General features: G+C 38.2%; 1 protein-coding gene across 1 annotated transcript; it reads left to right on the forward strand.

Moving 5' to 3' along the window:
* The first annotated feature begins 11057 nt into the window (after nucleotides 1-11057).
* Nucleotides 11058-65242, forward strand: LOC149245244 (geraniol 8-hydroxylase-like). The gene is made up of 3 exons (XM_089455563.1): nucleotides 11058-11963; nucleotides 12440-12897; nucleotides 64957-65242. Exons 1-3 carry the CDS (start codon nucleotides 11064-11066, stop codon nucleotides 65129-65131), a joined length of 1533 nt encoding a protein of 510 aa, XP_089311689.1. The 5' UTR covers nucleotides 11058-11063; the 3' UTR covers nucleotides 65132-65242.
* The last annotated feature ends 78937 nt before the right edge of the window (nucleotides 65243-144179 follow it).

Genomic DNA, 144179 nt, shown 5'->3' on the forward strand with positions numbered 1-144179 from the left:
GAATTTGCTTAAAAGTAAAAATGATGGCTGTGTGTGTGTTTCTTTGAATAAGCAATTTTCAGTCTGGTAGAGTCTTAGCCCAAAGGACCCTAGGGGTACTTTCCCTTCAACCAAAAGTGACTATTTGATTCAGTTTTGTTTGGTACAAAGGAGATTGGTTGATGCAGATATACTTGATCTTTGATTGATGTTATTCATGGATCCAGTCTGAAAATTTATGAAACGTGGTCCCTAGCAGTAAGAGAAGGTTGTAGCCTTCTATAGGTCAACACATACGTACTAGTACCTCAGCTAGTACAAGAGCTAAGGGGGTTGTAGCTCCCTTCCAGGAGAAGCTGGAGAACGAGAGAAGGTGGTAGCCTTCTGCAGGTAGCAGCCTGCGTACTGGTATAAGACTGCACTAGTATAGAAACATTGTAAAAAAAAGTTTCTAATTAAAAGAAGATAGGGACGAATTGCAGCAGGTGGTTTTCACCCACATTGGGTTTCCACCTTATATCTTGTGTTCTTATGTGTGACTACCTGTTCTGTTTTACTGTTCCTGGTTACTGTTTATATGGTTTGATGCACAGATTAATGATCAACATCTGAAGAATAATTTAAATTACAAGTCTGCTGGTTATACGCTAGTTTCCTTAACTGCAGTTGCATACATACGTGGTTTTTACTAACTAAAGTAGCGTATACAAATATGATTGTGAAATGAAAAATAATTGACCTGATAATACTGATTCACCCCCCCTCTCAGTATTATTTCCAACAATTGGAATTAGAGCAGGTCCTTTAGAAGAAGCTTGATCGCTTGAAGGAAGATCTATAATCATGATCAACTATGAAAAAGAGGCATCGATCAGGCCACCGATCTTTGATGGGAGCAACTTGGTCTATTGGAAGGTAAGAATCACAGCCTATCTTCAATCTCTTGGTACAGAAGTTTGGGATATCATGGAAGCAAGATACACATTTCCATCAGCAACTCCTACAGATACGACTGGTAAGAAGCAGTATGAAACAAATGCAAAGGCTATTAATACTCTATTAGGGAGTTTATCTCAATCAGAATTTGTCAAGGTTATGCAGCTCAAAACCACAAAAGAAATATGGGACAAGATTGTTCTTAGCTATGAAGGAAATGATCAGGTAAAACGTGCAAAACTACAAACTCTCAGAATTCAATATGAAAATCTCAGAATGTACAATGATGAAAGTGTGGCTAATTATTTCTTACGTATAGATGAGATTGTTAATCGTATGAAAAACTTGGGTGTAGAGATAAAAGAAGTTACTTTGGTTGAAAAGGTTCTAAGATCCTTGTCTTCTAAGTTTGAATCAAAATTCTCTGCCATAGAAGAAAAACAGGATCTACAGAGTATTACCATGTCACAGCTACACAGAGTCCTAACTGCTTTTGAAATGAGAAAAGGGGGACCATCGGACAGGAGAGAAGCCGCATTCAAAGCTTCAGGAAAACGAGATTATAATGAGACAGGACATATGTCAGAAGGAGAGGAAGAATCAAACTTTGCCAAGAACCTTCAACGAGGTTCTCGAAGATTCAGAGGTAAGCTACCTTTCAAATGATTTGCTTGTGGAAGAGTCGATCACTATGCAGTGAAGTGTCCTCATAAAGATAAGCTTGATAAAGGTAATTAACCAGTTAGATGGAACAGAAAACAAACTGTAAGTAAGAAGAGCTATTATACACATGAAAACAGTGATGGATTTTCAATTAGTGATGAAGATGAACAATGTAATGATTATAGACTTTTGATGGCTTTTGAAGATGATGATTTCTTGGATGCTATAGATGAAAATGATCTCTATGAAGAAATTTCTAAACTTATAATCTGTTTAGAAGAAAAGAGTATAATCATAGATACTGACATTCCAACTTGCTGAAAGGGAAAAACATAATGAAGATTTAGAATGTGAAATTGTGGGACTTAGAAAAGATATTGAGAAAACAAAAGCTCTTAATCCTAGATTTTCTAAAGGATCTAAAACTTTAGATGAGATTATCAAAGTGCACCGTTCTCCACTAATCAAGACAGGTCTTGGATATACTGAAGAAGCATCTCAAGCACAGAATCCATCCACCTCCAAAAGTTATCTTGATGCAGCAAGGAGAAGTGAACAGGTTGACAATCAACAACAAAGGCATAATTAGGGTCAATGTACCTCAAGGATGAATAGAGATCACCAAGTACATCAAGGACAATATACTTCAAGGATGAACATAAGCTACAACCAACCGTAGGTAAATCATTCTCAATTTGCCTCAAGAATGAATGTCTATGGAAACTACAATCACCTGGACGGAAGGTTTGATAATCGCAGGAATTTTTTCAATGGCCAATGTTTCTCTTGTCATAATTTTGGACACAAAGCAACTCAATGTGTTTCCTACAAGACCATCATGAACAGAGAAGCACGAAATCAAAGGAGTGTGACTGGAATCATGAAAAGAACCTACAATAACATTTCTGCTCTTGAAAATGAAATAGAATGTTCTATCTGTAACAACTTCGGTCATGAAGATTCTGAATGCAGGAGTAGGTTTCGGCAAACAACTTAGAGAGAGCAATCTTCATTGAGTCCCAAAACATGGAAAAGGAAAGAACCGCAACCAGAAAGATGTGGTTTAGCCTTATATTCGGAAGGACAGGAAAATCAGTGGTACATTGACAGTGGATGCTCGAAACATATGAAAGGTGATAAAGAAAAACGTCAGTCATATAGTGTCTTCGGAAAGGAAAGGAAGGTCTCATTTGGAAATGACACCCCTGCATTCATAAAAGGTAATGGTTCGGTTATTTTGAAAGAAAAAGTCAAAGCTGGAAATGTTATGTATGTTGATGGCTTAAAACATAATCTATTGAGTGTCATTCAAATGTGTGATCAAGGAAATGAGGTAATATTTCGATCAAATGGATGTATTGTTCGTGAGCTTGATACATGAGAAACAATGATCAAAGGCATAAGAAATCCAAATAATTTATACATACTCAAGGGAGGACAACAACAATGTTATCTAAGCAAGAGTGATGAACACTGGCTATGGCACAAAAGATTGAGGCATCTAAGCTTCTCTCAGATAAGGAAAGCATGCAAATATCAGGCAGTTTGTGATCTCCCTGACATCAGAATTCCAGAAAATACAATATGAAAATCATGTCAGTTTGGTAAGAAAACCAGAACTAATTTCCCTGAGAAAGAAGGATCAACAAGTAAGCCACTTGAACTTGTCCATACAGATGTATGTGGTCCATCCAGGAAAGGGTCACCTCAAGGAGAAGAATACTTCATATTGTTCATTGACGACTTTTCTAGGATGTGTTGGATAGGACTTCTGAAGCATAAAGACGAAGCTTTCAAAAAGTTCAAAGCATTCAAAGCCTTGGTTGAAAATGAATTAGATCACAAAATCAAATGCCTCAGGTTTGATCGAGGAGGGGAATTTACCTCAGATGAATTTTTTGATTTTTGTGAAGAACATGGAATAAGAAGGGAATTCTCTACTCCAAGGACTCCTCAACAAAATGGAGTAGGAGAAAGGATGAACAGAACGGTTCAACAAATGGCTCGTGCTATGCTTGATGAGTCTGGAACTCCTGCAACCTTCTGGGGTGAAGTTGCATTAGCTGATGTTACTATTCTCAACAAGACAAACGTTCGGGTGAACAACACTCAAACTCCTCATGAACTCTGGTATGGTAAGACTCCTATGGTAAAATACTTCAAAATTTTTGGAAGCAAATGTTACATCAAAAGGACTGATGAAAAGCTTGGCAAGTTTGAACCTAGAGTAGATGAAGGCATTCTCCTTGGTTACTCTCCCCATAGCAAAGGATATAAGTGTTACAACAAAATACTTAGAAAAATTGTTGGAAGTATTAGTGGTTGATGAAGAAGGAAACATTCCAGGGCAGGTAAAATCTGAAGATTTCGAAGATGATGAGGACTATCATTCAACATCAAATCAGACTAATGATGAAGAAGAAACCTATGAGGAACCAGAAGAACAGATAATGGTAGAAGAAAAGACTCCATCCACGTACGTCCAGAAGAATCATCTAGAGACTCAAATTTTGGGACAGAAAGAGGCAGGTGTACAAACAAGAAGAACTATTTCAGAAGCTTCAAGCTATCTGGCATTACTCTCCTCCACTGAACCACAAAATGTAAGTGAAGCATGCAAAGATGAATGCTGGGTCAAGGCCATGAATGAAGAACTTGAGCAGATTGAAAATAATAATACTTGGGAGTTGGTTCCTAGACCAAATGACAAGAATATCATAGGGACAAAATGGATATTCAAAAACAAGCTGAATGAAAATGGAGATGTTATTAGAAACAAGGCCAGACTTGTTTGTAAAGGGTATGCTCAACAAGAAGGTATAGACTTTGAAGAAAATTTTGCACCAGTTGCGAGACTTGAAGCAATAAGAATGTTTCTTACTCTTTCTAGCTTTCAGAAGTTCAAAGTATACCAAATGGACGTGAAATATGCCTTTCTGAATGGAGACTTGGAAGAAGAAGTGTATATTGAGCAATCAGATGGGTTTATCCTTGGAAATGATCCAAAACTTATATGCAGACTCAAAAAGGCTCTCTATGGCCTTAAACAGGCTCCAAAGGCTTGGTATTACCGTTTGGATAAGTATCTCCATCAACAAGGTTTAACAAAAGGATCAATAGATAGCAATCTACACATAAAAATTGACAATGATAAGTTGCTAATACTTGTTGTGTATGTTGATGATATCATCTTTGGTAGCAATGAAGAAGACATGAGTCAAAACTTTGCCTTGATGATGCAAAAAGAATTTGAAATGTCCCTGCTTGATGAGCTCACATATTTTAATGGTTTACAAATCCAACAAAACGAAGATGGTATTTTTCTATCACAAACCAAGTACCTCAAGCAGATATTGAAGAAATATGGGATGGAGGATTCAAAACCAGTATGTACCCCTATGGTAGCAGGATGCAACCTCAGCGAAAATGATGAATCAACAGCAGTACATCAACCAACCTATAGATCCATGATTGGTAGTCTGCTCTATCTAACAGGTACCAGACCAGACATCATGCATGCAGTGGGAATAGTTGGAAGATTTCAAGCAAATCCAAAGGAAACTCATCTTCAGGCAGTTAAGAGAATTTTCAAGTATCTTCAAGGAACTCAAAACTATGGCTTATGGTATCCTAGAGATACGTATCTCACACTTCATGCATATACAGATGCAGATTGGGTAGGAAGCGTGGATGACAGAAAAAGCACTAGTGGTGGTGCATTCTTTATGGGTTCCAGATTAGTATCTTGGTTTAGCAAGAAACAAAGTTCAATTGCATTATCTACAGCTGAAGTAGAATATGTGGTTGTTGCATCTTGCTGCATACAACTTCTTTGGATGATACAAACATTGCAAGACATTCAAATCACTTGTACTCCACCTATCTCCATCTTTTGTGATAATACAAGTGCAATCAGTATTTCAAAGAATCCAGTCATGCATTCGAAGACCAAGCACATACCTATCAAATATCATTTTCTCCAGGAACAAGTGCTTGAAAAAAAGGTCAAATTGGAGTATGTCCCCTCCAAAGAACAAGTTGCTGATATACTCACCAAACCACTGCCCAGGGAGACATTTGAATACCTCAAACAGAAGCTGGGAGTAGTTGATGCATCATCTTACTGTTGAAATTATCTGTTTCAGAGAACAGTGGTTGTACACGAGTTTCATGAAGCGTATCCGCGTACATATGCAGGTTTCTGTGGATACAGTCGCGTATATGTTGGTTTGAAGAAAAATAGTGGGGACAGACTCAGGATAAAAAGAGTCTGATATGGGTCTGACAGAGACCATCTGGCACAGGTTCAGGGGGAGCATATACTTCTAATAATGCATTGTTGGAATTATCTTAGAAGATCTTGGTTCAATTTCACAGTTGTTTCTATTTCAGGTGGAACAGGTGCAAAGGGAGATCATGGTTGCCAGTCTGAATGATGATTGACAAATGCTTCTAGTTGCTGATGACTATCATAATCTTGTCTTAGATATTTCGTCTCTATGTAATTTATTTCTTTTTTTATCAAGGTCATGTAACAGCCTATGTTGGTTTCCCCACTATGCCTGGGATGGATGATGTAATATTCTTGTTTTATCATGTGTAAACTATTGGTGTATCCCCACATGTTTGGGAGATGGATGTATGTATAGAGTCTTTGGTGATAGGAAGGTCATTTATGATGTATAAAGTCATGTTTCTTCTTGTAGAACATCTTTTTGCAGACCTTGCCTACAGTCAGGGGGAGCATGGATAACACAGCAGAGCAGAGATTTCAGCATGTACTCAGGGGGAGCATAACCCTTTGCCCTTGATGACAAAGGGGGAGAATGACTTTCAGTGACTTGGGGTTGCCATCAAGTCCAAAGGGGGAGATTGTTGGCATTATGACACAGGTTTGGTGCTATGACACAGGTGTTGTCCTTGATGGCAACTCACTCCAATGACATATCACAGTTCAGGCTCTAGAATGAAGGAAAAAGAGATATACGTAGGTTCCTCTTAACCAAGGAGCATATACACGTGGGATAGACGATCAAAAGGCGCATATACGTATGCACGACTTTCAACAATGTAAACTTTGAAACGGGAACTATAAACTCAAAACGGGAACTCTGGCCAAAAAATCCCAAAAAAACATCAAAAACAGTGCTAAAAACGAAAAGTTTGTATACTGGAACGATGATTTTATTTTTTAAGGGTCAATTTTGAACATGTTTTAAAAATGGCAGTGACTACGAAATTTATATGAAATTTTCGTGCAAAATATAGCTTCAAAACGAAAGAGTGATGATACTGGAACGATGATTTTTTTTTTTATGGTCAATTTTCAAACTTTTTAAAAAATGCTAGTAAAACCAAATTTTTATGTGTCAAACAAAGTTGTTTATGAGGAAAAAAACACATTAATGTTTTTCGTAGAATATCATTTTTCTTTCCTTAGTATAAATTCAACGTGTTTTCAACCATTACATGCCATGGTTATTACACCTAAACATAGATGGACAAATTTACCATATCACATCAAGCACATTTTGCTGATTATCCTTACTTTAATTTTGACCATGACAAATTCATAGGAGGCTAGGATTTCGCTAAAAAGAGGAACTGGAGTCAGATTACAATGAATCTCCTCTAGTGACCCTCGCTAAACTGATCACCCTCTCCATAAAATATGTTCACAAAAAGTTCACAAGGAATCCCAGAAGCAAGTTTCATTTGTTCTAAAGCAACTCAGTTACAACTCAAGAACCTTATTACTCCCTCATAAATGTGTTCCTGAAAAATGAAGGTAGGATAACTTCATTTGCTATCAATAAATCCAAAACCTAGATGCTAGAGGATTTTCTCTCAAGAATGAAATAATTGGAAAAAACAAGCAAGTTCCCAGAAGATAACTCTAGTGTCAATCACAATCCTAATAATGCATCATCAGGGAAATCATACCCCACATGTAGGGAGAATACAATGAGCTACCTACGACCACTCGATTTACTTTGATTAGAGTATCTAAGGCCATAATAATAATCTATTTTAATTTCTTTTCCAAAGCTTTAAAGGAAGGTCACTGTCATTGTCATCTTATGAACCACAATAATAACTTTGATGGCGTTTTAAATATAGTTACACGGTATTTTGTGTTTGTCTTATTTTGTTGCAGGTGACTCATGAGGAGCACCGGATACTAATACCACAATGGGAAACACAACCAAAATTAGCAAACTAAGTTTGGACCTCCATTAACATCAATTACCACTGAGAAAGGATTACATTTATCAAATTCACTTCGAATATCTTAACAATAGCATAAAAACATCTCCCTTGGCAACAATTCTAAAAAGTCAATTAGGTCAAGAATTTACACCCAATATAAGGAGACACCCCTATTAATATGGTTATTCAGCGCGTTTCTTCCCCCACTATTATCAATTAGATGTTACCCATCCTCATATCTAAATAAAAGAAAAGGGAGAAATAAAATAAATGAAAAGCACCCCAATGGGGGAAGTAACGAGGGATATAAAAACCTTTTATGGGACTATGAACATCTAGTTGCTAGTAAATGCTTATTATTTCATTGTGGTGATTACATTGTAGACATAGAAACTCATTAATATTGGAAGAATACTTTTATAAATCCTTGAGTCATATTTAAGGAGTCAATAATAACCCTAATGACTTCACAACAAACCCTATTACCAACTATCTTATATCTAACATTGACTTCACAACACATCCTATTACCAACTATCTTATATCTGACATTTAGTCATTAATTTGATCTTATATCTATCATTTAGTCATTAATTTGATTATTTTCTTATTATTCAGTTATATAATTGTATCATATTATGTTTGATCCTAAATCAAATATTTATCAGAGTGAGGAAAAGATACTCCAAACTATACTCACTAGAAACTACAGTAAATAAATGGTAAACCTACATGAATAAAACAAAAGTACAATGCAATTTAATTGATCAAAATAAAATAAAACTACAATGCAATTTAACTCATCAAAATAAAACAAAACTACCTTGCAATTAGATTGAGACTACACTTACTGAGAAATCAGTAGGTGTATGTGTAATCTTTAAAATATCCAAATCGATTTCCCATGTTGTATAATCTATGGGTTTATCCATGAAATTCTCACCATATTCCAAAATCGACAAAGAATGGATTTACGAGACTAATAAATCATATTGTGTTCCATTGATTTATTGTATCTAGCTTCCTTTTAAGATGCTTATGGGCTCTTCAAAAAAAATTTCTCTTCAATAAATAAATATTTGACATTTTCACCATTTATGACAATCAAATTTCCGCCCTCCTCTATTCTTATTTCATTACCTTCTTTTTGAATCTTGAACATTGGTTTTGTCCCATCCTCTTTTTTCTCCTTAGATATTAGCACTTCTAGGTTTTCTTAGGCTTCCACCCCCTTATTTTATCATAGCCATATTTCCTTATTTTCACAATACACCTCTTAAAATATTGTGCCATGGAATATCAATCATCTAAAAGGAACTTTCCAATAGTCCAAATGTTGATTGAATATTTGTTTGCCCCATTACATGGATATGTCCTTTGGATGGAGTTCCAAACCAACTAATAGTTGAATAAATATCCTATCCACCATGGTTCAATACTCTTATTCAAGGTTGATGTATTCCAATGAAGTCCATTTACAATAATTTCCAATATATCTCTCATCTAAAGCTCCATCGAGAGACCAAGAAACAACATCCAAACTAGTCATATGAAGAAGGGTCTAGTTTGAGGATTGAAAATTGACCTCCAACATTTTAGAAATATCATAATAGACCCCCAAACCAACAAGTTATTAGAATAATTTCAATATCCTTCTTACTTTTGAATTTGAATGAGAATCATTCTTACATTATAATGTGGAATTTTTGGACATATTCGAGGACATCAAATGAATTATCTTCTGACCACCTTCATAAAGATTTTCATTTAACCTATTTTATGATAAGGAGCCTCATGACAACTTTCTCTATAATAATTTTAATTACCTTCATTCCTACATCTCCTCTAATGGCCAATTTTAATTTATTTCTTGTCCTTTAACAATTCCTCATTTTCTTAACACCTACTTATTTCTCAATATCTCTCATTATCATTTCTCTTTTTGGAAATCTCGACTGTTCGTCTCTTCAAGTAGGTAGCCACACAAAGAAATTTCCCTTGCAATGGAAGGTAGTAGATTCAACGTAGTTGTAACACTGGGGAGGCCTCTTCTAGTAGGTCACGGGAAGAAAGGAATGTACCTTCATGCACCAGTTCCTCAAATGGCACCAGAACTCCCACCACTTTTAGATTTAATGAGATGACCTGGAGAGGGTCGAGTAGGTAGACCTATAGATCTACTCACTAACCATTTCCAGACTCATTTCATTACCATGTAAGAAAATTCCATTCTAGAGCTTTAGTGACTTCGTTCTGCACTTCTTTTTCAGATTTGATGAGAAAAACAGAATATGTCGCATAGTACTGCGAATGTTGCAGATGACAATTACTAATAGTGGACGTGGCAGTCCAGATCGACGAACTATTAACAACAAGGATATTTGCAGAAAATCATGGACAATGCCAAAGAAATGTCGGAAATGAATGTCAAAAACTTTGCATAAGAGGGATAAAGAAACATGTTTTCTATGGGAAGACTCGGCGAAGGCGATTCTGAGAATTGTCGGGTGATGGGGCGATTCTGAGAATCACCCCACCACCGCCCCGCCACCACCACTGATTTAAATACTTCTTAATCGAATTTCTTACCACAGAAAAATTCCCCAAAATTGTTCCTCTTGGACAAATCTTAAATGTCCATTAAATTCACAGAATTTGTAACCATTAATTTTCTTGCAGATTTATTGGATATATAATTGACTATATAATTAATATAAAATGAAAAAATATTAATTAAATACATTGAATCCGTAACCGTTTAATTTTGGTAGATATACATTGCATTCACAGAATGTAGAAGCTAAAGATCATAAATATTTGTTAATTTTGGTAGATATACATTACATTCACAGAATGTAGAAGCTAAAGATCATAAATATTATCTAATTATTTTTGGATAAAGATGATGTATTTGATTCATGTTCTTTAATTTAAAAATACTTTGAATAACAGAATATTGTAACCTGACAAAAAACCAAGAGGACAAAATGTTTAGTAGAACAGTAATAGGTCGCTTGGAACTCGAGTGGGAGAAAGCGACCTTTGTATAAACAAATTTGGTGTCTGGTAGGCAATGCGTGTTTTCCACTTTCCAAACAACCATTCAAAACTATTACCTGCTTAGTTGGCTTAGATAATTGTTTTATGTCCAAATGAAGATTGAAAACAAGATCGTTGGACACCCTTGGGTGGTTTAAATTTTGTATCTTATTTTGGTTTTCATGGGCCAATGCAGTGAATGATTTTCTGAAGCTGTTTGATTCCTGGTGTATTCAATGGAGATTGCATCAGTGTATGATTTTATAGTAGTGGGAGTGGGAGTTGTGCTGTTATCTATTTTCCTCCTCTACAACAAAAAGAAGAATAACAAATTGTCACCTGGTCCTCCTAGATGGCCCATCATTGGAAACATCCTTCAGTTGGGTGACAAACCTCATGAATCTCTCTTTGGCCTTGCACAGAAATATGGGCCTCTTATGTCTCTGAGACTGGGATGCAAATTAACAGTTGTTGTTTCATCACCATCCATGGCAAAAGAGGCGCTGAAAAACAATGACCAGACCTTTTCCAGCAGGTCTATCAACATGGCTGCCAGGACATTTGCATACCAGGGGACTAGTCTGGTATGGAGTCCTTATGGTCCTCACTGGCGGTTGCTCAGAAGGATCTGTAACGCTGAACTATTCTCACCCAAAAGGCTTGATGCCCTTCAGCATTTGAGAAGTGATGAAGTAAATAGGACCATTAGGTCTATCTTTGAGGACTCCATTGAGGGACAGAGTGTGAATATTGGAGAGAGAGCCTTTCTAAATTCACTTGGCCTTGTGGGCAGGATGGTTTGCAGCAGAAATGTATTTCACCCAGGTTCTAGAGAGGTTGCAGAGTTTAAGGATATGGTATGGGAATTCCTAAAGTTGGCAGGAACTCCAAATTTATCAGATGTCTTCCCTTTCCTGGAGAGGTTTGATCTGCAAGGACTGAAGCAAGGAATTAAGAGCTTGGCCAGGAGGTTTGACAGTCTCTTTGACAGGATTATTGAGGAGCGTCTAGGAGAAGATGATGATAATGATGGGGCAACTGTTCACCATGAAGGGAAGGATTTTCTAGAAATCATTCTGGATTTAAGGAAGGGTGGCACACAATTCACTTTGGAAAACATCAAGGGAGTGCTAATGGTAAGATGTTTGAGTAGTGATAGCTTCCATTATAAAATACTTACATGCACATGGAAGCCATTATGTATTTTTAAAATTTACAATTGAGTTAAGTTTGATGTATATGGTCAACCTCACTGCATAATTACATAAGTAGAATTCTCAATCGTGCACTGTATAGCCACATAAGTAGAGTTCTCAATCATTTTTAAATTTTTATTTTTTTATATATTAGATTTGTTAATGGGAAAAAGAATTTCAAATTATAAATTCATATTTTTTAAATTTTGCAATACTAAAAATAATATTAAGAATTTAATTTTAAGAACACAAGAATTAAATAATATTAAATTCGTATGTGAAATCTCTTGATGGTGTAACTCCAAACCAATTTTATTATTATGATTGAGCCAATTCTATGATCTATAACTTGTAACCCACTTTCTATCTATAAAACCTTACACAATGTAAACTAAATATAGTGATTATGCTGGCAGGACATGTTCATTGCAGGGACGGATACAACTTCGGTAACAGTTGAATGGGCAATGGCTGAGCTTCTAAGAAAACCAGTAGTAATAAGAAAGGCCCAAGTAGAGCTGGATGAAATCGTTGGTCAAGACAAAAGAATGGAAGAATCATACATAGTAAAGCTGCCATATTTACAAGCAATAGTGAAGGAGGTCCTCAGATTGCACCCAGCAGCTCCACTGATAATTCCACGAAGAGCAGATAGCTCTTGTGAGATTGGTGGATATGTTGTCCGAGAGAACACACAAGTGTTTGTGAATATATGGGGCATTGGAAGAGATCCTAGGGTTTGGAAGGAACCTTTGGAATTCAAGCCAGAAAGGTTTTTAGGGTGTAATACTGACTATAGAGGCCAAGACTTTGAGTTGATACCATTTGGTGCAGGAAGAAGGATTTGCATTGGGCTTCCTCTGGCACACAGAATGCTTCATTTGGTTTTGGGATCTCTCCTTCATTCTTTCAATTGGTCCATCTTTGGAGATAGAGAGTGTATGTTTAGGGGAGAGAGAGAGAGGCAAAGAAGGAGAGATGGAAGAAAGGGGGGAGAGGAGGATAGAAGAGAGAGGGAGGGAGATAGTGATAGAGTTGGAGGGCGGAGAGAGAGGGGGGATGGTGAGCACCAGTATTGCAGCAATAATGTTGCAACTCCTGGGCTGCCTACTTTACTCTTATCAACTCGGTAGTTCGTAACAAACTTGGAAGGGACAGTGCTGTATGCACAAATACTAGTTCTTACTGCAGGCTGTCACTTGGTCATTTGGCGCAAGATCAATAGGAGATCAAGCCATCTTCTATAGATTCTAGAAGAAGCTCTATATGTGATGAAAGGAAAGCTTACTCTATAGAGGCTACTCTAATTGCAAAAAGGAAAAAGAATAAAATGTGAAGTAAACCTAGCAAACCCTACTTAACCAACTAATCCTACTTTTGCAGAAAGCACTATGAAAACCATGAAATAAATTCCATTACCTACTCAAGGAAGTAAACAACATCTACTCAAGTTGTTTCTAGAAGTAAATGAGCAAAAAACATCTTTTTGTATTTTTATGTGAAATTGACATGCATGTATTTTATTGTGTGTGAAGGTGGAAGCGAATAGGTGGTGTTGAAGGGCGACTTTGGGGTTTGAAGAGATGTAAGATGGTATATATGGGTCCTAGGAGGTCTCGGGTGGCCTTCTGGAGGCTTTTCCCACACTCGACCTTCAAAAGAAAGCCTACAGGAAAATCTACAGGAGGACACAAGGGATCTACAGGAGGATGCCGAGAGCAGTTTTGAAGGTTTTTAGGGTGTGAGAGCGGGTGGAAAAGGTAGCTGAAGGTTGGGATGATGTGTTAGGGTGCCTAGGGTCCACCAAGGATCACTAGGAGAGGGAAAGATGATTGGGAGAGAGGAAGAAATCCTATGGAAAAATGCAGAAAACTAAGGCAGATTTGAGGTGAACTTTGGGCGACCTGTAGGGCATGGATCAGGGAGAGAATGTGATGGCTGATAGGCTGACCTACTGTAACAATAGATCTGTTGCAAAAGAACTGACAGTCAACCAATTAGATCAAGCAAGCAAGGAAATGAGTACATAAAAAAAAAACAAAATTTTGCATCAAGCTAGTCTAAATTATGAGCTACGGAAGTAAATGTTGAAAAAATGCTACAAGGAGAGAGAGCATGGAAGAAGACTTATTGCAAAGATAGAAATGAGCATGGTGAAAAATATCTAAAGCAAAACATTAACCTTCTAACAAACTGCAAACACTAGAAATCCTATCGAGAAGGAAAATCTGTGTTTTTGGGGCAACAAGAGGGTCTTTGCCTCAGTTCATGGTCGCAAAGGGAGGAAAAGAGACCAAGGCACTGTTGCTAGCCTTTTGAATCTTCTTTCTATCACTGCTTAACCTGTTACAAAAAACACAATTGAAACAACCTTCTAAATCACCAAAAGAAACCTATTCTTAACCAATAAAGAAATTCATCTAAAAACAACTAATCCATAAACTGAAACAAAGCACATAAATACAAACAAGAGGATCTTGGCTGCTTGGATTGGGCCCTAACCCAAGAGTTTAAGCCCTCTGAGGTAACTCAATGCTAGCTCAAAAAGGATCTCATCTTTATTATCAAAATAGTAATAGGATTACATGAAACTGTCACCAAAAGTAAACTCGAAGTTGAGCAGAGTTTTACAATAGAAAAAGTACAACAAAAATCCAAAAAAAAATTGACCCTAGTGAGGCCCTAGGCCTCTCTACTTACACAATTGAAGCTCCCAATAGCTTCCATAAAATCAGGGAGGCTTGGCTCCCAAAACTCGAGATAAACATAAGTTATCCTCCACTTGCTCGGCTGCCTCCTAGTGCATTGATTTGGTTGTTTGTACTCCGATTTGCATGAAGGGGAATTCGAAGTGGGGAGCAATAAATGAGGGGGATTCCCTCCTATAAATCCTCTCCTTTGTCCACTTTGAATTGTTGCTGCCAATTTTCCATTGAATCTTTGACTTTGTCTTCAAAATTCAACAAAAATATGCATTAAACACATATTAGACCTCATGGCATCATAACTAACTCAACTCACTCCATAAGCATAAATATAATAAAAAACATGCAATAAGCTAAGAGAATGGTTGATTTAACTATGTTAGGAAGCAAAATGAGCCCATATAATTACCCATTTATGGGGCTCATCATCACCCGCCTACTGAATGTGTTGCTCATCCTCTAAGCAACTTAGTCCTTCTCCTCATCTTTGATGGCCCTGGTGGCCTCTCTAGCATCCCAAGATTTTGATGTTGTTTCCTCTTCCTTGTCATAGAAACCTGCTTTTCTGTTTATCTCTTCCCATTGCCTCTTCTCTTCTTCTTCGATTCTCCCTTCTAGCATGCCTAACAGCAATGGTGGACTTAGTTTGAGGCCAATCCAATTGACCTGCAGCCTTTGCATTGAGTGCTTGTACATTGGCACTCTCCTTAGTGCTTCCTTAATCTTCATTGGAGAATGATATTCCTTGATCTTTAGACTGTGTGGTAAGGTGTTCCATCTCCTCATACATGCATGCACACAGTCATCCCCAAGTAACCTTTCCATGTCCTCAAAATGTGCAATGGTCTGTGCTTGATCATTTATATATCTGGGGGAAATTTGAGGATTATTTGCAAGCAGCTGGTGTGTGCTGATGAGAGCCATGGGATCTGATGGCGTAGCTCTGATCATTAGTGGCTCATTCTGCTCTCTGATCATAAACCTTTTTACTTCAGTTGCCCTTAACTCCTCATGGTTCATCCATGAAGCCATGGCCATTATTTGTAGGTCCCATAGCCTAGCATTGGGGTCCCACACATTCATGTCTGTGAGGGCCATGTTATGCAGGTAAAATTCTGCCATTTTTTCCTTATCTTCTGTTGTGCTCTGGTTACACAAGTCCATAAATTGTCTATAATATTGAAAAGGCATTATGCCTCTTTGTGCCAAAGTCTTGATCTGAAATTTTAGCCCTTGGTCCTTGAGGTATAATCCATAGAATTTTCTGGTGTTCTACATTGCAGTGCCTCCATGGATAAGCTAGCCATGCATGCCAGCTGGGTCTCTTTCTCCTTCAGCTGCCTTCTTAGCAATTCATTTTCAGTTTGGAGTTGGCTTCTTGCAATTGCCTCCCTATGTCTGATAGCATTTAACTCCCTTCCAATTTCTCTAAGCTTGTTCTCCATGTGGCCAACATCCTCAACTCCCTTGGATTTGGCTATTTGCATCCACCTATGTGTTCTTGTTCTTTCCTTCTCTAGTTCAAAGAATAGTGGAATTGCAAATGTTTGTGTAATTATCCTTCCTCCTTCAAGAAGATGGTAATAGGAGGCAAGGCTAGGCTGGGGATCAGGTTATTGTGGCTCTGTAGCTTCCTCCTTCCCCTTTGGCTGCTCTTCCATTGTTTTCTCAAGCTGTTGGGTCTCTTGTAGCCTTGATAGTGTCTCCTGTAGAACTGTCTGTGCCTCCTGTAGGACTATTTTTGGGTCCTGTATTTGCACTTTTTCCTTCCAGGTGGAAGATCTAGGAGTCCCTCTTTCATATCTGATAGGTGTTTTAGAGGGAGATTTTTCCCCTTTGATAGTGGGTGAATCTTTAATTGTAATTGGCACTGTTGAAGATGGTTGGGGTTTCCCTAATTTGATCCTTGTGCTTTTCCTGGCCTTGAAATACATGGAGGCTTGCCTTTTTCTCTTTTCTTTTGGATTAATTGGTGTGCTCAGGGCTGTGAGGGCAGTTGCTGCCTCCCTTTCCAGGGTCTCAGGGGACCCTTCTCTTTTTTTTGCCTCTGCTGCCTCTTTTTCTCCTCCTTTTGCCTCCTTTTCTATCTCTATTTGCTTTGTTTCTTCCTTTTCTGTCTCTTCATCCTTCTCCTCTTCTATATTAGTTTCTTCCTCCTCCTTTTCTTGTCCTGCTGAGTCATCGGTTGCTTCACCTTCTCCCCCTTTTTTCTCTTCTTCCTCACTGCTAGAAGGACTGATGTCATAGGTGAGGGCCTTTATGTCATCTTCTACTGTCATGTTTATGAAGACTTCCCATGCTATAGGGAGTGTGAATGTATGGAGGGCTTCTTCTACTAAAGTTTTGATTAACCCATGGTGAGCCAACTGATCTGGACTCCCTGCCTTAAACTTAATGCTAGAGTCTATGAGGGACTACAAGAGGAAATAGGGGATGCTGAGTCTCTGGGGTGTTGGAGTGTCCATGCCATATCTTAGCTCATGAAGATTCTAAAATGGTAGCCATAGACTATGTTATACCTCCCCTCACATGAGATATATTTGATGATTTGGTAACTAACTTCATCCCAAGGGTAGGGTATGCTTGTCCTTCTAATGCCATTTTTATCTTCTACAAGATGTTCGTTTTTTTCGAAGAAGTTTTTCTTGGCAACCTGTCCAATTGGTTTTTCATCTTTGCTCCAAGGTAATCCAAGAGGAAGGGTAGTAACCCTACTGATAAATTATGGGGTTATTTCCATGGAAAGACATCTAAAAGTGACAGTGGCATGGGTTTTTGAGTGAGGAACTAAAGAAAGAGAAATTTCCTGAGAAATTTCCTCATCAAACCCTCGGAATTTCTCAAAAAAGGTCATCCAATTTTCCCTTGTGAAAATTGCTACTACTTGGGGATATTCATGGAGCCTGGTTGAATTAGTGGGCTTCTTCCTCATGAATCCTCCTGTCATTGTGCTTATATCCCTTTTGAGCACCAAATATAGAGATGGAGACAATAATTTTTGAAGAAACAGAAAAATAGAAGAACACTGTGTTTTTTTTTTTTAAAACAGGCAGATTTTTTTTTATGTAATTCCTCTTCTTCTATGGACTCAATTCCTCCTTAAAATGGTATCATTCCTTGCACATATTGATAATCAAGGTGGGTATGTATGGAACCTACCTCCTCAAGCCAGAAATCGATCAAAAAACTTGTGGGTGACATCTTCGGATGAGTGCAGTCAACTAGATGAAGGTGGCCAAGTTATCTGGCCACCTTTTTCTCGTTCAACCTCAACCATCTCATTTTCTCATGCATATATTTCAATTACGCAAATTCAAACATAGGAGCACGTTAGTCACTTACCTGTGAGTTGAATGTATGTGTTGTGAGGTATTTTGGCTCCTTTTACTACTGCATGCTTGTTATAGACATATTTGGGCACTGCAACCCCAAACTCATATGTCCATAAACTAAGGGCTCCTTAAGTCCCTAAAAGTTTTGTTTCATACCCTAAAGGATCATGGTCAACTGATTACATCATTTCCTAGAAGTTCCACCTGAAAAAATACTCAGAATTGGCCAAAACTGGACCATACAGACTGCTCCATGGGCAAGGTGCGATGCATACTGACTGCCTAACTGGCTAGGTGAGATGCATACTCAAATGCCTTCTGTGGGGTGCGATGAGCAAGAATAGACAAATGGCAGAGACAGTTTTCAAGGTGGATGATCATGGAATCTTCCAGAAACTTCTCCTGTGACACTTGCCTCTCTGAATTCACCCAGGGATGAGTAAGAGATCATGAAATCTCCAAGTGGAACCAAGAACTATCAGTGGAATGACACTAATCAAAAAACCAAAGTTGACTCACACCCTTGCATGACATCTATAAATGGATCCCTCATCTGGGAGATCTGGAGGCTGGAATTTTGTATTTTGTAAGGAAGTGTTGTTGGTTTGCTGAGAAGAGACATTGCATTGTTGGGTGATTTGTTTGTTCATGAGGTGAAGAGGGCTTATACAACTGGGAGGATGATGCTGGATCAGATAGCTGGGTTGTAATCCTCTCTTACATTACTATTAATAAAGTTCTTTGAGTTTTCCTCCATATGATTTTGTATTTGTGAATCTTATTGTTTATGAATGCAATTGTGTGATCAATGTGTTTCTGATTCCACATTGTTTATGATGTTTTAGATAGAGATGCTTTGATAGTTTACTGTTACTTTGACTCTATAGGTACTCTTTGAAGCGGGACAAGTAGGAGAGGAGTGGAAAATTCTATCAAGGAAAGGAGAAATCAAGCTAGGATCAAAGTGAAAGATCCAGGTTGGTCCTCTCTTCTTCTCTTCCATCTATCACACTTAAAGGAACTCTTAAAAATATTTCATTGTTTGTTTCTAAGATAGCTACCCGTCTTAGTGGGACTGGCAGTTCGAATCGACACTAGTTTTCCCTGAAACAAAATGGCGACTCTACTGGGGAATGAATAGTTTGTTTTGTTTGTTTATTGTTTGCTTTATAAACTACAGAAGGAGCCTGAAGTTAGCCAGCTAGCCTTCGAAACGCTTTTTCTATGCAATTACAAAGTAGATAAACACTGCTTCAGTCAATCTCCGAGTTGATTTATGAACTGAACGTCTGACTTACAAAGCATCCTAAGTGACCTTGTGGTAGCTCAAAACCTCATCAGATCCTACCCTTATGCTTTGTGTTTACTATCCATCATTACTCAGCCTAAATCACTGAACGTAGCTGCAAATTTTGAGCAAAAACCAAGCTCAGTTTCGCTCCCTGGCCCATCGTACTATTTGTAACTGTGCAACTTGGATGCATCGCACCTCCCGTGTGTTGCAGGTGAGATGCATCCCTATTTCCGTGTGTTGCAGGTGCGATGATTGAGTGAACTGTGTTTTCTTCTCTGAAATTTGGTTTTTTTCTCTTTGTTTTCAGCTTTATTCAGTAGTTTTGCTGTGCATGATCAGTACCTTCTTGCTGTAACCATCTTCCTTCACATTATTTCAGCCTCCATCAGTTAGGAATTGTAAATGTTTGTGTGTATGTGTCAATCATTTACAATCTTCCTTTGTTGAAAGTAGCCTAATCGAACTGTCGTTTTTGATGCAAGTGTCGTAATTGTCATTCTGAATCAAAAGAAGAGTGTTGTAAAGTCTTCCTCTTCTAGATAGTTTATTGTACTTTTGTCATTGTAATTGATTTTGAAATTATTAGTATTTCAAGTGTCGAAAATAGTTTTAAATTCGAAATCGAAAAGTGTCGTCTTAGTCTTCCTTTCGTTTTGAAAAGAAAAATTGTTAGTACTGTTGCTTTGAAAGAAAATAGTTTAGATTTGTACTTAGCTTTCTTTTTTGTCATTCACACATTAAGAAAGCTGAAAAAAATACATGCATGTGCATCTGCATTTTTACTGCTTGCTAAATTTGATTTAGGAAAGTGCATTTAGTGTGTGCTCTATGCTCTCTGCTGAAAGAAAAATCGTTATCTTCTTTCCTTTGTAGCTAGGATTTTTCATTGTTAAAAGAACATAAACAACTGTTTATCATTTTAGATTGCATATTTAGGAATTTCACATCTACATCACGTGGTGAACCTTGAAAGACAAACTTCTAAGCAAGATCAACTCTAAAATAAACCTCAATGAACATAAAAACGCTTTGGAATCTAACACAACACATCTAGAAGTCTAGGCTAGAGACGTGTTCCGGTGTTGTAAAACCTGGTAAATATTGTTTTCATCGAAGGTTGGGTGATTCCTCCTCTTTGATACGACAAGTGCCAGTACGGACTTGTGCTCCCCGTATCGTCGAGTATATATTGGGAGATCACAATAGGCTAATATCCTTTATCCTTAGGAATCTGTGTCTGCCGCCCTATCAATCGTAATGCACTAAACACAACATTCGGGAAGATTGACTGCCATACATAAGTCCTTGGTAATTTCTCTATCATTTATCACCAAGGTGTATTTTGTAGCTTTACGATCGATTTGGTAAACCCTTTTTCTAGACTTCCAGAGCAATCACTTTCGTTCCTTTTCGACTCCTTAAAAGAAAAGGTCCATCTGAGCACTTGTCACTTCAGGCTCATTAAAAATTGAAGGTGACTAGAGTCACCTTTAGCTTTTCCTCGACTCTTAAAAATTGAAAAAGCAAGTTGCGTCAAAACATCTTAAAATTTATTTTAAACGGAATAACATCCTTGTTCCTACGTTGATCCGAGGTTGAGATAATGGAGTCTATCAATCAAGGAATCCCCCTTGGAGGGAATCCTAGTCCTTTCTCCTCTTGGGGAGATATTGGTTCTCCATATATGGCTACATTGTCCCTTCCAGGAATCACAATTGGCCTGCCAATAGGGATTTTCTCAACCTCTATCGTTCAAAACACCGCAATTCCTCAACAATCTAGTTAGCAACCAGATGATACTGAAGTTATCCCTTCGCCTTCTACTTCATTTGTTTCTCCTTCCCCTTCTTCCTCTTTGCTTGGTGAAACTAGTGACACTAAAAACCAAGTAACTGAGAAGAAAAAGAAAGGGAAGGAGAAGAAGAAGAAGCCAGCTAAACAAGGGAACACCAATGCATCATCTGGCGAAAATCCGGGCACTAAAGTTTCCAAACCAAAATCTCCATGCACAATTTGCAAGGAGAACCATTACCATCGAGATTTCCCTTGAATTCCATAGATCTTGACAGAATGGTATCCCCAGTTGCACCATTCGGTGTCATCAACCCCTGACAGTCAGGTTGACAGTGCACCAACAACTAGTGAAAACGAAGTCAATCGACAGAAAGGAAAAGCTAGAGTTCCATGTAGGTTATGTGAGGGTGATCATACTCTTCACCATTGCCCTTTTCTGGATGAAGCCAAAAGCATTTTGGATAACCGTCCTGCTTCACCGCATCAACTTCCACCCAGATACAAGAAACTCTTACCAAATCCTTTTGCTAGTTGAAAACCCGATTGACATAACTCAAGTGTTGATCGAATCGCATATCATTGAAAGTGAACCTTCTGAGTCCATACCAGATCAAATTCAACTAGTCAAGATGGCAGCCGACCCAGTCTTGCTTTTATAAGATCCACCTTCAGATGATATAGTTTCCAAAGAGGATGAGAACGACACTGTTCAAATTCTTTTTGTCAATATAGAGTCTAATGAACTTGGAGGAAATCTGCCCATTCCTTCACAACAGGAAGAGAACCCCCCAGTTCATGAAACTTATCTGGACATTTATCCGGTACCTCGTCCGAGCAGTCTAGTCGTTTTCTTTGATTGGAATCAACTAGTGAAACCTCGCCTTCCATCTAATGTACCATTTCGAATCATAGTACAAGTTTACAAAATGATCGTGTCTTGCACAATTATAGATGGAGGGGCTTCAGTGAGTATCCTTTCCTCAACTGCTTGGAAAGCGCTTGGTTCACCATCGCTTTTGCCTGAAAAAAAATAAAAATAAATAAATAAATAAAATAAATAAATAAATAAATAAAATAAAATAACATTGTTGAAAAAAATAAATAAATAAAATAAAATAAAATAAAATTGTCGGGCTTCAACAAAGGAACCAGTCGACCATTAGGGATCCTTCCAAGGTTACCGATAACTTTGAGAAAGAAAACCATTTATTTGAACGTGATGGTAGTCCAAGGTCCACTAGATTACAATCTACTCCTTGGACGTGATTATATATATAGCATGGAATCCATTGTTTCCACATTCTTTCGAGTGATGTGTTCTCCACATGAAGGCAGACTGGTGCAACTTGTTGACCAGCTTTCATTTCCTGGTTCAAACACAACTATAAATCAACCATCATCCCTAAATGGTCTCTTCGCATCAACAATGTCTTTTCCATCTTCATCCCATCCACCTGATTACCACGAGTAGTTCATTGAGTGTGATGAAGATTAAGGGGCATGCACCCTAGTCTGCTTTGGTAGGCGAACCCAGAGGAAAAGAGAGATTTTCTTGAAAGGTCATAATACTTGGACTGAGTAACATTCCCATATAGGTTATGTGATCAGTCTGATGCGATTATTTCCTTTGTACGATTGTGAAGCTTACAACATTCATCTTTGTACGTTATGTGATTGGGGCTTACAACAATCACCTTTGTCCATTTCGATGGGCAAAGCAAAGGAAGAGTTTTGTCAGTCGACAGAAACAATCCTGCCTAACCGCAAGAACTTCCATTTGGTAACCTAGAAACTCTCCTTTTACTGAAAGACTTGGGGGCATGCAAACCTTTGCATGCAAGTAAAAAGCAACCTTTTATTTTCGTAGTTTGTAGGTTCTTAACCCTTTAACCTCATAGCTCAATCATTTCTAGCTTACATAAAAAGGTCATGAGCACATGTTATAGTAGTGATCAAGCTCATTAAAAAATAAATCTACCAAGAGACATTATCAAAAGACTGGTAAGAGCAATGTTCTCGCAAGGTTCAAGCTTGTTAAAAAATCAACCTACACTGAGCACATGTTGGCACAAGGTTCAAGCTCATTAAAAAATAAACCCGCCTTTGGTAAATAACCTTTTGTGATCACTTTGCTATCTGCCCTTTTGAACTTTGGTTGTGTTCCTTCCATCACCTCCATTTCATTCGGCCGACCATATGCTTCCACTTGATTGTTTACCCTTTTGAGGAACATCTGCAACGAGTGATTCTGATTGCCACCCTCTTCACACTGCCATGTTTTGAGAAGTTCCAAACTTACCTGGAACCAGCTGCTACCCAGAAATATCACTCATTCCTAAAAAACGAGCCTCTTTTAAACTCTTTTTAGACTCGTTAAATATAAAAAGATTGTAGAGCTATTGGCCTTCCCAGCTTGTTAAAGTAAGGGGAATTCTATCCCTCTCATATATTTTAATATTTTTGGACTTGAGGGATTATTAAACAAAAAGATTGAGCGCTTGTCTTTGTCAGCTCGTTAAAACTATCGAAAAGTCATCCCTTTCGTATTATTTTACACTTTTTTGGACTTAAGGGATTATGCCACGAAAAAGGACTGTTGGAGTCTCCTTTTCATCCATTTTCAGACTCTCTAAACAAGAAAAGGACCAAGTTATCTTTTTCGTTAAACTCGTTAAAACAATAGCGACAAACTTGTCCACCCAAACAAGAATGAGTCTCACTGATGCTAGGCTCGCTAAACACAAAGTGACAGGTTTTCCTGAAGGGAAATTATAGACCAAGCATATGTTATCCTCCTCAATCTTGTCAAAAATAAAGAGGTACTGGTCAGCAATGACTGGGGAAAAATGGGAAGAAAACTTGAAGAACTATATTGGTAGCAAGTCGCTCTTGAACATGACACTTTCACTCCATCACCGTGATTGAGTTGGGTTGGGTTTCCGTTCACTGTCACCATTGGTCTGCGGCGCCATCCATGGGGTTAACGCTATCAGTCCATATCAGTGTCGCCAATTTGTTCAAGAGAAGTCATTCAGAGAATTCACCATCCAACAAACGCCTCATCCACTGCATTACATCCACGCTTCATTTTTCATGACCTCCATTCTTGAACCTCATATCATCAGATCGTTTTCACCTCCACAAAAATCATTTGCTTCGTTTCGTGTTGTAGATGTGGGATACATCAAGGCCCTCCTATGACAGGTCACTTCTTGTCGACATCAGCTCATTATCTAAGAAGTTGACTTAGAAACAACCCTTTCAGTACTTTGAAGCTTGCATGCCTCAATGACAAGTTTCGCACTTCCGACGACAGGTTTACATCAATGACCTTCGATCGAAAGACTTTGCGTGGTGTTCGATGTTGGCTCATATATTCACACCACATGAATTGTACTGTAGTACCTTGAGGGTCATCATCATTATCGGTGACTCCTCTCGCGTCTGTTAACAGATTACATCATTGGCTGGTAATTAGGCGATGTCTTTCCATGTTCGACTTTAGAACATCTTTTCACATGGATTGACTTGTACATCGGGCGAAGATTGGACGAGTTTTGAAGACCCCGGATCTAGTTTCATCCATCCGGGCTGCGATATATTTAGGAAAATAAAGACATCAATTGTACACAAAAGTTGCACAAATAGTCATCTAAGCCAGGGAAGATGACGCTTCATGCGAAGAATCACAAATCTGCAACAACAGACGATTGTCCGTCCTATGTACATGAAAATGAATTTATAAAGATGAGCATGGGAATGCCCACCTCAGCTAGATCTTGAAAATAATATGATGATGATTTATTGTATTGTATCTTATACAGGTCACCTTCAAGTTCGAATACCTCGGATCCTCATGAATAAAGCATTTCACCCAACATCAGAAGATTTATGACCTCATGCTTTAGGGGGTAGCTGTTATAGACATATTTGGGCACTGCAACCCCAAACTCATATGTTCATAAAATATGGGCTCCTTAAGTCCCTAAAAGTGTTGTTTCATACCCTAAATGATCATGGTCAACTGATTACATCATTTCCAAGAAGTTCCACCTGAAAAACTACTCAGAATTGGCCAAAACTGGACCATACAGACTGCTCCATGGACAAGGTGCGATGCATACTGATTACCTAACTGGCCAGGTGTGATGCATACTCAAATGGCCTTCTGTGGGGTGCGATGAGCGAGAATAGACAAATGGCAGAGACAGTTTGCAAGGTGGATGATCATGGAATCTTCTAGAAACTTTTCCTGTGACACTTGCCTATCTGAAGTCACCCAGGGATGAGTAAGAGATCATGAAATCTCCAAGTGGAACCAAGAACTATCAGTGGAATGACACTAATCAGAAACCCAGAGCTGACTCACACCCTTGCAAGACATCTATAAATGGATCCCTCATCTGAGAGATCTGGAGGCTGGAATTTTGTATTTTGTAAGGAAGTGTTGTTGGTTTGCTGAGAAGAGACATTGCATTGTTGGGTGATTTGCTTGTTCATGAGGTGAAGAGGGCTTCTACAACTGGGAGGATGATGCTGGATCAGACAGCTGGGTTGTAATCCTCTCTTACATTACTATTAATAAATTTATTTGAGTTTTCCTCCATATGATTTTGTATTTGTGAATATTATTGTTTATGAATGCAATTGTATGGTCAATGTGTTTCTGATTCCGCATTGTTTATGATGTTTTAGATAGAGATGCTTTGATAGTTTGCTGTTACTTTGACTCTACAGGTACTCTTTGAAGTGGGACAAGTAGGAGAGGAGTGGCAAATTCTATCAAGGAAAGGAGAAATCAAGCTAGGATCAAAGCGAAAGATCTAGGTTGGTCCTCTCTTCTTCTCTTCCATCTATCACACTTAAAGGAACTCTTGAAAAGCTTTCATTGTTTGTTTCTAAGATAGCTACCCATCTGAGTGGGACTAACAGTTCGAATCGACACTAGATTTCCCTGAAACAATGCTTGTATTTCGTTTGCTACATGCTATCTGTTGCCTGATGTGTGGTTGTTTTCCTTGTGTAGGTTTCCTCTTGCTGGATCTAAGCTTTAGATGTCTCCTTCAATCCTCGTGGCTGCACTTCTTTTACTGTTGTAGCTTGATTTTAATGGGATCAGCTGTTACAGGAATTCCTACATGAGCTCCTGTAGCTGCTGCTCCCTCTAAAATTTCAACTTATTTCTGTGCTGGGAGCTGTGAGGATGATGCCAGAGATTTAGATGGAGATGGAGAGATACTAGGTAAGTTGCAGGTGAGATTTGAGGTGCTGCTTCCTCTCTTTTTTTGTTTTTTTTTTTTCTTTTACTAAAAATTGGTTTTCTGTGTTTTTCTCTGATAGGAAGGGAAGAAAATGATGATGATGATGTGATGCAGGTGTGGAATGGATGGAAAGGAGGGTTGATAGCTATAAGAGGGTTTACATGTCCTTTATGAAGCTTCCCAGCCCCTTAAAATTCTTTTTGGAACCATTTCTGGCTCTTTGTAATTCCTATAGGAGCCTCCTGTAGAAAACACAGAGCCTCCTGTAGAACACACAGTTTGCGGAAAAAACATAGTGGGGTGGAAGAAAGGTCATAAATGATGGAGAAGAGTGTGGAGGAGATGAAATAGGTGCTGGTGTGAATGCCAGGGCTCTGTGGCATCTCCTCTTGCTCTCTGTGGTCCTCCTGCAACCTGCGATGCACATTAAAATTCAGTTTTCTTTTTCTTTTTTTCTCTCTCTCTTTTTTTTTTTTGAAAACAACTAGGGCGCCTCAAGGAGGTTTTCACCCTAATTGCTTGCCCTGGTCACCTCCAAGGGAGGTTTTCACTCAAGGATCTTATTCTTCTTCTTTTTTTTCTTTTTTTTTATTTATTTTTATATTTTTTTTGACATCACTGGGCCACCTCAGAAGAGGTTTTCAACCCAATGATGGGACTTAAAGCACCTCATGGAGGTTTTCACTTGAGTCCTTATTTTTCTTTTTTCTTTTCCTTCAGTAAGTGGGTGAAGTGGAGGCTAAGAAATGCTCCCCTACCATCACTGTCTTATTCAAATCTTCAATGAACTCTCGCTTAGAGAGGGGCTTCTTGTAAATTTTCAATCGATGTCCATTGACAAGCATGGGGATGGCTTCCTCATCAATGGTTCTGATCAGAACTGAACCATTGTCATTGCATTTTTCCACAGTGTAGGGTCCCAACCATCTTGTCCTCAGCTTGCTTTTGAAGTCTTTATACCTTGAATCATAGAGCAGTGCCCAATCTCCTTCTTGGAATTTCTTCTCGATATTTTTGTCATGACATATCTTCCTTTCAAGCTGAACTACCTCTGTGTGGAGAAGGGCCTGTAATATTTGCTCATCCAATCCAATGAGCTGGAGTAATCTTTCATTCTGTGCATGGTTGAGGTCTAGGTCCAGCTGAGCTGCCATCCTTAGTGTATTGAATTCAAATTCTATTGACAGCAAAGCCTTCTTCCCATAGACTAGTTCATAGAGTGTGAACCCTGTGGTGGTCTTACATGTTGTGTTGTAGGCCCAGGTGGCCTTAACTAATCTGTCCGCCCAATCTTTTTTGTTGCTGCTCACTACCTTGGTCAGAATTCCTTCCAAAGCTCTGTTAGTGACTTCCACCTGCCCATTGGCTTGTAGATGGTAAGGGGTGGAAGTCCTGTGCTTGATTTTATGATGTGTGAGCAGATCTTCGATCAAATTGGAAGTGAACTGACTGCCTTGATCTGTGACCAATTCTCTTGGATACCCGAACTTGTAGAATATGTTTTCCCTCAAAAACTCAACTACTTTTTCCTCTCTTGCTGCTTTGATTGCTTTTATTTCTGCCCACTTTGACAGGTAATCGGTGCACATAATGATGTATTGCTTTTGTTTTGAAGGAGGGTTGATAAGACCCACAAAGTCCATGCCCCACTTCTCAAATGGCTCAAAGGTCACTTGAGGTTGCATGGGCATCTCATCCTTTGGAGTAGGTTTCCCCATCCTTTGACACTGATCACATTGGCTAGTGTATCTCCTCACATCTTGATGAAGAGTGGGCCAATAGTAGCCTACTTGCAATATTTTGAAGGCAGTTCTCTTTGCTGCAAAATGACCTCCACAAGGCCCATCATGACAGGTCAGGAGAATGTCAAAGACTTCCTCCTCCCTGACACATCTTCTCAAGATCTGATCTGGGCCAAGTTTGAAGAGATTACCCCCAATCCAGGTGAAAGGGGTGCTTTTCCTTACTATATTGTTCTTCTCTTTTGAGGATAAGTGTGGTGGAAACTGTGCTGAAACCAAGTAGTTTGCTATATCAGAAAACCATGGAGAGAGTACTGAAATAGCAAACAGATGTTTATCTAGCATTTGGTCATCCACCATTCCTTCTTCACCTGTAGGCAAATTTACTCTAGACAAAAAGTCAGCAACAACATTTTCTTTACCAGGCTTATTAATAATGGTCAGATCAAACTACTATAATAGAAGCAACCATCTAATAATGCGAGCATTTACATCTGGATTTTTCATTAAATATCTAATTGCAGCATGATCAATGTGCATGAAGGTTTGATAGCCTGTGATATAATGTCTGAATTTGTTTAAAGAATGCACGACAGCTAGGAGTTCCTTCTCGGTCACTATGTAATTTAACTCTACTTTTGACAAATTTTTTCGTATAAAGTATATGGCATAAGGTAACTTTTCATCAATTTGTCCTAAGGCTACTCCTATTGCTTTGTTCGAGGCATCTGTGTGAATGTGAAAGGGTAGGGCCCAGTTTGGGCCTATGAGAATTAGGGCAGTTACTAACTTGCTCTTTAGGGTATCTAGGGCTTCTTGAAAGTTTTTGGACCATATGAACTCAACATCTTTGCCTAAAAGGCCAAACAAAGGAGAGGCTAGCTTACTAAAATCTCTAATGAATCTTCGGTAATATCAAGCTAAGCCTAGGAAACTTTTGACATCTCTCACCTTTTGACGAGGTGGGACCCTTTGGATGATGGCAATCTTGTTGGGGTCCACTTGCAGTCCTTGTTGAGATATTGCATGACCTAACACGGCCCCTTCAGTCATCAAAAATTCGCATTTTTCCAAGCTGAGGGATAGGTTCATCTCAATACACTTGTCTAGAACTTTTCCTAGGTTAGATAAAGCTTCCTAAAAGTCAGAACCATAAGGAGTAAAATCATCCAAAAGGAAGGACCTGGTATGTAAAGGTACCCCAAGGACAAGTGAAAATGGTCTTATCTTGGTCTTCCAGGCTGATTTGAATCTGATTGTACCCGCTAAACCCATCTAGGAAGGAGAAAAGCTTCTTCCCCGCCAGACCATCTAACACTTGATCTATGAAAGGCAAAGGAAAATGGTCCTTTTTAGTGGCTTTGTTCAATTCCCGATAGTTGACACAAATTCTCCACTTTCCTTTTTTCTTTTGCACTAGCACCAAAGGAGAGACCCATTCACTGTCAGAGATGGGGTAGATGAATCCTGCATCAAGCAATTTTTGCAATGCTTCCTTAACAATGTCTTTAAGTGTTGGATTCATCCTCCTTTGAGGCTGCTTGACTGGTTTGCAATCTTCCTTAATGTATATGTGATGAGTACATACTGAAGGGTGCACTTCCTTCATCTCCTTATAACTCCAGGTGAAGGCATCTAAATGCTTTCTCAATAAGCTGCACAGCTCTTTCTCATGGGAAGTGGATAGGGATGGATTGATTTTCAAGGTTCTTTCAGGGCCGAACTCTATATTCTTAACATGAAGAGAGGTCGGGTTGGCCACCCAAAGATCAGTTGAGGGGTTGTTTTGGTTTTCTCTCACTATGTCCTCTAATGGTAAGACACTGGGGGGTGGATTCTGAATTAAATTTTCAATCATATCATCCTCATCTTGCAGTTTTCCTCCATGGCAGTTTCTAATGCACAAAGTGGTGCATAATAGACCTCATCCTCATCCTCCTCCTCCAACCAGAGAGGTAGATAATGTTCAAGCAAGGGTTGGGCGGGTGGGTATAGGATTAATTGCTTAGACATATGCCCATTCTTTATGGTCATGTTCCCATCGCGATAGCTGATGTAGGCATCGACAGTAGCCAACCAGGACCTTCCCAGGATGAGAGGATACCCAGTGAGCTTTGCCTTTGGCTAGAGAACTAAGAAATCAGCAGGGTACTCCCAAGAATCAATGGGGACCATCACATCTTCCACAATCCCTTCAGGGGTCATGGTGGAGCGGTTTGCTAGCTGTATTACTGTCATGGTCTTCCTCAAGGAGCCTTGGAGGTTAAGTTTGAGCATTGTGTCCTTTGTCATCACATTAATGGAAGCTCCCAAATCAATCAAGGTATGTGGTATCATGGTGCCATTGATGTGGACATAAACTACTGGGCTTCCAGGGTCCAGATATTTCGAACAGATTACCTGCCCCAACATCAGGTTGGACAATTGTCCTATGACATTGATGGTTGGGGCATCTCTCTTGCGCCTTCCTGGATGCTTAAAGCACTTCTCTTTGATCAACCTATTATATATAGGCACATCTTTTATGGCTTGGAGAAGTCGTATCTTTACACATAACTGTTTCAATTCTCCCAGAAGTTCAGTTTCTTCTGGGGCAAGCTGTGTTGTCCCGGATAGTCTCTCAAGAAAGGGTGGAATTGCTTTAGGTTCACTTTCCTCTTTATCTTCCTCAACCTCCGTAGGTGGAGGTTGGCTATCTGGGAGAACCTTCCCAGATCGCAGGTTAATCTCCTGAATCAGGGGATATAGAGTGAGGTGGGAGAGAAAGGGACAAAGAGAAAGGAAGAGAGAGAGGACATGATAGAGAGGAGAGAGGGAGGTAGAGAGAGAGGTAGGTAAGAAGAAATACATAAAGAGAGAAAAGTGGAGAGAGAGAGAGAGAGGGAGTGATAAGGTAGAGAGAGAGGGAGAGAGGAGAGGAGGGAAGATAAATAGAAGGGGGAGATAGGGATAGGGAGAGTAAGAGGGAGGGAGAGATAGATAGATATGGAGAAAGAGTATATATGATTTGGGAGTGATATAAAGAGACAAAGGAGAGGCAAATGGAGATAGAGATATAGATGGGAGGTGAAGAGAGGGAAGAAGAGAGAGATAGAGAGAGGGAGGGAGGGAGAGATAGATAAATATGGACAAAGAGTGTGTGTGTGTTTTGGGGGGAGGTGAGATGAAGATACAAAGGAGGAGAGATAAAGGAAGATATAGATATAGACGGAGGGGGAAGAGAGGGAAGAATATTTCTTGCACAAGATGCATTAATTTCAGTGTAGATGATGACTTATAATCCTATTTCATTGCTTACACTAGGTGAATTGATTTCAGTGTAGATGTTGATTTTTAATTATATTTTATTATTTTCACTAGATGCATTGATTTTAGCGTGGATGATTATTTCTAATCCTATTTGATTGCTTGCTCTAGATGCATTTATTTTAGTGTAGATGATGATTTCTAATCCTATTTGATTGCTTTGACTAGATGCATTGATTTCAATGTAGATGTTGATTTCTACTTATATTTGATTTCTTGCACTAGATGCATTGATTTCAATGTATATTTTTGTTTCTAATCTTATTTGATTGCTTGCATTATAAGATTTAATTTCAGTATAGATGTTTTTTTCTAACCCTATTTGATTGCTCACATTAAATGGATTGGGTGTTGTTAATCTTGAGACTGTAAATTATTAAAAATATTTTTCAAGATTAGATGGAAGGGAGAGACAAGGAAGAATAATTCCTGCAATACATGCATTGATTTCAATGTAGATGATGTTTTCTTAGAATTCTATTCAATTGCTTGCACTAGATGCATTGATTTCAGTGTGGATGTTGAATTCTAATCCTATTTGATTGCTTGCTCTAGATTCATTGATTTCAATGTAGATGTTCATTTCTAATCATTTTTTATTGCTTGCACTAGATGCATTTATTTCAGTGTAGATTTGGATTTCTAATCCTATTTGATTGCTTTCACTGTATGCATTGATTTTAGTGTAGATGTTGATTTCTAATCTCATTTGATTGCTTGCATTTGATGCATTGATTTCAGTGTAGATGTTTTTTGTAATCTTATTTGATTGCTTATGTTAGATGCATTAGATGTTGTTAATATTGACATTGTAGATTATTAAGAAAAATTATTTTCAATATATATAGTAATACCTAAAAGGAAACTATTAAGAATTAATTATTTTTCAAAAGTTGTGATACCTAGAATTAAAATGAAATATATGTGCAGAATCAATCCTCCTGCAAACTACAAATTAATCGTTGATAAGATCGTCTCCATTCTACATCACCAACTAATTACTAATAGATAATTGCATATAATAATGTATTCATAACATTTATAAGAGGAAAAAATATATTTATAAACATTAAAAAAAACAAAATATTCTTGAAGGAAATAAATTATTTCAAACATTATCAACTTTTTTAATTTTATTTCAACTGTAATCTTGACGCAATAAATTATTAAAACTACTCTTTAAGATATATTTAGTAATACCTGGAGTGACACTATTGAGAATTAATTAGTTGTCAGAAGTTGTGATACCTAAAATTAAATGAAATAGATGTGCAGTATCAATCCCACTGCAATCTATTGACAAGATTGTCCCCCTTCTTCATCACCAACTAATTACTAATAGACAATTACATACACATAAAAATATAGCACAACAACTGTAACATTCAAAAATATTATCATCCAAATCCAAACACATAAACACATAAACCACTCAAAGCATTCAAACAAAGTTTTACAAACCGTTCAATGCAAGAAACACAAGCTAAATTAAAGAAGAGAATGATATGGTCATGCCAAGCAAAGAGAACGTAATGTCAATTTTGAAGTTAATCTCAAACATATACGTAATAACGATAATCTAAAAATGTGAGGCTGCTGCCCTCAACTGAAATCAACTTAGATCCATCTAACACTGAATCTATCTTGCGCCGAGAGGGATCAAACCCCTCAAGGTGCAAACCTTTCTTCAAGTTCTACACTCCAAAAAGAAGGTTTGCACCTTGAGGGGTTTTATCCCTCTCGATGCATGATAGATCTAGTGTTAGACGGATCTAAGTTGGTTTATAGAATTTGCATCCTTTGTATATATCTATGCAAAAAAATACAAACGGATACAACAAGGAAAAATACAATTAGAAAAATAATGTCTAAAGGCCAAACATATAGAAAGGTCAACCCAAGGAAGTCACAATTTCCATTTTTAAGGTTGTGCATGCCATTTCAAAGTCATACATTACATTTGTATTATAGTAATGTAGCATAATTATAACATTAAAATATTACTTACTAACCTAGTGCATTACTAATTATTTACTACCAAAGTTGGTAAGTGGGAGGGTAATTATCATTTTCATAGTAATGTAGTTCATTATAAAGTATCCTTAGAGATAATCTAAGTTTTTTGGATGGAAAAGGTATATAACTTTATTAATGTAGAATTACAATGTTGCAATGCTTGCAACATTTCTAAAAAAATATTGTTATAGCCTTAGTTTGATATGGAAAATATTATTGAAGTTTATCAACTTATTGAATAACTATATCTTTTAAAAGTTTCATAACTTCTTTTAACTGATTGAAAATAGCTTTCATTCAACAACTCAATTTTTTTTTTTACAAAGTCGTATTCCTAATGATTGTTCAAAATGGAATTATCCGATATTTATACATGGAAAAGGTATAAAATAAAAATAGAAAACATCTTTAGAGCCATATATCATGAGTATATTTGGAGACAGTTCCCTTCAACTATTAGGAAGCCAACCAAGTTCCACATTAAAATTTTGTCCCATCTCACAAAAGCCCATCTATAATCATGTTTCTATCCCCATAGATATGAGAAATGGAATTGTGTGAGAAGGCTAATATAATAAACTAAATATCATTATAAAGAGGTTGTAATGTGAAGCTTATAAGATCATTTTCCTTTTGCATACATTGAATAACTAGCAAATAATTTCCAAAGATTTAAATCTTTGAGACTCCAACCTCATGACCTAGTATTAGGAACAAATTTAGTTCCATTAGTTAAGAAAAAATATTGGTTTCTTGGAAAATTCTTGCTTTAAATGGAATGTTGTGTGTAGGGGTTATAAATAGTATTACACTTGCTCCACCCTTAGATGGAGTTTCTTGTGATGCTGCATCTAAGAAAACCCAATGAATGGACTTTTTAATTTCGATTTCTTTGGATCTATGAAAATGAAGTTTATCTTGAGATTTTAAATTCTGAGAAATCCAAAATCCCCATGTAGTTTTAAGGGTAAATCTATAACATGCTTTAAGGCCTTGTTTTCATACCAAATCTAAAAATCCACTTCAATTCTTACGCCTACCCAAAAATTTTGGTTCCATGTTAAACTTTTCACTTGTTTAGTAAACTTATAACATAAAAGCACAGATAATGAAGAGATGAGCATTTGTCTCTTCTTCCTAGTGGCATAAACTACACCATCCATGCCCAATAAAAGTATTTTTTTGCAAAATATCTCAGGTAGAAGCCATTTTGTTCAAGATAAATTACATGAAGGATTTTTATTTTGAGGGATCTTAAGTTTCCATACGCATTCTTACAACTAAGCATATATACCTTTTATATCCTCCTTAGCTGGAGCATTATATCGTAATTTTGGTACATAATATCTTAATTGGATTATATACTAATCTAATTGGCCTTCCTCCTCTCTAGTTCTAACATTGCTATTTTTTAAAGAAAATGTGTGTATATCTACCATTCCCTTTCATTTTCTTTCCTAATTACTAAGTCCCTCCAAGACAACCAAGGTTGGTTCTATGTTCTTGTCTTGTTGTGGTTCACAACCTATCATAACATATAATATTTTTTTTTTATTTCATAACTTATATGCCAGCTGGTGTGATAACCTATGCCTACCATTTCTACCAAGCCAAGGGTGTAAACTAATTTTCACTCTACCATCTTTGCCCACTTATCGTGTCAACTAATTTCCCACCAAATACCAAGAGAAAGTATTGTTTTCACAAATTTAAGGTATTATGTAATTAATTATTCGAATTTCCAATCCGTTCCTCTACACTCTCAGGAGAAATAATATATATATATATATATGACCTTTACACATGTCGTAGATCCTTAAGTCAATATCTAGAGTTTTTTTATTCTATGTATTTTGAGAAGAAAAAAATGATTCTTCAAGCCCTAATCAACCTTTGCCTTTCGAAATGTTAGCTTCTTTCTTTATGTAAGGGAAATACCCCATTTTTTTGTATTTCCCCATCAAAGGAACCTATAACATAACCTTCTAATAATTTAATGCATTCTTTTTGATATTCATGCAATGGACATCATGTATAATTTAGTTGCTTCTAGTACCAATTTGATAAAAAATTGATAATTTTATTACCTCAGCTATAATGGCATGAGAGTCTTCTTTTTTTTCTTTGTGGTTCACAAACCTCGGAGATCGGTGACTGCTATGTCCATAGAATATTTGTACCAGGTTCCTGTCAACTCAACCACATAGCCTAACCCCGAGATTGTTGAGAAAATTGAGCCTGTGACCGCTCAATAGTAAAGGTGCTTTAACGACGGGGACTGAACCAATTGAGCTAACCCTTGGGCTACATGAGAATTTTCTTTGAAGGAAGTTGAGAAATAACTTATACCTATCTAAGAATGTAACTAGTGTTAGTCTTCATAATTGTATTTGTGTCATGATGTAATGTATTTTCCAAAAGAAAGAAAAATAAATTGACTTATTAAATAAATTGACTTATTAAAGCATGGGTTTTATTCTTGGGTCAATTGTTTTTAGGTCAAAGTCTCCATTGAAGACTTCTATGGTATATGTAAAGAGTCCTTATCCATGTCATAATGTAGAAGACCCTTCTTGGGCTTTATTTGTGAAGAAAGAAATTTATTTTATTTATAATTACTTGTGAGTGTGATAGCTTCTTTTACTTCTTTATTATTTTATCTTTCATCAAGAAATTATACATATATGAAGATCACAAAACAAGAGACACAAGATATAGAACATGCCAGGGAAAAAACCCCCTCAAGGGGAAAACCCAGTCAATATAATTCTTCCGTTCAATAATATTCTTTGAGACTCTTTACCTTAAATAAAGACCAAACTTTACCTCCACACCATGTCAGCCTCCAAGATCTTCGACCCCTTCCAGCAACTTCAACTAGGCAGCAACTTCCGACAAAATGCAACTTACGACAACAATGAAATTTTAGGAGACTTCGATCTCCCAACCTAGACCAGGAAACAGAGAGAGAGAGGCACCAAAAGTTTGATTTTCTTCTTCTCTAGAGACTCCCCAAAACTCGCACTTATTTTTTCCTCCCGTCAACAGACTTCACACTTCTCTAGCTCTTCTTGAGATATCGAACTTGCTTGAGAGTGAGTGTTGGTGGCTAGATTCACATACTTTTACTCACCCTTTTACCCTATTCTTTTTATCCATTTCACGCCAATAGTGGTTAATCGATATCTTAAAATGCACAGGTATACCTCTTGTCATCTCTTTATGGACTATTGGTCAATGAAGCATAGTTGTAGGGGATTATTACCTAAGTGGCTTTCTAATTCAGTTATTTCTACAGATTTTAAGGGAGAATGATGAGGACCGTGATTTACTGGATGATACTGTCAAAGTTGGCGGTGTTATCCTTGGATATTGGCTGCAACGGTGAATCAATCTTTCAAATGAAACACTGTTATCTTTTACATTATGTTTCATTCTGAAAACCACCATGTAATTAAAGGCAGACAATGCCCTAATTCTAGGAGTTGTATTATTGACAAATTATAATAAATTAGATTTGTAGGTTGTGAAAGCCATAGCTGTTAAGATTCGTTAAGGTTACAGGAGAAATACTCTAAATTTGAGTTTGTAACAACATACTTGTAATATTTCTTTAATTAATGATAGTTTTATCTTCTGAGCATATCGTGATTCATTGATCTCGCCACAACCCTGATCACGAAGTTGGGCCCACTCTTCTGACTAGGTGCTACTGGATTAGATGTGTGTTAGGTTTATTTCTGTGAGTTTATTATTTATGTGAATGTTTATTAGTGTGTTGTTGTGAGTCCTAATTGTTGTTACTCTTATTGTTGTTACAATTATTACTTGTTATTACTCTTATTTGTTGTTACAATATTTATTTCTGTTACACATTGATGAATTTATAATAAATGTTCATTGTTGGGTAGGGAAACTGTGGCTTGCACATACAGTGCACGATAGTCTTGAAACAACGGGTAGAATCCTGGGTTTATAATTAAATGTGGATTGGGTGAATTGCATAATTCATACTTGGACACCAAAATTTTGGCATCGTTTCTAGGGAGGCTATCAAATGCGTGAAAGTACAACTAGTATTGACCATAGGACTGATTTTTCATCCTGGGGAAGGAAGCTTACACCTTGCTCCAGGTCCCTGAGTATTAAATCATTTGGTTGTTTGGCTTCTTGGTTTTCTTGTCTTTTTGAAGGATTATTCTCTCGTCTTGGGGAAGGAAGTTTTTATCTCCTTACACTAGGTCTGGAGCATTAGATTTCTTTGCTCTTCTTTCATACGTATTCCTATCTCATCCTGGGAAGGGAAGTTTTATTTTTTTCCCTGTTTAAGGTCCTCAGCTTGATTTTTGTGATTTGTTTATATTCTTTATATTGTTTTCTTTAGCGGACACTCTCTCGTCCTAGGGAGGGAAGTTCTTATCCTGCTTCAGGTCTTGAGCTTTTAATTTGTTTGAATGTTTCCCTTTTATTTCCTGATTGTATGAACAGAGACACCAATAAAAGGGGTAGAGGGAGACCCCTGAAAAGAAAAGGGGTTGATTTGGGCAGAAAAACTTACATCCAAGAGATCATCTCAAGGGCTGAGTTTGGAGCATCGTCACGAGTTTCTTCTAGGGTAAGATATCATATGAGGTCTAGAGGACAATTAGTTTCACAACCAGAACCTCCTCCAATAGTAGAAGTGCAATTTGGGGAAGAAGAAGTAGAAAGCAGAGGATATGAGGAACTACATATTGCAATTCTAGAGGAAGAAGATTTGCGGGAATTCTCGGCACCATTTGATCAAGGAAGTGTTGTTAAACAACTTCCATCACTTGTTATAGGACAACCAGAGCTAGAACCTATTGAAATTCCAATTGGGTATTGGCATATATTCATGGCTCCTGTAACTTCTTCGATTTTCCCAATTGGAGATATCAGAGGTGATGCCCCTATGAAGCTTATTCCTTTGAAAACTCTACCTAATTTCCATGGTCTTACTTTCGAAGATCTAGACACATTCCTTTTTGAATTCGACGTTGTTTGTCGGGGGTATGATTGCATTTCTGATGCTCAGAAATTGAAGATATTCCCCGATAATTTGTAGGGCACAACTTTGAGATGGTTTATGGGTTTAGGAGGAAAATATATTGCTACATGGGATGATATGAAGACGATTTTCCTCGAGAAATATCATGACTGCTGCAAATCCCAAGTTGTAAAGGAAGAAATTTTTAAGATTATGCAGAAAGAGGATGAGAAGATGGAAGATTTTGTGGAACATTTTCAATATAGTTTGCAGAGATCAGGCCATAGAGACCTCGATAAGAATATCTTGAAGATAAATTCTCTCAAAGCACTGAGGGAAGAATCTCTGAAGCTATTGAACATAGTAGGGAAAGGATATATATCAAAGGAAGAATTTGATACCATATGTGAATTATGCATCAAGTGTTCACGAGGGGTTGCGAGACAGAGGCAGGGAATCCGAACTCTCAAAACATCTAGCGATGGAGTTACAAAGGCTGAAATTGGGAATCTGCTGGACAACCTGAGAACTGATATCTTGAGCACATTATCATCGCAGCTAGACATGTTGCAGGAAATGTAGAAGCATATGGAAGCAAAGAAGGCTATGTCTATTTTCTTCCCTCAATGCAGGAAGAAGCATCCGTTGAAGGAATGTCCATTAAATTTTGTGGAGACTTGTGCGATATGTGAACAGAGTCATTCCACTAGAAATTTCCCATGTCTTCCTAGATTGAAGGAAGTCTTTCAGGGAACAAATGAAGAAGTAGATCAACTTTATTTTATGGGATCAAGGAAACCATGGCGACCACGACCACCGAACATGAATCAAGGTATGCCTCAAGTCAACATTTTAATAATATGAATTTTGGTCAGCAGTGTATACCTTTTTCACCTTCTTGGCCGTAGTCTTACCAATATCTGATTCCCTGGAAACCCTGGTATCCTCAATCTGGTCCAAATTCTTCATGGTCCTAGAACTGGCATGGGCCTCCTCCTCCAGGACAATTCTCCCAAACTATGCCACAACAACAGCTATAATCACCTGCTAATGCACCCACTAGTAATATTCCTCTTCATCCTCAACTTCTTGTCCAACCCAATCCAAATCCAAATAACAGAGGGGCTCAACAGGTTAAGACACTTAACCTCCCGGCATATAGTATTGGCATTATGGAATGTAATGAATTAAATCTTCGATCTGGTCGGGTGGTCAATACTCAAACTTCACCTATAATTGTTGAGCATATGGATGATGAAGTCTCAGAACTAGAACAAAGAATGATAGGGGATGAGCCAACACAGATGCCTATAAAGAAAAAAACCCCTTCACAAACTATTGTTACTAGAGGATGTCAGACTGGTCCACCTTATCCGGAAAGATTATCTTTGAGCAAACAAATTCCTCATCTTGAATTTGACTTTTTAGGGGAATTGCATAATTTATTCGTTAAAATTCTGTTACTTCAAGCTATGAAGGATGTACCAATTTATGCTAAGACAATTATAGAATATTGTTCTAAGAAACCTGGCAAAAACCAAAGGACCCACTTACTATTCATGTTATGGGTAAATTATCAGATAAAATGATGGGTAAATCCATACCTGTAAAATATGGGGATCCTGGGAATCCTATTCTGACAGTGCATATTAAGGGGGTGGATATCCCAAATGTACTGGTAGATTTGGGGGAATTGATTAATGTTATAACCTCTGCAACTATGATCACCTTGGGTCTACAGAACCTTAAACCAACTCCCACCGTCCTAGAATTGGCAGATCTGTCTACTATTAGACCGGTAGGGAAGATGGAAGATATCACTATTTTGGTAGACTCATGCTAGTACCTCGTTGACCTTTTGGTTTTACATACCAAATCCCTAGTCAGTGGTCATCCTTTGATTTTAGGAAGATCTTGCCTCACAACCGCAAATGCTTACATTGGGTGTCAATCTAGAAACATGTTAATATCCAATGGGGAAGTTACATATAACCTTATCCTTTACCCCCATGCAGAACCAAGTTCATTAAATGAACCCAGATTTAGCTTGATACAAAAGTCTCTACCTACAAAAGGGCCTGAATCTGAGAGTGAAGAAGTTAGACCCATCCTTACCATTAGCCAGGCTCTCTATTTTAAACATGAAATGGAAGACAATGCCATTAGCACCTTTCTCAGCAATCCTGACTCCGTTTCTGATTCAAATCGTTAGCTGTTAGAAACTGTCATGAGCTACAATGTTCAGGAAGATATTGAACTAGAAACAAAAGTATAAAACATTCCTAGAATTGTACCTCGTAATAGTGCTCCTGTAGAAATTGAAGAAGGGAAAACATTGAATATTAATCCTGACATTTCACATTCCCAATCCGAATAGTTTCTGAAAGTCCTTCGGGAGCATAAAGAAGCTTTTTCTTGGGAGTATACTGATATCAAATGCATCCCTGTTGATTTATGTACTCATCATATATACATTAAATAGGAATGTCGACCTATTAGGAAGCCACATAGAAGAATGAATCTTTCCTTAAAAAACATTGTCAAACATGAATTGTAGAAGCCATTAGATGTGGGTTTTATTTATCTGATATCAGACAGTCAATTGGTTTCCCCACTGGTAATTGTTCCTAAGAAAAATGGAAAGTGGCAGATTTGCGTTGATTACATGGAACTAAACAAAGAAACTCAAAAAGACCATTTTCCCTTACCCTTTATTGACCAAGTCCTTGATACATTAGCCGGGAAGGAGTTTTTCTCCTTTCTGGATGGATTTAGCAGATACAATCAGATAAAAATAGCTCCTGAGGATCAAGACAAAACTACCTTCACATGCCCTTTGGGGAACCTTTGCCTACCTATTCCTTCCATTTGGCCTTTGTAATGCATCTGCTACCTTTCAAACGGAAATATTAGGAATTTTTTTTTATCTGGTTAATGATAGTGTTGAGATTTATATGGACGACTTCACCCCATATGGGGATTCCTTTATAGAAGCTTTGAAAAACTTAGAGAAAGTACTTGAAATATGCAAGAAAGCACATGTTTCTCTTAGTACAATCAAATTTCATATGATGATTAAAGAAGGAACAATGTTGGGACACTCGCTTTCAGCTGCAGGAATTCGGGTTGATCATGAGAAGGTAGAGGTAATCTTAAAATTTCCTATACCTAAGACATTGACATAGGTATGAAAATTTATTGGTTATGCTAGCTATTATAAGTGTTTCATAGAATTTTTTTGTAAAATAGCATTCTCACTTTTTCAATTGCGACCTAAGGATACAAAATTTGTGTGGACAGGTGAATGTGAAGCAAATTTTATAGAAATCAAAGAACTAGTCTACAAGGATTTGATATTACACGACCCTGACTGGAAACTCCTGTTTCACATATCTACTAATGATTCTCAAACAATAGTAGGGGTGGTTTTGGTGCAACAGGAGGAAAAGAAACTGTATGCAATTTACTATGTCAACAAGTATTTAACCCCCTCTGAATTAAACTATGCGGTAATTGAAAATGAGTTCTTGGTTGTCATTTATGCTATAAATAAATTTCAGCATTATATCATAGGGTATGCTACTTTCATGCACACTGATCATACAACTATCAGGTATCTTGAACAAACCCATAACCCCTAGTCACGTTACAAGATGGTTACAATTAATTCAAGAATTTGATATTACCATTGTAGATAAACCAAGGAAAGAAAATGTAGTTACAGATTTCCTATCTAGGATGGATACTAGTGTTGAAGGTACAACTGTAGAGGATAATTTTCCAGATGAACATATTTTTTCAATTTCTACTCACACTCCTTTGTATGCATGTATTTCTAACTATCTTGCTACAGGAAAGGTGCCTCAACACTTGCCTTTCAGAGAACAACGAAGGATTATCCATAATAGTGCTCGTTATTCATGGATAGAGGGATATCTCTTTTACATAGGATCTGATAAGCAAATTCGGCGCTGCATAGGTGGAGATGACATCTATGATGTCCTGAAAGCTGTTCATGATGGTCCGTGTTGGGGACATTTTGCAGGTAAGTGGATTGGTCATAAGTTGTTACAAATGAGATACTATTGGCCTTCTATTTTTCGTGATGCAAGGAAATATGTTAGAGGGTGTGATAGTTTCCAACAAATGGGTCAACCTAGTTGGGAAGATTAAATTCCATTACAACCCCAACTAGCTCTTGATCCCTTTGAAAAATGGGCCGATTTCATTGGAGGCTCCGATGTTGTTACTTTGATGTTGTTGATTTTGAATAAGTACTTCACTAGTGTTGTTACTCCTCTGGTGTTGTTACTCCGTCGTGATTTTTTCTAAGTACACTAGTGTTGTTACTCCTCCAGTGATGTTACTCCTCTGGTGCTGTTACTCCACCAGTATTGTTACTCCATCGCGATTTCGTCTAAGTACCCCAGTGTTGTTACTCCATCGTGATTTTCATCTAAGTACCCTAGTGTTGTTACTCCTCCAGTGTTGTTACTTCGTCGAGATTTTAACTAAGTGTTCAAGAGGTGTTGTTACTCCCTTGATGCTATTACTCCTCAGGTGTTGTTACTCCCTCTGATGTTTTTACTCCTCCGCTGTTGTTACTTCGTCAAGGTAAGTCACCAGGTACATCCCCGATCGACTTTGTGGATTTGATTAATAATTCATGTGACATGACTTGATATGACCGTGGAAGGTCATCCCTCAGTTGGGGGAGGTACTATAATAAATGAAAAAGATGCCATAATGACTTATTATTATTATTATTAAACCTTGTGCTAAGCGCCTCCACCATACTTTGCATGATACGCATATGCATCGGGACTTGAAGTTAGTACTATTATACTAATGAATGGTCCTTTCCAATGGTACGAAGTAATTACCATAATTACCATTTATCATTACCATTATCCACCATGATTTTTCCACATTTTGCCGTTATCCTCCCTGTTTTCACTTTCATGGCACCCCGTTGCTATCACAACTCTCACTAAAAATCTACCTGTAGACATTCCTCCTTGACGGTCTGTTGTTACTCTGAAGTGTTGTTATAGAGCCATTGCAGAATGGGTGGACAGTCTGTGAGACATGAACCAGAGAGCACAGAGTAGGTTCGATGTAATGCAGATTTTTGGCAAGTCTTCTTGGATGCAAGGTGCCATGTGTATTTTGAGAGGCTACAAGGATTTGATGAAGACATCAAATTTGAATTTGTGTTAAACTTGGAAGGAAATCATTCTAGATTCCATGGGCTAGATATTTCTGTCACAGAGGAAGCTATTTCGATTTCCAGTGGGTTATAGTGAGGAGGTCAAAAATGGTTCTCTTGGAAGTCTCCTCTGCCAGAGTTTCCATAATTATTTTTGCAGGCTGGGGAGACAATGGTCTAGAAACGAAGAGGGCATGATTTTAAATCTATGCCATACCCATGGGATGAGATGGCATATTTTGTTATGAGGTATGTTACCTGTGAAGGTTGTTTCTCTACACTTTTTAAATATCATTTCAAACTCCTTGCATGCCTTTGGTTTCGGCATGTGCAGGTTCATTCTTTAGACATGCCATAATTTCTATGGAGAAGCCTTCACTTAATGGCGCAATCTACCCGCCACTCTCGACAACCATTAGTGGTTCTCACAAATCATGGGTTGGTTAGATTATTGGTGGCGCATACTTTGTCCCAAACATCCATGGCTTGGCCACAATTCACCTAGCTAGAGGAGGAAGAACTTGCAGGTATGATGCTTACAAGGGAGGAGGAAGAAGACGTAGCAGCGGAAGAAGAGGCCACAAACAACTTTGTTCCAGCGTCATCTATTGACCCAATAGAAATAGACACAATGGAGATATAAGAGAGTGTAGTCGATGCTTCTCCACAAGAACCAGTTTCATCTGCCAATTTAAGAGGAGAATCACCACATGTTCAAGTAATTGAAGAACCTCTAGTCGAAAATGTAGGTGGTGCTGACACATAATAACTAGCACCACCTGTTCAAGCAGTTGAAGAACCTTTGGATGGAAATGTAGGTGATACTACCACACAAGAACCAACACCACATGCTCAAATGAATGTGGGACCTTTGGAGGAAACAGGGGTTGCAGTTGGCACCACTCCACAAGAGATAGTGTCGGTTGCTGGGTAGAAGGACAAGTTGGAATAAGTACAGGCAAAAAGAGAAAAATGGAGCATAGAACAACCAGTGAACACAGAACAAGAGAAAAGAGGGACTGCATCAACAAGCATTGAGAGAATGAAAATTGACGAGATTATTACTCGCTGTCCTTTTCTTGCATATTTTCCAAAAGGGCTAAGGAAATCTTGTTCCTCTAGACACACGGAGAAAGAAGAAGCTTCTCCCCTAATCCTCAAATTTGTTGGAACAGCTAAGGGCACAATTATCAATATTGTTATTCAAAAACCAGTGTCGATTGGTGAAATAATTAAGAAAATTGAAGGATTGGTGGTCGGTACTGCCACACAAGAACCAATGTCGACCGAAGGACAAAATGAAGAAGTTATGGCTGGTACTACTTCTACAAAGACCATGCCTGAGTAGATGGAAGAGAGCGTTGCTGATCGGACTAACTTGCAAGGGTTAGAAACCATTCTTGAGTAGATGGAGGAGGATGTTGCTGATAAGACTTACTCACAAGGGTTAGAAAACATTCCTGAGCAGATGGAAGAGGACATTATTGATCAGACTAACCCGCAAGGGTTAGAAACCATTGCCGAGAAAATGGAGGAGGATGTTGCTGACAAAACTAACCCACAAAGGCTAGGAACCATTCTTATACAGATGGAAGAGGACGGTCGGGTAGCAGAGAAACTACAAGAAGAAGGTGTCAAAGCCACTACCCCACAAGACCTTGTAGTGAATCCAGAGACGCAGAGGGAAGATGTAGAGGTCCTGAGACTTGAGGAAGGAGATGGTGGGTTTGTTCCCTAAGTCGAGGAACAAACGAAAGAAATCAGAGTAAAACAAGAACCATTTGCGAATTTTTTCAACATCAACCTGCCAATCCCTTGACTAGATGTGAGACCTGTGGAAGAATTTGTTGTGAAACAAGAGTTCATCGAGCAATGTGTGAAAAGGAGACCCCCTCTTAAGGAAAGATATCAGGCACAATTCAGAGAAAGCATGAAGTTGAAATTGGAAATCATTAAGTTGATAAAATAGATACAAGTGACAAAGAACAGGAAAAACACTGTGAAGCCCTGGCCTGAAACTTTTTCAGTGGAAGCACAAACCAAAGATAGGCCAATGACTTTAGTGGATGCATAGATAGAGTTATTTTTTAATATGATCGAGGCGTGAGAATTTGTCATGTCTGTAGAAATTCAAAAGTGGAAAAATACAACAACTTGTTTTCAATGAGGGACCATTCTTTTGGAAGCACATCGAGAAGGAATAAGGAAAACTCACGAGCAAGCTGTGAAAACAATATATGACTAGATAGAACAGATAGAGAAGGAAATGTGGAAGTAGGAGAGACAGCAGAAGTGAATTAAGGGAATGGAAGAACAAGTGAAGCTTTTAAAGGTCGATAAGGAAGACATGTTTACTTTGGCACAAAAGGCAATGGCTTGCCCCCTTGCTCATAGCTACGCCCTGTTCCTCCATGAACAATATCTATTCTTTTGTTTAGAAAGTGTCTGCGAGGATCTCAGTCATGGGATGGAAGATGCAATGCAGTTTCTGCGCATCATGAGATGGCACAGTATTCTAGATCAACATTTGATGTGCGAGTTTTACATGCATGACTACTTTATGGGCAATGATCAATCATTTAACCCATTGTGATATGCATGAGACATTCAATTGAGAGCCTTTACCTCCTACATAGTAAATCAGGTTAAATAGAAAAATTCCTTCGACACGTTCGAAGAAAATCAGGTAAATAGGCCACTTGTCATTCAGATGGAGAATTGTTAGTATGTGAATGTTTATAACAGACATGAAACCCTCTTGGGGATGAAGGGATGGAAAGAACAGATTTTGGAAACTAAAAAATAGTGCGTTGATATATACACAAAACAAATCTTTACTTGTCAAGAGGAGGCCTGGGATAGCTACCAAAAATGGTGGATGCTCTCGTCATCAGCTGTCAGGACACGTGAGCCTTTTGAGGTCCCCAATTTTGCTTAGGCTCTAAACAGGGTACCTCAGTACATTGCATGCATGCAGCTTCGTGGGGTCTGAAGGATGGGTATGAGGTTTCAATTTCCCATCATCTGGTTGCTAGTTGATCAATACACTCTAGCTTACGAGGTAGGCGAGGATTGGTGTAATGAATTCATCCAGACAGATGGATATAAGCTTCTGGGAACACAGATGTCTGCAAAATAGATTCTTGCACAGCTTCACACTGATCATCACAGCGCAAACCTAGACTTGTGCAGGCGACGAATTGCATGAGAACATGCAGTAAGGCCAGTTGGGGGGAGATGTTGGTAGCTAGATTTGCATACTTTTACTGACCCTTTTACCTTGTTATTTTTATCCATTTCATGCCAATAGTGGTTGATCGATATCATAAAACACATAGGTATACCTCTTGTCATGTCTTTATGGATTATTGGTTAATGAAGCATAGTCGTAGGGGATTATTACCTAAGTGGCTTGCTAATTTAGCTATTTCTATAGATTTGAAGGGAGAATGACCAGGACCATGATTCACTCGATGATACCATCAAAGCTAGCAGCGTTATCCTTGGATATTGGCTGCAACAGTGAATCAATCTTTCGATTGACACACTTCTATATTTTACATTTTGTTTCGTTCTGAAAACCACCATGTAATTAAAAGCAAACACTGTCGTAATTCTAGGAGCTATATTATTGAAAAATTGTATAAATTAGAGTTGCGGGCTGTGAAATCCATCGCTGTTAAGAGTCATTAAGGTTACAAGAGAAATACTCTAACTTTGAGTCTGTAACAACATGTAATATTTCTTTAATTAATGACAGTTTGATCTTCTGAGCTTATCGTGATTCATTGTTCTCGCCACAGCCCTGATCAGGGAGTTGAGCCCACTCTCTTGACCAGGTGTTGCTAGATTAGATGTGTGTTAGGTTTATTTCTGTGAGTTTATTATTGCTGTGAATGTTTATCAGTGTGTTGTTGTGAGTCCTAATTGATGTTACTCTTATTGTTGTTATAGTTATTACTTGTTGTTAGTCTTATTTGTTGTTACAATATTGCTTGTTGTTACACATTGATGAAATTATAATTATTTTTCAATGCTGGGTAGGGAAATTGTGGCCTGTACATACAATGCACAATAGCCTTGAAACAACTGGTAGAACCCCGAGTTGACAATTAAATGTGGATTGGGTGAATTGCATGATTCATACTTGGACACCAACAATGACTGTTCCAAATGACTTCGACCTCATTCAATATATAGATTCTAGTGGGTCGAATGGGGGTCCTAAGGCCGACTTGGTATTCATTAGGCTAAGATGATGTGGAGGACACATAATTCATATTGACTTGATACAAAACCTTTTTACATGATTTGAAATCCCAAGAAGGGTCTCTTCGAATATATAATGACTCTATAAACTCAATAGTAATCCTAGGAGTCCACAATGGGGATTTTGACTAATATAATGATGACCCAAGCATCAAACACATGCTTTAATAAGTCATTGTTAAAATGATAAAAATTCTTTTCTTTATTCTTTTTACAAGTACATGACTCAAGTACATTATTGAAGATTGAACATAGTTACTTTTTCCAACACTCCCTCTTAACTAGGGAGGTATTCATAATGTACAAATACAATTGAAGATATCAAACTATATGAAGAAATGAAGAATATTTAGGCACCGCAATTCCATGGACTAAATTCTTGACCAGGGAAACCTATCCAACTAATCACTCAACAATTTAGGCACCGCAATGCCATGGACTAGATTCATGACCAAGGAAATATATCCAAGTGGGACTAAGGTGGGCTCATGCTTTCAGTCCCTCTAGGTACCATCAAGCTTATTTTCTAACCACCAACCCAAACATACAGGTGTATATCAAAAAAAGAGCTCAATAAAAAGAACCACTTTTTCAATTCTAGGATTCCAATCATCAACATAGAGTGTCGGCCTTATGTCTCCCTAGGCAATGCTTCACTCGCAAATCCTCAAAAAATCTCTTCCAATTCCTTATCTTCAATACAATCACCAATATCTACTAAACCCACCAGGTTCCTTAGATATTCAAACTTATTATTAGGAAGAGCGTTTGTAAGAATGTCTGCTACCTATTCATCTGTCAGAACATGCTCTAACTTCACGATCCCATCCTACACCAAGTTCCTAATAAAGTGGAACTTGTTATTGATATGTTTCATCCTCGAATGAAACAAGAGATCTCCAAACATCTTGATACAACTTATATTATCAAAATTAGTCACAGTAGGACCTAGAGACTTCTCGAATAAATATGTTAGAAGCTTCATTAACCAAACAACCTATTTTCGTACTTCACATGCAACCACATATTTAGCATCGACACTACTCAATGCAATGAGATCTTTCTTCTTGCTCATCCATGAGATCATAGAAGCTCCCTGACTAAAGCATCTCTGGTAGTGCTCCTTCCATCAGTCTCACTGCCACCCCAAATAGAGTCTGTGAATCCAATTAGCTTGACTTCCTTACTATCATACTTTAGGCAGTGATGTATAGTACCACAAAGTTACCTCAATATATGTTTGGTAGCTATCCAGTGATCATGACGAGGCTCCAACTGAAACTATCTAAGAAAGTTCACTGCAAAAAATATATTTGGCCTAGTATTTACCAGATACATCAAGGAACCCACCATCTAACAATATGAGGTAGGATCCATGAGACTAAAGTTGGAGCTCCTCAACTTCTTGAGGTAGTTGATCATAGGAGTAAACATCAGCTTGGAGTCCATCATCCCAAATTTCTGCAATAACTTGACGATGTAATTTCCTTGCCCTAAATATATCTCCCCTGGTCTTTTCCATACTTCTAGACCTAGGTAGTAATGCATTAGTCCTAGATCCTTCATGTCAAATTCAGCTGCCAACATCTTCTTGCATTCTTGAATTCTTTGTTCTACACCAGTGATGAATAGATCATCCACATATAGTAGAAAAATGATGGGCTCATTATTCACGACCTTGATATATAGATTCAGATCAACAATTCTCTTCATGAAACCAATCTTGAGAAGATATGCATCCATTCTTGCATACCATGCCCTTGAGCTTGTTTCAAGCCATATAGGGCCTTCTTTAGTCTGCAAACATGAGATTCCCTTCTATTCACTTCAAATCCCTCAGGTTGTTCAATGTACACTTCCTCATCAATGGTCCCATTTGTAAATGCAGTCTTAACATCCATTGGATGGATATTCCACCACATTGTAGAATCCAGTGAAACCAAAAATCTAATGGTAGTGCACCTTGCAGTAGGTGCAAATGTTTATTCATAGTCAATGCCTTCCTTTTGAGAGAAACCACTTGCAACGAACCTTGCTTTGTACTTGTCTATACTTCCATCAACAACATGTTTGATCTTATAGATCCACTTCGATGTGACAATTGATTTGTCACTAGTTATAGGAACGATTTCCAAAACCCCATTCTTCATGATGGATTGATATTATTCCTGCACAAATTTCTTCCAAACCTCTTTATGCTCAGCTTCCTAGAATGTATATGGTTCTGCTTCAATCAACTTTTTCATATATGCAGCATAACCAAAATAAATTTTCGGTTTCTTACTTTCCCTAGAGGACCCTTTAGAAGATTCATGCCCTTCAACATCTTCTAATGTATCTTTCAACCAATTTTTCCTATTCCTTGTGGTTGGGATAATCCCTGATTGAATAGGCTTACTTGGTCCTTCTTCTTCATCATTAATTTGTAGTAGAGTTCTCATGAACTTCATATTCTTTAAATACAGGAACTTCTTCGTCTTCATAATAAATAGGAATATCCTTTGATTTCTTGTAAGCTTGATTCTCATCAAATATGACATCCCAACTTACTTCAATGTATCTTTCCTCCTTTATGTAAATTCTATATTCCTTTCAGGAAAGACTATAACCAACAAATATTCCCTTGATGCTTGTCAAGTCCAACTTCTTTCATTTGTCTTTTGGAATATGGACATATGATGGACTTCCAAATATATGGAAATGATCCACACTCGACTTCTTTCCTATGAATACTACTTCAGGTGTAGTATTATCAAGACTCTTATGCGGACTTCTATTTTAAATGTACACGAAAGTCATCATTGCTTCACCAAATAAGAACTTTAGTAGATCTTGATTAAGGATCATAGTTCGAATGGGTTCTTCAATTGACCTATTCTTTCTTTCAGCCAATCCATTTTGTTCGGGATAGTAGGGAACAATGAGCTCCCTTTTAATACCTGCATCTTTACAAGATGCAATTAACTCTTTAGAGGTGCATTCCCCACCATTTTCAGACCTTAAAGTTCATCTTCTTTTCGGTTAGGGTTTCTATCTCAGCCCTAAACTCCTTGAAATTATCAAATACTTTATCCTTGGTTTTAAGTAGGTAGAGCCATGTCTTCCCAGAATGGTCATCAATGAATGTTACATTTAGGGATGACCTCCAAGTGTTTTTCCATACATGGTCATGCATACATCGGAATGGATGCGATCTAAAATTTCTTTAGATCTAGATTCACTATGATGAACTGGCTTTCTAGTATGCTTCCCCAAAGAACATCCCTTGCCCACACCTTCACGGTCTAACTTGATATCAAGAATACCATGAACCAATTGACTAAGAGTAGGGATGACCCTATAATGAAGATGGAGATACCATTTATGCCATAGTTAAATGGGACTTATTTCCATATGAACTAGAGCTTAGGGAGATGGAATGATAACCCAGTAAAGAATTCCTTCACGAACTCCAATAACCCTATCTTTTCCAATACTAGAGTTATTTCCCCAAACCAATAATTTTCCATCATTAAAAGAAATTATTTCCCCATTATATTCTAAACAAGAAATATAAAATAAGTTCTATTTCAAACTTGGAACATAGATAATGTTGTTCAGATGCAGCTTCAATCCATTGTCCAGCTTCAGTGATGTAAATCTAAGGCCTCTAGCAACATATCTTTTGTTGTCACCCAATTCCATTGCACGAGAGGATGAATCCTTTGATAGTGTGTGTAGTTGCTTACTTTCACCTATTATGTGTCTCGATGCTCCATTATCAATGATCCATGCATTTCCATTAGTAAGATAACTTGTAAGGGAAGCCAAGAATCCTTGAATCTTGAGTTTATTGAATAGGTAGTAGATGATCTTCTTGATCCATCTTCCAACAAAGTTGAAACCTAATCTTATGTAGTTCACCATAGAGGGAGAATCCATGCCAACAAAGTGATCTTTCACTTCTCTTGACCTTAGCTCTGATACCATGTTGGAAAATCAAGGATATTATATTAGGGTTTGATTCTCCTTTCTTGATAATTACTTGTGAGTGTGTTGTCATCTTTTACTTCTTTATTATCTTATCTTTCATCAAGTAATTATATGTATATGAAGATCACAAAACAAGAGACACAATATATAGGCACATGCCAGGGAAAAATCCCCCTCGAGGGGAAAATTCAGGCAAGATAATTCTTCCATTCAATAGTATTCTTTGAGACTCTTTACCCTAGACCAAGACTAGACTTTACCTCCACACCATGTCAGCCTCCAAGATCTTCAACCCCTTCCAGCAAATTCGATTAGGTAGCAGCTTACGACAACATGCAACTTACAAAAACATCGAAATCTTAGGATAATTTGATATCCCAACCCAGACCACGAAACAGAGAGAGAGAGGCACCAAAAGTTTGATTTTTTTCTTCTCTAGAGACTCCCCAAAACTCACACTTATTTTCTCCTCCCAGCAACATACTTCACACTTCTCTAGCTCTTCTTGAGATATCAAACTTGCTTGAGAGTGAGTGTTCCAAATGACTTCGACCTCCTTCAACATATAGGCTTCTAGGGGTCCTTAGGCCAATTTTATCTTCCTTAGGCCGACATGATGTGGAGGAAACATAATCCATATTTGACTTAATACAAAACCGTGTTACATGATTCGAAAGCCAAGGAAGGGTCTCTTCAAATATACAATGACTCTATAAACTCAATATTAATCCCAGGAGTCCATAATGTGGAATTTGACTAATATAACACTGACCCAAGCATGAAAACCATGCTTTAATAAGTCACTGTTACAATAATGAATGTTCTTTTCTTTATTAGTTTTACAAGTACATTACATAATGACTCAAGAAAATTATTGAAGACTGAACATAGTTACTTTTTCCAACACACCATGTTGGCCTCAACAAGGGAATTCAAAATCAGAAACTCACTATATATTGGAGCAACTCAACTCATTTGGAAGTACAACTCTCACAAGTTTGAATTGTAGTTGATAGACGTAGAAAAAGTGCAAATTTCAAGAGGAAGCTAAAATCGATGTTTTTGGGTCTCTCTCTCTCTCTCATGTGCAACGAATTTTTTAAGTTACATCAAAGTTGTTGAGCTGCATCGAAGTTGTGAAGCTGCATTGAAGCTATGAAGCTGCATCAAGGTCGAAGCTGTGAAGTTGCATCAAGGTCAAAGCTGTGAAGATGAATGAAGGTCGAAGTGTTGGCATTATAACATAGGTTTGGCACTATGACACAGGTGTTGTCCTTGATGGCAACTCACTCAAATGACAGATCACAGTTCAGGCTCTCAGAATGAAGGAAAAAGAGATATACACAGGTTCCTCTTAACCAAGGCGCGTATACACGTGGGATATACGATCAAAAGGCGCGTATACGTATGCACGCACTTTCATGCAAAGAAAAGCGCGTACGTGTGGGAAAACTTATTTTTGGTCCATGGTATTTAGTCCTTGGTATTTGGACCTATGGTTTTGGACCATGGTATCTCATCTGAAGTGTTGAACCCAGGTATTTGGTCCAAGGTATTGATTCTTTATGGTTTTGGACCATGGTATTGAGTAAGGCCTAAGACTATAAAAGGGGAAGGAGATCATTAGGCAAAGGCATTCACTCAAGTATTGAATATCTTATGAAGTGAAATATCTAGAATATTGGTCATTGGGTTATGGTGCATAGCTGGATCTGAATCAAGGAAGAACCTAAGCGCAAGGAGAAGGATAAGTTCTATTGATGGGTCAAGATCTTAAGGCTTGAATAATAGTATCTTTGTGTGATTTTGATTTGTTATATTTGGCGCATGACTTGATCTATAAATCTAATAATCTGGGTATAACTGATATCTGAATAAGTGAAAAAGGATAAATTATCTTTTATAGATCTATACGTAGGTTTAGCGAAGCAAAGGCACGTATACACGATAGTTAGGTAATTCAAAATAGCTTATACGCAGGTTGGCCTTACTTCAGCAGTGTATGCACGTAGTTTGTACACATTGAAGTAGCGTACGTCTCTTGAAATATGTTTTAGCTACTTCTATTTATTGCTGCAGTGTTCTGGGGTCAGAATTGGTGTCTGGTTACTGTTACTGTTTTCTGGGTAGAGCATTCAGAGAAGTGACTATTTGATTCAGTTTTGTTTGGTACAAAGGAGATTGGTTGATGCAGATATACTTGATTTTTGATTGATGTTATTCATGGATCTAGTCTGAAAATTTATGAAACGTGGTCCCTGGCAGAAAAGAGAAGTTTGTAGCCTTATGTAGGTCAACACATACGTACTAGTACCTCAGTTAGTACAAGAGCTAAGGGGGTTGTAGCTCCCTTCCAGGAGAAGCTGGAGAACGAGAGAAGGTGGTAGCCTTCTGCAGGTAGCAGCCTGCGTACTGGTATAAGACTGCACTAGTATAGAAACATTGTAAAAAGAAGTTTCTAATTAAAAGAAGATAGAGACGAATTGCAGCAGGTGGTTTTCACCCACATTGGGTTTCCACCTTATATCTTGTGTTCTTATGTGTGACTACCTGTTCTGTTTTACTGTTCCTGGTTACTGTTTATATGGTTTGATGCACAGATTAATGATCAACATCTGAAGAATAATTTAAATTACAAGTCTGCTGGTTATACGCTAGTTTCCTTAACTGCAGTTGCATACATACGTGGTTTTTACTAACTGAAGTAGCGTATACAAATATGATTGTGAAATGAAAAATAATTGACCTGATAATACTGATTCACCCCCCCTCTCAGTATTATTTCCAACAATTGGAATTAGAGCAGGTCCTTCAACTATGAAAAAGAGGCATCGATCAGGCCACCGATCTTTGATGGGAGCAACTTCATCTATTGGAAGGTAAGAATCACAGCCTATCTTCAATCTCTTGGTACAGAAGTTTTGGATATCATGGAAGCAAGATACACATTTCCATCAGCAACTCCTACAGATACGACTGGTAAGAAGCAGTATGAAACAAATGCAAAGGCTGTTAATACTCTATTAGGGAGTTTATCTCAATCAGAATTTGTCAAGGTTATGCAGCTCAAAACCACAAAAGAAATATGGGACAAGATTGTTCTGAGCTATGAAGGAGATGATCAGGTAAAAAGTGCAAAACTACAAACTCTCAGAATTCAATATGAAAATCTCAGAATGTACAATGATGAAAGTGTGGCTAATTATTTTTACGTATAGATGAGATTGTTAATCGTATGAAAAACTTGGGTGTAGAGATAAAAGAAGTTACTTTGGTTAAAAAGGTTCTAAGATCCTTTTCTTCTAAGTTTGAATCAAAATTCTCTCCCATAGAAGAAAAACAGGATCTAAAGAGTATTACCATGTCACAGCTACACAGAATCCTAACTGCTTTTGAAATGAGAAAAGGGGGACCATCAGACAGGAGAGAAGCCACATTCAAAGCTTCAGGAAAAGGAGATTACAATGAGACAGGACATATGTCAGAAGGAGAGGAAGAATCAAACTTTGTCAAGAACCTTCAACAAGGTTCTGGAAGATTCAAAGGTAAGCTACCTTTAAAATGATTTGTTTGTGGAAGAGTCGATCACTATGCAGCAAAGATAAGCTTGATAAAGGTAATTAACCAGTTAGATGGAACAGAAAACAAAATGTAAGTAAGAAGAGCTATTATACACATGAAGACAGTGATGGATTTTCAATTAGTGATGAAGATGAACAATGTAATGATTATAGACTTTTGATGGCTTTTGAAGATGATGATTTCTTGGATGCTATAGATGAAAATGATCTCTATGAAGAAATTTCTAAACTTAAAATATGTTTAGAAGAAAAGAGTATAATCATAGATACTCTGACATTCCAACTTGCTGAAAGGGAAAAACATAATGAAAAGTTAGAATGTGAAATTGTGGGACTTAGAAAAGATATTGAGAAAACAAAAGCTCTTAATCTTAGATTTTCTAAAGAATCTGAAACTTTAGATGAGATTATCAAACTGCAGCGTTCTCCACTAATCAAGACAGGTCTTGGATATACTGAAGAAGCATCTCAAGCACAGAATCCATCCACCTCCAAAAGTTATCTTGATGCAGCAAGGAGAAGTGAACAGGTTGACATTCGACAGCAAAGGCATAATTAGGGTCAATGTACCCCAAGGATGAACAGAGATCACCAAGTACATCAGGGACAATATACTTCAAGGATGAACAGAAGCTACAACCAACCGCAGGTAAATCATTCTCAATTTGCCTCAAGAATGAATGTCTATGGAAACTACAATCACCTGGACGGAAGGTTTGATAATCGCAGGAATTTCTTCAATGGCCAATGTTTCTCTTGTCATAATTTTGGACACAAAGCAGCTCAATGTGTTGCCTACATGACCATCATGACCAGAGAAGCACGAAATCAAAGGAGTGTGACTGGAATCATGAAGAGAACCTACAATAAATTTTCTGCTCTTGAAAATGAAATAGAATGTTCTATCTGTAACAACTTCGGTCATGAAGATTCTGAATGCAGGAGTAGGTTTCGGCAAACAACTTAGAGAGAGCAATCTTCATTGAGTCCCAAAACATGGAAAAAGAAAGAACCGCAACCAGAAAGATGTGGTTTAGCCTTATATTCGGAAAGACAGGAAAATCAGTGGTACATCGACAGTGGATGCTCGAAACATATGACAGGTGATAAAGAAAAACTTCAGTCATATAGTGTCTTCGGAAAGGAAAGGAAGGTCTCATTTGGAAATGACACCCCTGCATTCATAAAAGGTAAAGGTTCAGTTATTTTGAAAGAAAAAGTCAAAGCTGGAAATGTTATGTATGTTGATGGCTTAAAACATAATCTATTGAGTGTCAGTCAAATGTGTGATCAAGGAAATGAGGTAATATTTCGATCAAATGGATGTATTGTTCGTGAGCTTGATACAGGAGAAACAATGATCAAAGGCATAAGAACTCCAAATAATTTATACATACTCAAGGGAGGACAACAACAATGCTATCTAAGCAAGAATGATGAACACTGGCTATGGCACAAAAGATTGGGGCATCTAAGCTTCTCTCAGATAAGGAAAGCATGCAAATATCAGGCAGTTCGTGATCTCCCTGACATCAGAATTCCAGACAATACAATATGCAAATCATGTCAGTTTGGTAAGCAAACTAGAACTAATTTCCCTGAGAAGGAAGGATCAACAAGTAAGCCACTTGAACTTGTCCATACAGATGTATGTGGTCCATCCAGGAAAAGGTCACCTCGAGGAGAAGAATACTTCATATTGTTCATTGACGACTTTTCTAGGATGTGTTGGATAGGACTTCTGAAGCATAAAGACGAAGCTTTCAAAAAGTTCAAAGCATTCAAAGCCTTGGTTGAAAATGAATCAGATCACAAAATCAAATGCCTCAGGTCTGATTGAGGAGGGGAATTTACCTCAGATGAATTTTTCTATTTTTGTGAAGAACATGGAATAAGAAGGGAATTCTCTACTCCAAGGACTCCTCAGCAAAATGGAGTAGTAGAAAGGATGAACAGAACGGTTCAACAAATGGCTCGTGCTATGCTTGATGAGTCTGGAACTCCTGCAACCTTCTGGGGTGAAGCTGCATTTGTTGCCGTTACTATTCTCAACAAGACAAATGTTCGGGTGAACAGCACTCAAACTCCTCATGAACTCTGGTATGGTAAGACTCCTATGGTAAAATACTTCAAAATTTTTGGAAGCAAATGTTACATCAAAAGGACTGATGAAAACCTTGGCAAGTTTGAACTTAGAGTAGATGAAGGCATTCTCCTTGGTTACTCTCCCCAAAGCAAAGGATATAAGTGTTACAACAAAAGACTTAGAAAAATTGTTGAAAGTATTAGTGGTTGATGAAGAAGGAAACATTCCAAGGCAGGTAAAATCTGAAGATTTCGAAGATGATGAGGACTATAATTCAACATCAAATCAGACTAATGATGAAGAAGAAACCTATGAGGAACCAGAAGAACAGATAAGGGTAGAAGAAAAGACTCCATCCACGTACGTCCAGAAGAATCATCTAGAGACTCAAACTTTGGGACAGAAAGAGGCAGGTGTACAAACAAGAAGAACTATTTCAGAAACTTCAAGCTATCTGGCATTACTCTCCTCCACTGAACCACAAAATGTAAGTGAAGCATGCAAAGATGAATGCTGGGTTAAGGCCATGAATGAAGAACTTGAGCAGATTGAAAAGAATAACACTTGGGAGTTGGTTCCTAGACCAAATGACAAGAATATCATAGGGACAAAATGGATATTCAAAAACAAGCTGAATGAAAATGGAGATGTTATTAGAAACAAGGCCAGACTTGTTTGTAAAGGGTATGCTCAACAAGAAGGTATAGACTTTGAAGAAAATTTTGCACCAGTTGCCAGACTTGAAGCAATAAGAATGTTTCTTGCTCTTTCTAGCTTTCAGAAGTTCAAAGTATACCAAATGGACGTGAAATATGCCTTTCTGAATGGAGACTTGGAAGAAGAAGTGTATATTGAGCAACCAGATGGGTTTATCCTTGGAAATGATCCAAAACTTATATGCAAACTCAAAAAGGCTCTCTATGGCCTTAAACAGGCTCCAAAGGCTTGGTATTATCGTTTGGATAAGTATCTCCATCAACAAGGTTTTACAAAAGGATCAATAGATAGCAATCTACATATAAAAATTGACAATGATAAGTTGCTAATACTTGTTGTGTATGTTGATGATATCATCTTTGGTAGCAATGAAGAAGACATGAGTCAAAACTTTGCCTTGATGATGCAAAAAGAATTTGAAATGTCCCTGCTTGGTGAGCTCACATATTTTCTTGGTTTACAAATCCAACAAAACAAAGATGGTATTTTTCTATCACAAACCAAGTACCTCAAGCAGATATTGAAGAAATATGGGATGGAGGATTCAAAACCAGTATGTACCCCTATGGTAGCAGGATGCAACCTCAGTGCAAATGATGAATCAATAGCAGTACATCAACCAACCTATAGATCCATGATTGGTAGTCTGCTCTATCTAACAGGTACCAGACTAGACATCATGCATGCAGTGGGAATAGTTGGAAGATTTCAGGGAAATCCAAAGGAAACTCATCTTCAGGCAGTTAAGAGAATTTTCAAGTATCTTCAAGGAACTCAAAACTATGGCTTATGGTATCCTAGAGGTACCTATCTCGCACTTCATGCATATACAGATGCAGATTGGGAAGGAAGTGTGGATGACTGAAAAAGCACTAGTGGTGGTGCATTCTTTATGGGTTCCAGATTAGTATCTTGGTTTAGCAAGAAACAAAGTTCAATTGCATTATCTACAGCTGAAGCAGAATATGTGGTTGTTGCATCTTGCTGCATACAACTTCTTTGGATGATGCAAACATTGCAAGACATTCAAATCACTTGTACTCCACCTATCTCCATCTTTTGTGATAATACAAGTGCAATCAGTATTTCAAAGAATCCAGTCATGCATTCGAAGACCAAGCACATACCTATCAAATATCATTTTCTCCGGGAACAAGTGCTTGAACAAAAGGTCAAATTGGAGTATGTCCCCTCCAAAGAACAAGTTGCTGATATACTCACCAAACCACTGCCCAGGGAGACATTTGAATACCTCAAACAGAAGCTGGGAGTAGTTGATGCATCATCTTGCTGTTGAAATTATCTGTTTCAGAGAACAGTGGTTGTACGTGAGTTTCATGAAGCGTATCCGCGTACATACGCAGGTTTCTGTGGATACAGTCGCGTATATGTTGGTTTGAAGAAAAACAGTGGGGCTAGACTCAGGATGAAAAGAGTCTGATATGGGTCTGACAGAGACCATCTGGCACAGGTTCAGGGGGAGCATATACTTCTAATAATGCATTGTTGGAATTATCTTAGAAGATCTTGGTTCAATTTCACAGTTGTTTTTGTTTCAGGTGGAACAGGTGCAAAGGGAGATCATGGTTGCCGGTCTGAATGATGATTGACAAATGCTGCTAGTTGCTGATGACTATCATAATCTTGTCTTAGATATTTTGTCTCTATGTAATTTATTTCTTTTTTTATCAAGGTCATGTAACAACCTATGTTGGTTTCCCCACTATGCCTGGGATGGATGATGTAATATTCTTGTTTTATCATGTGTAAACTATTGGTGTATCCCCACTTGGTTGGGAGATGGATGTATGTATAGAGTCTTTGGTGATAGGAAGGTCATTTATGATGTATAAAGTCATGTTTCTTCTTGTAGAACATCTTTTTGCAGACCTTGCCTACAGTCAGGGGGAGCATGGACAGCACAGCAGAGCAGAGATTTCAGCATGTACTCAGGGGGAGCATAACCCTTTGCCCTTGATGACAAAGGGGGAGAATGAATTTGAGTGACTTGGGGTTGCCATCAAGTCCAAAGGGGGAGATTGTTGGCATTATGACACAGGTTTGGCGCTATGACACAGGTGTTGTCCTTGATGGCAACTCACTCAAATGACAGATCATAGTTCAGGCTCTCAGAATGAAGGAAAAAGAGATATACGTAGGTTCCTCTTAACCAAGGAGCATATACACGCGGGATAGAAGATCAAAAGGTGCGTATACGTATGCACGAATTTCAACAATGTAAACTTTGAAACGGGAACTATAAACTCAAAACGGGAACTCTGGCCAAAAAATCCCAAAAAAACATCAAAAACAGTGCTAAAAACGAAAAGTGTGTATACTGGAACGATGATTTTATTTTTTAGGGGTCAATTTTGAACATGTTTTAAAAATGGCAGTGACTACGAAATTTATATGAAATTTTCGTGCAAAATATAGTTTCAAAACGAAAGAGTGATGATACTGGAATGATGATTTTTTTTTTATGGTCAATTTTCAAACTTTTTAAAAAATGCTAGTAAAACCAAATTTTTATGTGCCAAACAAAGTTGTTTATGAGGAAAAAAACACATTAATGTTTTTGGTAGAATATCATTTTTCTTTCCTAAGTATAAATTCAACATGTTTTCAACCATTACATGCCATGGTTATTACACCTAAACATAGATGGACAAATTTACCATATCACATCAAGCACATTTTCCTGATTATCCTTATTTTAATTTTGAGCATGAAAAATTCATAGGAGGCTAGGATTTCGCTAAAAAGAGGAACTGGAGTCAGATTACAATGAATCTCCTCTAATGACCCTCGCTAAACTGATCACCCTCTCCATAAAATATGTTCACAAAAAGTTCACAAGGAATCCCAGAAGCAAGTTTCATTTGTTCTAAAGCAACTCAGTTACACCTCAAGAACCTTATTACTCCCTCATAAATGTGTTCCTGAGAAATGAAGGTAGGATAACTTCATTTGCTATCAATAAATCCCAAACCTAGATGCTAGAGGATTTTCTCTCAAGAATGAAATAATTGGAAAAAACAAGCAAGTTCCCAAAGATAACTCTAGTGTCAATCACAATCCTAATAATGCATCATCAGTGAAATCATACCCCACATGTAGGGAGAATACAATGAGCTACCTACGACCACTCGATTTACTTTGATTAGAGTATCTAAGGCCATAATAATAATCTATTTTAATTTCTTTCCAAAACTTTAAAGGAAGGTCACTGTCATTGTCATCTTATGAACCACAATAATAACTTTGATGGCGTTTTAAATATAGTTACATGGTATTTTGTGTTTGTCTTATTTTGTTGCAGGTGACTCATGAGGAGCACATGGACGCTAATACCACAATTGGGAACACAACCAAAATGAGCAAACTAAGTTTGGACCTCCATTAACATCAATTACCACTGAGAAAGGATTACATTTATCAAATTCACTTCGAATATCTTAACAATAGCATAAAAACATCTCCCTTGGAAACATTTCTAAAAAGTCAATTAGGTCAAGAATTTACACCCAATATAAGGAGACACCCCTATTAATATGGTTATTCAGTGTGTTGCTTCCCCCACTATTATCAATTAGATGTTACCCATCCTCATATCTAAATAAAAGAAAAGGGAGAAATAAAATAAATGAAAAGCACCCCAATGGGGGAAGTAACGAGGGATATAAAAACCTTTTATGGGACTATGAACATCTAGTTGGTAGTAAATGCTTATTATTTCATTGTGGTGATTACATTGTAGACATAGAAACTCATTAATATTGGAAGAATACTTTTAGAAATCCTTGAGTCATATTTAAGGAGTCAATAATAACCCTAATGACTTCACAACACACCCTATTACCAACTATCTTATATCTGACATTGACTTCACAACACACCCTATTACCAACTATCTTATATCTGACATTTAGTCATTAATTTGATCTTATATCTATCATTTAGTCATTAATTTGATTATTTCTTATTATTCAGTTATATAATTATATCATATTATGTTTGATCCTAAATCAAATATTTATCAGAGTGAGGAAAAGATACTCCAAACTATACTCACTAGAAACTACAGTAAATAAATGGGAAACCTACATGAATAAAACAAAAGTACAATGCAATTTAATTGATCAAAATAAAATAAAACTACAATGCAATTTAACTCATCAAAATAAAACAAAACTACCTTGCAATTAGATTGAGACTACACTTACTGAGAAATCAGTAGGTGTATGTGTAATCTTTAAAATATCCAAATCGATTTCCCATGTTGTATAATCTATGGGTTTATCCATGAAATTCTCACCATATACCAAAATCAACAAAGAATGGATTTACGAGACTAATAAATCATATTGTGTTTCATTGATTTATTGTATCTAGCTTCCTTTTAAGATGCTTATGGGCTCTTCAAATTCTTTTCTCTTGAATAAATAAATATTTGACATTTTCACCATTTATGACAATCAAATTTCCGCCCTCCTCTATTCTTATTTCATTACCTTCTTTTTGAATCTTGAACATTGGTTTTGTCCCATCCTCTTTTTTCTCCTTAGATATTAGCACTTCTAGGTTTTCTTAGGCTTACACCCCCTTATTTTATCATACCCATATTTCCTTATTTTCGCAATACACCTCTTAAAATATTGTGCCATGGAATATCAATCATCTAAAAGGAACTTTCCAATAGTCCAAATGTTGATTGAATATTTATTTTCCCCATTACATGGATATGTCCTTTGGATGGAGTTCCAAATCAACTAATAGTTGAATAAATATCCTATCCACCATGGTTCAATACTCTTATTCAAGGTTGATGTATTCCAATGAAGTCCATTTCCAATAATTTCCAATATATCTCTCATCTAAAGCTCCATCGAGAGACCAAGAAACAACATCCAAACCAGTCATATGAAGAAGGGTCTAGTTTGAGGATTGAACATTGACCTCCAACATTTTAGAAATATCATAATAGACCCCCAAACCAACAAGTTATTAGAATAATTTCATTATCCTTCTTACTTTTGAATTTGAATGAGAGTCATTCTTACATTATAATGTGGAATTTTTGGACATATTCGAGGACATCAAATGAATTATCTTCTGACCACCTTCATAAAGATTTTCATTTAACCTATTTTTTGATAAGGCGCCTCATGACAACTTTCTCTATAATAATTTTAATTACCTTCATTCCTACATCTCCTCTAATGGCCAATTTTAATTTATTTCTCGTCCTTTAACAATTCCTCATTTTCTTAACACCTACTTATTTCTCAATATCTCTCATTATCATTTCTCTTTTTGGAAATCTCGATTGTTCGTCTCTTCAAGTAGGTAGCCACACGAAGAACTTTCCCTTGCAATGGAAGGTAGTAGATTCAACGTAGTTGTAACACTGGGGAGGCCTCTTCTAGTAGGTCACAGGATGAAAGGAATGTACCTTCATGCACCAGTTCCTCAAATGGCACCAAAACTCCCACCACTTTCAGATTTAATGAGACGACCTGGAGAGGGTCGAGTAGGTAGACCTATAGATCTACTCACTAACCATTTCCAGAATCATTTCATTACCATGTAATCAAATTCCATTCTAGAGCTTTAGTGACTTCGTTCTGCACTTCTTTTTCAGATTTGATGAGAAAAACAGAAAATGTCGCATAGTACTACGAATGTTGCAGATGACAATTACTAATAGTGGACATGGCAGTCCAGATCGACGAACTATTAACAACAAGGATATTTGCAGAAAATCATGGACAATGCCAAATAAATGTCGGAAATGAATGTCAAAAATTTTGCCTAAGAGGGATAAAGAAACATGTTTTCTATGGGAAGACTCGGCGAAGGCGATTCTGAGAATTGCCGGGTGATGGGGCGATTCTGAGAATCACCCCACCACCGCCCCGCCACCACCACTGATTTAAATACTTCCTAATCGAATTTCTTACCACAGAAAAATTCCCCAAAATTGTTCCTCTTGGACAGATCTTAAATGTCCATTAAATTCACAGAATTTGTAACCATTAATTTTCTTGCAGATTTATTGGATATATAATTGACTATATAATTAATATAAAATGAAAAATATTAGTTAAATACATTGAATCCGTAACCGTTTAATTTTGGCAGATATACATTGCATTCACAGAATGTAGAAGCTAAAGATCATAAATATTTGTTAATTTTGGTAGATATACATTACATTCACAGAATGTAGAAGCTAAAGATCATAAATATTATCTAATTATTTTTGGATAAAGATGATGTATTTGATTTATGTTCTTTAATTTAAAAATACTTTGAATAACAGAATATTGCAACCTGACAAAAAACCAAAAGGACAAAATGTTTAGTAGAACAGTAATAGGTCGCTTGGAACTCGAGTGGGAGAAAGCGACCTTTGTATAAACAAATTTGGTGTCTGGTAGGAAATGCGTGTTTTCCACTTTCCAAACAACCATTCAAAACTATTACCTGCTTAGTTGGCTTAGATAATTGTTTTATGTCCAAACGAAGATTGAAAACAAGATCGTGCAGGAAGAAGGATTTGCATTGGGCTTAGACTTTGAGTTGATACCATTTGGTGCAGGAAGAAGGATTTGCATTGGGCTTCCTCTGTCACACAGAATGATTCATTTGGTTTTGGGATCTCTCCTTCATGCTTTCAATTGGTCCATCTTTGGGGCCACCAAGGACGATGATTTTGTAGTTGATATGTCTGAGGTGTTTGGGCTAACTCTACAGAAGATAATACCCTTAATAGCAGTTCCCGCACCAAGACTGCCTATTAATCTTTACTAGACACAGGATTATATAGGGTGGATTGCCCTCTCTGCAAACTTTCTTAGAGGAACAACATAGATAAGACATTCACAAGGTATTAATGCTAGAATATATATATATATATATATATATATATATATATATATATATATATATATATATATATATAATATATAATATGTTGTATATTTCATGTGAGAATTATAAGGTTCAATCTATATATATATATATATATATATTTTAATTATATTTATTTTGTTTAAGGTATATATATACTATTTTTATTTTAATATATCAACATAGATTTATTTTAAATACTGATCTAATACCAGTGGAGAGATCCAATTTTTTCATTTGCAAATTTTTTTATGAGTGGATATTATTTAAATGTTTTGTATAGTTATTTAATTTTTTAATTTTTAGATTTTTTTTTTTGGCATACATGAACAAAATTTCAACTTTGGTGAGGGACGGATAACATTACACATCATACTAAGTTTAGAATAAGCCTCTAGGCTCAAAAACCAAAAGTAAGTTTCAAAAACACTAAAAAAATCAAAAGTAAGTTTCAAAAACATTAAAAAATCAAAAGTAAGTTTCAATAACACTAAAAAAACACGAGTGTAATGTAAAATATCTAATATTAAAAAAATACTTTAAATTTTTTAATATATATGTTATGAGTAATTAAAAATGAATAATAATTATAAACAGTTGAGAAGTTAAGTGTATATAATAGTTTAATGTACACTTTTATAATAAGAAAAATTTCCAATTTTTTTAATATATCTATTTAATATATATGTGATGAGTAATTAAAAATGAATAATAATTACAAATAGTTTAGAAGTTAAGTGTATATAATAGTTTAATGTACACTTTTATTTAAAAAAGAATCCAATTTATTATGTGATATTTAGGTTTTTTTATTTCAGAAAATGATATTAAAAAAAATATGTTATAGTAAGTTTATTTTTTATATATTATTTAAAATAAATTTAAAAAATGTAAAATAGATGTTTTAGGTCATGTTTTTTTTTTTTTTTTTTTTTTTTATTATTATTATTATTTTTTTTTTTTTTTTTTATTGTTGTTGTATTACTTTGAATTTTTACGTCCAGAGGAGCATTCTGCATGCATTCTGTATTCCAGGGCAGTATGACCTCGATGTGTAGTATGTCATGTTTTCAAAAAAATAATTATTTATTTATTTATTTATTTTCAGCCAATCTTAAATTATATATAAATTTTTAATCTTATTAAAAGATGGAGATTAATTATTAAATATAGTTATGTATTTAAATGACTAGTAAATTATTTCATGCTTTTAATAGTTCCTTTATCATATACTTGAATTTGAATGGATCATAAATTTACTCTTAACAAATTTTTTGACCACAATAAAATTCCAAATTAAGTAAAAATTTAAACATTTTTACTCTTTAGGAAAGTCAGTGTCATTTCTTAAATCAAAGGAAAAAAGTTAATTCAAGACAAAGATTCGAAAATCTTGCTCCAAAATCTTTTAATATTTCTTTTAAGTAAACATTTGTAAAATGAATCTTTAAAAGAAAAAACCATATCTTAGGGATATATTAAAATCTTTAAAGGCATAAATATTCCACATCAAAGTTGTAATATTTGAAAATATTAATTTGATGTACTTTTACTATAAATTTTGTTATCATGCCATGTAAAAAATATCATCAAATCTAATATTGATATGATAATATTAATGTCAATATATTATAATATTAATATTGTTAAATTTAATAACTTTGGATTAATGCAATATTAAATTTAATACAATATTCAATTTGTTATATTATAATATATATTAATATATCACAATGTATGTTAACTCTAGATATATATATAGAGCGAAGAACAAATGCATAGAATGATAGAGGTGGAGAGATGGGGGAGTGACAACGGAGAGGAGGAGATACAATGAAGGAGAGGGAAGAGGAGGAATGAAGAGAGAGAAAAATAGAGTGAGAAAGGGAGAGAAAGGTAAGAGAGAGAGGGGGGAAACACAAAGATGGAGGGGGGGAGAGATAGTGACAAGGTTAGAGGGAAGATAGAGAGGGAGAGAGATAGTGACAAGGTTAGAGGGAAGAGAGAGAGAGAGAGCGAAAGGACCAAAGAAAGGACTTGAGAGAGAGGGACATAGAGATGGAGTTGGAGGGGGAGAGAGGGAGTTAAGAAGAAATACATAGAGAGAGAAAAGTGGAGAGGGAGAGAGAGGGAGTGACAAGGGAGATATGGAGAGAGAGAGAGGCAAAGAAGGAGAGATGGAAGAAAGGGGGGAGAGAAGGATAGAGGAAAGAGGGAGGGAGATAGTGATAGAGTTGGAGGGCAGAGAGAGGGGGGGATGGTGAGCACCAGTATTGCAACAATAATGTTGCAACTCCTGGGCTACCTACTTTACTCTTATCAACCCAGTAGTTCGTAACAAACTTGGAAGCGACGGTGATGTATGCACAAGTATTAGTTCTTACTGCAGGCTGTCACTTGGTCAGCTCGCGCAAGATCACTAGGAGCTCAAGCCATCTTCTATGGATTCCAGAAGAAGCTCTATATGTGATGAAAAGAAAGCTTACTCTATAGAGGCTACTCTAATTGCAGAAAGGAAAAACATTGAAATGTGAAGTAAACCTAGCAAACCCTACTTAACCAACTAATCCTACTTTTGCAGAAAGCACTATGAAAACCATGAAATAAATGCCATTACCTACTCAAGGAAGTAAACAACATCTACTCAAGCTATTTCTAGAAGTAAATGAGCAAAAAACATCTTTTTGGATTTTTATGTATTTTTATGTGAAATTGACATGCATGTATTTTATTGTGTGTGAAGGTGGAAGCAAATAGGTGGTGTTGAAGGGTGACTTTGGGGTTTGAAGAGATGTAGGATGGTGTAGATGGGTCCTAGGAGGTCTCGAGTGGCCTTCTAGAGGCTTTTCCCACACTCGGCCTTCAAAAGAAAGCCTACAGGAAAATCTACAAGAGGACACAGGGGATCTATAGGAGGTCTACAAGAGGATGTCGAGAGCAGTTTTGAAGGTTTTGCGGGTGTGAGAGCGGGTGGAAAAGGTAGGTGAAGGTTGGGATGATGTGCTAGGGTGCCTAGGGTCCACCAAGGATCACTAGGAGAGGGAAAGATGATTGGGAGAGAGGAAGAAATCCTATGGAAAAATGCAAAAAACTAAGGCAGATTTGAGGTGAACATTGGGCGACCTGTAGGGCATGGATCAGGGAGAGAATGTGATGGTTGATAGGCTGACCTGCTGTGAGAAGAGATATGCTGCAAAAGAACTGACAATCAACCAATGAGATCAAGCAAGCAAGGAAATGAGTACATCAAAAAAACAGAATTTTGCATCAAGCTAGTCTAAATTATGAGCTATGGAAGTAAATACTGAAAAAATGCTACAAGGAGAGAAAGCATGGAAGAAGACTTATTGCAAAGACAGAAATGAGCATGGTGAAAAATATCTAAAGCAAAACATTAGCCTTCTAACAAACTGCAAACACTAGAAATCCTATGGAGAAGGAAAATCCGTGTTTTTTGGGCAGCAAGAGGGCCTTTGCCTCAATTCATGGTCGCAAAGGGAGGAAAAGAGGCCAAGGCACTGTTTCTAGCCTTTTGAATCTTCTTTCTATCACTACTTAACCTATTACAGAAAACACAAATGGAAGCAACCTTCTAAATCACCAAAAGCAACCTATTCTTAACCAAGAAAGAAATTCATCTAACAACAACTAATCCATAAACTGAAACAAAGCATATAAATACAAACAAGAGGAGCTTGGCTGCTTGGATTAGGCCCTAACCCAAGAGTTTCAACCCTCTGAGGTAACTCAGTGCTAGCTCAAAAAGGATCTCATCTTTATTATCAAACTAGTAATATGATTACATGAAACTGTCACCAAAAGTAAGCTCGAAGTTGAGCAAAGTTTTACAATAGCAAAAGTACAACAAAAATTCGACCCTAGTGAGTTTCTAGGCCTCTCTACTTATACAACTGAAGTTCCCAATAGCTTCCTTAAAATCAGGGAGGCTTGGCTCCCAAAACTCGAGATAAACAAAAGTTATCCTCCACTTGCTTAGCTGCCTCCTAGTGGATTGATTTGGTTGTTTGTACTTCAAGTTGCATGAAGGGGAATTTGAAGTGGGGAGTAATAAATGAGTGGGATTCCCTCCTATAAATCCTCTCCTTTGTCCACTTCGAATTATTGATGCCAATTGTCCATTGAATCTTTGACTTTGTCTTCAAAATTCAACAAAAATATGCATATATTAGACCTCATGGCATCATAACTAACTCAACTCACTCCATAAGCATAAATATAATAAAAAACATGCAATAAGCTAAGAGAATGGTTGATTTAACTATGTTAGGAAGCAAAATGAACCCATATAATTACCCATTTATGGGGCTCATCATCACCCCCCTACTAAAGGTGTTGCTCATCCTCTGAGCAACTTAGTCTATCTCCTTATTTTTGATGGCCCTGGTGGCCTCTCTAGCATCCCAAGCTTCTGATGTTGTTTCCTCTTCCTTGTTATAGAAACCTGCTTTTCTGTTATCTCTTCCCATTGCCTCTGCTCTTCTTCTTCGGTTCTCCCTTCTAGCATGCCTAACAGCAGTGGTGGATTCAGTTTGAGGCCAATCCAATTGACCTGCAGCCTTTGCATTGAGTGCTTGTACATTGGCACTCTCCTTAGTACCTCCTTCATCCTCATTGGGGAATGATATTCCCTGATCTTCAGAGTGTGTGGTAAGGTGTTCCATCTCCTCATACATGCATGCACACAGTCATCCCCAAGTAACCTTTCCATTTCCTCAAAATGTGCAATGGCCTGTGCTTGATCACTTATATATCTGCCGGCGAAATTTGAGGATTATTTGCAAGCAGTCGGTGTGTGCTGATGAGAGCCATGGGATCTAATGGCTTAGCTTTGATCATTAGTGGCTCATTCTGCTCTCTGATCATCAACCTTTTTACTTCAGTTGCCCTTAACTCCTCATGGTTCATCCATGAAGCCATGGCCATTAGTTGTAGGTCCCCTAGCCTAACATTGGGGTCCCACACATTCATGTCTATGAGGGCCATGTTATGCAGGTAAAATTCTGCCATTTTTTCCTTATCTTTTGCTGTGCTCTAGTCACACAAGTCCATAAATTGTCTGTATTCTTGAAAAGGCATTGTGCCTCTTTGTGCCAAAGTCTTGATCTGAAATTGTAGCCTTTGGTCCTTGAGGTATAATCCATATGATTTTGCTGGTGTTCTACATTGTAGTGCCTCCATGGATAAGATAGCCATGCATGCCAGCTGGGTCTCTTTCTCCTTTAGCTGCCTTCTTAGCAATTCATTTTCAGTTTGGAGTTGGCTTCTTGCAATTTCCTCCCTATATCTGAAAGCACTTAACTCCCTTCCCATTTATCTAAGCTTGTTCTCCATGTGGCCAACATCCTCAAATCCCTTGGATTTGGCTATTTGCATCCACCTATGTGTTCTTATTCTTTCCTTCTCTAATTCAAAGAATAGTGGAATTGCAAATGTTTGTGGAACTATCCTTCCTCCTTCAAGAAGATGGTAATAGGAGGCAAGGCTGGGCTGGGGATCAGGTTCTTGTGGCTCTGTAGCTTCCTCCTTCCCCTTTGGCTGCTCTTCCATTGTTTTCTCAAGCTGTTGGGTCTCATTGTTTTCTCAAGTTGTTGGGTCTCTTGTAGCCTTGACAGTGTCTCCTGTAGAACTGTCTGTGCCTCTTGTAGGACTGTTTTTGGGTCCTGTAGTTGCACTTTTTCCTTCCAGGTGGAAGATCTAGGAGTCCCTCTTTCATATCTGATAGGGGCTTTAAAAGGAGATTCTTCCCCTTTGATAGTGGGTGAATCTTCAATTGTAATGGGCACTGTTGAAGATGGCTGGGGTTTCCCTGATTTGATCCTTGTGCCTTTCCTAGCCTTGAAATACATGGAGGCCTGCCTTTTTCTCTTTTCTTTTGGCTTAATTAGTGTACTCAGGGCTGTGAGGGCAATTGTTGCCTCCCTTTCTAGGGTCTCAGGGGACCCTTCTCTTTGTTTTGCCTCTGCTGCCTCTTTTTCTCCTCCTTTTGCCTCCTTTTCTATATCTGTTTTCTCTGTTTCTTCCTTTTCTGTCTCTTCATCATTCTCCTCTTCTATCTTAGTTTCTTCCTCCTCCTTTTCTTGTCTTTCTGAGTCATCAGTTGCTTCACCTTCTCCCCCTTTCTGCTCTTCTTCCTCACTGCCAGAATGACTGATGGCATAGGTGAGGGCCTTTATGTCATCTTCTGGTGTCATGTTTCTGAAGACGTCCCATGCTATAGGGAGTGTGAATGTATGGAGGGCTTCTATTAAAATTTTGATTAACCCATGGTGAGCTAGCTGATCTGGACTCCCTGCCTTAAACTTAATGCTGGAGTCTATGAGGGAATGTAGGAAGAAATAGGGTATGCTGAGTCTCTGGGGTGTTGGAGTGTCCATGCCATATCTTAGCTCATGAAGGATTCTAAAATGGTAGCCATAGACTATGCTATACCTCCCCTCACATGAGATATATTTGATGATTTGGTAAATAACGTCATCCCAAGGGTAGGGTATGCTTGTCCTTCTAATGCCATTTTTATCTTCTACAAGATGTTCATTGTTTTGGAAGAAGTTTTTCTTGGCAGCCTGTCCAATTGGTTTTTCATCTTTGCTCCAAGGTAATCCAAGAGGAAGGGTAGTAACCCTACTGATAAATTCTGGGGTTATTTCCATGGAAAGACATCTAATAGTGACAGTGGCATGGGTTCTTGAGTGAGGAACTAAAGAAAGAGAAAATTCCTGAGCAATTTCCTCATCAAACCCTCGGAATTTCTCAAAAAAGGTCATCCAATTTGCCCTTGTGAATATGACTACTACTTGGGGATATTCATGGATCCTGGTTGAATTAGTGGGATCCTTCCTCATGAATCCTCCTGTCATTGTGCTTATATCCCTTTTGAGCACCAAATATAATAATGGAGACAATAATTTTGAAGAAACAGGAAAACAGAAGAAAACTGTGTTTTTTTTTTTAAAACAAAGATTTTTTTTTATGTAATTCCTCTTCTTCTATGGACTCAATTCCTCCTTAAAATGATATCATTTCTTGCACATATTGATAATCAAGGTGGTTATGTATGGAACCTACCTCCTCAAGCCAGAAATCGATAAAAAAACTCGTGTTTTCTTCTTAAAAACAACTGACTGCTCCTCCTGTAGAACTGCCTATAGGTGCTCCTATAGAACCTGTAAGTGCTCCTGTAGACAATGCTGAGAGCAGGAGGATGGGTGAGATCGATGGAAAACGATGGTTTTGAGGCTGTGGGGTGACAAGGAGTTTGCTGCAGCTAAGTTTACGAGGAGAGAATGAGAGAAAAGGTGGTGAGAGTGCTCGAGGAGGAGTACTTATTACTTCTTTTAGATATTTCTGGTGATGGGGGTGAGCTGGAAAAAATGTACGTTGGCCATATTTGGACCGTTGGTCCCCACCTGCCTTGTCATCATGTTTCTTCCCGCAATCACCTCTCATTATTGCATCGGAGTTTGCATACCCTCCACTAACTATCCTTGGTATCTTTCTCTGAGTTGACTATGCGCACGTGTGGGTGACATCTTCGGATGAGTGCAGTCAACTAGATGAAGGTGGCCAAGTTAACTGGCCACCTTTTCCTTGTTCAACCTCAACCATCTCATTTTCTCATGCATATATTTCAATTACACAAATGCAAACAGAGGAGCGGGTTAGTCACTTGTGAGTTGAATGTATGTGTTGTGAGGTATCTTGGCTCCTTTTACTGCTGCATGCTTGTTATAGACATATTTGGGCACTGCAACCCCAAACTCATATGTCCATAAACTAAGGGCTCGTTAAGCCCCTAAAAGTGTTTTTTCATACCCTAAAGGATCATGGTCAACTGATTACATCATTTCCCAGAAGTTCCACATGAAAAACTACTCAGAACTGGCCAAAAATGGACCATACAGGCTGCTCCATGGGTAAGGTGCGATGCATATTGACTGCCTAACTGGCCAGGTGCAATGCATACTCAAATGGACTTCTGTGGGGTGCGATGAGCAAGAATAGACAAATGGCAGAGACAGTTTTCAAGGTGGATGATCATGGAATCTTCTAGAAACTTCTCCTGTGACACTTGCCTCTCTGAATTCGTCCAGGGATGAGTAAGAGATCATGAAATCTCCAAGTGGAACCAAGAACTATCAGTGTAATGAAACTAATCAAAAACCCATAGCTGACTCACACCCTTGAAAGACATCTATAAATGGATCCCTCATCTGAGAGATCTGGAGGCTGGAATTCTGTATTTTGTAAGGAAGTGTTGTTGGTTTGCTGAGAAGAGACATTGCATTGTTGGGTGATTTGCTTGTTCATGAGGTGAAGAGGGCTTCTACAACTGGGAGGATGATGCTGGATCAGACAGCTGGGTTGTAATCCTCTCTTACATTACTATTAATAAAGTTCTTTGAGTTTTCCTCCATATGATTTTGTATTTCTGAATCTTATTGTTTATGAATGCAATTGTATGGTCAATGTGTTTTTGATTCCGCATTGTTTATGATGTTTTAGATAGAGATGCTTTGATAGTTTGCTATTACTTTGACTCTACAGGTACTCTTTGAAGCGGGACAAGTAGGAGAGGAGTGGCAAATTCTATCAAGGAAAGGAGAAATCAAGCTAGGATCAAAGTGAAAGATCCAGGTTGGTCCTCTCTTCTCCTCTTCCATCTATCACACTTAAAGGAAAGCTTGAAAAGCTTTCATTGTTCTTTTCAAAGATAGCTACCCGTCTTAGTGGGACTAGCAGTTCGAATTGACACTAGTTTTCCCTGAAACAAAATGGCGACTCCGCTGGGGAACGAATAGTTTGTTTTTTTTGTTTATTGTTTGCTTTATAAACTACAGACGGAGCCTGAAGTTAGCCAACTAGCCTTCGAAACGATTTTGTTATGCAATTGCGAAGTAGATAAACGCTGCTTCAGTCAATCTCCGGGTTGGTTTATGAACTGAACATCTGACTTAAAAATCATCCTAAGTGCCCTTGTGGTAGCTCAGAACCTCATCAGATCCTACCCTTATGCTTTGTGTTTATTGTCTATCATTACTCAACCTAAATCACTGAACTTAGCTGTAAGTTTTGAGCAAAAACCAAGCTTAGTTTCGCTCCCTGGCCCATCGCACTATCTGTAACTGTGCAACCTGGATGCATCGCAGCTCCTGTGTGTTGCAAGTGAGATGCGTCCTTGTTTCCCTGTGTTGCAGGTGAGATGATTGAGTGAACTATGTTTTCTTCTCTGAAATTTAGTTTTTTCTCTTTGTTTTCAGCTTTATTCAGTAGTTTTGCTGTTCATGATCAGTACCTTCTTGCTGTAACCATCTTCCTTCACATTATTTCAGTCTCCATTAGTTAGGAATTGTAAATGTTTTTGTGTATATGTCAATCATTTACAATCTTCCTTTGTCAAAAGTAGCCTAATCGAACTGTCGTTTTTGATGCAAGTGTTGTAATTGTCATTCTGAATCAAAAGAAGAGTGTCGTAAAGTCTTCCTCTTCTAGATAGTTGATTGTACTTTTGTCATTGTACTTGATTTTGAAATTATTAGTATTTTAAGTGTCGAAAATAGTTTTAAATTCGAAATCGAAAAGTGTCGTCTTAGTATTCCTTTTGTTTTGAAAAGAAAAATTGTTAGTACTGTCACTTTGAAAGAAAATAGTTCAGACCTGTACTTAGCTTTCTTTTTTGTCATTCACACATTAAGAAAGCTGAAAGAAAATACATGCATGTGCATCTGCATTTTGACTGCTTGCGAAATTTGATTTAGGAAAGTGCATTTAGTGTGTGCTCTATGCTCTCTGCTGAAAGAAAAATTGTTATCTTCTTTCCTTTGTAGCTAGGATTTTTCATTGCTAAAAGAACATAGAAAACTATTTATCATTTTAGATTGCATATTTAGGAATTTCACATCTACATCATGCGGTGAACCTTGAAAGACAAACTTCTAAGCAAGATCAACTCTAAAATAAACCTCAACGAACATAAAAACGATTTGGAATCTAACGCAACACATCTAGAAGTCTAGGCTAGATATGTGTTCCGGCGTCGTAAAACCTGGTAAATATAGTTTTCATCAAAGGTTGGGTGATTCCTCCTCTTTGATACGACAAGTGCCAGTACGGACTTGTGCTCCCCATACTGTCGAGTATATATTGGGAGATCACGATAGGTTGATATCCTTTATCCTTAGGAATATGTGTTTGCCGCCCTATCAATCGTAATGCACTGAACACAGCATTCGGGAAGATTGATTGCCATACATAAGTCCTTGGTAATTTCTCTATCATTTATCACCAAGGTGTATTTTGTAGTTTTACGATAAATTTGGTAAACTCTCTCTCTAGACTTCCAGAGCAGTCACTTTCATTCCTTTTCGACTCCTTAAAAGAAAAGGTCCATCTGAGAACTTGTCACTTCAGGCTCATTAAAAATCGAAGGTGACTAGAGTCACCTTTAGCTTTTTCTCGACTCTTAAAAATTGAAAAAACAAGTTGCGTCAAAGCGTCTTAAAATTTATTTTAAATGGAATAACATCCTTGTTCCTACGTTTATCTGAGGTTGAGATAATGGAGTCTACCTATCAAGGAATCCCCCTTGGAGGGAATCCTAGTCCTTTCTCCTCTTGGGGAGATATTGGTTCTCCATATATGGCTACATTGTCCCTTCCAGGAATCACAATCGGCCTACCGGTAGGGCTTTTCTCAACCTCTGTCGTTCAAAACACCGCAATTCCTCAACAATCTAATCATCAACCAGATGATACTGAAGTTATCCCTTCGCCTTCTACTTCATTTGTTTCTCCTTCCCCTTCTTCCTCTTCACTTGGTGAAACTAGTGACACTAAAAACCAAGTAACTGAGAAGAAAAAGAAAGGGAAGGAGAAGAAGAAGAAGCCAGCTAAACAAGGGAACACTAATGCATAATCTAGAAAAAATCCGTGCACTAAAGTTTCCAAACCAAAATCTCCATGCACAATTTTCAAGGAGAACCATTACCATCGAGATTGTCGTTGCATTCTACGGATCTTGAGAGAATGGTCTCCCCGGTTGCACCATTCAGTTTCATCAACCCCTGACAGTCAGGTTGACAGTGCACCATCAACTAGTGAAAATGAAGTCAATCGACAGAAAGGAAAAGCTAGAGTTCCATGTAGGTTATGTGAGGGTGATCATACTCTTCACCATTGTCCTTTTCTGGACGAAGCCAAAAGCATTTTGGATAACCGTCCTGCTTCACTGCATCAACTTCCACCCTGATACAAGAAACTCTTTCCAAATCATTCGCTAGTTGAAAACTTGATTGACATAAATCAATTGTCGATCGAATTGCCTATCATTTAAATTGAACCTTCTGAGTCCATACCGGATCAAAGTCAACTGGTGGAGATGGTAGTCGACCCAGTCTTGCTTTCAGAAGATCCACGTTCAGATGATATAGTTTCCAAAGAGGATGAGAATGAAACTGTGCAAATTCTTTTTGTCGATATAGAGTCTAATGAACTTGGGGGAAATCGGCCCATTCCTTCACAACAAAATGAGACCCCCCGAGTTCATGAAACTTATCTGGACATTTATCCGGTACCTCCTCCGAGCAGTCTAGTCGTTTTCTTTGATTGATATCAACTAGTGAAACCTCGTCTTCCATCTAATATACCTTTTTGAATCATAGTAAAAGTTTACAAAATGATCATGTTTGGCACAATTATAGATGGAGGGGCTGCAGTGAGTATCCTTTCCTCAACTGCTTGGAAAGCGCTTGGTTCACCATCGCTTCTTCCTGAAAAACAAAATTTGTCCGACTTCAACAAAGGAACCAGTCGACCATTAGGGATCCTTCCAAGGTTACCGATAACTTTGAGAAAGAAAATCGTTTATTTGAACGTGATGGTTGTCCAAGGTCCACTAGATTACAATATACTCCTTGGACGTGATTATATATATAGCATGGAAGCCATTGTTTCCACATTCTTTCGAGTGATGTGTTTTCCACATGAAGGCAGACTGGTGCAACTTGTCGACCAACTTTTATTTCCTGGTTCAAACACAGCTATAAATCAACCGTCATCCCTAAATGGTCTCTTCGCATCAACAATGTCTCTTCCATCTTCATCCCATCCACCTAATTACCGCTTGTAGTTCGGTGAGTGTGATGAAGATTAAGGGGCATGCACCCTAGTCTGCTTCGGCAGGCGAACCTAGAGGAAAAGAGAGATTTTCTTGAAAGGTCATAATACTTGGATCGAATAACATTCCCATATAGGTTATGTGATCCATCTGACATGATTATTTCCTTTGTACGATTGTGAAACTTACAACATTCATCTTCGTACGTTATGTGATTGGGGCTTACAACAATCACCTTCGTCCATTTCGATGGGCAAAGAAAAGAAAGAGTTTTGTTGGTCGAAAAAAACAATCCTGCCTAACTGCAGGAAATTGCATTTGGTAACCTAGAAACTCTCCTTTTACTGAAAGACCTGGGGGCATGCAAGTAAAAAGTGACCTTTGATTTTCTTAGTTTGTAGGTTCTTAACCCTTTAAACTCGTAGCTTGATCGTTTCTAGCTTACATAAAAAGGTCATGAGCACATGTTATCGTAGTGATCAAGCTCATTACAAAATAAATCTACCAAGAGACATTATCAAAAGACTGGTAAGAGCAATGTTCCTGCAAGGTTCAAGCTTGTTAAAAAATCAACTTGCACTGAGCACATGTTGGCACAAGGTTCAAGCTCATTAAAAAATAAACCTGCCTTTGGTAAATAACCTTTTGTGATCGCTTTGCTATCTGCCCTTTTGAACTTTGGTTGTGTTCCTTCCGTCACCTCCATTTCATTCGGCCGACCATACACTTCCACTTGATTGTTTACCCTTTTGAGGAACATCTGCGATGAGTGATTCTGATTGCCACCCTCTTCACACTGCCATGTTTTGAGAAGTTCCAAACTTACCTGGAACTAGCTGCTACCCAAAAATATCACTCGTTCCTAAAAAACGAGCCTCTTTTAAACTCTTTTTAGACTCGTTAAATATAAAAATATTGTTGAGCTATTAGCCTTCCTAGCTCGTTAAAGTAAGGGGAATGCTATCCCTCTCATATATTTTAATATTTTTGGACTTGAGGGATTATTAAACAAAAAGATCGAGCGCTTGTCTTTGTCGGCTCGTTAAAACTATTGAAAAGTCATCCCTTTCGTATTATTTTACACTTTTTTGGACTTAAGGGATTATGCCATGAAAAAGGACTGTTGGAGTCTCCTTTTCGTCCATTTTTAGACTCTCTAAACAAGAAAAGGACCGAGTTATCTTTTTCGTTAAACTTGTTAAAACAATAGTGACAAACTTGTCCACCCAGACAAGAACGAGTCTCACTGACACTAGGCTCACTAAACACAAAGCGACAGGTTTTCCTGAAGGGAAAATTATAGACCAAGCATATGTTATCCTCCTCAAGCTTGTCAAAAATAAAGAGGTACTGGTCAGCAATGACTGGGGAAAAATGGGAAGAAAACTTGAATAACTATATTGTTAGCAAGTCGCTCTTGAACATGACACTTTCACTCCATCACCGTGATTGATTTGGGTTGGGTTTCCATTCACTATCACCATTGGTCCATCACGCCATCTATGGGGTTAACGCTACAGTCCATATCAGTGTCGCCAATGTGTTCAAGAGAAGTCATTCAGAGAATTCACCATCCAGCAAACGCCTCATTCATTGCATTACATCCACGCTTCATTTTTCATGACCGCCATTCCTGAACCTCATATCATCAAATCGTTTTCACCTCCACAAAAATCATTTGCTCTGTTTCGTGTCGTAGATGTGGGATACATCAAGGCCCTCCTACGACAGGTCACTTCTTGTCGAAATCAGCTCATTATCCAAGAAGTTGACTTAGAAACAACCCTTTCAGTACTTTGAAGCTTGCATGCCTCAATGGCAAGTTTCTCACTTCCAGCGATAGGTTTACATCAATGACCTTCAACCGAAAGACTTTGCGTGGTGTTCGACATTGGCTCATAATCCTCTATTAAATTACTATTAATAAAGTTCTTTGAGTTTTCCTCCATATGATTTTGTATTTCTGAATCTTATTGTTTATGAATGCAATTGTATGGTCAATGTGTTTCTAATTCCGCATTGTTTATGATGTTTTAGATAGATATGCTTTGATAGTTTGTTGTTACTTTGACTCTACAGGTACTCTTTGAAGTGGGACAAGTAGGAGAGGAGTGGCAAATTCTATCAAGGAAAGGAGAAATCAAGCTAGGATCAAAGTGAAAGATCCAGGTTGGTCCTCTCTTCTTCTCTTCCATCTATCACACTTAAAGGAACTCTTGAAAAGCTTTCATTGTTTGTTTCAAAGATAGCTACCCATCTTAGTGGGACTAACAGTTCGAATCGACACTAGCTTTCCCTGAAACAAAATGGCGACTCCGCTGGGGAATGAATAGTTTATTTTTTTTGTTTATTGTTTGCTTTATAAACTATAGACGGAGCCTGAAGTTAGCCAGCTAGCCTTCGAAACACTTTTTCTATGCAATTGCGAAGTAGATAAACGTTGCTTCAGTCAATCTCCGGGTTGGTTTATGAACTGAACATCTGACTTACAAAGCATCCTAAGTGCCCTTGTGGTAGCTTAGAACCTCATCAGATCCTACCCTTATGCTTTGTGTTTACTGTCCATCATTACTCAGCCTAAATCACTGAACTTAGCTGCAAATTTTGAGAAAAAACCAAGCTCAGTTTCGCTCCCTGGTGTCACACGGAATAAGTCGATCTTGCGGACAAGATAGACCTTCCTAGAATCTAAAGAAGACCTAATGACAAGCAAACCAACCAGACACTATCTTTCTATAAATATGCTTTAATAAACAATGGCAAACAAGTGTTTTTAGGGCCTACCTTAGGTCCAACACAAGTTTGTGGATGCCCTCGTTCCTTTGTCCAAATGAGCTCCTTTGTCGCAAATCTGGAAACACAAACAAGGCAAACAAATTAAATAGCACCTGAAAAGCCAATATCATAAAACATACTTAACATGAAAGTCAAGGAGTCTGTTAGAGTCGGTCTTGTAGCCCTCCATCAGCGATCAAAGCTCTTTGCATTTGCATAAGTAGGTGTCTCATCAGTGTCAATTTTTGCATCCCATTAGGCATGCCATAACCCTGATGGAGAAGCTGGTATCTTTGTCCCCCTCTTGGCATTGTTGGATCAACTCATTTCAGTCCTTACTCACTTTCAAGCTTGTCTTGTCTTGGCTTGAGGTCAAATTCCTAGGTCTAGGGTTTTGGTCAAATTTGTTTACAAGGTCATGTCTCTGAAGGTCAATAAGTGCTCAGTAAGCCAGAGGGATGATTTTAAAGGTGTTTCTTCGCAAATTTCAATCTTGTACAGTTAATCTTTACCTTGGATTTAAAAACTTTGTTTTTAAAGCCAAGGTCATTTTTCAAATTTTTGTAAAAAGTGATGAAATTTCAAAAAACTTCCAGAGATAGCATGTAACCCTGGCTCCCTTGCCAAGATCCCTCAGATGATATCCCTGCAAAAAGTATCGAGCAAAAGCATTAAATGAGTCAATTTCAGGACAAAGGAAACCAAAATGGTCAATTTTATAAAGTGTCAAAGAAAAACATTATAAAGTGAGTTTGGGCATGAAATTATTTCAAATCAAAGCTATAAAGGCCCAATCTCCCTCCATCGACCCTCATTGTGCATCCAAGTTACTTACAAGAGTGATTGAGTGAAAGTTTGAGCGAATTTGGGAGCTGGACAGGCGCGCGACCCGTCAGACCAGGTGCGCGACCCGTCAAGCGCGTTCCGGCAGTGTAATTTTTCAACGGGCGCTACTCGTCAGTGGCGCGCGACCCGTTGGGTGAAGCGCACGACCCGTCAGCGCCCTCCTTACCAAACTGACTGCAAATTTATCCAAGGACCCTCCGAAATCACCAAATTTCCTAAGGTAGGCTCTCCAACTTAAAAATGGTTGCTTGTTATGGTCAATGGGAATCTTAATTGCATTTTTAAAGGATCTCCATGTGCAAGAGAAAAGCTCCATGTTGCTGCATTTTAAAATTGTAAAATTTGCCTAGGGTTTATGTTGTTTTAAGGTTTTTCCCTTGTAATCATTTTTCTCGATTTCCCATTTCATTTTCCTTGTCTTCCTATATAAATTTCCCTTTTAAATTTGTAAAGAAAAATACAAACCCTACCCCTCTTCCCTAAAAAATGAAAAATTAAGCCCTAACCCTACCTCTCATTATACCCATGTAAACAATGTATATAATGATGCATATGCAATGATTTTTGCAATGTTTTTTCCCTTAAATCCCTGTTTTATATATTTATTCCCATTTTCCCTTTAAAAGTGTCCCTCCCCTAACATTCCCCTCATGCTCCTTGTCCCCTTGAAACAACATATAAATCAGCATTTTACAAGGCAGAAACAGCAGTACATTTTGGCCACTCTGCTCCTTAAACAATGTCAGAAACCGAAACCTATGAGCAGAGTGATGACCAGGGATCAGCTTTAGAGATTGAGGTACATAGGAGGCCACATAAGGGTGGAAAGGGTGGTCATCATAGGCGAGAGGAGCCCATCTCTTTGACAGATTTATAAGCTTGTCCTATGGCATTCTCATGTTTCCAATACATGTCTTGCTATGAGTTTTGTGAGAGGATCTCTAGGATTCAGCACCACAGAGAGTTGGCTCACCTGTTTGTTTTACACTTGCATGATGGACATGTCAACCTTGCCGGGGTGGACTTTATATTGACACCCGAGGTGATTTCACAGGCCACAGGGATACCTAATGTCGAAGAGGTATGGAATAAGTGCAAGGTGTTGGACAGTGTTCATTTTGAGCCTTTTGTTAGATCAGCACTCATGAGACACTTGACAGGAGTGTTTCCCTTCAGATTTCTCAGGAGTGAGTATGCTCCCATGATGAGGCTCATCATGCTCTATTTTACCTGTGAGGGCAGACTTTCACAGGTATATTCGTACCATATTCGCCTATTGATGCACTTCACACGGGTACGGATGATGAACATCCCTGTTTTCTTCTATCAGAACATTGAGAGGATGGTGTCCATGATACAGAGGAAGAGCCCGGCACAGCAGTATAGGAGCCTTTACCATTATGGTTTGATTCAGCTTGTAGTATTACATCAGTTGGCTCAGCAGGGCATCTCATGGGAGGAGTTCATCTCTCGTGAGCTTTTCACAACACCACCACCGCCACATCCTGAGGTTATTCACAAGGAGGGAGGACCATCACAGCAGCATGACATCCCCATCACTAGACATGTCAGCTCCTCACCATTGGTTACTTATCAGAGAGGCCAGAGGGCCTTATTTGCAGCAGCTCGGCGAGTACTTTCTCCACAGCATGTGGAAGGGGTCTCGCCATCTTCATCAGCTCAGCAAGTGTTATCTCCACATCAGGTGGAAGGGGCCTCATTTTCTTCAGCAGCACAGGCAGCACAGAGGGGCAAGCAACCCAAGATTGATGAGGGACCATCAGGTGTTCCAGATATAGAGCTTATTGATCTTGATGTCAGTTCTCCTAGCCGAGAGTCAAAGGAGATCATTCAGCACCTTAGAGCTGAAAATGATGCATTGCAGAGGAGGTTAGAGGGGGCACAATGGACAATCTCATATCTGGAGCAGCGCAACAAACAGTTGGAGGATGAGCAAGCTCTTGATGAGTTGTGGAGGATTCGTAGTGACCGCAACTTGAATCGAAGAAGACCCAATGATCTATTGCCCGCTGAGCGAGAGTCCATGCTTATCTAGCTCAATGCTCACTTGGAGAGGCTATTGGCTAAGGCCAACCAAGATAAAAAATTGTTGAGAAACATGAAGAACCATTATTGGGCGAGAATGCACGTGTGCAAGGCAAAGATGAAGATGTTCCAAAGGCGGTTGGCCAAGGCACAAAAAAGGAGAAAGAGGCCCGATCCCCTCCATATCTTGGCTGAGGCTTCACTGAAGGACCAAGGCACTAAATAGCCCAGCCACAGCACAAATGCCAAGAAATTTTGAACATTTTGGGTCAATTTTGGTTTTTTCAGGCAATTTACAGGTTTTCTCCATTAACGGGTCTCACCCCCCGCGCGACCCTTCATCCTGGCAACTCCATTTTGCAAAAACTCAGCATTTACAGATTTTTCATGAGAAGTTACATATGCTCATTCATGGACAAGAGATTTTATGAAGTTTTGGGCCTCCAGAAAGTCAAAAAACAAGCAAAAAATGACTTTCTGCCACATTTTTGAGACACAGAAAGCAGTCTTGGGAGATTGCACTTTTGGAGGGGCAAATGACCACCAAATTCAGAAATGCCAGTTGGGTTGGAAAGTAGACTCACAGAAATTTCCAACAAGCCTACTCGTGCTCAATTTGGACACCTGGAAGTGCCCCAAAAGTGGTCCCAAAGGCGCGCGACCCGTCAGGCAAATTTCTCCAGATTTCAGTGTACAGCTCAGAAAAACGCAGTTTGACCCTATTTGACTTTTTGGGGTGGATTATTATCTTCTTTGATGTAATTAATGTACTTTTATGACACTTTTACTCTTATGTACCTCTTCTAGAATATTCATTCATGAAAAGGGTGAAAATTAAATGAATGAATTGGTTTCCTAGCTTATAGAGGCAAGTTGTTTTGACTGCCTAGTTTTCAGTGCTTAGTTTAGAAGTGGTTGAAATAGCTCCTAGGATAGTGAGCTCGACCCATGGAGGCAGGGAAAGAGGTTAGATGATCTATATTATGTACTTTCTTTCTCATTTTCATGGTTGGACTCTTGAGGGAGAAGCTCTTATTGTATTATTCACTGTATCTCTGCAATTTTTGGCAAAGGAATACCAGGGTTTTGCAGTCCTTTTTGGGATTCTTGTGGTTACATGTATTGATGGTGTGTTTCTCTATGTACTTGTAAGTGTGTTATGTGAATCATTTCCTTTCTTTTCCTTCTTCACATTAAACAAATGAAGTGTTAAAGTAGAATTCATGACTGTCATGCTCTGCTTTTAAGTTTGTTTAATTTCAATGTTTTCTACTGTTTAAGGAGAATTCAAAGTTATTGTTTGCTCTCCTTAGCTCCTCACCTGTCTTTCTCATCCATCCACCTCAATCAAAGGAATCAATACTGTATCCTACCTCGCCCCAAAGAACCCCTTGCAGAAACTGTGTCCAATCCCCGCACCCAAAATTGCCATCCCCTCAATTTGCCACCGAAAACCCTAAAAACCCCAAATCAACCTTTTTGATCAGTTTACTAGCCTAAAATCAGTGCTACCCTATTGGTCATCTCATCCATTGAAGATCTCGCCGAGATAGACCAGAGAGAGCCCTCTCTTGCCCCGTAGGGCTAGCTACGAGGCTAAGTGGTTTGATGTTGCCTTGAGGTTTACCTTTCTCAGCCTGAGGTGAAATTTCAAGCGCTAACAGAGTCCATGAAACAAATAACATGAGATACTTGTTGAGAAAAATGAGTTTGATTTTATTAATTCAAAAGAAGAAGAACTTTACAACCTTTGCCTTGACGTTGTACAAGCTCCTCCCAGGGTCCAGCAAGAAGTCTCCTCTACTTTGACAGTTTCACTCACTCCCCAATGAAGCCAAAAAGGTATGTGATCTCTCCTCTTAAGCTCAACTAGGAAGTCTTGATTTCACCAGCATTTACCCTCAAAAATGTTCAGCTTCTAACCTCTTCAGCAACCAACCCAATGCCTGTATTTATAGTGCAATGGAGGGAGGTTACCAGGTCCTCCTTCAAAAGGATAGCTCCTCTCATCAAGGGATTAGCTCCTTCTCTTTTGGGATGCATGAACCACCTCAGAGCGAACAATCCACGTCAAAATTCCTTCTAGAATCCGCTAGAATTAACCCAAAGTGAGTTTTTTAAGATAAAACTTGTGCCTTTTGACTTTCATAGGGGTCTGCACCCACACCGTTAGGGACAAAGTGGGCAGGTCCGCAGTTTTTGTAAACAGAAGGTGCGGGACCACAGGTGATAGTGAGAGAAAGTGCGGAACCAGAGTTACATTGATTTTTAATGTCTTTCTCCCATTTTCAAAGCTTGACTTGAAGAGCTGAGGTCTGAGACTTGCCTAGGAGGACAGTACAAGTGATGATAGACCCATACTGACTGCAAATAATCATGGTGACGATATTTTTGTGTAACAGATTGCCCCCTAAAGTGCGAAGTCTGTAGTAGATGAGGATTTCATTGATCATTTAGGAAGAGTGAAGTACTTTATCATTTCGAGGATCATCTTGTGGAGAGCCCGGTTGGAACCTGTAAAAACATTCAATGCAAGATATATATATGAGATCATATCATCGCTGAGGTAGGCATTCCCATACTCAGATCAAAACTGACTAGAAAAACTAACTACTGCTCTGATATAGGAATGATCTTGTAAAACATCACAAGTATATATTCAAGTGGACATAGTATGGACGCAGCCATCTGTTTATGAATAGTCCATTATATAATGAATACAAAATTCCTTGTAGCTTGGATTGTGGAAACTAGATCCAGGGTCTTCATTTCTACTTCCCGAAACAGTATGATTCTGTCCATGCGAATGAATGTGTTGATGTCGAACATGGTAGAAACCACTTCATTACCAGTCAAAGATGTAAACTGTTAACAAGTGTGAGAGAAGCCACCAGTGATGTCAATGGCTCTCAAAGTACCCAGTACAATCCATAAGATGCAAATAAACGTGTTGACGTCGAACATGTCACCGAATCCTTTGATCGAAAGTCAATGATGCAAACTGTCGTCAAAGGCGAGAAACCTGCCATTGAGCATGCAGATCTCAAGGTACTGACGCTTTCTAGATCATCTTTCTAGATAATGAGCTGAAGTCGATAGAAAGCGATCCGTCGTAGGCAAGCCCACAACACAAAATCATAGATCAAGTCAAAGAAATTTAGTTGCAAGGGCTGACTCAGGGATGGTCAAGATGGATGATATATATTTTGCAGATGACTGGCTTATTGGCAGTGACCTCTTGAACACATAACGACACGACAGATGGTTTGGTGACAATTGACCCTAAGTTAATACCTAGAAACCGGCTGAAGACTTTCAATGTGGTTTGATCAACTGTTAGGCAAAGGATTTCCCAACCTAGGTGAATAAAAGTGTCGTGTTCAAGAGTGGTTACAAAGTATGACAAACAGGCTCATTTTTCTCTCTTTTCCCCCACCATTTCTGGCAAGTACCTCTTTATTTTTAACAAGCTTGAGGAGGATAACATTTGCTTGATTATAAGCTCATCCTTCAGATGAGTCCAACTTAGTTTAAATTCGAACCCTAAGAAGGAGTCGTTCGTTCCTGTTTGTAATTGAACAGGTCCTCTACTGTGAAATTTTAACGAGTCCAGTATAGGAGAAACTCGACGTTTTTCAATTTTAGAGAGTCTAAAAAAACTTAAGAAGACTCCAGGGTTGAAATTTTTCATAAATTTGTGTCTCCCAAGCCCGAAAAAGTATAAAATAATACTTGAGAGAACTGCTTGATCTTTTACGACCAAGGAGTACTTTTTGTCATTAGTGCCCTTGATCCAAAAAAGTAAAAAAGCGATCAACGACATGTCGTTTTATAACCAATATCGAATTTGAAACGAAAAAAATCCGGCAATCTTTTCATGTTTTTACGGTCGGAAAAGAGCTGTAAGTGGACTGTCTTTTAATTCCGTTTTAACGAGTTTAAAAGAAACACTCGGCAATCTTTTCATGTTTCAGGAGTCAGAAAAGAGCTTAAAGGTGACTCTAAATGTTTTTTCGTCGAAAACGATAGATTTCGCCTGAATAATCCGTTATCCTGCACAAAAACACAAACATTACTCATACCTGTTTGAAATGGATAAAAATGTCGCAAAAATACCTTTCCAAAGTGAAACATAAACAAATTTGCAATTTATTTAGTCAAAAAACGTATAAAAAGGGCCTTCATCAATTCATTTTTACCGTTTGAGTTTTGGGTGAGAAAATAGTGCTTTTGCTCAGAAAACTTCCCGTGAAGATTGCGGAAAATCCAACCGTCAGAATCGAACGTTGTCTTCTCCAGGTAATCCAAATCATCCTACTCTTCATTTTTAACCATTTCAATTTTTGTTTTAGTCATTTATTTCATTTTTGGGAGGGTTTTTAGGCATAAAACCAGTGCGCGGGGGCCCGCAGGTTTACCACTGCTGGCCTGCGGACCCTGACTTTTTCTCCATTGGAAAAACGCTCGGGGTCTACACCTTCCATGTAGACAAGGTGTGGTCCCACGCACTGTGTCTAACCTGGAGGGTGCGGTCCCCGTCGCAAGGGTTTTTAACCCAAAAATTCTAAAAAATGGACCAATCAAAATAATTTCTAGCAATTTAATTTATCCTTATGCTTGATGCAGAGAGTACATCATGCTAGATTGGCATCAACGAGAGCATGAGGACGTGGATGCTGCCGCATGGAATCATAAGCCTTCACTTGATGCTTTGAGGGCGTGCGGCTTGTACAAATTATGGGCCATTCCTGGAATGAGGGCTCAGGTGGATTTCTTATAGTGGTTGGTTGATAGATGGAGCATACAGGACTAGTGCTTCTTCATTGGTGGCCACCAGCTCGAAATCGAGTCGGCGGACATATATTTCTTGACTCCTTTGCCTAAGAGAGGCGAAGACTTGACTCTGTTTGGGGCTAGGCCAGGTGGCCAGTCTGTCGATAGCCTCAGGCTAGAGTACTGCAACAGCTAGGCTAGAGACAAAGGGATAGACATAAAGACCATATCCCATCCTAAACTCATGGTGATTGCATTCACTGTCACCAGACTTTGCGGAGCTGCCGCATTACATATTGCCACCAGATCCCAGATGCGTATGGCAGTTGATTGCTTCCAAGGCACCATCTTCAACTGGTGCGATGCCGTGTTGGCCAATCTGAAAGGCCAACTGACCAGGGCCAAAAACGGACAACTAAAGACCTTTGGTTATGGGGCTTTGGTTGTGAGTTTTGGCCTAGAGAGGGTTCCTATGTTGATCCTGTAGCATCTTACTATTGGAGCTCGGCTTCCTTGAGAGCCCAAACTGATGCGATGGGTCGCAGTTATGGCCCGTCACCCGGACGAGAGGACAGAGGTTGCTCGATTCAAACCTGAGTATTTCCAATGGCTGGAAAACCAGGTTTTTTCTATTCAGGATTTCCCTTACGCTGGGATAAATTTCGTGGTGACCCAGACATGGTTCTTCCACCAGGAGAGCAGTGGGATGACTCAGGTAAAATCATTTTCAACATTTTTCCTATTTTAATTCTTTTATTATTTTTCCATCGTCTCAAAACTGATAGCAAAAGTTTCAAATGCAGATGTAGGTCCACAGCAACTAGCCGCTCTCCGGCCTTATGAGAGGAAATAACCAGTGGCACCCGCGCCAGCCCCACAGGACGAATCAGCAGAGGTTTTGGCCGAGTTGGAGGGTCATCTCGAGCACTTGACAGGAGATATTTCGGAGACCACTATAGATTCCTCATCGACTTCAGCGCTATGTGATTGGGGTCCCGGGACCTTTTAGGAGGTTCCTTTGCAAGGTGGCCCGTGCAGTGGTTTCTTATAGAGATCATCACCAGTGATAGGATGATCGCCTATTGTGGGCACATATGACATTTTTGTTTTTTGTACTTATCATTTTTGCCAATCATAAGGTGTTTTTCAACCTATGATCGAAGACGAAGTATTTTTTGACACACTCCTATATATATATCACTATTACCGGCTTATCTTGTAAATCATGTTATGGAATGGTTTTAAATTTACATGTATGATTATTGCAAATGTCTATTTAACATTCGAGAAGCAATTGCATCTGCTAATGTATTTAAAGATCTTGGAATACGCTGATATTCAATATAATCAAATTGACGTTCCAAGAGACGCACTCTCAAAAATAATCTTAATAACACTGGATTTCTAATGGCATACACTCTATTAAGCTGTAATACAACGAGTTCAGAATCTAACCTCACTATCAAACTCTGAATCCCAAATGAAAGAGATTCAGATAATAACTCAATCACTGCACTATACTCGGCAATTTTGTTCGTTGTTTGACCGAGGTTTACCCCATGCATAGATACTAACTCGTCAGAGGGCGAATAGATAACCCAAGTTGCGGAAGAAATGTTCTGTGTATTACGACAAGCACCATCAGCGAAACCAATGTATGTTTGGAGAGGCATCGACATCTTCAATATCAAGAGTAAAACCAAGATAAGCAGGAATAATGACGAAAAAACACTCTCTAAGCTAAGCACACTGTTTAAACTAAAACACACCAGTTAGAAAGAAAAACTATCCTAACTAAAAATCTTCATACCCATTCTTTAAGCATAATACCTCTTCAAGTAAAGACCATTTCTGGGTTTACCCAAAGAGTCCCCGCCAAAGTCTACCAATTCATAGGCCCCTTTTGCTAGCTTTCACTTGACAACATAGGGACCATGCCACATAGGAACGAATTATCCAGTGCCTAATTTATCATTAGCTTGATCGTAAACTAAGACTAGATCTCCTTTCGAAAAATTTCGAGGGGTCACATTTCGATCATACTGAGCTTTCATGCGTTTGGCGTGAGTCTCGATTGCAATGCAGCATCACGTCGATTCTCATCTAATTGAGCCAAGTATAACAAACTTTTTTCCTCTTCGGAAGTGGCTGGAAATAACTCGATGGCCATTTGCATTGACGGGATTTCGCATTCAATGGGTAACATAGCTTCCAAACCATAGACTAGTTGGAAAGGAGTGAACCCTGTTGATGTTTTTGCTGAAGTTCGGTATGCCCAAAGCGCTGAAAATAGCATGTTATGCCAATTCGACCGATGAATCCCAATGATTCGTCGGATCATGATAACTAAAACTTTGTTGATGGATTCAACTAGACCATTTGCTTGTGGATAATAAGGGGTGGAACTATCGTGACGTAAACCAAGCTGGCCTGTAATTTCGGTCATCATAACGTTTCGAAAATGATGCCCATGATTAGTGATTATCGCTTGCGGGACACCAAACCTAGCAATTATATGATTGAACATGAAAATTGCAGTTGTCTTGCCGTCTGCCTCAAATGTAGGCATCGCCTTGGCCCACTTGGTAAAATAATCTACCGCAAGGATGATATACGCATGCCCCCCGGCCGAGTGAGGGTTACATGTAATAAAATCGATACCCCATTTGGCAAAAGGACCAATGGAAATTATAGGGTGGAGAGGAGCAGGTGGAGCGCGCATCTTTCGATCAAAAATTTGGCAGTTGTGGCATTTTCGGACCGCTGTAATACAATCTTTAAATAAAGTCGGCCAGAAGTAGCCAGCGCGCAATATCTTTTGGGTTGTGGAATACCTAGACATATGACCGCCACATGCTCCAGAGTGACAGTCATTTAGAACCCTTTCAGCTTCCTCGTGAGTTAAGCATCGTCGAAAAACAGAGTCCGCCATACGGCGATAAAGAGTATCTCCAATAATCCTGAATTGTTGGGATTGGAATCGAATTTTTCGACGTTCTGACCTTGAAATTTCTGGCCGAAAGGATTGGGTCTGGAGATAAATGATGATATCCCCATACCATGGATCTAAAGTGTTGATTAGAAACAAGGATTTGTCTGCAATGGGCTCCTCCGCCACAGCTTCCGTGTCATCACGCGGGAAGTCACACATTAACTCCGCAAAAACTAAAGATTTCTTAGACTTGGATTTTTCGAATTCCAAGTCAAACTCTTGCAGGATAACAATCCATTTAGAGTACTTGCCCCTTAGCAATTGCTTGGTCAAAATGTAGATCATAGGGTTGCAATCCAAAATTACTGTAGTTTTACATAGTAAAATGTAGTGACGAAAACGTTGGACAGCTTGAACAACTGCCAATGCCAATTTCTCCACATGTGAGTATTTTAGCTCAGTTGGATTTAAAGTTCGACTAAGGTAATATATCACATGTTCAGTTCCGAATTCATGTTCCTGAACTAAGATCATTCCAATGGTGGAATGAGAGGCGGTGAGATACAAGAAGTAATCCTGGTTGTAGTTGGGAGGATGCAACAATGGTGCATGGGTCAACGCGTGTTTGAGTGCATCAAAAGATTTCTGAGCTATCTCATCCCAATAGAATGGAGTATTTTGCTTCAACAACCGGGTAAAACCCTTTGTAACCTCGGCGTAGTTAGGAATGAATCATCGTAAAAAGTTTGCTTTCCCTTGCAAACTTTGGAGTTGGTGAAGACTCGAAGGAGGAGGCAATTTGATGATAGCTTCGACCTTCGAGGGGTCAACGCGAATGTCGGCTTTCGAAACTACAAACCCCAGCAATCGACCTGTTTCTATACCGAAGACACATTTGTGTGGGTTCAACCGAATCCGATAATGCCTACACCTCATAAAGATTGCTCGTAAATGGATGAGGTGATCAGCTCGATGTAATGAATGAGCGGACAAGTCATCGAGATACGGTTGCACAATGTGCTTGATGTCATGAAACGCATAAGACATGGCCCTTTGAAAAGTTGCTCTGGCATTCTTGAGCCCAAAAGGTAACTTGCAATAAGCAAATGTCCCCCATGGACAAATGAAAGCCATTTTTGGTTGATCGGCAGGTAGAATATTGATTTGATTGTATCCGGAAAAACCATCCATGAAGGAGAATATTTCGCTGCCGGCACAATCATCAATAATTTGATCGATATAGGGAGTTGGGTAATTGTCCTTTGGACAGGCTCGATTAATGTCCCTATAATTGATGCATATTCTTATTGTTCCCTGCTTTTTGTTAACCGGAACAATATTCGATACCCAATCCGTTAACGGGATCGGATAAATGAAACCTGCTTTCAATAATTTTTCAACTTCTGCTTTAATTGCAGCAGCTTTTCGTGGGTGAATTTGACGCAAACGTTGCTGGACGGGCTTAGCATCCGGGTAAGTCTTGATCTCTTGAACAACAATCGCGGGATCAATTCCTGGCATTTCCTCATAGGACCAGGCAAAAACGTCACGGAATTCTTGAAATAGGGCCTTATATAGCTGAATTTTGTCATCTGTACACGAGGCACCTATATGAATGTTCTCAACAATTTCGGGCTTAACCGAAATGTCAATAGGAATAGTTCGAGAGATGTTTCCCAAATTTAACTCTAAATCGGGATGTTTCATTGGATTTTGAGGTTCCTTGAGATATTTAGTTGTAAAAATTGATGAGAAATCATTTTCAAAACGATCATTCTCGGGTAAAAATGAAGATCTGTGATGGAGATCTTCCCATGGTAAATCATCTACACATAGGATTTCACGAATTTGCTCGTCAGAGTGAACAAATTCAGAAAACGTGATTAAATCCAAGGTTGATGTGAAAAGTGATTCCTCACGGACCACATTCATGAAGTCAATTTTGGTTGAGGATGGGTCGGCAAAAGACTGCACAACTTCATAGGCAATTTCATATGGACTCAAAGGCATGGCATTACCAAATGAGTCTATATCAGATTTAGAAGGAATGATCCAAGGATCATCATAAACAATGGTGTCTAATGTGATCATATGAATGGTCGCAAATGAAGACGATTCGTTGATTGGAGGAAAAGGAAAAGTTCCCAGTAAACCGGCATCTTTAACTAGTCGTACTCCAACATCCTTATATGGGATAGTCGTTTTACCGACATGCTGAATACTCTCAGAAGAGGCTGGGTTGGATGAAAAATAAGCCAGCTGGTCTATTGTTACGATCTTTCTATTATGTGGAAACTTTATTACTCGAAAGACCAATGAAACGACCGTTGTCATAGCATAAGACCAACTTCGACCCAAGAGAAGGTTGTAATCTAGGGGGGCATCAACCACCTCCACATCTAGACTAACGGTTTTTCCTTCAACCCCTATAGGCAAATCCTGTAGAATGCCAAAAGGATGAAACCCACGGCCATCAAAGGCCTTTAAAATCGTCGGGGATTGATTTAGCGAAGGAGAACCAAGCGATCTCCAACACTGTATCGACATAATACACATTGAGGCTCCTTCATCAATTACAGTCCGATGAATAGGCTTGTTTTTTACTATCACTGGAATCTGGAAAGCCATTTGATGAGGCAAACGCGGTGTACTATTTTCTAGATCGAAAATTATTAGATTCGAGTCCTGAATATCAACAGCTGCTATAGCCGACAAAAGTAATTTACGTTGTGCTGGACATGATTGCAGCACTTCCAAAGCCGACATTGCTGAGGGTGAAACAACTAAATCCTCAACAATGTTATAACTCTGAGCCACTCTCGCATGTGGATTGAAAGCTGACTTTCAAAGTATACCCTTGGCGGGCGGTTTGATTACCAAGTCTGGATTAGGTTTCTCGATCTGTAGTGGATCGGAACCGGGAGCTGAGGTTGATGGATTAGAATGAGAATATTCTGCTTCTTTACCATCAACAGGACTTTTACTACCATAATCTTGAGATCGAGTCACAATCCTAACATGGGACATCATCAGTATGGGTTCTTCATTGGCACTCGAGGACGAACCTATCATCTTACTGTCTTGAGCTGGAAAAGGATCCTTCAAAACAGCAGGAGTTTGGGAACCCTTGACAATCTTCGTAACCTCTGCACGATGAGGGCAGTCTCTTGTAAAATGTTCATTGTCACAAATGAAACAAGGATAACGAGGTTTGCGCTTTTCATCATTGGATTCCGATTTTTCAGGTTTCTCCTTTGAATTTTTGTCCGTTTTATTCTTCTTCTTTCCACCGGATTTTGATTTGGCTGTAGATGATTCTACAACGTGAATATCGGCGGAAATCTCTGCAGAAGAATCTCCTGTTGGGGAATCAGGCAAGGTCATGATGGGAGAAGAATTCTTGGAAGACTTCTTCTTACTTTTAGTGTTAACCATGCCAATCATACCATCGGCGGCATGAGATCCCGAAGGAGCTGCAACGATTTGATTTTGCTTGGGAAGATCGGGGATTTTCTCGTGTAACGTACCTGACTGAGTATAGACCAAGTCAAGGTACTGTGCTTGAGCAATCACTTGCTCCTCAGTAACAACTCCGGCTTTAGCTACATTGAGTGATCTTTGGCAACAAAGATTTTACAAACCACTCGGCCAAGATCTGATCCATAATAAATACCTTCACTAAACGCCGTCGACGTCTCCACTCATGAATATGATCTGAAATGTAAGTGGATGTCGATTGCTTTAATGAAGTTAACAATTCCGTGCCATTGTCATATCTGATTGGCAACTGAAAATGAGTTAAAAACGAGGTAGCTAACTGACTAAAATTATAAAAAGTGCCTCGTGGTAACTCAATGTACCACCTGGACGCGAGACCAATTAGAGTGCGCTGGAAAAGTCTAAGACGGATTGAATCATCTGAAATGGAGTTAGACGCACACCAGAGGTGGTAAGTCATCACATGGTTCAACGGGTCCTCTCCTGATTCACCTTCGAACTTAGGAATGTCACTGGGCAACTTATTCGGCATTGGCAGCCAAAACGGAAGATAATTAATGGGATTGTTCGTTAGGTGCGACAAGTCAGGTAAGTCCAAAGTTGCGATAAACAGTAACTGACAATTAGGGTCCCTAAAACTTTGGGTCATGAGACTAGCCCCAGGAGGAGGATATCCAGGATAACTAGGAATAGGAATTGCATTTGGGATATTGTATCCTCTCGGAAAACCAGGATTAACCAGACCGTACTGGGGTTGTTGAGGTTGTTGATAAGTGTACCCAGGGTACGGTTGATACTGATAGACTGGCTGCTGCACAGAAGGACCGAATTGGTACTGTCCATGGTACGGTTGATAAGTAAATTGTGGTTGACTTGTAACAACCATACTTGAACCAGGTTGTCCTATAGGCATCTGAACCGAAGTTTGAATCGTAGATCCAGACGGTGGTAAAGATGTCTAAGGAGTAGATATAGGAACAGTAGAAACTAAAGCTGTCGATACTCCAGAAGTAGGTGGGGTAGATTGAACAGATGTTGCGATAGTTGTAGCAGTCGTTTGAGGTGGAGTACGAGGTGTACTAGGCCCACGCTGAGAAACTACCGAAGGTACAGAAGTTTGAATGTTAGACTAGACTAGTTGCTGGGGTGTACCAGAAACTAAAGGTTGTCCAGTTTGAGATGACAACTGTACATTTGGCTACAACACCTGTTGAGTTTGTGATGGATCCCACACTATATTCATTCTGGGGTACTGACCCATAACAGGTTGAGAATATTGAGGACCATAACCGGGTTGAGGGTAGGATTGATAATTGAAAGGTACATTTCCCGTTCCTTGAACATACGTTTGACCGGAGGGTGGTTGGAAACCTTGGTTCGAGTACTGACCTTGGGGTTGATACCCTTGAGGCACGTACTGATACTAGGGTTGACCTTGAGGTATAAATTAATGGTGGGGTTGACCTTGGGGTACATATTGAGTTTGGGGTTGACCTTGAGGAACGTACTATCCCATAGGTATGTACTGTCCTTGAGGTTGCCCCCCAGGCGCAAATTGTGTACCTTGAGGTTTCCCCCCAGGTGAGAATTGAGGCTGCCCCTAGGCAGTAACTGGCCACCTTGAGGTTGAGGATTGGGAATAGAACCTGACATCATAAGAATGTCTTCTAAACTCAATGGCTTAGTACCATTGCTTCCAGTTAATAACCCTTGCTCAATGGGTTGAGGAGATGCTCCAGAAAAAGTACCAGAAAGGGACTGATACCCAGAGGGAATAGAAGGACCGTCTTACAAAAAGGATTCAGGTGATTGAGTAAACATGGATGACTGATTCGACATATTTAACGAAGGATAATAACCTCTAGGTGTTGGGTGATAAGGAGCACGAGGTGGTGAAAAACTTAACCCTGGGTTTTCTAAGAAATTAGTCAAAGAAAGATACCAAGTACTGCTCCTAGGTGGACTGTAAAAAATTGATTCACGCTCCCTTAGCTCAATAACAGGTTGATTTTCAGGGATAGGGATGCCTACTTCTTCTTCCGGAGCAAGTTCTTCAATAGCAATAAGTCCAGAAGGAAGATCTTGGGTGATTACTCTTTCTACCCTAGGTGAACTAGGACCACTAGAAACTGGAGAAGAAAACCCCGATGTCGGAGTAGTAGCAAATTCACTTTCAGGCTCGGATATTTTAGGCTCCTCACCTATATCACTAGTAGATGAAAAGCTACCAGTAACTTCGGAAATAGACACTGACTGTGGATTATAATCTGCCACTAACGGTTGAAAATCAGGATGTACTATCAAAGAGGATTCTCCTTCTTCAGGTGACCCAACTCTACTGTCTCTAGGAGTTATGAGGACTTTCAAGCCTTCAAGCTAGCTTGGTACTTCCTCAGGAGGTTGGCCCCGAAGTCTACGGGACTTCCTCAGTAACTCAGCCACGTTTACAAACTCAGGAGGTTGGCCCCGAAGTCTATGGGACTGCCTTGGTAATTCAGCCACAGTTAAAAACTTTTAACTACTTCACACGCAAACAAAGTAAAATCTCAATGAAAACCACCTAAAGTCTCTAAAGAACCAAACAAATTTGAATCACACGCCTAAAGAATCTAGGAGATCAAACACACACAAACAATAACTTTCCGTACTGAAAACACTAGTTGGTGATGAAATCCAACGTCGTAGAGTTCAATACAGAAATGGCGGTTGGAACAGTTATCCCGGCAACCTGCTTAATGAATATACTGGCACAAGTTTCTCCACTTAACCGTCTCGAGTGAAGAGAACCCCCTAGAAAATCCAAGTGTGTCTAGCCGACGTCTGCTCCAGGTACAGTGGGATCTTCCCACCACTATCACCTCAGGAAGAGTCCTAAAAAATATGGCCACTAAGGTTACCAACTGAGACAAATATACCTAGGGGAACAGTCTACGATCCGATACGCACGCAAGGGCAGAGTAGCAAGCTCAATCCCCTTGAAGTTTCCTTGACATAATCCAAGGTTTACCAACAAGTGACCCCAGGCTCCTCGACAATGGTTAATCTGAGGTTTACCGTTTTTAATACGTGAATATCTGGCGTCGTTCCCAATGAGGAAGGATTGATTCCCACACTGGTTCGAACACGATCTCGTGCTTCTCCTTTAAGAGGAGCTTTCCCAGAGCATAAATGCAACAATTGGATTTCTTCCCTACCACAAGATACAGCTACTTGTTTGTTTTTACTGTCTTGGAGAGTTAATTACTCTCCTACTCCAAGACACTAGCCTAAGCTAAGTTGGTGTATCAGAGCACTAGAAATAAAAATGTTACTAGATGAATTTTACTTTAAGCATTATTTTTATTGGTTTTTATTTAAGTCAAAAGGTGCGGAGATGAAACTCGTGGTATGAAGACTCGACTCAAAATCACTAAAAATGCACCTAAGATGATTTAAACAATCTTTTTCTCTTCGATGAACTTCTAAACTAAGAAAGAGTTTGAGAATGCAAATACTTTTGTAAACACAAATCCTTCTTAAGACACAAATTAAAAGAAGAGCTTTGTTCTTTCCAATGCACTCAAAACAAGACAACTAGTTATTTCACAAAAATTTCCCTTTTTCGTTTCAAAGCACTCAAACACTACAAAACAAACTTTTTTTTCAAAAGAGATTTTTTATATTTTCTTATAAAACACTCAAAACTAATGAAAATGATTAACTTTGAGATCTATAAATTATAAAAACCTATTTGAAGTCAAAGCCTACTAGATGTCTTTTTTAAGGATGTTTTACTTAGCTAGATGTAAGCTAAGGACCAATTTATGCAGAATCACAAATAAGTCAAGAACAACCAATTTTGTTTTCTTTTTGAAAATGAAAATCCAAACTTTTAAACACAAGCTTTTTGAAGTTTTGTAAAGAGAAAACTCAAAGTGGATTCCTCAACAAGGGGATATTTCATAAATGGTCAGACTCATAAGAAGGCTGGTAGACACTAAGGTGATCTGAAGTCCCTACAGCTTCTAAGCTCAGAGCCACTACACAACCAAAATGAAAAACAAACCCAACAAGAAAAACTCCTAGGAATTTCACCTAAAACCCTAACACTAATGAGATCAACCTAAGGAAAGCTTCTGACAAGTTATATGCAGGTCTGGGTAGTGGATAACAATTTCTAAACAAAAACTAAGCTGACTAACAGAGGAAATCTTAGGTTTTTCAAAATTTTGACAGGGTCCGCAGGCCCACAGTTGACACAGGTGTGGTCCCGCTCTGTGCTAAAAGCAAAGGTGCGGATAGGTACACACTGTGTCAAACGGCTAGGGTGCAGTCCTCTCCCAAAGCTATGAAAAACAAAAAATAACCCTGGATCTACAAACTCTACCCAATTTTACACACAATAAGCCAAAAACAGAAACAAAAACACAGTTTCTCAGGTCAAAGTAAAAACAAGGAAAACAATCAAGTCCCCAGCGGAGTCGCCATTTTGTCACACGGAATAAGTCGATCTTGCGGACAAGATAGACCTTCCTAGAATCTAAAGAAGACCTAATGACAAGCAAACCAACCAGACACTATCTTTCTCTAAATATGCTTTAATAAACAATGGAAAACAAGTGTTTTTAGGGCCTACCTTAGGTCCAACGCAAGTTTGTGGATGCCCTCGCTCCTTTGTCCAAATGAACTCCTTTGTCATGAATCTGCAAACACAAACAAGGAAAACAAATTAAATAGCACCTGAAAAGCCAATATCATAAAACATATTAAACATGAAAGTCAAGGAGTCCATGAAACAAATAACATGAGATACTTGTTGAGAAAAATGAGTTTGATTGTATTAATTCAAAAGAAGAAGAACTTTACAACCTTTGCCTTGACGTTGTACAAGCTCCTCCCAGGGTCCAGCAAGAAGTATCCTCTACTTTGACAAGTTTCACTGACTCCCCAATGAAGCCAAAAAGGTATGTGATCTCTCCTCTTAAGCTCAACTAGGAAGTCTTGATTTCACCAGCATTTACCCTAAAAAATGTTCAGCTTCTAACCTCTTCAGCAACCAACCCAATGCCTGTATTTATAGTGCAATGGAGGGAGGTTACTAGGTCCTCCTTCAAAAGGATAGCTCCTCTCATCAAGGGATTAGCTCCTTCTCTTTTCAGATGCATGAACCACCTCAGAGCGAACAATCCACGTCAAAATTCCTTCTAGAATCCTCTAGAACTAACCCAAAGTGAGTTTTTTAATATAAAACTTGCACCTTTTGACTTTCACAGGGGTCCGCACCCACACCGTTAGGGACAGAGCGGGCAGGTCCGCAGGTTTTGTAAGCAGAAGGTGCGGGACCGCAGGTGATAGTGAGAGAAAGTGTGGAACCAGAGTTACATTGATTTTTAATGTCTTTCTCCCATTTTCAAAGCTTGACTTGAAGAGCTGAGGTTTGAGACTTGCCTAGGAGGACAGTACAAGTGATGATAAACCCATACTGACTGCAAATAATCATGGTGACGATATTTTTGTGTAACCCCTGGCCCATCGCACTATCTGTAATTGTGCAACCTGGATGCATCGCACCTCTCATGTGTTGCAGGTGAGATGCATCCTTGTTTCCCTATGTTGCAAGTGCGATGATTGAGTGAACTGTGTTTTCTTCTCTGAAATTTGGTTTTTTCTCTTTGTTTTCAACTTTATTCAGTAGTTTTGTTGTTCATGATCAGTGCCTTCTTGCTGTAACCATCTTCCTTCACATTATTTCAGCCTCCATGAGTTAGGAATTGTAAATGTTTTTGTGTATGTGTCAATCATTTACAATCTTCCTTTGTCGAAAGTAGCGTAATCGAACTATTGTTTTTGATGCAAGTGTCATAATTTTCATTCTGAATAAAAAGAAGAGTGTTGTAAAGTCTTCCTCTTCTAGATAGTTGATTGTACTTTTTTTATTGTACTTGATTTTGAAATTATTAGTATTTCAAGTGTCGAAAACAATTTTAAATTCGAAATCGAAAAGTGTCGTCTTAGTCTTCCTTTTGTTTTGAAAAGAAAAATTGTTAGTACTATCGCTTTGAAAGAAAATAGTTCAGATTTGTACTTAGCTTTCTTTTTTGTCATTCACACATTAAGAAAGCTGAAAACAAATACATGCATGTGCATCTGCATTTTGACTTCTTGGGAAATTTGATTTAGGAAAGTGAATTTAGTGTGTGCTCTATGCTCTCTGTTGAAAGAAAAATCGTTATCTTCTTTCCTTTGTAGCTAGGATTTTTCATTGATAAAAGAACATAAACAATTGTTTATCATTTTAGATTGCATATTTAGGAATTTCACATCTACATCATGCGGTGAACCTTGAAAGACAAACTTTTAAGCAAGATAAACTCTAAAATAAACCTCAATGAACATAAAAACGCTTTGGAATCTAACGCAACACATCTAGAAGTCTAGGCTAGAGACATGTTCCGGCGTCGTAAAACCTGGTAAATATTGTTTTCATCGAAAGTTGGGTGATTCCTCCTCTTTGATACAACAAGTGCCATTACGGACTTGTGCCTCCCGTACCATCGAGTATATATTCGGAGATCACAATAGGCTGATATCCTTTATCCTTAGGAATCTGTGTCTGCCACCCTATCGATCGTAATGCACTGAACACAGCATTCGGGAAGATTGACTACCATACATAAGTCCTTGGTAATTTCTCTATCATTTATCACCAAGGTGTATTTTTCAGTTTTACGATCAATTTGGTAAACCCTCTCTCTAGACTTCTAGAGCAATCACTTTCGTTCCTTTTCGACTCCTTAAATGAAAAGGTCCATCTGAGCACTTGTCACTTCAGGCTCATTAAAAATCGAAGGTGACTAGAGTCACCTTTAGCTATTTCTCGACTCTTAAAAATTGAAGAAGCAAGTTGCGTCAAAGCGTCTTAAAATTTATTTTAAACGGAATAACATCCTTGTTCCTACGTTGATCTGAGGTTGAGATAATGGAGTGTACCAATCAAGGAACCCCCCTTGGAGGGAATCCTAGTCCTTTCTCCTCTTGGGGAGATATTGGTTCTCCATATATGGCTACATTGTCCCTTCCAGGAATCATAATCGGCCTGCCGGTAGGGCTTTTCTCAACCTCTGTCGTTCAAAACACCATAATTCCTCAACAATCTAAACAACCAGATGATACTAAAGTTATCCCTTCACCTTCTACTTCATTTGTTTCTCCTTCCCCTTCTTCCTCTTCGCTTGTGAAACTAGTGACACTGAAAACCAAGTAAATGAGAAGAAAAATGAAGGGAAGGAGAAGAAGAAGAAGCCAGCTAAACAAGGGAACACTAATGCATCATCTGGTGAAAACCCGCGCACTAAAGTTTCCAAACCAAAATCTCCATGCACAATTTGCAAGGAGAACCATTACCATCAAGATTTCCCTTGCATTCCGCGGATCTTGAGAGAATGGTCTCCCTGGTTGCACCATTCGGTGTCATCAACCCCTGACAGTCAGGTTGACAGTGCACCATCAACTAGTGAAAACGAAGTCAATCGACAGAAAGGAAAAGCTAGAGTTCCATGTAGGTTATGTGAGGGTGATCATACTCTTCACCGTTGTCCTTTTCTGGACGAAGCCAAAAGCATTTTGGATAACCGTCATGCTTCACCGCATCAACTTCCACCCAGATACAAGAAACTCTTGCCAAATCCTTCGCTAGTTGAAAACCCGATTGACATAACTCAATTATCGATCGAATCGCCTATCATTGAAAGTGAACCTTCTGAGTCCATACCGGATCAAAGTCAATTGGTCAAGATGGCGGTCGACCCAGTCTTGCTTTCAGAAGATCCACCTTCAGATGATATAGTTTCCAAAGAGGATGAGAACGACGATGTTCAAATTCTTTTTGTCGATATAGAGTCTAATGCACTTGGGGGCAATCCGCCCATTCCTTCACAATAGGAAGAGACACCCCTATTTCATGAAACGTATCTGGAAATTTTTTCGGTACCTCCTCCGAGCAGTCTAGTCATTTTCTTTGATTGGAATCAACTAGTGGAACCTCGCCTTCCATCTAATGTAACATTTGAAATCATAGTATAAGTTTACAAAATGATCGTGTCCAGCACAATTACAGATGGAGGGGCTTTAGTGAGTATCCTTTCCTCAACTGCTTGGAAAGCGCTTGGTTCACCATCGCTTTTGCCTGAAAAACAAAATTTGTCGAGCTTCAACAAAGGAACTAGTCAACCATTAGGGATCCTTCCAAGGTTCCCAATAACTTTGAGAAAGAAAACCGTTTATTTGAACGTGATGGTAGTCCAAGGTCCATTAGATTACAATCTAATCCTTGGACATGATTATATATATAGCATGGAAGCCATTGTTTCCACATTCTTTCGAGTGATGTGTTTTCCACATGAAGGCAGACTGGTGCAACTTGTCGACCAGCTTTCATTTCCTGGTTCAAACACAACTATAAATAAACCATCATCCCTAAATGGTCTCTTCGCATCAACAATGTCTCTTCCATCTTCATCCCATCCACCTGATTACCACAAGTAGTTTGGTTTTTTGTGATGAAGATTAGGGGGCATGCACCCTAGTCTGTTTTGGCAGGCGAACCCAAAGGAAAAGAGAGATTTTCTTGAAAGGTCATAATACTTGGACTGAATAACATTCCCGTATAGGTTATGTGATCAGTCTGATGCGATTATTTCCTTTGTATGATTGTGAAGCTTATAGCATTCATCTTTGTACGTTATGTGATTGGGGCTTACAGCAATCACCTTTGTCCATCTCGATGGGCAAAGCAAAGGAAGAGTTTTGTCAGTCGACAGAAATAATCCTGCCTAACCGCAGGAAATTCCATTTGGTAACTTAGAAACTCTCCTTTTACTGAAAGACTTGGGGGCATGCAAACCTTTGCATGCAAATAAAAAGCGACCTTTGATTTTCTTAGTTTGTAGGTTCTTAACCCTTTAACCTCATAGCTCGGTCATTTCTAGCTTACATAAAAAGGTCATGAGCACATGTTATCATAGTGATCAAGCTCATTAAAAAATAAATATACCAAGAGACATTATCAAAAGACTGGTAAGAGCAATGTTCCTGCAAGGTTCAAGCTTGTTAAAAAATCAACCTGCACTGAGCACATGTTGGCACAAGGTTCAAGCTCATTAAAAAATAAACCCACCTTTAGTAAATAACCTTTTGTGATCGCTTTGCTATCTGCCCTTTTGAACTTTGGTTGTGTTCCTTCCATCACCTCCATTTCATTTGGCCGACCATACGCTTCCACTTGATTGTTTACCCTTTTGAGGAACATCTGCGATGAGTGATTCTGATTACCACCCTCTTCACACTGCCATGTTTTGAGAAGTTCCAAACTTACCTGGAACTAGCTGCTACCCAAAAATATCACTCGTTCCTAAAAAAAGAGCCTCTTTTAAACTCTTTTTAGACTCGTTAAATATAAAAATATTGTTGAGCTATTGGCCATCCTAGCTCGTTAAAGTAAGGGGAACACTATCCCTCTCATATATTTTAATCTTTTTGGACTTGAGGGATTATTAAACAAAAAGATCGAGCGCTTGTCTTTGTCGGCTCATTAAAACTATTGAAAAGTCATCCCTTTCGTATTATTTTACACTTTTTTGGACTTAAGGGATTATGCCACGAAAAAGGACTGTTGGAGTCTCCTTTTCGGCCATTTTCAAACTCTCTAAACAAGAAAAGGACTGAGTTATCTTTGTCGTTAAAATCGTTAAAACAATAGCGACAAACTTTTCCACCCAGACAAGAACTAGTCTCACTGACGCTAGGCTCGCTAAACACAAAGCGACAGGTTTTCCCGAAGGGCAAATTATAGACCAAGCATATGTTATCCTCCTCAAGCTTGTCAAAAATAAAGAGGTACTGGTCAGCAATGACTGGGGAAAAATGGGAAGAAAACTTGAAGAACTATATTGGTAGCAAGTCGCTCTTGAACATGACACTTTCACTCCATCACTGTGATTGAATTGGGTTGGGTTTCCGTTCACTGTCACCATTGGTCTGACGTGCCATCCATGGGGTTAACGCTACCAGTCCATATCAGTGTCACCAATGTGTTCAAGAGAAGTCATTAAGAGAATTCACCATCCAGCAAACGCCTCATCCACTGCATTACATCCACGCTTCATTTTTTATGACCGCCATTCCTGAACCTCATATCATCAGATCATTTTCACCTCCAAAAAAATCATTTGCTCCGTTTTGTGTCGTAGATGTGGGATACATCAAGGCCCTCCTACGACAGGTCACTTCTTGTCGACATCGGCTCATTATCCAAGAAGTTGACTTAGAAACAACACTTTCAGTACTTTGAAGCTTTCATGCCTCAATGGCAAGTTTCTCACTTCCGGCGACAGGTTTACATCAATGACCTTCGACCGAAAGACTTTGCATGGTGTTTGACATTGGCTCATATATTCACACCACATGAATTCTATTGTAGTACCTTGAGGGTCATCATCATTATCGGTGACTCCTCTCGCGTTTGTTAACAAATTACATCAATGGCTGGTAATCAGGCGATGACTTTCCATGTTCAACTTCAGAACATCTTTTCACATGGATCGACTTGTACATCGGGTGAAGATTGGATGAGTTTTGAAGACCCCGGATCTAGTTTCATCCATCCGCGCTGCGATATATTCAGGAAAATAAAGACATCTTTGTACACAAAAGTTGCACAGATAGTCATCTAAGCCAGGGAAGATGACTCTTCATGCAAAGAATCACAAGTCTGCAACAGAATACGATTGTTTGTCCTATGTACATGAAAATGAGTTTATAAAGTTGTGCATGGGAATGCCCGCCTCAGCTAGACCATGAAAATAATATGATGATGATGTATTGTATTGTATCTTATACAGGTCACCTTCAAGTTCGAATACCTCGGATCCTCATGAATAAAGCATTTCACCCGACATCAGAAGATTTACGACCTCATGCTTTAGGGGGAAACTGTTATAGACATATTTGGGCACTGCAACCCCAAACTCATATGTCCATAAAATAAGGGCTTCTTAAGTCCCTAGAAGTGTTGTTTCATACCCTAAAGGATCATGGTCAACTGATTACATCATTTCCCAGAAGTTCCACCTGAAAAACTACTCAGAATTGGCCAAAATTGGACCATACAGACTGCTCCATGGGCAAAGTGTGATGCATACTAACTGCCTAACTAGCCAGGTGCGATGCATACTCAAATGGCCTTCTATGGGGTGCGCTGAGCGAGAATAGACAAATGGCAGAGACAGTTTGCGGTGGATGATCATGGAATCTTCCAGAAACTTCTCCTGTGACACTTGCCTCGCAGAATTCACCCAGGGATGAGTAAGAGATCATGAAATCTCCAAGTGGAACCAAGAACTATCAGTGGAATGACACTAATCAAAAACCTAGAGCTGACTCACACCCTTGTAAGACATCTATAAATGGATCCCTCAACTGAGAGATCTGGAGGCTGGAATTTTGTATTTTGTAAGGAAGTGTTGTTGGTTTGCTGAGAAGAGACATTGCATTGTTGGGTGATTTTCTTGTTCATGAGGTGAAGAGGGCTTCTACAACTAGGAGGATGATGCTGGATCAGAGAAATGGGTTGTAATACTCTCTTACATTACTATTAATAAATTTCTTTGAGTTTTCCTCCATATGATTTTGTATTTTTGAATCTTATTGTTTATGAATGCAATTGTATGGTTAATGTGTTTATGGTTCCGCATTGTTTATGATGTTTTAGATAGAGATTCTTTGATAGTTTTCTATTACTTTGACTCTACAAGTACTCTTTGAAGCGGGACAAGTACGAGAGGAGTGGCAAATTCTATCAAGGAAAGGAGAAATCGAGCTAGGATCAAAGCAAAAGATCCAGGTTGGTCCTCTCTTCTTCTCTTCCATCTATCACACTTAAAGGAACTCTTGAAAAGCTTTCATTGTTTGTTTCTAAGATAGCTACCCATCTTAGTGGGACTAACAGTTCGAATCGACACTAGCTTTCCCTGAAACAATGCTTGTATTTCGTTTGCTACATGCTATCTGCTGCCTGATGTGTGGCTGTTTGCCTTGTGTAGGTTTCCCCTTGCTGGATCTAAGCTTCAGATGTCTCCTTCAATCCTCATGGCTGCACTTCTTTTACTGCTGTAGCTTGATTTTAATGGGATCAGCTATTTCAGGAATTCCTACAAGAGCTCTTGTAGCTGCTTCTCCCTTTGAAATTTCAGCTTATTTCTGTGCTGGGAGCTATCAGGATGATGCCAGATATTCAGATGGAGATGGAGAGATACTAGGTAAGCTGCAGGTGAGATTTGAGGTGCTGCTTCCTCTCTTATTTTTGTTTTTTTCTTTTACTAAAAACTGGTTTTCTGTGTTTTTCTGTGACAGGAAGGGAAGAAAATGATGATGATGATGTGATGCAGGTGTGGAATGGATGGAAAGGAGGGTTGATAGCTGTAGGATGGTTTACGTGTCCTTTATGAAGCTTCCCAGCCCCTCAAACTACTTTTTGGAACCATTTCTGGCTCTCTGTAATTCCTACAGGAGCCTCCTGTAAAACACACAGTTTCCGGAAAAAACATAGTGGGGTGGAAGAAAGGTCAAAAATGATGGAGAAGAGTGTGGAGGAGATGAAATAGGTGCTGGTGTGAATGTCAGGGTTTTGTGGCATCTCCTCTTGCTCTCTGTGGTCCTCCTACAAACCTGCAATGCACATTAAGTTTCAGTTTTTTTTTCTCTCTCTTTTTTTTTTTTGAAAACAACTAGGGTGCCTCAAGGAGGTTTTCACCCTAATTGCCTGCCCTGGGCACCTCCAAGGGAGGTTTTCACTCAGGGATCTTATTCTTCTTCTTTTTTATTTATTTATTTTTATATTTTTTTTTACATCACTGGGCCACCTCAGGAGAGGTTTTCAACCCAATGATGGAACTTCAAGAACCTCATGGAGGTTTTCACTTGAGTCCTTATTTCTTTTTTCTTTTCCTTCAGTAAGTGGGTGAAGTGGAGGCTAAGACATGCTCCACTACCATCACTGTCTTATTAAAATCTTCAATGAACTCTCGCTTGGATAGGGGCTTCTTGTAAATTTTCAACCGATGTCCATTGACAAGCATGGGGATGTCTTCCTCATCAATGGTTTTGATCAGAACTGAACCATTGTCATTGCATTTTTCCACAGTGTAGGGTCCCAGCCATCTTGTCCTTAGCTTTCTTTTGAAGTCTTTATACCTTAAATCATAGAGCAGTGCCCAATCTCCTTCTTGGAATTTCTTCTCCTTGATATTCTTATCATGCCATATCTTCCTTTGAAGCTGAACTGCCTCTGTGTGGAGAAGGGCCTGTAATATTTGTTCATACAATCCATTGAGCTGGAGTAATATTTCCTTCTATGCATGGCTGAGGTCTAGGTCCAGCTGAGCTGCCATCCTTACTGTATTGAATTCAAATTCTATTTACAAGAAAGCCTTCTTCCCATAGACCAGTTCATAGAGTGTGAACCCTGTGGTGATCTTCCATGTTGTGTTGTAGGCCCAGGTGGCCTTAACTAATCTGTCTGCCTAATCTTTTCTGTTGTTTCTCACTACCTTGGTCAGAATTCCTTCCAAAGCTCTGTTAGTGACTTCCACCTACCCATTCACTTGTGGATGGTAAGGGGTGGAAGTCCTGTGCTTGATTTTATGATGTGTGAGAAGATCTTCGATCAAATTGGAAGTGAACTGACTGCCTTGATCTGTGACCAATTCTCTTGGATACCCGAACTTGTAGAATATGTTTTCTCTCAAAAACTCAGCTACTTTTTCCTTTATTGCTGCTTTGATTGCTTTTGTTTCTGCCCACTTTGTCAGGTAATCGGTGCACACAATGATGTATTGCTTTTGTTTTGAAGGAGGGTTGATAGGACCCACAAAGTCCATGCCCCACTTCTCAAATGGCTCAAAGGTCACTTGAGGTTGCATGGGCATCTCATCCTTTGGAGTAGGTTTCCCCATCCTTTGACACCAATCACATTGGCTAGTGTATCTCCTCACATCTTGATGAAGAGTGGGCCAATAGTAGCCTGCTTGCAATATTTTGAAGGTAGTTCTCTTTGCTGCAAAATGACCTCCACAAGGCTCGTCATGACAGGTCAGGAGAATGTCAAAGACTTCCTCCTCCCTGACACATCTTCTCAAGATCTGATCTGGGCCAAGTTTGAAGAGATTACCCCCAATCCAGGTGAAAGGGGCACTTTTCCTTACTATCTTGCTCTTCTCTTTTGAGGATAGGTGTGGTGGAAACTGTGTTGAAACCAAGTAGTTTGCTATATCAGCAAACCATGGAGAGAGTACTGAAATAGCAAACAGATGTTCATCTGGCATTTGGTCATCCACCATTCCTTCTTCACCTGCAGGCAAATTTACTCTAGACAAAAAGTCAGCAACAACATTTTCTTTACCAGGCTTATCAATAATGGTCAGATCAAACTGCTATAATAGAAGCAACCATCTAATAATGTGAGCATTTACATCTGGTTTGTTCATTAAATATCTAATTGCAGCATGATCAGTGTGCATGAAGGTTTGATAGCCTGTGATATAATGTCTGAATTTGTTTAAAGAATGCACAACAGCTAGGATTTCCTTCTCGGTCACTGTGTAATTTAAATCTGCCTTTAACAAATTTTTGCTTATAAAGTATATGGCATAAGGTAACTTTTCATCAATTTGTCCTAAGGCTATTCCTATTTCTTTGTTCGAGGCATCTGTGTGAATGTGAAAGGGTAGGGCCCAGTTTGGGCCTCTGAGAATTGGGGCAGTTACTAACTTGCTCTTCAGGGTATCTAGTGCTTCTTGACAGTTTTTGGACCATATGAACTCAACATCTTTGCCTAAAAGGCCAAACAAAGGATAGGCTAGCTTACTGAAATCTCTAATGAATCTTCGGTAATATCTAGCTAAGCATAGGAAACTTTTGACATCTCTCACCTTTTTAGGAGGTGGGACCCTTTAGATGATGGAAATCTTGTTGGGGTCCACCTGCAGTCCTTGTTTAGATATTGCATGACCTAACACGGTCCCTTCAGTCATAAAAAATTCACATTTTCCCAGGCTGAGGGATAGGTTCATCTCAATACACTTGTCTAGAACTTTTCCTAGGTTAGATAAAGCTTCCTGAAAGTCAAAACCATAAGGAGTAAAATCATCCATATATATTTCCACTGCATCATGAACTAGTTCAGAAAATATACTCAATACCACTCACTGGAAAGTGTCTGGAGCGTTGCACAAACCAAAATGAAGGACCCAATATGTATAGGTACCCCAAGGACAAGTGAAAGTGGTCTCATCTTGGTCTTCTAGGCTGATTGTACCCACTAAACCCATCTAGGAAGGAGAAAAACTTCTTCCCTACCAGACCATCTAACACTTTATCTATGAAAGGCAAAGGAAAATGGTCCTTTTTAGTGGCTTTGTTCAATTCCCTATAGTCGACACAGATTCTCCACTTGCCATTTTTCTTTGGCACTAGCACCAAAGGAGAGACCCATTCACTGTCAGAGATGGGGTAGATGAATCCTACATCAAGCAATTTTTGTAATGCTTCCTTAACAATGTCTTTAAGTGTTGGATTCATCCTCCTTTGAGGCTGCCCGACTGGTTTGCAATCTTCCTTAATGTATATGTGATGAGTCCATACTGAAGGGTGCACTCCCTTCATCTCCTTATAACTCTAGGCGAAGGCATATAAATGCTTTCTCAATAAGCTGCATAGCTCTTTCTCATGGGAAGTGGATAGGGATGGATTGATTTTCAAGGTTCTTTCAGGGCCGAACTCTATATTATTAACACGAAGAGAGGTCAGGTCGGCCACACAAAGATCATTTGAGGGGTTATTTTGGGTTTCTCTCACTATGTCCTCTAATGGTAAGACACTGGGGGGTGGATTCTGAATCAAATTTTCAATCATATCATCCTCATCTTGTAGTTTTCCCCCAAGGCGGTTTCTAATGCACAAAGTGGTGCATAATAGACCTCATCCTCATCCTCCTCCTCCAACCAGAGAGGTAGATCATGTTCAAGCAAGGGTTGGGCAGGAGGGTATAGAATTAACTACTTAGACATATACCTGTTCTTTATGGTCATGTTCCCAGTGCAATAGCTGATGTAGGCATCGACAGTAGCCAACCAGGGTCTTCCCAGGATGAGAGGATACACAGTGAGCTTTTCCTTTGGCTGGAGAACTAAGAAATCAACAGGGTACTCCCAAGAATCAATAGAGACCATCACATCTTCCACAATCCCTTCAGGGGTCACGGTGGAGCGGTTTGCTAGCTGTAGTACTGTCGTGGTCTTCCTCAAGGAGCCTTGGAGGTTAAGTTTGAGCATTGTGTCCTTTGCCATCACATTAATGGAAGCTCCCAAATCAATCAAGGTATGTGGGATCATGGTGCCATTGATGTGGACATAAACTACTGGGCTTCCAGGGTCCAGATATTTCAGACAGATTACCTGCCCCAACATTAGGTCGAACAGTGGTCATATGACATTGATGGTTGGGGCATCTCTCTTGCACCTTCCTGGATGCTTAAAGCACTTCTCTTTGATCAACCTATTGTATATAGGCACATCTTTTATGGCTTGGAGAAGTGGTATCTTTACACATAACTGTTTCAATTCTCCCAGAAGTTCAGTTTCTTCTGGGGTAGGCTATGTTGTCCCGGATAGTCTCTCAGGAAAGGGTGGAATTGCTTTAGGTTCACTTTCCTCTTTATCTTCCTCAACCTCCCTAGGTGAAGGTTGGCTATCTGGGAGAACCTTCCTAGATCGTAGGTTAATCTTCTTAATCTCCATAGAATAAGTTGGGCATGATGGTTCCCCACTATATACATGTTGAGCCTGTCTGTTGTTCGGGTTTGGGTTCGACTGGGTATGCATTTGGGGTTGCCTTGGTGGAGCGGAAGGTAATGGTTGTAGTTGAGCAGGTGGTGGAGGCAAAAGAGCAGGAGGAGAGTTGTATTGGGGCCTCCACCCTTGATGAGATGCATTCCACTGAGGTTGCGGTTGAACATAGGATTGAAATGAATGAGCGGCTGGTTGGGCATGATATTGAGATGGGAAGGACCAAGGAGGAGGCGTGGACTAGGAAGGATGAGCAGGAGGGCCCCAAGAAGGTATGGAAGTGACTTGGTTGGGGTTGTAGTATGCCTGAGATGTCCCTTGCAACCCCTGTTGGTATGGTCTAGGTCCATGCGGTCTCCTCTAGTTCATGAAATATAGTGGTTCAGTGGCTCCTTCGGCCCCTTGGTATACAGCTTTAAGGCCGGGAAAGGAAGGGCACTTATCTGTAGAATGATATTCTTTACAGACTGAACAAACCTCTATAGAGTTCAATGGACATTCGTTCCTAGGAAGTCTCCCAGTGCATCTAGGACAAAATATGGCCAAAGCCCTCTCTACTTCCTCTTGTTTTCTTTTGATATGCAAGGTATCCATTTGCATGGCAATAGTCTGCAACATCTCACCTTTGAAGTCTTACAACATGTTTCCAATTTCACCTTTAATGGATGAATTGGAAGAGGAGGTACTGGCTACGGGTTGACTCCCCCTACCTTTCTTTCTGTTTGCTCTAGAATGGTTTCTAAAAATAGTATTTATGTCCTCATAAGATAGTTGGTAGATGTCTTCCCCGACCAGTAGATGGAGGGTGTCTAGAAGGTCTTCCGGAATTCCCCTGAGCAGGACCAACTTCAGAAATTCAGGGTCAAGTGTGCACATGGCCCTTTTGTAACTGAGCTGGAACCTCTCTTCATAATCTTCCAATGATTCATTACTTCCCATGGTCATTCAGAAGATTTCTTCTTTGGTATCTTTTGACCTACAGTAGTCTCGATATTTGTCATTAAAGGCCTGCTGCATATGAGCCCAATTTTTGATGCTATTTCCCAGTAACCGCATGAACCAGCGCAATGCTACATCCTTGAGAATAGAAGGGAATAGTTTCAACTTTTGCTCATCTTCTGCATAGTCGTAGGTTTGACAGATGATAGCAAACTCAAACAAGAAGGTGTCAAGATCTTCTATAGTCAAACCATGGAAGTGAGGTAGGGCTGAAGGACTTATATTCTTCATTTTGGTGTCCCCATTAGTCTCCCGAATGGGAAAGGTACCCTTTATTCTCTCTCCATTTCCCCTAGCATTTCTATTTTTAGCCATTGGCTCAGGAGGAATGTTTTCTTCTTCTTCTTCCCCTATAGGTTCTTCAAATATCTCTGGTTGTTCACCTAAAGGTTCTTCTTGATCACTGCCACCAAAGAAGAGAGAAGGTTGGCTGTGTGATGTAGTGGAGGTGTTGGGCAAGAATTTTCCTGAATTATCTCTATTCCTACGAGGCATGAAAGGAAATCTTTTTGGTTGGGTTTTTATGTTTTTTTCACTGATTGTACCTGCAAAACTGAAATGGATTGAAAAAAACAAATTGCAACTAACTGAAATGAACTTGCTGAAGTGAAATTTGCAGAATTGAAAAGGAAAGAGAGGAAATGCAAAGACGGAAAAAAATGACTAGTCTACTCTTGCTGAAATGAAATTTGTAGAATTGAAAAGGAAAGCAAGGAAATGCAAAAACTGAAAGAAACAAACTATTCTACTTTCGCTGAAAATAGAAGAAAGAAGTAATAAAAAAATACTCTGACGCTTCCCCAGCAACAATGCCAAAAAGTGGTGAGCACCAGTATTGCAGAAATAATGCTGCAATTCCTGGGCTACCTACTTTACTCTTATCAACCCGGTAGTTCGTAACAAACTTGGAAGCGATGGTGCTGTATGCACAAGTACTAGTTCTTATTGCAGGGAGTCACTTGGTCAGTTGGTGCAAGATCACTAGGAGCTCAAGCCAACTTCTATGAATTCCAGAAGAAGCTTTATATGTGATGAAAGGAAAGCTTACTCTACAGAGGCTACTCTAATTGCAAAAAGGAAAAAGACTGAAATGTGAAGTAAACCTGGCAAACCCTACTTAACCAACTAATCCCACTTTTGCAGAAAGCACTATGAAAACCATGAAATGAATGCCGTTACCTACTCAAGGAAGTAAACAACATCTACTCAATCTATTTCTAGAAGTAAATGAGAAAAAAACATCTTTTTGGATTTTTATGTATTTTTATGTGAAATTGACATGCATGTATTTTATTGTGTGTGAAGGTGGAAGTGAATAGGTGGTGTTGAAGGGCGACTTTGGGGTTTGAAGAGATGTAGGATGGTGTAGATGGGTCCTAGGAGGTCTCGGGTGGCCTTCTGGAGGTTTTTCCCACACTCAGCCTTCCAAAGAAAGCCTACAGGAAAATCTACAGGAGGACACAGGGGATCTACAGGAGGTCTACAAGAGGTCTATAGGAGGATGCCGAGAGCATTTTTGAAGGTCTTGAGGGTGTGAGAGAGGGTGGAAAAGGTAGGTGAAGGTTGGGGTGATGTGTTAGGGTGCCTAGGGTCCACCAAGGGTCACTAGGAGAGGGAATGATGATTGGGAGAGAGGAAGAAATCCTATGGAAAAATGCAAAAAACTAAGGCAGATTTGAGGTGAACTTTGGGTGACCTGTAGGGCGTGGATCAGGGAGAGATTGTGATGGCTGGATAGGCTGACCTGCTGTGAGAAGAGACCTGCTTCAAAAGAATTGACAATCAACCAATGAGATCAAGCAAGCAAGGAAATAAGTACATCAAAAAACAGAATTTTGCATCAAGCTAGTCTAAATTATGAACTATGGAAGTAAATTCTGAAAAAATGCTACAAGGAGAGAGAGCATGGAAGAATAATTACTGCAAAGACATAAATGAGCATGGTAAAATAGATCTAAAGCAAAGCATTAACCTTCTAACAAACTACAAACACTAGAAATCCTATGGAGAAAGAAAATCTGTGTTTTTGGGGCAGCAAGAGGGTCTTTGCCTCAGTTCATGGTCCCAAAGGGAGGAAAAGAGGCCAAGGCACTGTTTCTAGCCTTTTGAATCTTCTTTCTATCACTGTTTAACCTGCTACAAAAAACAAAAATGGAAACAACCTTCTAAATCACCAAAGGCAACCTATTCTTAACCAAGAAAGAAATTCATCTAACAACAACTAATCCATAAAACAAAGCATATAAATACAAACAAGTGGAGCTTGGTTGCTTGGATTTGGCCCTATAAACCAAGAGCTTCAGCCCTCTAAGGTAACTCAGTGCTAGCTCAAAAAGGATCTCATCTTTATTATCAAAATAGTAATAGGATTACATGAAACTATCACCAAAAGTAAGCTCGAAGTTGAGCAGAGTTTTACAATAGCAAAAGTACAATAAAAATCCAACAAAAATTTGACCCTAGTGAGGCCCTAGGCCTCTCTAATTATACAACTGAAGCTCCCAACAGCTTCCTTAAAATCAGGGAGGCTTGGCTCCCAAAACTCAAGATAAACATAAGTTATCCTCCACTTGCTCGACTGCCTCCTAGTGCATTGATTTGGTTGTTTGTACTCCGAGCTGCATGAAGGGGAATTCAAAGTGGGGAGTAATAAATGAGGGGGATTCCCTCCTATAAATCCTCTCCTTTGTCCACTTCTAATTATTTTTTCCAATTGTCCATTGAATCTTTGACTTTGTCTTCAAAATTCAACAAAAATCTGCATTAAACACATATTAGACCTCATGGCATCATAACTAACTCAACTCACTCCATAAGCATAGATATAATTAAAAAACATGCAATAAGCTAAGAGAATGGTTGATTTAACTATGTTAGGAGGCAAAATGAGCCCATATAATTACCCATTTATGGGGCTCATCAGGGGATATAGAGTGAGGTGGGAGAGAAAGGAACAAAGAGGAAGGAAGAGAGAGAAGACATGACAAAGAGGATATAGGGAGGGAGAGAGAGAGGTAGGTAAGAAGAAATACATAAAGAGAGAAAAGTGGAGAGAGAGAGAGGGGGGGAGTGATAAGGCAGAGAGAGAGGGAGAGAGGAGAGATGGAGGGAAGATAAATAGAAGGGGGAGAGAGGGATAGGGAGAGTAAGAGGGAGGGAGAGATAGATAGATATGGAGAAAGAGTATATATGATTTTGGAGTGATATAGAGAGACAAAGGAGAGGCAAAGGGAGATAGAGATATAGATGGGAGGTGAAGAGAGGGAAGAAGAGAGAGATAGAGAGAGGGAGGGAGGGAGAGATAGATATATATGGACAAAGAGTGTGTGTGTGTTTTGGGGGGAGGTGAGATAAAGATACAAAGGAGGAGAGATAAAGGAAGATATAGATATAGATGGAGGGGGAAGAGAGGGAAGAATATTTCTTGCACAAGATGCATTAATTTCAGTGTAGATGATGACTTTTAATCATATTTCATTGCTTGCACTAGGTGCATTGATTTTAGTGTAGATGTTGATTTTTAATTATATTTTATTATTTTCACTAGATGCATTGATTTTAGCGTGGATGATTATCTATAATCCTATTTGATTGCTTGCTCTAAATGCATTGATTTTAGTGTAGATGATGATTTCTAATCCTATTTGATTGCTTTGACTAGATGCATTGATTTCAATGTAGATGTTGATTTCTATTTATATTTGATTTCTTGCACTAGATGCATTGATTTCAGTGTAGATTTTTATTTCTATTCTTATTTGATTGGTTGCATTAGAAGATTTAATTTCAGTGTAAATGTTTTTTCTAACCTTATTTGATTGCTCACATTAAATGGATTGGGTGTTGTTAATCTTGAGACTGTAAATTATTAAAAATATTTTTCAAGATTAGGTGGAAGGGAGAGACAGGGAAGAATAATTCTTGCACTACATGCATTGATTTCAATGTAGATGATGTTTTCTTAGAATTCTATTCAATTGCTTGCACTAGATGCATTGATTTCAGTGTAGATGTTGATTTCTAATCCTATTTGATTGCTTGCTCTAGATGCATTGATTTCAATGTAGATGTTGATTTCTAATCATTTTTTATTGCTTGCACTAGATGCATTTATTTCAGTGTAGATTTGGATTTCTAATCCTATTTGATTGCTTTCACTGGATGCATTGATTTTAGTGTAGATGTTGATTTCTAATCTCATTTGATTGCTTGCATTAGATGCATTGATTTCAGTGTAGATGTTGTTTTGTAATCTTATTTGATTTCTTACGTTAGATGCATTAGATGTTGTTAATATTGACATTGTAGATTATTAAGAAAAAGTATTTTCAATATATATAGTAATACCTGAAAGGAAAATATTAAGAATTAATTAGTTTTCAAAAGTTGTGATACCTAGAATTAAAATCAAATATATGTGCAGAATCAATCCTCCTGCAAACTACAAATTAATCGTTGATAAGATCGTCTCCATTCTACATCACCAACTAATTTCTAATAGATAATTGCATATAATAATGTATTCATATCATTTATAAGAGGAAAAAATATATTTATAAACATTAAAAAAAACAAAATATTCTTGAAGGAGATGTGATAATTGTTTTGGAGAAACAAATAATGTAAAGATTTTATAATTCTAGCCACTCGTTAAAAAAAATAAAAAATACATTATTTCTTGATTTTGTTGAATAGACTATAGATAAAAAATCATAAAAATATTCTTGAAGGAAATAAATTACTTCAAACATTAGCAATTTTTTTATTTTATTTCAAGAGTAATCTTGACGCAATAAATTATTAAAACTACTCTTTAAGATATATTTAGTAATACCTGGAGCGACACTATTGAGAATTAATTAGTTGTCAGAAGTTGTGATACCTAAAATTAAATGAAATAGATGTGCAGTATCAATCCTACTGCAATCTATGACAAGATTGTCTCCCTTCTTCATCACCAACTAATTACTAATAGACAATTACATACACATATAAAAATATAGCACAACAACTGTAACATTCAAAAATATTATCATCCAAATCCAAATACATAAACACATAAACCAGTCAAAGCATCCAAACAAAGTTTTACAAACCATTCAATGCAAGAAACACAAGCTAAATTAATGAAGAGAATGATATGGTCGTGCCAAGCAAAGAGAACGTAATGTCAATTTTGAAGTTAATCTCAAACATATACATAATAATGATAATCTAAAAATGTGAGATTGCTACCCTCAACTAAAATCAGCTTAGATCCATCTAACACTGAATCTATCATGCGCCGAGAGGGATAAAACCCCTCAAGGTGCAAACCTTTCTTCAAGTTCTACACTCCAAAAAGAAGGTTTGCACCTTGAGGGATTTTATCCCTCTCAATGCATGATAGATCCAGTGTTATATGGATCTAATTTGGTTTATAGAATATGCATCCTTTGTATATATCTATGCAAAAAAAATACAAACGGATACAACAAGGAAAAATACAATTAGATAAAATAATATATAAAGGCCAAACATATAGAAAGGTCAACCCAAGGAAGTCACGATTTCCATTTTTAAGGTTGTGCATGTCATTTCAAAGTCATACATTACATTTGTATTATAGTAATGTAGCATAATTATAACATTAACATATTACTTACTAACCTAGTGCGTTACTAATTATTTACTACCAAAGTTGGTAAGTGGGAGGGTAATTATCATTTTCATAGTAATATAGTTCATTATAAAGTATCCTTAGAGATAATCTAAGTTTTTTGGATGTAAAAGGTATATAACTTTATTAATGTAGAATTACAATGTTGCAATGCTGGCAACATTTCTAAAAAAATATTATTATAGCCTTTGTTTGATATGGAAAATATTATTGAAGTTTATCAACTTATTGAATAACTATATCTTCTAAAAGTTTCATAACTTCTTTTAACTGATTGAAAATAGCTTTCATTCAACAACTCAAATTTTTTCTTTTACAAAGTCGTATTCCTAATGATTGTTCGAAATGGAATTATCCGATATTTATACATTGAAAAGGTATAAAATAAAAATAGAAAGCATCTTTAGAGCCATATATCATGAGTATATTTGGAGACAGTTCCCTTCAACTATTAGGAGGCCAACCAAGTTCCACATTAAAATTTTGTCCCATCTCACAAAAGCCCATCTATAATCATGTTTCTATCCCCATAGATATGAGAAATGGAATTGTGTGAGAAGGCTAATATAATAAACTAAATATCATTATAAAGAGGTTGTAATGTGAAGCCTATAAGAGCATTTTCCTTTTGCATACATTGAATAACTAGTAAATAATTTCCAAAGATTTAAATCTTTGAGACTCCAACCTCATGACCTAGTATTAGGAACAAATTTAGTTCCATTAGTTAAGAAAAAATATTGGTTTCTTGGAAAATTCTTGCTTTAAATGGAATGTTGAAAGAAATGTTGTGTGTAGGGATTATAAATAGTATTACACTTGCTCCACCCCTAGATGGAGTTTCTTGTGACGCTGCATCTAAGAAAACCCAATGAATGGACTTTTTAATTTCCATTTCTTTGGATCTATGAAAATGAAGTTTATTTTGACATTTTAAATTGCAAGAAATCCAAACTCCCCATGTAGTTTTAAGGGTAAATCTCTAACATGCTTTAAGGCCTTGTTTTCATACCAAATCTAAAAATCCATGTCAATTCTTACTCCTAGCCAAAAAATTTGGTTCAAGTTAAACTTTTCACTTGTTTAGTATCATGAAGAGATGAGCATTTGTCTCTTCTTCCTAGTGGCATAAACTACAACATCCATACCCAATAAAAGTATTTTTTTGCAAAATATCTCAAGCAGGAGCCACTTTGTTCAAGATAAATTACATGAAGGATTTTTATTTTGAGGGATCTTAAGTTTCCATACACATTCTTACCACTAAGCATATATACCTTATATATCCTCCTTAACAGGAGCATCCTATCGTAATTTTGGTACATAATATCTAATTGGCCTTCCTCCTCTCCAGTTCTAACATTGCTATCTTTTAAAGTAAATGTGTGTATATATACCATTCCCTTTCATTTTCTTTCCAAATTACTAAGTCCCTCCAAGACAACCAAGGTTGGTTCTATGTTCTTGTCTTGTCGTGGTTCACAAGCTATCATAACATATAATATTTTTTTTTTTATTTCATAACTTATATGCCAGCTGGTGTGATAACCTATGCCTACAATTTCTACCAAGCCAAGGGTGTCAACTAATTTTCACTCTAACGTCTTTGCCCACTTATTGTGTCAACTAATTTCCCACCAAATACAAAGAGAAAGTATTGTTTTCACACATTTAAGGTATTATGTAATTAATTATTGGAATTTCCAATCCGTTCCTCTACACTCTCTAGAGAAATATATATATATATATATATATTTATATGACCTTTACACATAAGTCAATATCTAGAGCTTTTTTTATTCTATGGATTTTGAGAAGGAAAAAATGATTCTTCAAGCCCTAATCAACCTTTGCCTTTGGAAAATTTAGCTTCTTCTTTTATGTAAGGGAAATACCCCATTAATTTGTATTTCCCAAACCAAAGGAACCTATAACATAACCTTCTAATAATTTAATGTATTCCTTTTGATTTTCATGCAATGGACATCATGTACCAATTTGATTAAAAATAGCCTCCCTCCATGGGATATTCATCTATTGCACCATAAATTAACCAATTATCCCTCATACATTGTGAGTCTTCATTTTTGTACATATTTGGTTTTAGGTAAAAACCTAGGCATTCCATCCTTGTTCTATATTTACATATTGGTAAGGAATCATTTATGAAACAAAGTTTTTCTCCTTTTATGAAAATCCCCAAATTGAAATTGTTAATTTTAAAATATTTATGTCATGTTCATTGCTTTACAAAATAGTGCCATAATGTCTCTAAAATTTTCAATTATTGTTTTATATCCTTATTAGAAAATCAAGATTTCATCCACAAATAGTAAATGAGTGATATTATATAAAGTTCTTATTCAAACTCCTTTGAAACTACCATTGTCTACAACCTCCTTAGATCTTAATCAATCCTTCAGAAAAATAGAAGAAAAAGGAGGGGGGGAAGGGGGCATCCTTGTCTAAGGCTCTTCTAGGACTAAGGAAATTTATGATGTTTACCCATTTATTATAACAAAAAAACATGGAAAAGTGATGTCGTTCATCATCCATCTTACAAATTGATTACAAAAAGCCCCATGAATAAGGACAATCTTGAGATATAACTAGATTACTCGATCACAAGCATTGGAGAGGTCCACTTTGATGGCCATTAACCTTTGAGTCCTAATTTTAATTGTTTGTGGAACTTCTTGAGTGATCCATATAAACTCATGAATTTTTCTTCCCTCTAAATGTATAGATTGTTCTCTTCATATTTTTCATGAAAAGATTATTTTCAGTCTTCTTGCAATCACCTTGGAGAAGGTTTTATTTATATAATTGCATAGGGATATTGGCTTGAATTACCAAAAGGATGTTCTATTTCCATCATTTGGGATAAGAGCAATAAATTTGGTTATAAAGGCTCCTAAAACCTTCTCATTTGTTCTAGTTACTTCTACCACCATTATTAAATAATATCCTAGAAAATCAAAGAAACCTAAAACGAATTCCATTGGGAGGCTATATGGCCCTCAACTTTTGTCCTATAGAAACTTTGGAGACAACTAAGAAACTCTTATTTTCCCACTTCCTCCATCAAATCTTTATTGTCTTTAGGACTAAAAAATCTTGGAAAATATTTTGATAATTTTATTACCTCAGCTATAATGGCATGAGAGTCTTCTTTTTTTTCTTTGTGGTTCACAAACCTCGAAGATCGGTGACTGCTATGTCCATAGAATATTTGTACCAGGTTCCTGTCAACTCAACCACATAGCCTAACCCCGAGATTGTTGAGAAAATTGAACCTGTGACCGCTCAATAGTAAAGGTGCTTTAACGACGGGGACTGAACCAGTTGAGCTAACCCTTGGGCTACATGAGAATTTTCTTTTAAGGAAGTTGAGAAATAATTTATACCTATTTAAGAATGTAACTAGTGTTAGTCTTTATAATTGTATTTGTGTCATGATGTAATGTATTTTCCAAAAGAAAGAAAATTAAATTTTATTATTAAATAAATTGACTTATTAAAGCATGGGTTTTATGCTTGGGTCAATTGTTTTTAGGTCAAAGTCTCCATTGAAGACTTCTATGGTATATGTAAAGAGTCCTTATCCATGTAATAATGTAGAAGACCCTTCTTGGGCTTTATTTGTGAAGAAAGAAATTTATTTTATTTATAATTACTTGTGAGTGTGATAGCGTCTTTTACTTCTTTATTATCTTATCTTTCATCAAGAAATTATACATATATGAAGATCACAAAACAAGAGACACAAGATATAGGAACATGCCAGGGAAAAAATCCCCTCAAGGGGAAAACCCAGTCAATATAATTCTTCCGTTCAATAATATTCTTTGAGACTCTTTACCTTAAATAAAGACCAAACTTTACCTCCACACCATGTCAGCCTCCAAGATCTTCGACCCCTTCCAGCAACTTCAACTAGGCAGCAACTTCCGGAAAAATGCAACTTATTGAAAACAATGAAATTTTAGGAGACTTCGATCTCCCAACCTAGACCAGGAAACAAAGAGAGAGAGGCACCAAAAGTTTGATTTTCTTCTTCTCTAGACACTCCCCAAAACTCGCACTTATTTTTTCCTCCCGTCAACAGACTTCACACTTCTCTAGCTCTTCTTGAGATATCGAACTTGCTTGAGAGTGAGTGTTGGTGGCTAGATTCACATACTTTTACTCACCCTTTTACCCTATTCTTTTTATCGATTTCATGCCAATAGTGATTAATCGATATCTTAAAATGCATAGGTATACCTCTTGTCATGTCTTTATGGACTATTGGTCAATGACGCATAGTTGTAGGGGATTATTACCTAAGTGGCTTGCTAATTCAGTTATTTCTACAGATTTTAAGGGAGAATGATGAGGACCGTGATTTACTGGATGATACTGTCAAAGCTGGCGGTGTTATCCTTGGATATTGGCTGCAACAGTGAATCAATCTTTCAAATGAAACACTGCTATCTTTTACATTATGTTTCGTTCTGATAACCACCATGTAATTAAAGGCAAACAATGCCCTAATTCTACGAGTTGTATTATTGAGAAATTGTAATAAATTAGATTTGTAGGTTGTGAAAGCCATAGCTGTTAAGATTCGTTAAGGTTACAGGAGAAATACTCTAAATTTGAGTTTGTAACAACATACTTGTAATATTTCTTTAATTAATGATAGTTTGATCTTCTGAGCATATCGTGATTCATTGATCTCGCCACAACCCTGATCACGAAGTTGGGCTCACTCTTCTAACTAGGTGCTATTGGATTAGATGTGTGTTACGTTTATTTCTGTGAGTTTATTATTGATGTGAATGTTTATTAGTGTGTTGTTGTGAGTCCTAATTGTTGTTACTCTTATTGTTGTTACAATTATTACTTGTTATTACTCTTATTTGTTGTTACAATATTTATTTTTGTTACACATTGATGAATTTATAATTAATGTTCATTGTTGGGTACGGAAACTGTGGCTTGCACATACAGTGCACGATAGTCTTGAAACAACGGGTAGAATCCTGGGTTTATAATTAAATGTGGATTGGGTGAATTGTATAATTCATACTTGGACACCAACATTTTGGCATCGTTTCTAGGGAGGCTATCAAATGCGTGAAAGTACAACTAGTATTGACCATAGGACTCATTTCTCGTCCTGGGGAAGGAAGCTTACACCTTGCTCCAGGTGCTGAGTATTAAATCATTTGGTTGTTTTGTTTCTTGGTTTTCCTGTCTTTTTGTAGGATTATTCTCTCGTCTTGGGGAAGGAAGTTTTTATCACCTTACACTAGGTCTGGAGCATTAGATTTCTTTGTTCTTATTTCATAAGTATTCCTATCTCATCTTGGGAAGGGAAGTTTTATTTTTTGCCCTATTTAGGGTCCTGAGCTTGATTTTTGTGATTTGTTTATTTTCTTTATATCGTTTTCATTAGCGGTCACTCTCTCATCCTGGGGAGGGAAGTTCTTATCCTGCTTCAGGTCTTGAGCTTTTAATTTGTTTGAATGTTTCCCTTTTATTTTCTGATTGTATGAACAGAGACACCAATAAAAGGGGCAGAGGGAGACCCCTGAAAAGAAAAGGGGTTGATTTGGGTAGAAAAACGTACAACCAAGAGATCATCTCAAGGGCTGAGTTTGGAGCATCATCACGAGTTGCTTCTAGGGTAAGATATCATATGAGGTCTAGAGGACAATTAGTTTCACAACCAGAGTCTCCTCCAATAGCAGAAGTGCAATTCGGGGAAGAAGAAGTAGCAAGCAGAGGATCTGAGGAACTGCATATTGCAAGTTTAGAGGAAGAAGATTTGAGGGAATTCTTGGCACCATTTGATCAAGGGAGTGTTGTTAAACAACTTCCATCACCTGTTATAGGACAACCAGAGCTAGAACCTATTGAAATTCCAATTGGGTATTGGCATATATTCATGGCTCCTGTAACTTCTTCGATTTTCCCAATTGGAGATATCAGAGGTGATGCCCCTATGAAGCTTATTTCTTTGACAACTCTACCTAATTTCCATGGTCTTACTTTCGAAGATCTAGACATATTCCTTTTTGAATTCTACATTGTTTGTCAGGGGTATGATTGCATTTCTGATGCTCAGAAATTGAAGATATTCCCCGATAATTTGAAGGGCACAACTTTGAGATGGTTTATGGGTTTAAGAGGAAAATATATTGCTACATGGTATGATATGAAGACGATTTTCCTCGAGAAATATCATGACTATTGCAAATCCCAGGATGTAAAAGAAGAAATTTTTAAGATTATGCAGAAAGAGGATAAGAATATGGAAGATTTTGTGGAACATTTTCAATATAGTTTGCAGAGATCAGGCCATAGAGACCTGGATAAGAATATCTTGAAGATAAATTCTCTCAAAGCATTGAGGGAAGAACCTCTGGAGATATTGAACATAGTAGGGAAAGGATATATATCAAAGGAAGAATTTGATACCATATGTGAATTATGCATCAAGTGTTCACGAGGGGTTGCGAGACAGAGGCAGGGAATCCGAACTCTCAAAACATCTAGTGATGGAGTTACAAAGGCTGAAATTGGGAATCTACTGGACAACCTGAGAACCGATATCCTAAGCACATTATCATCGCAGCTAGACATATTGCAGGAAATGTAGAAGCATATGGAAGCAAAGAAGGCTATGTCTATTTTCTTCCCTAAATGCAGGAAGAAGCATCCGTTGAAGGAATGTCCATTAAATTTTGTGGAGACTTGTGCAATATGTGAACATAGTCATTCCACTAGAAATTTCCCATGTCTTCCTAGATTGAAGGAAGTCTTTCAAGGAACAAATGAAGAAGTAGATCAACTTTATTTTATGGGATCAAGGAAACCATGGCGACCACAACCGCCGAACATGAATCAAGGTATGCCTCAAGTCAACATTTTAATAATATGAATTTTGGTCAGCAGTGTATACCTTTTTCACCTTCTTGGCCATAGTCTTACCAATATCTGATTCCCTGGAAACCCTGGTATCCTCAATCTGGTCCAAATTCTTCATGGTCCTAGAACTGGCGTGGACCTCCTCCTCCTTCAGGACAATTCTCCCAAACTACGCCACAACAACAACTATAATTGCCTGCTAATGCACCCACTAGTAGTATTCCTCCTCATCCTCAACTTCTTGTCCAACCCAATCCAAATCCAAATAACAGAGGGGATCAACAGGTTGAGACACTTAACCTCCCGGCATATAGTATTGGCACTATGGAATGTAATGAATTAAATCTTCGATCTGGTCGGGTGGTCAATACTCAAACTTCACCTATAATTGTTGAGCATATCGATGATGAAGTCTCAGAACTAGAACAAAGAATGATAGGGGATGAGCCAACACAGATTCCTATAAAGAAAAAAACCCCTTCACAAACTATTGTTACTAGAGGATGTCAGACTGGTCCACCTTATCCGGAAAGATTATCTTTGAGCAAACAAAGTCCTCATCTTGAATTTGAATTTTTAGGGGAATTATAGAATTTATTCGTTAAAATTCCGTTACTTCAGGCTATGAAGGATGTACCAATTTATGCTAAGACAATTAAAGAATATTGTTCTAAGAAACTTGGCAGGAAGCCAAAGGACCCACTTACTATTCATGTTATGGGTAAATTATCAGATAAAATGATGGGTAAATCCATACTTGTCAAATATGGGGATCCTGGGAATCCTATTCTGACAGTGCATATTAAGGGGGTGGATATCCCAAATGTACTGGTAGATTTGGGGGAATTGATTAATGTTATAACCTCTGCAACTATGATCACCTTGGGTCTGCAGAACCTTAAACCAACTCCCACCGTCCTAGAATTGGCAGATCTGTCTACTATTAGACCGGTAGGGAAGATGGAAGATATCACTATTTTGGTAGACTCATGGTAGTACCTCGTTGACCTTTTGGTTTTACATACCAAATCCCCAGTCGATGGTCATCCTTTGATTTTAGGAAGACCTTGCCTCACAACCGCAAATGCTTACATTGGGTGTCAGTCTAGAAACATGGTAATATCCAATGGGGAACTTACATATAACCTTATCCTTTACCCCCATGCAGAACCAAGTTCATTAAATGAACCCAGATTTAGCTTGATACAAAAGTCTCTACCTACCAAAGGGCCTGAATCTGAGAGTGAAGAAGTTAGACCCATCCTTACCATTAGCCAGGCTCTCTATTTTAAACATGAAATGGAAGACAATGCCATTAGCACCTTTCTCAGCAATCCTGACTCTGTTTCTGATTCAAATCGTTAGCTGTTAGAAACTGTCATGAGCTACAATGTTCAGGAAGATATTGAACTAGAAACAAAAGTATAAAACATTCCTAGAATTGTACCTCGTAATAGTGCTCCTGTAGCAATTGAACTAAGGAAAACATTGAATATTAATCCTGACATTTTACATTCCCAATCCGAATAGTTGCTGAAAGTCCTTCGGGAGCATAAAGAATCTTTTTCTTGGGAGTATACCGATATCAAAGGCATCCCTGTTGATTTATGTACTCATCATATATACATTAAATACGAATGTCGACCTATTAGGAAGCCACATAAAAGAATGAATCTTTACTTAAAAAACATTGTCAAACATGAATTGTGGAAGCCATTAGATGTGGGTTTTATTTATCTGATATCAGACAGTCAATTGGTTTCCCCACTGGTAATTGTTCCTAAGAAAAATGAAAAGTGGCAGATTTGCGTTGATTACATGGAACTAAACAAAGAAACTCAAAAAGACCATTTTCCCTTACCCTTTATTGACCAAGTCCTTGATACATTAGCTGGGAAGGAGTTTTTCTCCTTTCTGGATGGATTTAGCAGATACAATCAGATACAAATAGCTCCTGAGGATCAAGACAAAACTACCTTCACATGCACTTTGGGGAACCTTTTCCTACCTATTCCTTCCATTTGGCCTTTATAACGCATCTGTTACCTTTCAAAGGGAAATATTAGGAATTTTTTTTGATCTGGTTAATGATAGTGTTGAGATTTATATGGACGACTTCACCCCATATGGGGATTCCTTTATAGAAGCTTTGAAAAACTTAGAGAAAGTACTTGAAATATGCAAGAAAGCACATGTTTCTCTTAGTACAGTCAAATTTTATATGATTATTAAAGAAGGAACAATGTTGGGACACTCGCTTTCAGCTACAGGAATTCGGGTTGATCATGAGAAGGTAGAGGTAATATTAAAATTTCCTATGCCTAAGACACCGACATAGGTACGAAAATTGATTGGTTATGCTAGCTATTATAAGCGTTTCATAATTTTTTTTTGTAAAATAGCATTCTCACTTTTTCAATTGCGACCTAAGGATGCAAAATTTGTGTGGACAGATGAATGTGAAGCAAATTTTATAGAAATCAAAGAACTAGTCTACAAGGATCTGATATTACGCGGCCCTGACTGGAAACTCCTGTTTCACATATCTAGTAATGATTCTCAAACAATAGTAGGGGTGGTTTTGGTGCAACAGGGGGACAAGAAACCGTATGCAATTTACTATGTCAACAAGAATTTAACCCCTTCTGAAATAAACTATACGGTAATTGAAAATGAGTTCTTGGTTGTCATTTATGCTATAAATAAATTTTGGCATTATATCATAGGGTATGCTACTTTCATGCACACTGATCATACAACTATCAGGTATCTGATGAACAAACCCATAACCCCTAGTCACGTTACAAGATGGTTACAGTTAATTCAAGAATTTGATATTACCATTGTAGATAAACCAAGGAAAGAAAATATAGTTACAGATTTCCTATCTAGGAAGGATACTAGTGTTGAAGGTACAACTGTAGAGGATAATTTTCCAGATGGACATATTTTTTCAATTTCTACTCACACTCCTTTTTTTTCATGTATTTCTAACTATCTTGCTACAGGAAAGGTGCCTCAACACTTGCCTTTTAGAGAACAACGAAGGATTATCCATAATAGTGCTAGTTATTCATGGATAGAGGGATATCTCTTTTACATAGGATTTGATAAGAAAATCCAGCGCTGCATAGGTGGAGATGACATCTATGATGTCCTGAAAGCTGTTCATGATGGTCCATGTTGGGAACATTTTGTAGGTAAGTTGATTGGTCATAAGTTGTTACAAATGAGATACGATTGGCCTTCTATTTTTCGTGATGCAAGGAAATATGTTAGAGGGTGTGATAGTTGCCAACAAATAGGTCAACCTAGTCGGGAAGATAAAATTCCATTACAGCCCCAACTAACTCTTGATCCCTTTGAAAAATGGGCCGATCTCATTGGGCCTTTTAATCCACCTTCACAGGAGAAAGTTCACATTATGATTTGCACAAATTAGGTGGCAATGTGGGTAGAGGCCAAGGATGTTATGAAAGAAACATAATAGGTTGTCTCAAACTTTATATTTGAAGAAATTATTGCACGGTACAAAGCTCCTAAAGAGATAGTTTCATATGGAGGGGCACAATTTACATCACATCTGATAGGAGGACCTATGAAAAACTATGGAATCAAGCATAGGGTAACATCTCCATATCACCCTCAGGTGAATGGTCAAGTCAAAAGCAAAAACAAGGTACTAGAGTATATTCTTACAAATATTGTAGTGAACCATCGCCAGAATTGGGCTGAAAAGCTTCCTGAGGCACTGTGGGCGTATAGAACAACATGGCGGAACACACTAGGGTTTTCACCATATGAGCTTGTTTATGGGAAATCCCCTTTGTTTCCATTGGAATTTGAAATTAAGATGCTCAGGACAACCCTTGAAGTAAGTTTAGATCTTTCAGAATCCCATAAACACCGACTGGAACAGTTGAATTATGAGCTGGATGAAATTCGTTTGGTAACTATCCAGAATACTGCTGCAATCTAGCAACAACGAACTAAATGGCATGATAAATTCATTAAGAAAAAGGTGTTTCAAAGAGGATATTGGGCATTACTCTATGATTCTTGGTTCAAAGATTTTAAGGGAAAACTCTTCTCCAGGTGGATGGGACCATGTGAAGTTGACACGGTATTCGATAATGGGACTAATAGAATTATAACAATTGATGAGGCACATAGTCCTTTGATCGTGAATCGACATTGCCTCAGATTATATCACTGTCTAGCTTCAAGAGAATCCTTTATTAAATATCTCTCTGATAACTCTAGTTTTGAAGTTATTAGTGCAAGGAATTCCTCCTCTGCACCCCTAATATATATATATATATATATATATATATATATATATATATATATATATATATATATATATATATATATATATATATATATATATATAATAAAATGTTGTTACTACTCTATCAATATTTTTCTTGTAGGTACCTTACTGGCGCTATTACTCCTCCGGTGTTGTTACTCCTCCGCTGTTGTTACTCCGTCAAGGTAAGTCACCAGGTACATCCCCGATCGACTTTGTGGATTTGATTAATAATTCATGTGACATGACTTGATATGACCGTGGATGGTCATCCCTCAGTTGGGGGGAGGTACTATAATAAATGAAAAAGATGCCATAATGACTTGTTATTATTATTATTAAACCTTGTGCTAAGCGCCTCCACCATACTTCGCATGATACGCATATGCATCGGGACTTGAAGTTATTACTATTATACTAATGAATGGTCCTTTCCAATGCTACGAAGTAATTACCATAATTACCATTTATCATTACCATTATCCACCATGATTTTTCCACATTTTGCCGTTATCCTCCCGGTTTTCCCTTTCACGGCACCCCATTGCTATCACAACTCTCACTGAAAACATACCGGTAGACATTCCTCCTTGACGATCTGTTGTTATAGAGCCATTGCAGAATGGGTAGACAGTCTGTGAGACATGAACCAGAGAGCACATAGTAGGTTTGATGCAATGCATATTTTTGGCAAGTCTTCTTGGATGCAAGGTGCCATGTGTATTTTGAGAGGCTACAAGGATTTGATGAAGCCATCAAATTTGAATTTGTGTTAAACCTGGAAGGAAATCATTCTAGATTCCATGGGCTAGATATTTTTGTCACAGAGGAAGTTATTTCAATTGCCAGTGGGTTATAGTGAGGAGGTCAGAAATGGTTCTCTTGGAAGTCTCCTCTACCAGAGTTTCCATAATTATTTTTGCAAGCTGGGGAGACAATGGTCTAGAAACGAAGAGGGCATGATTTTAAATCTACGCCATACCCATGGGATGAGGTGGCATATTTTGTTATGAGGTATGTTACCTGTGAAGGTTGTTTCTCTACACTTTTTAAATATCATTTCAAACTCCTTGCATGCCTTTGGTTTCGGCATGTGCAGGTTCATTCTTTAGACATGCCATACTTTCTATGGAGAAGCCTTCACTTAATGGCGCAATCTACCCGCCGCTCTCGACAACCATTAGTGGTTCTCACAAATCATGGGTTGGTTAGATTATTGGTGGCGCATACTTTGTCCCAAACATCCATGGCTTGGCCACAATTCACCTAGCTAGAGGAGGAAGAACTTGCAGGTATGATGCTTACAAGGGAGGAGGAATAAGACGTAGCAGTGGAAGAAGAGGCCACAAACAACTTTGTTCCAGCGTCACCTGTTGACCCAATAGAAATAGACACAATGGAGATATAATAGAGTGTAGTTGATGCTTCTCCACAAGAACCAGTGTCATCTGCCAGTTTAAGAGGAGAATCACCACCTGTTCAAGTAATTGAAGAACCTCTATTCGAAAATGTAGGTGGTGCTGACACATAATAACTAGCACCACCTGTTCAAGCAGTTGAAGAACCTTTGGATGGAAATGTAGGTGCTACTACCACACAAGAACCAACACCACATGCTCAAATGAATGTGGGACCTTTGGAGGAAACAGGGGTTGCAGTTGGCACCAATCCACAAGAGACAGTGTCGGTTGCTGGGTAGAAGGACAAGTTGGAATAAGTACAGGCAAAAAGAGAAAAAGGGAGCATAGAACAACCAGTGAACACAAAACAAGAGAAAAGAGGGACTGCATCAGCAGGCATTGAGAGAACAAAAATTGACCAGATTATTACTCGCTCCCCTTTTCTTGCATATTTTCCAAAAGGGCTAAGGAAATCTTGTTCCTCTAGACACACGGAGAAAGAAGAAGTTTCTCACCTAATCCTAAAATTTGTTGGAACAACTAAGGCCACAATTATCAATATTGTTATTCAAAAATCAATGTCGAATGGTGAAATAATTGAGCAAATTGAAGGATTGGTGGTCGGCACTGCCACACTAGAACCAATGTCGACGAAGGAAAAAATGAAGAAGTTATGGCTGGTACTGCTTCTACAAAGACCATGCCTGAGCAAATGGAAGAGAGCGTTGCTGATCAGACTAACCTACAAGGGTTAGAAACCATTCTTGAGTAGATGGAGGAGGATGTTGCTGATAAGACTTCCCCACAAGGGTTAGAAAACATTCCTAAGTAGATGAAAGAGGACATTGTTGATCAGACTAACCCACAAGGGTTAGAAACCATTGCTAAGAAAATGGAAGAGGATGTTGCTGACAAAACTAACCCACAAAGGCTAGGAACCATTCTTATACAGATGGAAGAGGACGGTCGGGTAGCAGAGAAAGTACAAGAAGAAGGTGTCAAAGCCACTACCCCACAAGATCCTGTAGTGAATCCAGAGACGCAGAGGGAAGATGTAGAGGTCCTGAGACTTGAGGAAGGAGATGGTGGGTTTGTTCCCTGAGTCGAGGAACAAACGAAAGAAATCAGAGTAAAACAAGAACCATTTGCGAATTTTGTCAACATCAACCTTCCAATCCCTCGACTAGATGTGAGACCTGTGGAAGAATTTGTTGTGAAACAAGAGTTCATCGAGCAATGTGTGAAAAGGAGACCCCCTCTTAAGGAAATATATTAGGCATAATTCAGAGTAAGCATGCAGTTGAAATTGGAAATCATTAATTTGAGAAAATAGATACAAGTGAGGAAGAACAGGAAAAACACTGTGAAGCCCTGGCCTGAAACTGTTTCAGTGGAAGCACAGACCGAAGATAGGCCAACGACTTCAGTGGATGCATAGATAGAGTTATTTTTTAATATGATCGAGGCACGAGAATTTGTCATGTCTGTAGAAATTCAAAAGTGGAAAAATACAGCAAATTGCTTTCAATGAGGGACCATTCTTTTGGAAGCACATCGAGAAGGAATAAGGAAAACTCATGAGCAAACTGTGAAAACAATATATGACTACATAGAACAGATAGAGAAGGAAATATGGAAGCAGGAGAGACAGCAGAAGTGATTAAGGGACTGGAAGAACAAGTGAAGCTTTTAAAGGTCGATAAGGAAGACATGTTTACTTTGGCACAAAAGGCAATGGCTTGCCCCCTTGCTCATAGCTACACCCTGTTCCTCCATGAACAATATCTATTCTTTTGTTTAGAAAGTGTCTGCCAGGATCTCAGTCATGGGATGGAAGATGCAATGCAGTTTCTGCGCATCATGAGATGGCATAGTATTCTAGATCAACATTTGATGTGCGAGTTGTACATGCATGACTACTTTCTGGGCAATGATCAATCATTTAACCCATTGTGATATGCATGAGACATTCAATTGAGAGCCTTTACCTCCTACATAGTCAATCAGGTTAAATGGAAAAATGCTTTCGACACGTTCGAAGAAAATCAGGTAAATAGGACACTTGTCATTCAGATGGAGAATTGTTAGTATGTGAATGTTTATAACAGACATGAAACCCTCTTGGGGATGAAGGGATGGAAAGAACAGATTCTGGAAATTCAGAAATAGTGTGTTGATATATACACAAAACAAATCTTTACTTGTCAAGAGGAGGCCTGTGATAGCTACCAAAAATGGTGGATGCTCTCGTCATCAGCTGTCAGGACACGTGAGCCTTTTGAGGTCCCCAATTTTTCTTAGGCTCTAAACAGGGTACCTCATTATATTGCATGCATGCGGCTTCGTGGGGTCTGATGGATGGGTATGAGGTTTCAATTTCCCATCATCTGGCTGCTAGTTGATCAATACACTCTAGCTTACGAGGTAGGCGAGGATTGGTGTAATGAATTCATCTAGACAGATGGATATAAGCCTCCGGGAACACAGATGTCTACAAAATACGATCTTGCACAGCTTCACGCTAATCATCACAGTGCTAACCTAGACTTGTGCAGGCGACGAATTGCATGAGAACATGCAGTAAGGCTAGTTGGGGGGAAATGTTGGTAGCTAGATTTGCATACTTTTACTGACCCTTTTACCTTGTTATTTTTATCCATTTCATGCCAATAGTGGTTGATCGATATCATAAAACACATAGGTATACCTCTTGTCATGTCTTTATGGATTATTGGTTAATGAAGCATAGTCGTAGGGGATTATTACCTAAGTGGCTTGCTAATTTAGCTATTTCTATAGATTTGAAGGGATAGTAGGGAACAATGAGCTCCCTTTTAATACCTGCATCTTTACAAGATGCAATTAACTCTTTAGAGGTGCATTCCCCACCATTTTCAGACCTTAAAGTCCATCTTCTTTTCGGTTAGGGTTTCCACCTCAGCCCTAAACTCCTTGAAATTATCAAATACTTTATCCTTGGTTTTAAGTAGGTAGAGCCATGTCTTCCCAGAATGGTCATCAATGAATGTTACATATTAGGGATGACCTCCAAGTGTTTTGTCATACATGGTCACGCATACATCAGAATGGATGTGATCTAAAATTTCTTCAGATCTAGATTCACAATGATGAACTGGCTTTCTAGTATGCTTCCCCAAAGAACATCCCTTGCCCACACCTTCACGGTCTAACTTGATATCAAGAATACCATGAACCAATTGACTAAGAGTAGGGATGACCCTATAATGAAGATGGATATACCATTTATGCCATAGTTCAATGGGACTTATTTCCATATGAACTAGAGCTTAGGGAGATGGAATGATAACCCAGTAAAGAATTCCTTCACGAACTCCAATAACCCTATCTTTTCCAATACTAGAGTTATTTCCCCAAACCAATAATTTTCCATCAATAAAAGAAATTCTTTCCCCTTTATCTTCTAAACAAGAAATATAAAATAAGTTCTATTTCAAACTTGGAACATAGAGAATGTTGTTGAGATGCAGCTTCGATCCATTGTCCAGCTTCAATGATGTAGATCTAAGGCCTCTAACAACATAGATTTGTTGTCACCCAATTCCATTGCACGAGAGGATGAATCCTTTGATAGTGTGTGTAGTTGCTTACTTTCACCTATTATGTGTCTCGATGCTCCATTATCAATGATCCATGCATTGCCATTAGTAAGATAACTTGTAAGGGAAGCCAAGAATCCTTGAATCTTGAGTTTATTGAATAGGTAGTAGATGATCTTCTTGATCCATCTTCCAACAAAGTTGAAACCTAATCTTATGTAGTTCACCATAGAGGGAGAATCCATGCCAACAAAGTGATCTTTCACTTCTCTTGACCTTAGCTCTGATACCATGTTGGAAAATCAAGGATATTATATTAGGGTTTGATTCTCCTTTCTTGATAATTACTTGTGAGTGTGTTGTCATATTTTACTTCTTTATTATCTTATCTTTCATCAAGTAATTATATGTATATGAAGATCAAAAAACAAGAGACACAATATATAGGCACATGCCAGGGAAAAACCCCCCTCGAGGGGAAAATTCAGGCAAGATAATTCTTCCATTCAATAGTATTCTTTGAGACTCTTTACCCTAGACCAAGACTAGACTTTACCTCCACACCATCTCAGCCTCCAAGATCTTCAACCCCTTCCAGCAACTTCGACTAGGTAGCAGCTTACGGCAACATGCAACTTACAAAAACATCGAAATCTTAGGATAATTTGATATCCCAACCCAAACCACGAAACAGAGAGAGAGGCACCAAAAGTTTGATTTTCTTCTTCTCTAGAGACTCCACAAAGCTCACACTTATTTTCTCCTCCCAGCAACATACTTCACACTTCTCTAGCTCTTCTTGAGATATCAAACTTGCTTGAGAGTGAGTATTCCAAATGACTTCGACCTCCTTCAACATATAGGATTCTAGGGCTCCTTAGGCCAATTTTATCTTCCTTAGGCCGACATGATGTGGAGGACACATAATTCATGTTTGACTTAATACAAAACCTTTTTACATGATTCGAAAGCCCAGGAAGGGTCTCTTCAAATATACAATGACTCTATAAACTCAATATTAATCCCAGGAGTCCATAATGGGGAATTTGACTAATATAATGATGACCCAAGCATGAAACCCATGCTTTAATAAGTCACTGTTACAATAATAAATGTTCTTTTCTTTATTAGTTTTACAAGTACATTACATAATGACTCAAGAAAATTATTGAAGACTGAACATAGCTACTTTTTCCAACACACCATGTCGGCCTCAAAAAATTCAAAATCAGAAACTCACTATATATTGGAGCAACTCAACTCATTTGGAAGTACAACTCTCACAAGATTGAATTGTAGTAGATAGATGTAGAAAAAGTGCAAATTTCAAGAAGGAAGCTCAAATCAATGTTTTTGGGTCTCTCTCTCTCTCTCTCATGTGCAACGAATTTTTTAAGTTACATCAAAGTTGTTGAGCTGCATCGAAGTTGTGAAGCTGCATTGAAGCTATGAAGCTGCATCAAGGTCGAAGCTGTGAAGTTGCATCAAGGTCAAAGTTGTGAAGATGAATCAAGGTCGAAGTGTTGGCATTATGACACAGGTTTGGTGCTATGACACAGGTGTTGTCCTTGATGGCAACTCACTCAAATGACAGATCACAGTTCAGGCTCTTAGAATGAAGGAAAAAGAGATATACGCAGGTTCTTCTTAACCAAGGAGCGTAAACACGCGAGATATATGATCAAAAGGCGTGTATAGGTATGCACACACTTTCATGCAAAGAAAAGCGCGTACCTATGGGAAAACTAATTTTTGGTCCATGGTATTTAGTCCTTGGTATTTGGATCTATGGTTTTGGACCATGGTATCTCATCTGAAGTGTTGAACCCAGGTATTTGGTCCAAGGTATTGATTCTTTATGGTTTTGGACCATGGTATTGAGTAAGGCCTAAGACTATAAAAGGGGAAGGAGATCATTAGGCAAAGGCATTCACTCAAGTATTGAATATCTTATGAAGTGCAAGATCTAGAATACTGGTCATTGGGTTATGGTGCATAGCTGGATCTGAATCAAGGAGGAACCTAAGCGCAAGGAGAAGGATAAGTTCTATTGATGGGTCAAGATCTTAAGGCTTGAATAATAGTATCTTTGTGTGATTTTGATTTGTTATATTTGGTGCATGACTTGATCTATAAATCTAATAATCTGTGTATAACTGATATCTGAATAAGTGAAAAAGGATAAATTATCTTTTATATATCTGTACGTAGGTTTAGCGAAGCAAAGGCACGTATACATGCTAGTTAGGTAATTCAAAATAGCATATATGCAGGTTGGCCTTACTTCAGCAGTGTATGCACGCAGTTTGTACACATTGAAGTAGCGTACGTCTCTTGAAATATGTTTTAGCTACTTCTGTTTATTGCTGCAGTGTTCTGGGGTCAGAATTGATGTCTGGTTACTGTTACTGTTTTCTGGGTAGAGCATTCAGAGAATTGACTATTTGATTCAGTTTTGTTTGGTGCAAAGGAGATTGGTTGACGCAGATATACTTGATGTTTGATTGATGTTATTCATGGATCCAGTCTAAAAATTTATGAAACGTGGTCCCTGGTAGAAAAGAGAAGGTTGTAGCCTTCTGTAGGTCAACACATATGTACTAGTACATCAACTAGTACAAGAGCTAAGGGGGTTGTAGCTCCCTTCCAGGAGAAGCTGGAGAACGAGAGAAGGTGGTAGCCTTCTGCAGGTAGCAGCCTACGTACTGGTATAAGACTGCACTAGTATAGAAACATTGTAAAAAGAAGTTTCTAATTAAAAGAAGATAGGGACGAATTGCAGCAGGTGGTTTTCACCCACGTTGGGTTTTCACCTTATATCTTGTGTTCTTATGTGTGACTGCCTGTTCTATTTTACTGTTCCTGGTTACTGTTTATATGGTTTGATGCACAGCTTAATGATCAACATCTGGAGAATAATTTAAATTACAAGTCTGCTGGTTATATGCTAGTTTCCTTAACTGCAGTTGCATACATACGTGGTTTTTACTAACTGAAGTAGCGTATACAAATATGATTGTGAAATGAAAAATAATTGACCTGATAATACTGATTCACCCCCCCTCTTAGTATTATTTCCAACAATTGGAATTAGAGCAGGTCCTTCAGAAGAAGCTTGATCGCTTGAAGGAAGATCTATCATCATGAGCAACTACGAAAAAGAGGTATCGATCAGGCCACCAATCTTTGATGGGAGCAACTTCATCTATTGGAAGGTAAGAATCACAGCCTATCTTCAATATCTTGGTACATAAGTTTGGGATATCATGGAAGCAAGATACACATTTCCATCAACAGCTCCTACAGATACGGCTGGTAAGAAGCAGTATGAAACAAATGCAAATGCTGTTAATACTCTATTAGGGAGTTTATCTCAATCAGAATTTGTGAAGGTTATGCAGCCCAAAACCACAAAAGAAATATGGGACAATATTGTTCTAAGCTATGAAGGAGATGATCAAGTAAAATGTGCAAAACTACAAACTCTCAGAATTCAATATGAAAATCTCAGAATGTACAATGATGAAAGTGTGGCTAATTATTTCTTATGTATAGATGAGATTGTTAATCGTATGAAAAATTTGGGTGTAGAGATAAAAGAAGTTACTTTGGTTGAAATGGTTCTAAGATCCTTGTCTTCTAAGTTTGAATCAAAATTCTCTGCCATAGAAGAAAAACAGGATCTACAGAGTATTACCATGTCACAGCTGCACAGAATCCTAACTGCTTTTGAAATGAGAAAAGGGGGACCATCGGACAGGAGAGAAGCCGCATTCAAAGCTTCAGGAAAAGGAGATTACAATGAGACAGGACATATGTCAGAAGGAGAGGAAGAATCAAACTTTGTCAAGAACCTTCAACGAGGTTCTCGAAGATTCAGAGGTAAGCTACCTTTCAAATGATTTGCTTGTGGAAGAGTCGATCACTATGCAGCGAAGTTTCTTCATAAAGATAAGCTTGATAAAGGTAATTAACTAGTTAGATGGAACAGAAAACAAAATGTAAGTAAGAAGATCTATTATACACATGAAGACAGTGATGGATTTTCAATTAGTGATGAAGATGAACAATGTAATGATTATAGACTTTTGATGGCCTTTGAAGATGATGATTTCTTGGATGCTATAGATGAAAATGATCTCTATGAAGAAATTTCTAAACTTAAAATCTGTTTAGAAGAAAAGAGTATAATCATAGATACTCTGACATTCCAACTTGCTGAAAGGGAAAAACATAATGAAAAGTTAGAATGTGAAATTGTGGGACTTAAAAAAGATATTGAGAAAACAAAAGCTCTTAATCTTAGATTTTCTAAAGGATCTGAAACTTTAGATGAGATTATCAAAGTGCAACATTCTCCACTAATCAAGACAGGTCTTGGATATACTGAAGAAGCATCTCAAGCATAGAAGCCATCCACCTCCAAAAGTTATCTTGATGCAGCAAGGAGAAGTGAACAGGTTGAGAATCGACAGCAAAGGCATAATTAGGGTCAATGTACCTCAAGGATGAATAGAGATCACCAAGTACATCAGGGACAATATACTTCAAGGATGAACAGAAGCTACAACCAACCGCAGGTAAATCATTCTCAATTTGCCTCAAGAATGAATGTCTATAGAAACTACAATCACTTGGACGGAAGGTTTGATAATCGCAGGAATTTCTTCAATGGACAATGTTTCTCTTGTCATAATTTAGAGAGCAATCTTTATTGAGTCCCAAAACATGAAAAAAGAAAGAACCGCAACCAGAAAGATGTGGTTTAGCCTTGTATTCGGAAGGACAGGAAAATCAGTGGTACATCGATAGTGGATGCTCGAAACATATGACAGGTGGTTAAGAAAAACTTCAGTCATATAGTGTCTTCGGAAAGGAAAGGAAGGTCTCATTTGGAAATGACACCCCTGCATTCATAAAAGGTAAAGGTTCTATTATTTTGAAAGAAAAATTCAAAGCTGGAAATGTTATGTATGTTGATGGCTTAAAACATAATCTATTGAGTGTCAGTCAAATGTGTGATCAAGGAAATGAGGTAATATTTCGATCAAATGGATGTATTGTTCGTGAGCTTGATACAGGAGAAACAATGATCAAAGGCATAAGAACTCCAAATAATTTATACATACTCAAGGGAGGACAACAACAATGCTATCTAAGAAAGAGTGATGAACACTGGCTATGGCACAAAAGACTGGGGCATCTAAGCTTCTCTCAGATAAGGAAAGCATGCAAATATCAGGCAGTTCGTGATATCCCTGACATCAGAATTCCAGACAATACAATATGCAAATCATGTCAGTTTGGTAAGCAAACCAGAACTAATTTCCCTGAGAAAGAATGATCAACAAGTAAGCCACTTGAACTTGTCCATACAGGTGTATGTGGTCCATCCAAGAAAAGGTCACCTCGAGGAGAAGAATACTTCATATTGTTCATTGACAACTTTTCTAGGATGTGTTGGATAGGACTTCTGAAGCATAAAGACGAAGCTTTCAAAAAGTTCAAAGCATTCAAAGCCTTGGTTGAAAATGAATCAGATCACAAAATCAAATGCCTCAGGTCTGATCGAGGAGGGGAATTTACCTCAGATGAATTTTTCGATTTTTGTGAAGAACATGGAATAAGAAGGGAATTCTCTACTCCAAGGACTCCTCAGCAAAATGGAGTAGTAGAAAGGATGAACAGAACGGTTCAACAAATGGCTCGTGCTATGCTTGATGAGTCTGGAACTCCTGCAACCTTCTGGGGTGAAGCTGCATTTGCTGCCGTTACTATTCTCAACAAGACAAACATTCGGGTGAACAGCACTCAAACTCCTCATGAACTCTGGTATGGTAAGACTCCTATGGTAAAATACTTCAAAATTTTTGGAAGCAAATGCTACATCAAAAGGACTGATGAAAACCTTGGCAAGTTTGAACCTAGAGTAGATGAAGGCATTCTCCTTGGTTACTCTCCCCAAAGTAAAGGATATAAGTGTTACAACAAAAGACTTAGAAAAATTGTTGAAAGTATTAGTGGTTGATGAAGAAGGAAACATTCCAAGGCAGGTAAAATCTGAATATTTCGAAGATGATGAGGACTATCATTCAACATCAAATCAGACTAATGATGAAGAAGAAACCTATGAGGAACCAGAAGAACAGATAAGGGTAGAAGAAAAGACTCCATCCACGTACGTCCGGAAGAATCATCTAGAGACTCAAATTTTGGGACAGAAAGAGGCAGGTGTACAAACAAGAAGAACTATTTCAGAAGCTTCAAGCTATCTAGCATTGCTCTCCTCCACTGAACCACAAAATGTAAGTGAAACATGCAAAGATGAATGCTGGGTCAAGGCCATGAATGAAGAACTTGAGCAGATTGAAAAGAATAACACTTGGGAGTTGGTTCCTAGACCAAATGACAAGAATATCATAGGGACAAAATGGATATTCAAAAACAAGCTGAATGAAAATGGAGATGTTATTAGAAACAAGGCCAGACTTGTTTGTAAATGGTATGCTCAACAAGAAGGTATAGACTTTGAAGAAAATTTTGTACCAATTGCCAGACTTGAAGCAATAAGAATGTTTCTTGCTCTTTCTATCTTTCAGAAGTTCAAAGTATACCAAATGGACGTGAAATATGCCTTTCTGAATGGAGACTTGGAAGAAGAAGTGTATATTCAGCAACCAGATGGGTTTATCCTTGGAAATGATCCAAAACTTATATGCAGACTCAAAAAGGCTCTCTATGGCCTTAAACAGGCTCCAAAGGCTTGTTATTATCGTTTGGATAAGTATCTCCATCAACAAGGTTTTACAAAAGGATCAATAGATATCAATCTACATATAAAAATTGACAATGATAAGTTGCTAATACTTGTTGTGTATGTTGATGATATCATCTTTGGTAGCAATGAAGAAGACATGAGTCAAAACTTTTCCTTGATGATGCAAAAAGAATTTGAAATGTCCCTGCTTGGTGAGCTCACATATTTTCTTGGTTTACAAATCCAACAAAACAAAGATGGTATTTTTCTATCACAAACCAAGTACCTCAAGCAGATATTGAAGAAATATGGGATGGAGGATTCGAAACCAGTATGTACCCCTATGGTAGCAGGATGCAACCTCAACGCAAATGATGAATCAGCAGCAGTACATCAACCAACCTATAGATCCATGATTGGTAGTCTGCTCTATCTAACAGGTACCAGAACAGACATCATGCATGCAGTGGGAATAGTTGGAAGATTTCAGGCAAATCCAAAGGAAACTCATGTTCAGGCAGTTAAGAGAATTTTTAAGTATCTTCAAGGAACTCAAAACTATGGCTTATGGTATCCTAGAGATACGTATCTCACACTTCATGCATATACAGATGCAGATTGGGCAGGAAGCGTGGATGACAGAAAAAGCACTAGTGGTGGTGCATTCTTTATGGGTTCCAGATTAGTATCTTGGTTTAGCAAGAAACAAAGTTCAATTGCATTATCTACAGCTGAAGCAGAATATGTGGTTGTTGCATCTTGCTGCATACAACTTCTTTGGATGATGCAAACATTGCAAGACATTCAAATCACTTATACTCCACCTATCTCCATCTTTTGTGATAATACAAGTGCAATCAGTATTTTAAAAAAACCAGTCATGCATTCGAAGACCGAGCACATACCTATCAAATATCATTTTCTCCTTGAACAAGTGCTTGAACAAAAGGTCAAATTGGAGTATGTCCCCTCCAAAGAACAAGTTGTTGATATACTCACCAAACCACTGCCTAGGGAGACATTTGAATACCTCAAACAGAAGCTGGGAGTAGTTGATGCATCATCTTACTGTTGAAATTATCTGTTTCAGAGAACAGTGGTTGTACGCGAGTTTCATGAAGTGTATCCGCGTACATACGCAGGTTTCTGTGGATACAGTCGCGTATATGTTGGTTTGAAGAAAAAAAGTGGGGACAGAATCAGGATGAAAAAAGTCTGATATGGGTCTGACAGAGACCATCTGGCACAGGTTCAGGGGGAGCATATACTTCTAATAATGCATTGTTTGAATTATCTTAGAAGATCTTGGTTCAATTTCACAGCTGTTTCTGTTTCAAGTGGAACAGGTGCAAAGGGAGATCATGGTTTCTGGTCTGAATGATGATTGACAAATGCTGCTAGTTGTTGATGACTATCATAATCTTGTCTTAGATATTTTGTCTCTATGTAATTTATTTCTTTTTTTATCAAGGTCATGTAACAGCCTATGTTGGTTTCCCCACTATGCCTGGGATGGATGATTTAATATTCTTGTTTTATCATGTGTAAACTATTGGTGTATCCCCACTTGGTTGGGAGATGGATGTATGTATAGAGTCTTTGGTGATAGGAAGGTCATTTATGATGTATAAAGTCATGTTTCTTCTTGTAGAACATCTTTTTGCAGACCTTGCCTATAGTCAGGGGGAGCATGGACAACACAGCAGAGCAGAGATTTCAGCATGTACTTAGGGGGAGCATAACCCTTTGCCCTTGATGACAAAGGGGGAGAATGACTTTCAGTGACTTGGGGTTGCCATCAAGTCCAAAGGGGGAGATTATTGGCATTATGACACAGGTGTTGTCCTTGATGGCAACTCACTCAAATGACATATCACAGTTCAGGCTCTAGAATGAAGGAAAAAGAGATATACGTAGGTTCCTCTTAACCAATGAGCATATACACGCGGGATAGACGATCAAAAGGTGCGTATACGTATGCACGACTTTCACCAATGTAAACTTTGAAACATGAACTATAAACTCAAAACGGGAACTCTGGCCAAAAAATCCCAAAAAGCCATCAAAAACAGTGCTAAAAACGAAAAGTGTGTATACTGGAACGATGATTTTATTTTTTAGGGGTCAATTTTGAACATGTTTTAAAAATGGCAGTGACTACGAAATTTATATGAAATTTTCATGCAAAATATAGCTTCAAAACGAAAGAGTGATGATACTGGAAGGATGATTTTTTTTTTATGGTCAATTTTCAAACTTTTTAAAAAATGCTAGTAAAATCAAATTTCTATGTGCCAAACAAAGTTGTTTATGAGGAAAAAAACACATTAATGTTTTTGGTAGAATATCATTTTTCTTTCCTAAGTATAAATTCAACGTGTTTTCAACCATTACATGCCATGGTTATTACACCTAAACATAGATGGACAAATTTACCATATCACATCAAGCACATTTTCCTGATTATCCTTATTTTAATTTTGAGCATGACAAATTCATAGGAGGCTAGGATTTCGCTAAAAAGAGGAATTGGAGTCAGATTACAATGAATCTCCTCTGACCCTCGCTAAACTGATCACCCTCTCCATAAAATACGTTCACAAAAAGTTCACAAGGAATCCTAGAAGCAAGTTTCATTTGTTCTAAAGCAACTCAGTTACACCTCAAGAACCTTATTAATCCCTCATAAATGTGTTCCTGAGAAATGAAGGTAGGATAACTTCATTTGCTATCAATAAATCCCAAACCTAGATGCTAGAGGATTTTCTCTCAAGAATGAAATAATTGGAAAAAACAAGCAAGTTCCCAGAAGATAACTCTAGTGTCAATCACAATCCTAATAATGCATCATCAGTGAAATCATACCCCACATGTAGGGAGAATACAAATAGCTACCTACGACCACTCGATTTACTTTGATTAGAGTATCTAAGGCCATAATAATAATCTATTTTAATTTCTTTCCAAACCTTTAAAGGAAGGTCACTGTCATTGTCATCTTATGAACCACAATAATAACTTTGATGGCGTTTTAAATATAGTTACATGGTATTTTGTGTTTGTCTTATTTTATTGCAGGTGACTCATGAGGAGCACATGGACGCTAATACCACAATGGGAAACACAACCAAAATGAGCAAACTAAGTTTGGACCTCCATTAACATCAATTACCACTGAGAAAGGATTACATTTATCAAATTCACTTCGAATATCTTAACAATAGCATAAAAACATCTCCCTTGGCAACAATTCTAAAAAGTCAATTAGGTCAAGAATTTACACCCAATATAAGGAGACACCCCTATTAATATGGTTATTTAGTGCGTTGCTTCCCCCACTATTATCAATTAGATGTTACCCATCCTCATATCTAAATAAAAGAAAAGGGAGAAATAAAATAAATGAAAAGCACCCCAATGGGGGAAGTAACGAGGGATATAAAAACC

The sequence above is a fragment of the Pinus tabuliformis genome, chromosome 7, assembly GCF_031772625.1.
Source record: "Pinus tabuliformis cultivar Carrire ecotype Pingquan chromosome 7, CPIR1, whole genome shotgun sequence".
NCBI classification, from domain to species: domain Eukaryota; kingdom Viridiplantae; phylum Streptophyta; class Pinopsida; order Pinales; family Pinaceae; genus Pinus; species Pinus tabuliformis.

Coding starts and splice junctions, on each gene's coding strand:
- LOC149245244 (XM_089455563.1), top strand. CDS start 11,064: ATGGAGATTGCATCAGTGTATGATTTTATAGTAGTGGGAGTGGGAGTT. Junction 11,964..12,439: donor ACATCAAGGGAGTGCTAATG/GTAAGATGTTTG, acceptor TTATGCTGGCAG/GACATGTTCATTGCAGGGAC. Junction 12,898..64,956: donor CTTCCTCTGGCACACAGAAT/GCTTCATTTGGT, acceptor TCTGTCACACAG/AATGATTCATTTGGTTTTGG.